This window comes from Carcharhinus amblyrhynchos, chromosome 8, assembly GCF_965287045.1.
Source record: "Carcharhinus amblyrhynchos chromosome 8, sCarAmb.v2.hapA, whole genome shotgun sequence".
In the NCBI taxonomy this organism is placed as follows: domain Eukaryota; kingdom Metazoa; phylum Chordata; class Chondrichthyes; order Carcharhiniformes; family Carcharhinidae; genus Carcharhinus; species Carcharhinus amblyrhynchos.
In genome coordinates, this window is record NC_137331.1 from 93,321,241 (window position 1) to 93,450,685 (window position 129,445).

The 129,445-nt window shown below is 43.8% G+C and overlaps 1 protein-coding gene across 1 annotated transcript; it reads left to right on the forward strand.

Annotated features, from left to right (window-relative positions):
• Positions 1–18,688: 18,688 nt before the first annotated feature.
• LOC145346786 (parathyroid hormone/parathyroid hormone-related peptide receptor-like) lies at positions 18,689–111,447 on the forward strand. The gene is made up of 13 exons (XM_080194515.1): positions 18,689–18,851; positions 59,416–59,521; positions 78,934–79,044; positions 81,732–81,856; positions 88,417–88,511; positions 90,455–90,644; positions 95,485–95,638; positions 97,432–97,492; positions 99,376–99,442; positions 99,577–99,671; positions 100,972–101,113; positions 102,504–102,545; positions 109,443–111,447. The coding sequence occupies exons 1-13, from the start codon at positions 18,777–18,779 to the stop codon at positions 109,812–109,814; spliced, it is 1,635 nt and encodes a 544-aa protein (XP_080050641.1). The 5' UTR covers positions 18,689–18,776; the 3' UTR covers positions 109,815–111,447.
• The last annotated feature ends 17,998 nt before the right edge of the window (positions 111,448–129,445 follow it).

Here is a 129,445-nt window from a genome sequence, read left to right on the forward strand (position 1 = left end):
GGCAGAATGACCTGCTTCTGCACTATAGAGATTCTATGATGATTCCAATGTGTGAACTATATTCACCAGTCACATTGGACAATGCCTACCCTTTATTAAACCTCCATTTGCCCTTTTTTTAATCAGTCTGAGCCTTTGGCCACCTCACCTGACCGAGGCTTGCCTCCAATCTTACCAGTTTTCAAGGAGGACTCCGGGTCCATGTGTATCAGCGCATCTATTTCAAAAGCAGGGTGTCATGGTGGCACAGTGGTTAGCACTGCTGCCTCTTAATGCCAGGGACCCAGGTCCGAATCCCGCCTTCGGTTACTGTCTGTGTGAAGTTTGCATATTCTCCCTGTGTCTGCGTGGGTCTCCTCTGGGTGCTCCGGTTTCCTCCCACACTCTAAAGATGTGCAGGTTAGGTGGACCGGCCATGCTAAATTGCCCCTTAGTGTCAGGAGAATTAGCAGGGTAAATGTGTGAGATTATGGGAGCAGGGACTAAGTGGGAATGTGATTGGTACAGACCCGATGGGCCGAATGGCCTCATTCTGTACTGTAGGGATTCGACGATTCTATGAAGAAAGTCAGGACTTCCAGCTTTGGAATTCCCCCACTTGTTTTCTCACAGGGGAATTGTGGACTTGCTTCCCCGAAAAAGATTTAAGTTTTAAGTGAGGTTTATCCATTTGTGTCACAGGTAGGCTTACATTAACACTGCTGTGCAGTTACTGTGAAAATCCGATAGTCGCCACACTCAGGCACCTGTTCGGGTACACTGAGGGAGAATGTAACTTGGTCAATGTACCAAACCAGCATGGCTTTTGGACTGTGGGAGGAATCCAGAGCATCTGGAGAAAACCCACCCGCAAACTCCACACAGCCAGTGATCCAAGTCGGGAATCAAACCCGGGTCCCTGGCACTGTGCTAACCACTGTGCCACTGTGCTGCCTGTGATTTGTCCGAAAGCGGGTTATCAATAGCTGAAAGCAACCTCAAGTATGCCTCTGCCCATTACAATCTTGCTGCGTGCCAGTCTGTAGTGCCAGGCTATGCATATGTGTCATATAGTCATTCTGCAAACCACCCACCCTATAATGAGACCATTGCTTCGAATGCACAATGGCATGGTCTAGGTTAGCTGTGTCTTTGTGGAGTTAAGCTGCTTCCAAGGAGCAGCAACACCAAATAATCTCCTGCATTTGTGAGTGAGGCCAGTAGCACACTGGACCAAGATCGCTTAAACTAAAGTCATACTCACCCTGGCTGACCTTATTAGGTCATTGAACCTTTACTGGCACTGGCTCCAAGTCCTTCTGACAACACCCACAGTGTTGACCACCTCAGCCACTTCCTCCCACGCAGTCTGGTTGGGCTTCCTCCTCTTGCCAGGTGTTTGGAATAAGCTGTTCACATTGCTCTGATACTGCACCCAGGAGGATTCTGACTGAGTTCTTATTGAATCTAGGGTTTGATTTGGTTCTTCTACGCTGCCTCTCCCCTCACACTGATGGCACAGACATCTATGGATGGAAATGTGTAAGAAATGCACAACTCCTCCATGTCAAGCAGTGGGAGAGTCGCTGACGTTTGAAACTTTTGAAGAATGACAAGGTTTGCAGAGAATAGCTAAAAAAAATGCTCTTACCTTGCAAGACCGGAAACTGCACAAGTTCTTCTACTTGCACAATGATTCCACAAAATTATTCATCTGCAGAGTGTCCTGACACTGCCCCATGCTGAGAGGCCTTTAAAAGGCTAGCCCTGATCTTGCTCTGGGTCAGTTTCCTTGACTGGACATCCTGCCCTCCAGCATTCACTGGACAGGATAAAAGCCTTGTCCTCACCCTCGTCACTAATAGCAGGCAATCTGTGTATAATTGGCTGTGCTCCAATGGCGGGCCCAGAGGTCGGAACACCACTGAATTTGAGGTATGGAACCCATCCTCGGCACACCACTGTGTTGTTCAACCCGGGGATATAGCAGTTCCAGAAAGTGAAATATTGAGTAAAAGGCTGAAGCTATGTTGCATTGTGGTGCACTGAACCTACCTGACATTCAGGATTGAATAAATTCATTTACTCAGTGAGTTAGGAAAATAATGATTTAAGTTTGCTTGTGAATTTTATTGCAGTAGGTTTAGTATGAGTTGGGAGTCTAAGCTACAAACAGCAAGCAGAAAGTGATGAAGGAAAATTTGACTGACTTAACTGTCATACTTGAAGTTGGAATGTTGTGAAGGAGGTTTGACATAAATGCTATTGTTATGTTTGAAAATTACAAGATTCCCTGTAGCAATTCACCAAAGATCCTTAGAAAGCACCTTTCAAACACAAGATCACTTCCACCTAGAAGGACAAGGGCAACAGATAAATGGGAATGCCACGACCTGCAACTTCCTCAAGTCACCTCCAAGCCACTCACCATCCTGACCTGGAAGTATATCACTGTTCCTTCGCTGTAACTGGGTCAAAACCCTGGAATTCCCTCCCTAATAGCAGGATGACTCAACCCACAGCACGTGGACTGCAGCAATTCAAGAAGGCAGCTTACTACTACCTTGTCAAAGGCAACTAGGGATGGGCAATAAATGCTGGCCAGTCAGCAACGCCCATGTCCCAGGAATGAATAAAAAAAATTCACGTCATTGCATGGAAAATTGTCAATAGGATAAACACACAAGTTCAGATGAAGAAGAAACAACATCAGCAAAACAAAGACGTCTTCAGTTTTGGTCATAATGATGCCCAAATACATTCAGATACTTCGGTTATGCAGTATTACATCTTGCATACCAATTAGAGGACAACCAAGTTAGATACCATGTGATGGCACATTAGTCAACATGGTGGATTAAATAGAAACAGAAAGTGCTGGAAAAGCTCAGCTGCTCTGTCGACAGACTCTCGAGCATGTGACTGCCGATGTCGCTGCTATATCATGATCTACATCATTAGGTCATTATCACAACTATTCTATTAACCCAGTGCGCTACAGAGACATAGAAACTAGAAGCAGGAGTAGACCATTCGGCCCTTCAAGCCTGCTCCGCCATTCATGATGATCATGGTTGATCATCAAGTTCAATATCCTGATCCCCTCTTCTCCCCATAGCCCTTGATCCTTTTAGCCCCAAGAGCTATAAACTATACCTAATTTCTTTCTGTGATTATCCCTCTCTCTACTCACATTGTCTGTAACTGAAAAGATTTGATTACCTGAAAAGACTTGCATTCCAACCATTATCTTGCATTTGTGTCTTTGTCTATATATGCCATGTTTGTGAAACTTACCTCTCTATTGCTTGATAGAGCAGACGCAGCACGGTTTCATTAAAGGGAAGTCGTGTCTGACAAATTTACTGGAGTTCTATGAGGATGTGTCTAGGGCGGTGGATAGAGGAGCGCCGGTGGATGTGGTCTTTCTGGATTTTCAGAAGGCGTTTGACAAAGTACCTCACAAGAGGTTATTGCAGAAGGTCGGGGGACATGGAGTTGGGGGTAGGGTGTTAGCGTGGATAGAGGATTGGTTGTCAAATAGGAGGCAGAGAGTGGGGGTCAATGGGTGCTATTCGGATTGGCGGATGGTGACTAGTGGAGTGCCCCAGGGGTCGGTGCTGGGACCTCAGCTTTTTACCATTTATATAGATGATCTGGAGGAGGGAACCGAGTGTAGGGTGTCGAAATTTGCTGATGACACCAAGATTGGGGGAACGGCAAATTGTGCGGAGGGTGTGGAGAGTCTGCAGAAGGATCTAGATAGGCTGGGCGAATGGGCCAGGAAATGGCAAATGGAATTTAATGTTGGCAAGTGTGAGGTGGTCCACTTTGGTAGGAATAATGGTAGGAAGGATTATTACTTACGTGGCGAAAAACTGCAGCAGGCGACGGTGCAGAGGGACCTCGGGGTCCTTGTGCATGAGTCGCAAAAACCCAGCTTGCAGGTGCAGTAGGTGGTCAGGAAGGCGAATGGGATGCTGGCCTTCATAGCGAGGGGGATTGAATATAAAAGTAGGGAGGTCTTGCTGCAGCTGTATAGGGCATTGGTGAGGCCGCAGCTGGAGTACTGTGTGCAGTTTTGGGCGCTGCACCTGCGCAAAGATATTTTGGCCTTGGAGGGAGTGCAGAGGAGGTTTACTAGGCTGATGCCGGAGTTGAGGGGGTTGAACTATGAGGAGAGGCTGAATAAACTAGGCTTGTACTCGTTAGAGTTTAGAAGAATGAGGGGAGATCTCATTGAGACGTATAAGATGATGAATGGGATGGATAGGATAGAGGTGGAGAGACTCTTCCCTCTCAGAAAGGATAGTAGGACTAGGGGGCACAGCCTCAAGATAAAGGGGGGGCGGTTTAGAACGGAGTTGAGGAGAACTTCTTCACTCAAAGAGTGGTGAATCTCTGGAATTCTCTGCCCGTTGAAGTGGTAGAGGCTGCCTCACTAAATATTTTTAAGACGCGGGTTGATGGGTTTTTGATAAGAGAGGGGATTAAGGGTTATGGGGAGAGGGCGGGAAAGTGGAACTGAGCCACGACAGATCAGCCATGATCTTATCGAATGGCGGGGCAGGCTCGAGGGGCTAGATGGCCTACTCCTGCTCCTATTTCTTATGTTCTTATGTTCTTATGTTCTCACCCGATGAAGGAGCAGCGCTCCGAAAGCTCGCGATTCCAAAGAAACCTGTTGGACTTTAACCTGAGACTTCTTACTAATCCCTTCTTTCATAGAACAAGTGGCGGCCACGGTTCAGTGATTGTGGAAGGACTGACTGTTTAAGTTGATGGATGGATTGCTCTTCAGACAGACTGCTTTGTCCTGGATGGTAACAAAGTTCTTGTGTGTTGTTTAAATAACAGGATGCAAATTGATGGCTTCCATAAATGGTGGGGGGATCAGCTTAACTGACCAGGGTGTGAAGCTGAAAATTTACCCCATCCTTTTCTGTAGCATACACTACTGTAGTGCAAAAAGGTCATCTCTTAGCTACCTTATTTCAAGATTGAAATATTGAAATTTCTTCAATTGGCCTTCATTATTCAGACTCACCTCCATCTACATTGAATCTACATTCTAAAAATGTAGATAAAATGTATGATCAGATCACTGCACATGACAGCAGGACCTTTTCTGACTTGTTCCTCAATGTTTTGGCTGCCTGGTTCAACAGTTTTTTTGCTTTGTTGCTGTTGTGGGGGTTGGACTTATTGAATGTCAAGTGAATAAGGTTTACCTTTAAAAGATGCAAAATCCCATAGAGTACTTTTGCAAGTCTACATACATAAGATTAGCTGAATACCTCTCCCACGCCAACTTAATTACCTCCTCAAAGAATTCCATTAGATTCGTGACGCATGAAAAATTGCTTGTAAATCTGTGCTGAGTACTCCTTATGGCCTCTTCACCCTTTAGACAAACATTGATAACATCTCTGACAGTATTCTCGAACATTCTCTGTGGTACAGATTTTTGATAAATTTGTCCATGGCTTCCAATTAAAGTTTGGCACCTTTTTTTTGGAGTTTGGGAGAATACTCAGTTGTTTTCAGTCTTTTTCTTGAATATACGTACAAAAAGTAAGAAAAGAAAGTAAAAAGATAGAAAGAAAGTCAGAAATAAGGAACAAACTTGTATTTAAGTAAGTTGAAAACATTATGGATACGATCTTATTTTATTGGCGGTTCACGCCATGCTCCCACTGCAGCAAGGTTGGAGAATTTGGCACACAGACAAATCCCAGTTCATGCAGCAGGATGGGAAAATTCTGCTGGCATGAATGGCCATAACATTCTGGTCCTTATGTTTACAAGAAGCAGTTAGTTATAGCACTTGAGGAGAAGGGGATAAAAGGAAACGGGGGGAAGGTGGGATCAGCTATCATCATAATGAGTGGCACAGCAGGCTCTAAGGTCCAACTGGCCTCGTCCTGATTCTATTTTCTACGTGTCAATGTTGTTATGTCGCACTTTTCACAACTTTCGGATGTCCTAAAGCACTTCACAGCCAATTAAATAGTGTATTTGTAGAGTAATTGCTGTTATAATATAGGTTAATGCAGCAGTTGATTTGTCAATCTTTGGGTCTCATTTAATACCAATGAATTAAATAACTAGATGTCTTCTTCCTGATAGTTGGTTGAGTGATTAGTGTTGGCCAGGACAATGGAAGAATTTCCCTAGGTTATTTCAAATGCTGTCTTGTGATCTTTTACATTCATCTGAAAGGTCAGATAGGGGCTTGGCTTGACATCTCATCCAAAGGTGGTGTATGGTGGCGTAGGACTTATAACCCTCCCTCAGCATTGCACTGAACTGTCAGATTGGAATATGGACTTTAATCCTGACACTGTGGGCAGAATTTTCTAACCGTGCTCATCCCAAGAATGGAAAATTCCGCCCAAACTCAATGGAACTTTGCATGGTCTGCCCTACTTGCTACGATTCCTGTGGGATGGGAAAATTCCTCCCTGTGACCCAGAAGGGAGAAGGCCACCACTAAGTCTTGGCTAACACTATATAGGGGAGACAATGGCACAGTAATATTGTCACTGGACTAGAAGTCCAGAGCAAGATCTGGAGACTCAGGTTCAAATCCTGCTACAGTAGATGGTGAATCTGAATTAAAAGGCCATGAAACTATTGTTGTAAAAACCCATTTGCTTTGCTAATGTCCTTTAGGGAAGGAAATCTGCCACTCTCACCTGGTCTGGCCTATGTGTGATTTCAGACCCAAGGCAGTGTGGTTGACTCTGAAATGAAGGGCAATAAAAGCTGTCCTGGCCAGAGAAGCTCATGTCCCGTAAAATGAATTTTTAAATATCTAATCAAAGGTCAGGATAAATATTTATGTAAGTGACTGTGGTTATTGCAAGCCAGAGCCAAAGCTCATTCAACCAGATATGAGACTCCAGACTCTACTATTCCAACAAACTCCTGGCTGGCCTCCCACATTCAACCCTCCATAAATTGTTTTAAAACTCTGCTGCCATGTCTTAACTTGCAGTGTGTTCCATTTCCCGATCACCCTTCTGTGGCTGACCAACTCTGGCTCCTGGAGCCAGGAGCCAGATTGATTTTAAAATTCTCATCCTTGTTTGCAAATTTCTCCATGGCTTAACACCTCTCTGTCTCTGTAATCACCTTCAACCCCACAACTGTTTGAGGTATCGTGCTGTTCTAATTCTGGCCTCTTGTGCGTTCCCAATCACAATTGCTTCACCATACCCACAGTGACCTGGAATTCCCTCCCTACACCTCTCTACCTTATCTTCTTCCTTTAAGACACTTGCTAAAATTTCACTTCTTTTGGCCAAGTCACCTAACCTAATAGCATCTTATTTTGGTCATACAACCATAGAAATTATAAGCACAAAAAGGGGCCATTCAGCCCATCCTGTCCATACTGACCCAAAGACATGATGTGGATGTGCCAGCATTGGACAGGGGTAAACACAGTAAGAAGTCTCACAACACCAGGTTAAAGGCCAACAGGTTTATTTGGTAGCAAACGCCACTAGCTTTCGGAGCGCTGCTCCTTCTCACCTGACGAAGGAACAGCCAGTTCTGAAAGCTAGTGGCGTTTGTTACCAAACAAACCTGTTGGACTTTAACCTGGTGTTGTGAAACTTCTTACTGAGTTGGGTTAAATATAGAGTAAATCTTTGTTAGTACTTTCCGAGGAAACGGCTCCATTTCAGGTGGGTAGCAGAAGCAGAAGATTTAAAATAAATTAAAACCTTTGTGGCCAGAGGTTTCCTATCTGGTCATCATCCTCATCTATGCATTGGGGTTCCATGTGACCACAGAAAGCCTCCCCATTCAGTAACCACATTGGTTGTTGTGAGGCAATCAGTTTTGAGCTGTTGTCTGAAACGAGTCTTATTCTTCATCCACCACATACTGTGGCTTTAAACGTTCCAAAATGCTTCATGTATAATTATTTACTCTGGGGATGCACTGAGTGTTGTTTGGTTAGATTTTAAGATATAGTATGTGAGTAATTTGAGACATGACAGGTGGTGAGTAATGCTCCCTCTAATCTGCACGGCTGCACAGCAACTTGGTAGTTTCCCCAAAGGCTGTACACAAGGCAACCCCTTTAAGTTACCAGCCCTGTGAGGCTCTCTCAAAGCGTTTAAAGGGCCCTCGCAAGTAATTGAATAGGCCACACACAGCCAAAAAAACTTTAGAGGGGATGTTGGTGGGAATGCAGAGTGCCTGAGATGATCAGGGGCAGCACAGTGGCACAGTGGTTAGCACTGCTGCCTCACAGCGTGCGAGATCCGGGTTCAATTCCTGACTTGGGTCACTGTCTGTGTGGAGTTTGCACATTCTCCCCGTGTCTGCATGGGTTTCCTCCAGGTGCTCTGGTTTCCGCCAACAGTCCAAATATGTGTGAGTTAGATGAATTGGCCATGCTAAATTGCCCCTTAGTGTCAAGGGGACTGGTTAGGTTAAATGCATGGGGTTATGGGGATAGGGCCTGGGTGGGAATGTTATTGACACTCAATGGGCCGAATGGTCTCCTTCTGCACTATTGGGATTCCATGAACTTCAACCACTGGTTCCCAAAGCTTTCCATCACTGGGCATTTACATTTAGGTTTACTGTAAACTTAGCGATAGTGATTGATTGATATGATTAGTCAACCCATCATCGATGTATCATGCAACTAACAGAAGATGAACTAAATGGGCCTTTGTCTTTTTCATCCAGTAATTTCTATGTTTATATTTATGCAAATGAAGTAACCAGATTGTGCACTGTAAGATCACACAAACAGCAATAAGATAAATGACTAATCCAAGGATGAAATTATGAGACAAGGTTACATGAGTTGGGTTTATGTTCCCTGGAACCGAGAAGGTTAAGGAGTGATTTAACTGAGGCATTTAGACTCTTAAAAGGATTTGATAGGGTTGATAGAAAGGAACTTTAACCATTGATGGGGGAGACACAAACTTAAGATCAAAGCCAAGCCATTAACGAGATAATTTTGAAACATTTCCTCATGCAAAACATGATAAAATTGTAGAGGTTTCCCCCTGGTAAAGCAGTAGTTAACAGTTCAATTAATATCAGATGGCAATAGGTTTTTACTACCAAAGGTGGATATGATGCCAAAGTGGGTGAATGGATACATATTATCCATATTATTAAATGGCAGAATAGGATCAGGGGCACTAAATGTTTCTATGTTAATACACTTCTGGTTTTGATGAAGGCAGATTGTCGATCAGGTCTCTGAAGCAAATCCCTTTCTTTGCAAGGCCATTTCTAACATCCATTTGAACAGAAGGCAAGATTTTAGTTTAATGGAACACCTGAAATATGACACAGCTGCAGCAATATCAACATTGACTTTTATACAGTGCCTTTAAAGCACAAGTTTCCAACAATGTAGAAATCCATTAATACAGCTATAAAGGCAAGGTTTTACTCCTACCAGAAATAATGGATGGATAGTGGATGGCCATAGAGTCACACAGTGCAGAAGAGGACATAAAAACTAGAAGCTGCAGTGGCCATTTGGTCCATCGAATCTGCACCAACAAAACTACACTAAATCTACACTATTCCCATTTTCCAACACTTGGCCTATAGCCTAGAATGTTATGACATTTCAAGTGCTCATCCACATACCTTTTAAAGATTGTGAAGTTTCCCACCTCTTCCAGCCTCTCAGGTAGTGCATTCCAGACTTCCACCACCCTCTGGGTGAAAAAATGGTATTGATTGCGTATGAATTAAATTAAGTTACGTTTCAGTAGTGGGCAATACATTTCTGTTTCTATAAATAGGAACAGATTGAAACTGGAGTTGTTGGATTAGGAAGTGCATGTTTGTGATTTTCATCTTTGTACATTAATGTTTTTGAAAGTGTGTAAAAAATTTGCTCCAGTTCTATCCTTCATTACCTGGCATCCTGGACTATGGTAAGTAGGAAATCTCACAACACCGGGTTAAAGTCCAATAGGTTTATTTGGAATCACAAGCTTTCGGAGCTCTGCTCCTTCCTCAGGTGAGTGGAGGTAGGTTCATAAACACAGCATATAACCTACCACCACTCACCTGATAAAGGAGCAGCGCTCTGAAAGCTTGTGATTCCAAATAAACCTGTTGGACTTTAACCTGGTGCTGTGAGACTTCCTACTGCGCTCACCCAAGTCCAATGGCGGCATCTCCACAATATGTATAGCAAGTCGGCAATTATCAATTAGGTTACTTATTGCCAGGATTCTCCAGTTTTAAGCTGCTCTCTCCAGTTTTAAGCTGAGGTGATGGATAAATGCAAGGTAATGCATTTTGGTCGATGGAATCAGGGCAGGACTATAAATGCGAGATGATGCAATTTGGTCGATTGAACTAGGGCAGGACTTACTCAGTTCATGGTAGGGCGTTGGGGAGAGTTAGAGATCAAAGAGATCTAGGGACACAGGTTCATAGCTCCTTGAAAGTGGAGTCACAGTAGACTGACTGGTGAAGAAGGCATTCGGTATGCTTGGTTTCATTGGTCAGAACATTGAATATAGGATTTGGGACATCTTGTTGAAGTTGTACAAGACATTGGTAAGGCCACACTTGGAATACTGTCTACAGTTCTGGATATTATAGAAAGGATATTATTAAACTAGAAAGAGTGCAGAAAAGATTTACTAGGATGCTACCGGGACTTGATGGTTTGAGTTATAAGGAGAGGCTAGATAGACTGGTACTTTTTTCTCTGGAGCGTAGGAGGCTGAGGGGTGATCTTATTGACGTCTATAAAATAATGAGGGGCATAGTTCAGCTAGATAGTGAATATCTTTTCCCAAAGGTAGAGGAGTCAAACTAGAGGGCATAAGTTTAAGGTGAGAGGGGAGAGATGCAATAGTGTCCAGAGGGGCATTTTTTTCACACAGAGGGTGCTGAGTGTCTGGAACAAGCTGCCAGAGGTAGTAGTAGAGGCGGGTATAATTTTATCTTTTAAAAAGCATTTAGATAGTTACATGGGTAAGATGGGTATAGAGGGCTACGGGCCAAATATGGGCAATTGGGACCAGCTTAGGGGTCAAAAGAAAGGCATGGCATGGACAAGTTGGGCCAAAGGGCCTGTTTCTATGATGTAAACCCCTATGACTCTATGACTCCTGAAATAATAGCAAGGACTGCTTTAACATCTTTGGATGCTGAGAGGATGTTTCCCTTTGAGGAATCTGGAAATAGGGGACACAGTTGAAAAATTAGGAATCTCTCAATTAAGACTGGATTGAGGAGAATCAAGGGTTATGGGGGCAGGAAGGAAAGAGTAATTGAGGCCACAATGAGATCAGCCATAATATTATCAAATGGCAGAACAGGTTTGGGGTCTGAGTGGCCTACTCCTTATTCTTGTTTCTTTGTGTTCCTATCTTATCTGGACCTGACTGTAATTTTGACCCAGATCTGAGTGGAGAAGCGGCTTTGATTTTCCTGCCAGGCCAAGCTGGAACGGAAGTTGACTCATGCATGGTAAATAATGGTAAAGGTTCTTTCCATTGTTGGCCCACGAGGAACACAAATTCTCCCTGCCTATACGTAGAGTCTAGCAGAAGTCAGAGACAAATTAGGGAATATATAGAAGCCACACTCAGTGTGAAAGCAAAAGAGAGCTGAGGGCACTTCGGACGGCAATGGCAATTGGAGCTATGCTAGATGGCTAGTGACCATGGATTAAATCTGGAACCCAATCATAGAATCCCTACAGTGCAAAAGGAGGCCATTTAGTCCATCAAGTCTGCACTGACTCTGACAGTGTATCTTATCCAGGCTCTCTCTCACACTCTAACTCCTAACCCCATACATTTACCACAGCTAATCCATCTAACCTACACATCTTGGTACGCAAAGGGACAATTTAGCATGGCCAATCCACCTAACCTGCAGATCTTTGGACTCTGGGAGGAAACCCGAGCATGCTGAGGAAACGCAGGCAGACACGGGAGAATGTGCAAACTCCACACAGACAAGTCACCAAATGCCAGAATTGATCCCAAGTCCCTGGCGTTGTGAGACAGCTCACCATTGTGTCATCAGGCCAGTATGACTTGGAGCCATGCTGGGAGGTCAGAAGGAGATGATTCTTCATCGGAAGGCCATCTCAGCAAGGTAGATACTTTATCTGTGAGAAACTCAATGAGAAGAATACCAGTCACATAGCAATGAAGACCTTCTAAATTAACAGTTGAGTTAAAGAGGCCCAAGAGTGAATAAAGTTAAAATTGAAAGTGTCATTGGGGCAGTGGAACTGCCCCGGCAATGATAAAAGTGTGAGGGTCAGAATTTACAATTGTGATGAGCGGATTTAAAATATAAAGCACATTCTAAATAAATCCATCAATTGAAACTTTGAAGGGAAGTAGATAATTAATTGGGAAGTGAGATTATTTGGAAATAAGACCGGAAATCTGGAACCAGGTTAAGAACTGCGGCACTCAGGATCATTGAATCCTTACAGTGCTGAAGGAGGCCTTTTGGCTCATTGAGATTGCACCAACAACAATTCCATTCAGGCCCTATCCCTGTAACCCCACATATTTACCCTGCTAGTCTCCCTGACACTAAGGAGCAACTTAGCATGACCAATCACCTAACACGCACATCTTTGGACTAAGGGAGGAAACTGGGGCACTCGGAGAAAACCCACACAGACATGGGGAGAATGTGCAAATTCCAGGGACAGTCATCCAAGGCCAGAATTGCATCCAGGTCCCTGGCACTGTGAGACACTGTGCTAACCACTGTGCCACCCTTGTATGTATATTTGTAAATAGATAGATAAATAGTAGAGGAGAAAAAAATAAGGAATAAATAATGATGGAAGATATAGATAAAAAATGGTAATGGACAAGAGATATTTAATAGAGAAAAGAGATAAGTAAGTAATTGACGGAGTGAAGGAGTATAGAGGTGATATAAGATAATGGTTAGGTTCATAAATAATAGAACATGTTCTAGTATAACAACAACATTGGCATCTACCTGCCAGAATGGAAAATTGCCCTGTTCACAAAAAGCAGGACAGATCCAATCTGCTCAATTACCATCCCAGCAGGTTACATTCAATTGTCAGTAAAGTGACGGAAAGTGTCACTGACTCTTAAGAAGTAATTACTCAGCAATAATCTGTTCACTGATGCTTTTGGTTCTATTCCTGACCTCACTGTTGTTTTGATCCAAACAACAAGACAGTATCTGACTGAGTTACGTATCAAACAGCCCTAGCAAAATTGAAATCAGTGGGAATTTGGGGAAAACTCCATTGGCTGGTGTCACACCTAGCACAAGGAAAGGTGGCAGTGGTTGTTGGAGGTTAATCGTCTCAGTTTCACATATTACTGCAGGCATTCCTCAGGATAGGGTTCTAGTTCCAATCATCCTAAGGTCAGAAGTGGGGATGTTTGCTGATGTTTGTACAGTGTTCAGCATCATTTATGACTTCTCAATATTGAAACAGTCTGCGCCCACATGCATCAAGACCTAAATAACATTCAAGTTTGGGTTGAGTATGCAGCAAATACAATTTGCACCACACAAATGGCAAGTAATCACCATCTCTAACAAGAGAGAATTTAATCACCTCCCCTTGACCTTTAACTTTTGATTTACCCTTACTGAATTCCCCAACATCAACATTCTGAGGGTTACCATTGACCAGAAACTTAACTGGACCAGCCATAAAAATACTAGGACGACAAGAGCAGTTCAGATGTTGAGAATTTCACAGCAAGTAGCTCACTTCCTGACTCCCCGAAGACTGTCCACTATCTACAAGGCACGAGTCAGGAGTGTGATGGAATATTTTCCAATTTCCTGGATGAACGCAACTCCAACAATACTCAAGAAGTTTAACACCATCCAAGACAAAGCAACCCGCTTGATTGGCACCCTTTCCAGCACCTTAAACATTGATTTCTCCATTACCAGGTCACACTGGTAGCAGTGTCTATCATCTACTAAATATATACTTCAGCACTTTCAATCCCGCAACTTCTACGATCCGGAGGAACAAAGGGAGCAAACACATGGGTACAACATCATCTGCAAGTTCCCCTTCAAGTGACACACTATCCTGACTTGGAACTATATCATCATTTCTTCAGTGTCACTGGATCAAACTGTCAGAACTCCCTCATAAACAAGCCTGAACCATGTTAAATACATTGGTGAGAGATGGTGGCTCCACAGTGTATTCTAAAAGTACTCAGGGATGGGTAATGGATGCTGGCCTGCCCAGGATATTCACATCCCAAGAATGAATAGAAAATATATAGATACTGATAGATATGTTGATAAATAGAGGAATAGATGAATAAGTAAAGAATAGCAAATAGATAAAAAATGGTACATTGTTAATGAACGGGCAGATAAGTTGATGTAATAGTTATACCCACAAACTAGAAGCTTCAGACTCTCTCAGAATTGTAGAGTCTGGACTGAATTTTATGGTGGTACAGAGCAGATAGGGAGATAAAGTTGCTGGGGAGACTTGCTCTGTACAGCTGTCCTGTACCAATTCATAACTTGGCAGAGCCACACCATCATACTGAGCTCAAGTCTGGTTTCTGAAACGTACGGGAATGATCCAAGCTGTGGAAATGGTGCAGGAAAGGTCTGTGAAGCTGAGCCCTCATATCAGGAGATTGTGTCACAATGAAAGCTTTGAAAAACATTGGTCCCTTCAGCTTGAACAGTAGCAGATAGTATGATAAAGAGATAAGATATTAAAACCAATAGAAAAGCTTAATGTGATACACAGATTGCAGGTAAAACTCTGATTTACAGGACAAAGGAACATGTGTACAAGCTGGTAAAGGAAAGTAAAAATGAGTCTCGGTGAGCATCTTGCAAAGACAGTAATTAATTCTTGAATGGATATCAGGTAGAAACTGTAGCAAAAAGACCAAGATCTGATTCTTTCTTCAATCTGACTACTGGCCACTGAGACTCACATTAAATTTACCAGTACAGTATCAGGTCAGAATGGTACAATGCACACTGAACATGTGGAATTAGGAGGGCTAAAAGGGCTAAAAGACATGAAATGTCTTTAGCAAACTGGGTCAAGGAGAATCCCATGGCTTTTTATGCATATATTAGGAACAAGAGGGTTATCAAGAGAAAGATAGGCCTACTCAAGGACAATGGAGGGAGGTTACGCAAAGAGTCAGAAAAGAGTGAGATCCTTAATGAGTACTTTGTATCAGTATTTACCAAGGAGAAGGATATGTCAGATGTTGAGGTCAGGGATAGATGTGTGAATGTTCTAGAGAATGTCAATATCTCAAAGGAGGAAGTGTTGAGTATCACCAATTCCATTAAATAGCCAATCCCTGGGGCCAGATGGGATCTATCCCAGGTTACTACAGGAGGCAAGGGGAGAAATAGCCGGGGCCTTAACAGGTATCTTCACATCCTCTTTGACCACAGGAAAGGTTCCAGAGGACTGGAGAATAAGAATGTTGTTCCCTTGTTTAAGAAAGGAAGCGAGGATACTCCAGGAAATTATAGCTAGTCAGCCTGATGTCACTCGTGGAGAAGCTTTTGGAGAAGATACTGAGAGACAGGAAATATGCACATTTGGAGGAAAATGGATTAGTTAATTACAGGCAGCATGGTTTTGTAAGGAGGAAGTCATGTCTTACCAACTTGATTGAATGTTTTGAAGAGGTAACAAAGATAACTGATGAGGGAAGGCTGTGGATGTAGTTTATATGGACTTTAGTAAGGCGTTTGACAAGATCCCACATGGCAGGCTGGTACAAAAATTAAAATCACATGGGATTGAGGTGGACTGGTTATTTGAATACAGAACTGGCTTGGTCATAGAAGACAGAGAGTAGCAGTGGAAGGATATTTCTCAGAATGGAGATCTGTAGCCAGTGGTGTTCTGCATGGATCAGTGCTGGGACCTCTGTTGTATGCAGTATATATAAATGATCTGGAAGAAAATGTGGGTGGTCTGATTAGTAAGTTTGCAATGACATGAAGATTGGTGGAGTTGCTGATAGTGCTGGGGATACAGAGGATCAAACGATATAACAGGATATAGATAGTTTGGAGACTGGTGTACAGAAATGGCAGATGGAGTTTAACCCAGAAAACACTAGGTGATACATTTTGGAGGATCAAATTTAGGTGTGAATTATACCGTAAATGGCATAGCCTTTAGGAACATTAATATCTGAGGGATTTGGGTGTGGAAGTCCACAGTTCCCTAAAAGTGGCAATACAGGTGGTCAAGGTGATTAAGAAGGCATATGGCATGCTTGCCTTCGTCAGTCACGGCATTGAGTACAGGAGTTGGGAAGTCATATTGCAGCTATATTGTGTGCAGTTCTGGTCACCATACTACCAGAAAGATGTGGAAGCTTTGGAGAGAGTGCAAAGATGGTTCATCAGAATGTTGGCTATAAGGAGAGGTTAAATAAACTAGGATTATTTTCACTGGAAAGATGGAGGCTGATGGGAGACCTGATAGAGATCTGCAGAATTATGAGGGGCATAGACAGAGTGGATAGTCAGAGGCTCTTTCCTAGTGTGGAAATGTAAATTACAGGGAGGCACAAATTCAAAGTAAGAGAGAGAAAGTTTAAGGGAGAAATGTGGGGAACGTTTTTCATGCGGAGAGTGATAGGTGCTTAGAGGGGATGGTGGAAGCAGGTACATTAGCAACATTTAAAAGGCATCTGGATGGAATATACGGATACGGACTGAGTAAGGGCTGAAGTGTTTTTTTTAGTTCAGTTCGGGCATCGTCATCAGCACAGGCTTGGAGGGCCAAAGGGCCTGTTCCTGTGTTATGCCGTTCTTTGTTCTTTGTTCTTAAAATAGTTGACTGTTAGACACACATGAGCCATATTGTCCCAAAAGGGAAAGAAATTGTTCTCTTTAGTCAAGCTTCTACTTTACCTGTACAGGAGACATATGGAGACACAAACTGTGCACTGCATCTGTACAGGAGACATAGCGGACACAAACTGTGCACTGTACCTGTACAGGAAACATAGCGAACACAAACTGTGCACTGTACCTGTACAGGAGACGTAGGGAGACACAAACTGTGCACTGTACCTGTACAGGAGGCATAGGGAGACACAAACTGTGCACTGTACCTGTACAGGAGGCATAGGGAGACACAAACTATGCACTGTACCTGTACAGGAGGCATAGGGAGACACAAACTGTGTACTGTACCTGTACAGGAGCCATAGAGAGACACAAACTGTGCACTGTGCCTGTACAGGAGCCATAGAGAGACACAAACTGTGCACTGTACCTGTACAGGAGCCATAGGGAGACACAAACTGTGCACTGTACCTGTACAGGAGCCATAGGGAGACACAAACTGTGCACTGTACCTGTACAGGAGGCATAGTGAGATACCAACTGTGTACTGCATCTGTACAGGAGAGATGGGGAGACACAAACTGTGCACTGTATTTGTACAGGAAATATAGGGAGACACAAACTGTGTACTGATTTTGTACGGGAGACATAGGGAGACACAAGCTGTGCACTGTACCTTATAATTCTCCCCCTCAATACATCAAATTATCATCAACATAATCTGATAATAATGAAAACCTGAGATTCTGGAACATACTGTGATAATTCTCAGAATATTTCGTTCCTTATATAACCGCCGTGTTGCATTCCTCTACTTATTTTGGGACTGGATATCGACTGCCAAGTAAAAGTAGTTCAACAGATTCCAGCAGGAGTCAGGAAACCGTCCCGCGGTGAGAGACTGGAGGTCACTGCATGCTTGTGGAGGGACAGGGTTGGAGAGCCATTATATTACATTTTTAAAATATTTCTCCCCCACAACCCCTTTCCGGGCTGCCTCAACCTCACTCACAAGCTGGGGGGAGGGAGGGAGGACAGGCTTTGCCAGTGATAGGCAGCTCGCCCTCTGCGCATCCCCACCCCCTATCTCTGATAACTGCCCAACACACAGTGGGCTTTCAGGACATCATTTGATACAATGCTGACCCTTCCAGGTTCCACAGGGCTGGCCAGCAAAGAGACGGAGAAGGAGGGTTGAAGTAAGAAGAGTGTAGCAAGAACGTTGAAACTAAATGCATCTGTGTGTGTGTAATTGAATCTGTTTCAAATAAAGCTGAAGGAACTTTTCTTTCAATTTATAGGACTTTAATTGATGGAACTAAATAAGGGAAATGAACTGGTGTAGACGCAGGAGAATGTGAAAGTGGCAGGGTGAAATTAACACGAAATTTACGCGCTGAAATACACATACACACTTAACACAAGAGGTGTTTCTTTTTCCCTTGCTGAGATCCTGGAACTGTACTGAGGAAATTACAGCAAGGCGCCCAGTGCGGCAATTCAGAAACCGCGAGCTTGGGATTTTAATTCGTGTTTTGCCAGTGGGGAAGATCCGAGAGGAGGAATAGAGAATTGAGGGAAGGGAGGGTTTTTTTTTTAATAAGCGTCTCAGTTCTGTCATATGGATGTGATTTTTTTTTTGATTGCTCTTTAAGCAGCATGCACAGAAACCCCAGCATCACCAGTGACTGCCCCACACTCCGCTCCCTCCACAACTGAAGGAAGAAAAGTTGGCCAGAGTTTCAATTAGATTTCTTTTCTCTTGGGGAGGGGGCGGGGTGGGGCTTTTGGGGGTGGGAGGGGAGGGGAAGTTGGAATGGACTCGTGGATTCGATGCTGTCGAAAGTGAGGGAAGAGAGGAAAGAGTTTGAAATAACCAGTTTGAAAAGTGGACGAAGAAGAAGGTGGTGGTCTGACATCGCCCAGTATCGGACATGGGAGTCGCTACCGTCTCCAGTAGCCTGGGAGTCCTACTGTACTGCTCGGTGCTCAGCTGTGTCTATGCTCTGGTGAGTGTCCCTGTTCCTGTATGGAAGAGCGTGTTCCTGCTCGGAGATATCCACATTTTTCTCATTTTAGCTCCTGGTATTATAGTTATGTCTGTGTGCAGTATAGTTGATTTATATACCAGAGGATCAATTTCATGAATGTGTACCTGGAACGGGGGGATAATCTTACAAGTTGGTGGCCCTCATTTCCAGAATCAGCCGATCTCTGCCTCTCTCTTAAATGTGTGTGATCGTATATATATATATGCTGGCAACAGAATTTATATTGGTTTAATATGTATAAGCTCTTTCTCGTCATATATGTTATACATATGTGTACGATGAACATATGCATGTGAGTGTGGACCTATATGTGTGTGACATAAACTATGTACAATATTTATATAAGCAAATGCTATGAGACAAAGCTGAAAAGCTTTGCACTCTATATAAGAGGCACAGACTCTTTCACATATACTTTCCTTATACTGTTGGTGTGTTTACAAGCCTACACATGTATTTGTATGAACATTCACTCCATACAATATTTGCATGTGCTATCAGATAGAAGCAAGATACTGGAAGCTGAAAATCTTAAATAGAAGCAGAAAAATGCTGGAGAGCTCTGCGGGTCTGGCAAATTCTGTGGAGAGAAAAATAAAGTTAATGTTCAGAGTCCAATATGACTCTTCCTCAACAACACTAGACATTGCACGGTTTCACTGGCATTTGCTTGCAGGAGCTTAGTACAGATTTGATACAGAGAGTCACAGATTATAAACCCAGTTCTGTTATCACACTCGCATCTAAGAGACCTAATGATACTGGATTCCGTTACCTCTGCTCCACGTGTGTGTGTGTGTGTGTGTGTATATATAGAGTGTGTGTGTGTCCTCCAGCCCGAAGATCCTCCGAGCTCCTAAAGTTCTGGCCTCTTGCACACCCCCAATTTTAAAATCTGTGTCATTGGCAGTCATGTCTTCAGCTGTGTAAGCCTTTGGGGAAACCCAAAATCCTTCTGTCCACGGCCCCTTAAAACCTACCCCTTTAACCAAACATTTAGTCACCTGCCCTATTTCTTTGTATGGTTTGGCATCATATTTTGTCCAATATAGTCGAGTAAAGTGCCTTGAGACATTTTTGCTATATTTCAGAAGCTATATAAATGTTATATAAATGTTGTTATGTCTGTGTGAGCAAATGTATGTCTGTGCGTTTGTGTGCATGCATTTTTGTTCGTGTGTGTTCATGTGTATGTAAGTGTGACTGTGTGGCTTTGTGATCTTGCTCATTTGCCAATTATTTTTAATGTGTTCTAGTTAGTGACCTCTTGGCAGTCAAAACAAATGTCCCAAATACTCAATCAAATCCATCATCTTAGAACACTCTACTAGACTTCCCTTATTTAATCGATCAGCTGGTAATAAGAACACTTTCATTTTGGTAAAGATTAATATTTTAATAAAGGAAAACACATTGCATTAGTGGTTTAACAATTAATATTTTGGAAAACTATTTCCCATCTTTATGCCCTCCTGTAGATACTGTAAGAACCTTATCCCATCCCACCCATTACTTTACCTCCATGGCCACCCTTCATTTGAAAATCTAGACCGCGTCTATCTGTCCATGTGGTGGTGTAGGGTTCATTTTAATTCTGTTGCTGCACGTGAAAGCATAGCTCTGTCCCAGCTGTGATGGAGGAAAGCAACCCTGGTTATTTTGTTCCCCTGCCCGTCCCAGTCCAGGGGTACTGTGGACAATCACACCTGAGATCAGTTGAAAGTGGCATCTTTCCACCCCTGCCCCTCAGTAAAGAGAGAATCAACAAACATACATCGATGAAGGCCTTTTGTGACCTCAGAATCTCCTGAGATCTCCTGAGCTGCTTCACAGTCAATGAAGTGCTTTGACAGTGCTTCAGCTGTTTAAATGTAGGAAACACGACAACCAATTTGTGCACAGACGGATCCCATAAACAGCAATGAAATTTAAAAAGGACACGAGATAATCTGTCTTAGTGATGTTGGTTTAGGTTTAAATATTAATCATAACACACGAAGGAACACTCCCCTCCTTTTTTTCTGAATAGTACAATGGAATCTTTTACTGTCACTCAGGAGGACACATGGGGTCTAGATTTGATGTATCATCTGGAGGACAGCACATCCAACAGTGCAGCACCCCATCAGACCAATGTAGGGTGTGATGCTTGTTGGATCAGAGGTGAGAATGTTACTGACTGAGTTACTGCTGACACAAAATACCCAGTCTTTGAACAGCAACCTTGGAGCAAACAAACTGAGATTGTTGCTGTTGTCAGAAGGGATATTCAATGCTCTAAGTGGAAAAACAATCACATAAACAGCAGGACAACAAAGAGAGAGTGTTTATAGTGGGGAACATTGTTTGAAATCGGACCATGTGCCTGGTATAAAGAATATTTTATAAAGAACTAGTATCTCAAACCTGAAACAAAAATGGAAAATGCCTGGAGCATTCAGCAGGTAGATCAGAAACTGTCGTAAAAAAAAGGTTTTGATATGTCCTGGTGTATAAATTGATGTGGTGTATGTGTCAGATTGATTAGATTTCTGATTTTTCCAAACTCCATTCATCTGTAAGTCAAAGTTGTGTATATGAAGAGACCAGAGCAGAAAAACGGGTTCAATTCAAATCTCTTTTATTAGCGCATTCATCATTGAGAAAAGAAAAATCATACAACAGTTTTTTTCAGTATATCCAAATCTGGTTCACAATGGGTGCTATTCTGTTATCAATGGGTGCTATTCTGGTATCAATGGGTGCTATCCTGATTGGCGGTTGGTTTGGTATCAATGGGTGCTATTCTGATTGGCGGTTGGTGACTAGTGGAGTGCCCCAGGGATCGGTGCTGGGGCCTCAGCTATTTACCATTTATATAGATGATCTGGAGGAGGGGGCTGAGTGTAGGGTGTCGAAATTTGCTGATGACACGAAGATAAGTGGAAAAGCAAATTGTGCGGAGGGTGTGGAAAGTCTGCAGAGGGATCTAGATAGGCTGAGCAAGAGGGCGAGGACCTGGCAGATGGAGTACAATGTTAGCAAGTGTGAGGTTATCCACTTTGGCAGGAATAATAGTAGGAAGGATTACTATTTAAAGGGCGAAAAGCTGCAGCATGCTACGGTGCAGAGGGACTGAGGGACCTTGTGCATGAGTCGCAAGGTGCAGCAGGTGATCAGGAAGGCGAATGGGATGCTGGCCTTTATAGCGAGGGGGATTGAATATAAAAGCAGGGAGGTCTTGCTGCAACTGTACAGGGCACTGGTGAGGCCGCAGCTGGAGTACTGTGTGCAGTTTTGGTCGCCGCACTTGCGCAAGGATATTTTGGCCTTGGAGGGAGTGCAGAGGAGGTTCACCAGGCTGATACCGGAGATGAGGAGGTTGGACTATGAAGAGAGGCTGAATAGACTGGGTTTGTACTCGTTGGAGTTTAGAAGGATGAGGGGGGATCTTATAGAGACGTATAAGATAATGAAGGGGATGGATATGGTAGAGGTAGAGAGATTCTTCCCGAAAGGACAGCAGGACTAGAGGGCACAGCCTTAAGATAAGGGGGGTAGCAGTTTAGAATGGAGTTGAGGAGGAACTTCTTCACTCAATGGGTGGTGAATCTCTGGAATTCTCTGCCTGTTGATGTGGTGGAGGCTACCTCACTAAATATATTTAAGACGCGGGTAGATAGGTTTTTGGTAGACAAGGGAATTAAGGGTTATGGGGAGAAAGCGGGAAAGTGGAACTGATTCACTTCAGATCAGCCATGATCTTATTGAATGGCGGGGCAGGCTCGAAGGGCTAGATGGCCTATTCCTGCTCCTATTTCTTATGTTCTTAAGTGATAAATTTGCAACAGACATTGTAATGAGAAATTGTATAACAGTGAATGAATCACTGATTAAAACACTTCCATCACAGTTTACTCTACATCAGAGAAGCCTCCAAATTCTTTGTCCTCTGTGTCCAAGTAGAAGTTCGCTGCTAGCTTGAGGCTGAGGGTAGGAATGATGTTTCCTCCATCCTCTATGTCATTGTCTTCCTCTGGCTGACCCTTGGGTTTCTTTGGTCCGCTGATGAAACAGCTTTGATGAATCCATTCATAATCATCTCTTTAGGCATGCTGTTCCATGTGTCCTTAATCCAACTGGTCACATCAGCAACAGAGGCATGCCACATGCCATGTTTGTGAAACTATGTTTTCCTGTAGACATCCATCCTTCCCAAATCTTCCAAAGTTCATCCTTGAAGTAGTGGTTGACAGAAATGTCAAATGGTTGTCATATGGTATGGGGCACAGTGTCACAGTTGTCAGCACTGCTGCCTCACAGTCCCAGGGACCCGGGTCCAATTCCGGTTTCAAGTGACTGCCTGTGTGGAGTTTGCATATTCTCCCCATATCTGCGTGGGTTTCCTCTGGGTGATCCAGTTTTCTCCCACACTTCAAAGATGTGCAGCTTAGGTGGTTTGGCCATGTTAAATTGCTTCTTAGTGTCGGGGGATTAGGAGTCTAAATATATTGGAGGGTCAATTCTGAGGGAGCATTGCACTGTCGGAGGGTCAGTGCTGAGGGAGCGCCGCACTGTCGGAGGGTCGGTGCTGAGGGAGCGCTGCACTGTCGGAGGGTCGGTGCTGAGGGTGCGCCGCACTGTCGGAGGGTCGGTGCTGAGGGAGCGCCGCACTGTCAGAGGGTTGGTGAGGAATGTGCAGCCTTGCTGCTGCCCACTTCTGCCAGTGGGGACAGTTTTACTCGGTGGCGGGGGAGGGGGGGGGGGGCGGCTGTAGGCTGGCCCTGGTCTAATTTTACAGCAGTAATTGCCCTTTAAAAAAGGGTGGCATGGTCAAGTTGGGCCGAAGGGCCTATTTCCATGCTGTAAACCTCTATAACCTCTATGTGGGGTTACAGGATGGGGTAAGGGTGGGATTGTTTTGATGGGCTAAGTGGCCTCCTTCTGCACTGTAGGGATTCTATGATTCTATACCACTAGGAATAATTCCTGTTTTTGCCGTCTAATTTGCTCTTTGTCACTTCACTTGTATGTGTTTGCATCGAGTCCCTGATTAACCATTGATTTCTTTGTTTGAAAAAATCTACCTGGCCAACATGAGTAGCATTTAAACCATTGCCTCCATTATCTGTCTCATTTTCCATCCACCCCCTTGGAATTAGCTTCTTCTAGTTCACCACTAGGAAACTTCCCCTTTAGCATGTAGCTCATGATTGGGTACAGCTCTCTTTCAGTATACATAAACACTATGGTGAAACTAACCTTTTGATAACCTGTCGTCCTGAGAATCACTGTTTCAATGCCTTTACTCTCTGCTGTCCTGTTCATTGGAATATCAATGCCAGGGATACTTTTGTCCATGTTTTGGATGTTTGAATACTCTATGTGCTCTTTCCCTCAATCCTCCTCTTGAAGAACGAGTGAAGTTGTCTAGCTTCTACTGAAAATCAGGAAGGCAAATGGAATATTGACCCTTATTTCAAGGGGTTTGGAGTAAAAAAGCCTTACTGCAACTGTACAAGGCACTGGTGAGACCACATCTGGAGTATAGTATGCAGTTTTGGTCCCCTTATTTAAGGAAAGATATTGTGTGTGATTTTATCACCTCACTGTACCTGGTGATCAGCATGGCAAGCTGGGAAAATATCGGGCAAAGCTAAAGATCTGATTTGCACCCGGCACAAAATGGTTTGTGATCTTCCCAGCCCCTTCCGAATGGCATGAACTGTTTCATGCCCAGAAAGGGCACGAGGCTGATTAGCATATTTAAATATACATAGCCCGCTCAACTCCCAACACACAAAGTTCACCAGCCTTTGGGCACGGCACGGCAAGAGTCACTACTGATCTTCACTGGCGCAGACCTGGTGCAATGGTCATGCCAGGAGGCTTGGAGGCCATTGTAGCTTCCTGGGTGGTTCAGGGCATGGCTGAGCAGTGCCCAGATGTCTTTGCCTATCGGGCACCCCAGCAGTGGCCACTAGACACTCCAGCAGCATCAGATGGGCGTTGCTAGGGGATGGAGCTTGGATGGGGACATGTCGGGGGTCATGATGGGGGCATGTCTCAGCCCCTGATGGGGGGGGTGGGGGCGCATACCGATGTAAAGCATACCCAAGAGACTGGCCCGGTTCATCCTATTTTTCTTGCCATTGTGACACTTAGAAATTTTGGGGGAAAATTCCACCCATTATTACATTGGAGGCAGTTTAGAGAAGGTTCACTAGGATGATTGCCAGCATGGAGGGATTGTCTTACGGGGAAAGGTTAAACATGTTGGGACACTACTCATTGGAATTTAGGCGAATTTAGAGAAGTGATCTCATTGAAATAAAAAAGGATTCTTAAGGGCCTTGACAAAGTAAGTGCTGAGAGGATATTTCCGCTTATGGGAGAGTAAGGACATAGTCTCAGAATAAAGGACCACTAACTTAAGACTGAAATGCGGAGGAATTTCTTCTCTCTGAGGTTGTGAGTCTTTGGAGCAGCTTGCCACAAAAGCTTCGTAGTTCAAGTCCTTATCTGTATATATGAGGCTGAGATAGATTTCTGCTCAATAAGGGAATCAAGGATTATGGGGAAAGAACAGGTAAGTGGACATGAAGAATATTGGATCAGCCATGAACCTATTGAAAGGTGGAGCAGTCTTGAGGGGCTGAATGGCCTACTCCTGTTACTATTCCTTGTAGCTTCCAGGGAGTTTCTGGGACATGATCAGCTGCTCCTGTATATATTATCCTCTTTGTTACATAGGAAAGAAATATCATGATCATTGCCATTATAATTTGTAATCCAAAGTGTGTAGCAATCTGCCTGGCCTTCTGATGGAACTGAACTGTATTTAACCTGTGGCATGCAGCTCGTTGTGTCAATACATACTCTTCCAATTTCTGTTCCATGTTAGTCCACCTGGCTTTAGATCCACAGTTTGCTTTTTTGGACTTCTCGGTTATATGTAACATATCTTTTACCTTGTAACAGTCCCGAACATTTTTCTTACTGACTCTGTACTTACGATCAGCAGTCACATTCCCGCCATTTTCTTCTGCATATTTCACGGCTTCCAGCTAGAACCCTGCTGTATAGGTAGACGTGAATTGACTGGAGGCATTTGAGGCACAGGGTTTGCTTGTATTTATTTATAAGGCGCCAGCATCTAAAATACACTTATGTGATAGTCAAGTTGAAGTGACTTATAAAACGAGGCTTGATCTTCTGGAGAAAAAAGTTGCATCTTCGGATAGGCACATGGAGCACACTAGAATGATAGGAAATGGGATTGCTTGATCTTGGGTTCGGACATAGCTCAGCACAACACTGAGGGCCGAAGGGCCTGTACTGTGCTGTACTGTTCTATATGGCAGTTGTAAAGTCATTTGTGGCTCAAAAAGAGGCCATTCAGCCTATCAAATCCGTGCTGGCTCTGTGTGGAACAATCCAGTCATCCCACTCCCCTGCTTGATCTCCAGAGCCCCATCCATCTAATCTTGTAAGTAAAACTCCCCCATCCCAGGAATCATCCTGGTAAATCTCTGCACCCTTTCATGGATCTTCACATCTTTTTAAAAGTGACCTGAACTAGATTCAATGCTTTAGTTGGGGCCTAAGCAGAGTTTTATAAAGGTCCAGCATGACTTCCCTCTTTTTGTACTCAGCCCCTCTATTTACAAAGCCCAGGATTTCATATGCTTTGGTAACCACCATCATAGATTGATGTACACGAACCCCCAGGTCCCTCTGTTCCTGCGCATTCTTTATAATTGTGCCATTAATTCTCTTTCTGTGCTATTAAGTTTCCTCTCCCCATCTTCTCCTGCCAAAATGCATCACTTCAAACTTCTCTGTGTTAAACACCATCTGCCAATGCCTGTTCATTCTGCTAGCCCATCAAAGTCCTGTCGCAAACAATTCATATCACCCTCACTGTTTTGCCATTTCCTCAAGTTTGGTATCATTGGCAAATTTTGAAATTTTACTCCATATTCCTAGATTCAAGTCACTTACATGTAGCAAAAAATCAGTGGTCCTATACTGAACCTTGGGGAACACCACTGTTTACCACCCTCTCGTCTGTAAAACAATCATTTACCATGACTCACTGTATGTGCTTCATACAGGGTCTCCTTCATCACAAGAGGAATTTGCTACACCAAAGTAAAACATTGGCTGGCTGATCTTTTGTCCAGCTCACACTAGAATTTGATTCCAGGGAACCCCCAAAGCTCTGCGATAGATTTTTGAATTAAGCACACATTCTAAGCTGATATTCTGGTGCAATACTGAAAGAGTGCAGCATTGCTAGTGTTGACATCTCTTTAACTAGGTTTTAAGTTGAGCTGCTGGCTGATCACTCAGATGAATGTAAGTTCTCACGTTACTCTTGACCTGTATCCTAGCTCACACCGACACTCGTTGAATCATTGAATCCCTACAATGCAGAAAGAGGTTGTTCAGCCCATTGAGTCTACACCAACTTTCTGAAAGAGCATCTTGCCCAGCCCAGCCTACCCCCATGACCCTGCACACATTTACCATGACTAATCCATCTAACCTACACGTCTTTGGACCGTGAGGGGAAACCATATCACCTGGAGGAAACCCAAGCAGGCATGGGGGAAAAGATGCAAACTCCACACAGACAGTCATCCAAGATCAGAATTGAACCTGAGTCCCTAGTGCTGAGGCAGTGCTGCTCACCACTGTGCCACCATGCTGCAGTGCAGAATAAGGCAATTCGGCCCATCAAGTCTGCATCGACTTTCCAACAGAGTATCCCACTCAGGCCCTATCCCTGTAACGCTAATCCCCCTAATTTTAATTTAATTTATTATTGTCATATGTATTAGTATACAGTGGAAAGTATTGTTTCTTGTGCGGTACACAGATAAAGCATTCCATTCATAGAGAAGGAAAGGAGAGAGTGCAGAATATAGTGTTACAGTCATAGCTAGGGTGTAGAGAAAGATCAACTTAATGCAAAGTAAATCCATTCAGAATTCTGACAGCAGCAGGGAAGAAGCTGTTCTTGAGTTAGTTGGTATGTGACCTCAAACTTTTGTATCTTTTTCCTGAAGGAAGAAGGTGGAAGAGAGAATGTCAGAATGCTTGGGGTCCTTAATTATGCTGGCTGCTTTGCTGAGGCAGTGGGAAGTGTGCACAGAGTCAGTGGATGGATCAATTTACACATCTCAAGACACTAAGGGGCAATTTAGCATGGCCATTCCACCTACACTGCACATCTTTGGACTCATACAACCATAATTCCTGTCTTCACTACATTGCCTCCTGCAATTTTAAAATTCTTATCTTTGTTTCCAAATCTCTGCATGGCCTTATCCCTTCCTAGCTCTGTAACCTCTGCAAGCCCCACAAATTGCTCTCCTGCTCCTCGATTTTTACACGTTCCAGACTTTAATCACTCTGCCATTGGTAAACTTCTGCTGTCTGGGTTCTGAGATCTGGAATTGACTTCCTGACCTTCTCTGTGTCACTACCTCTTTTTTCAAGTCGTTACTTAAAACCTATCTCTTTGAACAAAATATTTGATCATCTGCTTTAATTTCCCCATATCTGATTGATGTCAGTTTGTGTTTGATAAATCTCCTGTGAAGGTCATTTTACTATGTTAGATTTTGAAATAAATACAACCTGTTGGCACCATTGGCAATTTCAGTGCCCACTCTTGATTAATAAGGGGATCAGGGGTTATGGGGAAAAGGTAGGAGAATGGGGATGAGAAAAATATCAGCCATGACTGCATGGCGGAGCAGACTCAATGGGCCGAGTGGCCTAATTCTGCTCCTATGTCTTATGGTCACTCTGAAACTGAGCTACAGGGAGTGGGATGTTTACAAGTCTTAAATTTGTTGAGGGTTAGCCAACCTCACTTGGACCAACAATTAGTCTCGGTATCCCCTGGTGGAAAAAAATAGTGAGTGTGTGTGTGTGTGTGTGTGTGTGTGTGTGTGTGTGTGTGTGTGTGTGTGTGTGTGTGTGTGTGTGTGTGTGTGTGTGTGTGTGAAGTCACATTTGTGTCAGACAATGGCCATCTCCAACAAAAGAGAATCTAACCAATGCCCCTTGACATTCAATGGCATTATCATTGCTATATCCCATATTACCAACACCCTTGGAGGGTGGCACAGTGGTTAGCACTGCTGCCTCACAGTGCTAGGGACCCGGGTTTGATTCTGGTCTCATGAAACTGTCTGTACAGAGTTTATACATTCTCCATGTCTCTGTGTGGGTTTCCTCCGGGTACTCTGGTTTTCTCCCACAGTCCAAAGACACGTAGGTTAGGTTGATTGGCCATGCTAAATTGACCCTAGTGTAAATGTGTGGGGTTGCGGGAACAGGGCCTTGGTGGGATTGTTGTCGGTACAGACTTGATGGGCCGAATGCCCTCCTTCTGCATTGTAGGATTCTATGATTCTAAATTAGGTGGATTAGCCGTGGTAAATGTGCGAGGTTGCAAGGATGGGTCAGAGGGGGTGGCCTGGATGGGATGATGTTTTGGAGAGTCGTTGCAGACTCAGTGGGCCATATGATCTCCTTCTGCACTGTAGGGGGAAAGAAAAGGGGCAAACGTTGGTTAACACTGGTGCCTCACAGCATCAGTGATCTGGGTTCAATTCTGGCTTTGAGTAGCTGTCTGTGTGCAGTTTGCAATTTCTCCCTGTGTCTGCGTGGGTTTCCTCTGGATGCTCTGATCTCCTTCCACAGCCCAAATATGTGCAGATTAGGTGGATTGCCCATGTTAAATTGCCCCTTAGCATCCAAAGATGTGTAGGTTATATGTCCGATCAAGACCCTCCAAAAGAGCATCCCACCCATGCCCCCCCCACCTTCCACCCTATCCCCTTAACCTTATGCATTTGCTGTGGCTAATCCACCTAATCTACACATCTTTCAACCTTAAGGAGCAATATCTCCATTCCTTCACTGTCAGCCCGTCAAAATGCTGGAACCCCTCCTAATAGCACTGTGGGTGTGCCTGCACTTCAGTGACTGCAGCGGTTGAAGATGGCAGCTCTCCACCACCTCCTCAAGTGCAGCCAGGAATGGGTAATAAAGATTGGCCTAGGTAGTGATGCCCACAATGCATGATTGAATTAAAAAACCCTCTGTTGTGGCACCTCTGCTGTGTGTGTGTTTGCGTGTGAACAGGATTGGCTGTGATGCTATTTCTGTGGAATAGGTTCACTCATTGTGTAGTTGCTGACCCGAGGGAAACACCTGGCAAAGAGAGGAGGAGAGATAGCATGAAGAATGGTCACATTGGGAATGGTGAGGGACTGCAAACCCCCTGGGTGGAGCTGTCGAAATGTACACCCAGTCCATGAGAGCATCTTCAAGAGAGGGGAAAACAAACTACGACAATGAAAAGATGATGCCAATCTCCAACAACTGACAGAGAAACGAAAAGAATTTACTAGATGTTTAAGTGCTGTGGTATTTGCCTGACGATGACTGTGGTGTGTCAACTGCTTTGGTCTCCGGTTCAGATTTCCCTTTGCCAGTTTAATTACTCAGAAAAACGGCCCATTGTAATTTCTTCTCGATTCAACCCTGTTATATTTTTAGAACTCTGAGTTAGTGGTCCTTTGAAGCCTGGTGCCATGGGTTTTTAATTCTGTAGCTCCAGATGTCCTGTGGAATTCACATGCCTTTTAACTCTCCACTGACAGTTCAAGTGGTTTGTCAGGGGCAGGGGCTGTCTGATTCGCTGGGAGGTTATTTCTCAACTTCTCTTGGTTCTGTGCTTGTGAAAACCGGGACCCACACAACCACCTGAACATCCACTGCTTCTTTTTGCCTTCTCAGAGATCCCCTAGCCAAGTAACAATGCATTAGGTGCTCCCTCCATTCCCTTGCCATAATGGGTGTGCCTTCAGGTTGCTGTGCCTAAGCTCTGGAATTGCCTCCCTAAACTTCTCCACCTCATTCTCTTCTTTTGAGGTCCTTCTTAGAACTTACTTCTTTGACCAAGCTTTTAGCTTGCCGTCCTAATATCTATATCATTTTTTGTCAGATTGTCCTGCTGTGGAATGCTTTGGGATGTTTTACTGCAGTAAAGGGGTTATATAAATGCATGTTGTTGTTATATGAACTCACAGCAAGCAAGTTTAATTCCTAATGTGGAAAGATGAATGTGTGTCAGTAACTTTAGGAGATGAATGTTAGAAACAAATACTCTTTGATTTGATTTATTATTGTCACATGTATTGGGATACAGTGAAAAGTATTGTTTTTTGCATGCTATACAGACAAAACATACCAATTATAGAGTACATAGAGGAGAAGGAAAGGAGAGGGTGCAGAACTCTCAACTCAAACAAATGAATCATCGAATGGTTTAAAAAATGGTTCACCCGCATACTGGTTCTGGAATTAACTCTATAATGGAAACTCAGTCAAGCTGTCACATAGCAGTGTAATGAGGGGGAGATTGTAATTTAGCATAAATGGATATAATGCCATTTGCCAGTTCATGAACAGTTAACAGATTCTGCACTGTGCATGTTTGCACTTGTGTGAATTATTGGAGTTAATTTTTGTAAATTGGTGCAATCCAGTTCTAAATGGTTCAGATTGGGTGTTAATCCAGATGGCTCATAAACAGCAGCACAGAATCATTTATACAAATTATTCCTAAACCTGGGCACAGATGTGAGTTGACAGTAACATTGATGCACAAGCGATTTTTCAGTTTCCAACCGTCTGTGAATGGGACTGGAAAATTCCCAATGAGTCAACGGGAACAATTGCAAGGGAGCTTCAAAGGGAATCTCAAGCCATTTATATCCTATCCTAGGGCTGAAGGGGCACCCATCCTGTCACTCATCACATCCCTACAGTGCAGAAGGAGGGCATTCAGCTTATTGGGTCTGCACCAACTTTCTGAAAGAGCATCTTGCCCAGGCCCATTTCCCACCCTAGCCCTGTAACCTCACACATTTACCCTGCTAATCCACCTAACCTACAGATCTTTGGACATTCAGAGCAATTTATCATGGTCAATCCACTTAACCAGCACATCTTTGGACTGTGGGAGGAAACTGGAGCACCTGGAGAAAACCAATGCAGAGATGGGGACAACGTGCAAATTTCACACAGTCACCCAAGGTTGGAATTGAACCCGGGTCCCTGGCACTGTGAGGCAGCAGTGCTAACCACTGTGCCATCATTCTGCCCATTCCTGCTTTCTGTCCTTTTTCTGTTTCTCCATCGCAGACTTCACTAGCTTGTCTTGTTTCTGGTCACTCTGAATTGTGGACTGGCTCTCCATGGTTGGGGAATGATGCAGTAAAAAGTCTGACAACGCCAGGTTTTAGTCCAACCGATTTATTTGATAGTAAACGCGCAAGCTTTCGAGGTTTCCCTCTTCGTCAGGTAAATGATGAACATGGGGAGTGATTACACCTTGATTTCTTGTCTACAAGATTGAGGGGCCTGGATAGATTGGATAGTCAGCTTTTTCCTAGGGTGGAAGATTACTAGGGGGCACAGGTTTAAGTTTTGAGGGACAAGGTTTAAAGGAGATGTATGAGGCACTTTTTTTTTACACAGAGTATGGGTGCCTGGAACTCGCTGCCAAGGGAGGTAGTGAAAGTAGATGCAATAGTGACTTTTAAAGAGCATCTGGACAAATATAGGATGGGATATAGTCCCCCTTTTCAGATGGGTAGTGTAATCAGTGCAAGCTTGTAGAGCCAAAGGCAGTGGTGGCAGCCAGTGATGCCATGGAATGAGGGGGAACAGGGACCTTAGTTTGAAAATGCCTCTGAAAAACAAATGTTTTCAAGAAGGTGATTCTGCAGCGAAGAAAGCAGGCAGCTATCAAAGGTCACTGCAGGGAGGGTGATGTTCTTTAAGGAAATAAATCCGGCATCCTTGCCTGATCTGGCCTCCATATGACTCCAGACCCACAGCAATGTGGTTGACTCACAAATGCCCCCTGAAATGGAGGGCAGATAGCGATGGCCAGTAAATGCAGGGCCAGCCAGCGATGCTAACAATCCCACACGATGAACGTAACGCAAGGACATGATAAAGGTGGCTTTCAGTGGGGATGGGGTTAGTGCTCAGGTTGAGACCATAGAGATTAGTTGGAATGAGACGGGGGGGGGTTGTGGGATTTAAAAACAGACTAACATTTGAAGTGTAATGTGTTAGGGGCATAAGGAGCTGGTGTAAGATGGGGAGGGGGTTTTTGGGCGATTGGTTCTTATTGGGCACAGTAGGTCCCTTGTGTGTAGCTGCTACACTTGCTCCGCAGCCTCTGTTTACCAGTGGCTGCAAGCGAAATATTTATAGAGACTAACCTGTACTTCTTGGAAGACTCCCAAAAAGTATTCCTGTGCTGTGAAGAGTTACCTGTGTGAAACTGTTCAGCCTCTACACACACAGTGGAAGATCTATTATTTTGATCTGAGTGCAAGTCACTTATTTTTTGATTTGATTTATTATTGTCACATGTATTGGGATGCAATGAAAAGTATTGTTTCTTGCGCACTATACAGACAAGACATAACATTCATAGAATGTACAGGGGAAAAGGAAAGAAGAGAGTGTAGAGTGTAATGTTCCAGTCATAGCCAGGATGTAGAGAAAGATCAACTTAATATATGAGGTAGGTCCATTCAAAAGTCTGAAGGTAGCAGGGGAGAAGCTGTTCTTGAGTCGGTTGTGCGTGAACTCAGACTCTTGTAACTTTTTCCCGACAGAATAAGGTGGGAGAGAGAATGTCCGCGGTGCATGGGTCCTTGATTATACTGGATGCTTTTCCAAGGCAGTGAGAAATGTAGACAGAGTCAATTGTTGGGAGGCTGGTTTGCGTGATGGATTGGGCTACGTTCATGACTGTTTGTAGTTTCTCGTGGTCTTGGTCAGAGTAGGAGCTGTACCAAGCTGTGTTACATTCAAAAGGATGCTTTATTTCATGCAGCATTACTTAAATCCAAGAGGTTTTTAGCATAACCCTCCCTTCTGCGGGCAACTGATGGCGTTGATCTGGATTGTGAATTTACACTACCTAATTCAATTTTCGGATGGCTTAGGTTAGAATGACTTGCACAATGTATTGGAGAGGGGTTTATTGGCATTTAAAATAAATATTCCCTAAAGAGAGATCTTGCACTTAAAAACACCTCACAGTCTGAGGACATCCCCAGTTACTTTACAGCGACTGGAGACATTTTGGATTATGATGACAACAATAATAGGAATTGCAGAAGTCAGATTTTCACACTGTGAGCTTCCACAAACAACAGTGAGATAAATGAGTCGATAATCTGTTCACCTGTGTTGCGCTGCTTGTCAGATGAAACATCAAACAGAGCTCTCATTTCACCTCATGTTGAAGAGAAAAAGAGAGATTTCCCCATTCCCCGACCAATATTTATCCCTGAACCCAAGTCAACAAAGCAGATGATCTGATAGATATCCACCCATTAAAGTTTATTTATTAGTCACAAGTGGGCTTACGTTCACACTGCAATGAAATTACTGTGAAAATCCCCTAGTCGCCACACTCTGGCGCCTGCTCAGGGACGCTGATGGAGAATTTATCATGGCCAATGCACCTAGCCTGCACAGTTTTGGACTGTGGGAGGAAACCGGAGTACCTGGAGGAAACTCATGTGGACACGGAATGTGCAGACTCCATGCAGATGGTCACCCAAGCCAGGAATCAAACCTGGATCCCTGGAGCTGTGAGGCAGCGGTGCTACTCATTGCACTAGCGTGCCGCTGCTTTTTTTAAAATTTAAAAATAGTCCTGCCCTCTCTGAGGATTGAACTTAAGACCTCCAGATTATGACACTGATGTGCTGCCTACTGCACTAACAAGGCACAGCTAATGACATTGTTTTGTGTAGGTAGGTATGTGATTTTGTTGGTGTGTTGAACATGCGCATATGCACGTGTGTGTTGCACATGTGTGTGTGCAACGTGTGAAGTATAGGCATGCGCAAGAGTGCGTAGCTAGGATGGCACATTGGGATTGTTTGCAATTTCTAAAGGGAATACAGGAGCAGAGGGAGCTAGCTGTATGTGAGCGTGAATCATTAAAGGTGACAAGACAGGTTGAGACCATGTTTAATAAAACATAAGGCTTCCTGGGCTTATTAATAAGGACATGATGGCCAGTAACTTCCTTAGAGTGGCAGTCTCTGTCAGATTGCCACTCTGAATGAATTTACCCCAGTGAGATTGCACCGTCCTGTCTTGTCCAACCTTCCATACTCAGTTTGTGTGAGACAGCAGCGTGGGTGTGGAGTAACTATGGTCAGAGATGTAAGTCACTCCTCCTTTTTACGGCTGTTTTAAGAGATAATTTAAAGGGCACAGATAAGTTTCAGAGGTAAGTGGTTTACCAGGATGAGGGTGAAGTGAGACTGGGGGAGGGGGCAGGACTGACTGTATGGAGTGGTAGAACAACCAGAGGAGAAGGGTGGGAGCAGAACGAGGGGTGAATCAGAGGGGAGGGAACAAAGAACAAAAACAGCCCGGGAAACAGGCCCTTCGGCCCAACGAGCCGCGCTGCCATTTTAACATTACCAGCCCCCCCCCACCCATGACCCTTATCTATGATTACGGCATTCCACATTGAGGGAAACTAATTTAGGGACAATTTATTACCTCCAATCAGCCTAATAGCACATCTTTGGGGTGTGGGAGGAAACCGGAGCACCTGGAGAAAACCCACGCAAGCACGGGGAGAATGTGCAAACTCCCACAGACACCGGCCCAAATCTGTGTGTCTGCACAGCAAACAGTGATAGTCACTGAGCTGTTGTGTTGCCCAGCATCTGGTCCAGTTTAAGCGCACACTAACGACATGAAGCACTAGGCTACTCTCGAACAACGAATTGGGGTTGGGCGGACTGGAGGAGTAGGTCATTCTGGACCAGAATGGGGGAAGGTTCAAAGTGTACAGGAAGGTGGGGTTGGAATTGAACTGGAGTGAGTGGGGTTCAGAGTGTAGGTGCGTTGGAGCGGAGTGGTGGCTCAGAACAGGAGGGGGGGAGTGGTCAGTGTGGACTGAGTGGGGTTTGGAGCAGAAGGGGTTGGGGTTTAGAGTGGGAGTTGGGAGCTAGAGCGGGAGGGGGAGTAGGAGTAGGGGGACTCAGAATGGAGCAGGGATTGGAGCAGAGTAGATGTGGTTCAGAGTGAAGGGGGGAGCTTCAGAATGGAGAGAGGGCTCAGAACTGGAAGAGGGTTTGGAGCAGAGGGTGGGGTTGGAACAGAGGGAGTTCGGAGTTGGAGCAAAGGATAGGGTAAAGGTGGAGGGCTGGGTTGGAGTGGAATGTGGGGTTCAGAGCAGATGGGGATGTCAGAATGGGAAGGGGTACCGGAGGCAGGGAGGGGGGTTGTGGGAATTGAGGGCAACTGGAGTCCGTCAGCTGTTTCCCAGTCCAGCACAATTATGCAGAGGAAGTTAGCACTTAAGGTAATTGCCGTGTAAACTCTTGCGTTGGAGCTTCCTGGTGGGAATTCCCAGAACATCACTGGGGAATTCCTCCTTGTGATGCTGGGGGACCAGGAAATTATTGGCCATGGCGTACAAAAGTAAGGAAGTTGTGTTGAATCTGTCTTGCAGTGTCGACCTATTTCACACGCTGTGCCGGCACCACCCCCTGTGACAGCACTCTGTCTCATCAAAACAGCCTTGCGGTTGCAGCAAGGTTGCCGACAGCCCGTCCATAACTCCCCAGCTAGGTGATGCATCTTTGGGATGAATGAACCCTGAGGCCCAGCATCTTGCTCAGGGTCAGCTGAATCCTTGCCTCCTGCAGACTTATTGTGCCCGAGCCCTCGGATGTGCCCGCCTCCACCTGATGTGCATCTGTTGCTGTGAGGTGCTCACCAGTAAGTGGCCCAGAAGCCTCAATGTTAAAAGTACCCACCATGGAGATAGTCTCTGTGTTGGTGGGCTTTGTGGTTGTTGCCTGTGCCAATTCACTGGTGCTGTCCTTGGAGAATTCCTCAGGGCCTCTCACCGAAGTGTTGTCTGAGGTGTCCAGGGGTGTTGGTTCAGGATCAGTAGGGGGGTCACCACAACACCAAAAGGGCCTGGTATATTAGGGTCCAGCACTGCACGAAAGAACACAGTTGAGGGGAAGTGAGGGAAAGCAGCACGCACAGCATATTACTTACTTTAAAGAAGATCTTAGGAATAGGGTTCAGCTGATGTTCACTTAAGTGCTGGAAGCCAACCTGGTTGTTGGTTACCATTCTAGGCACATCACCCCACCCCCGCCAGTTCTAGGACACGCTGTTCGCAGACAGTCAACAGCCGCAGGTCAGGAACATTCTCATCAGTCTATTCCCTCTCATGTGGTTGTGTGCATTTTTCTCCTACGGGTGACATAAGTGGGATTGAAAGCATGATGTATGGAAAGACCTGGGGTGCAATATGTGTTGGGACTGGGGAGCTTGTGTTGGCTGTTTCAGGGAAATGGGTCCCCACTTGAGGGTGCTGTTTAGGGGGGATGCCACTGCGGTTGGAGACAGTATTGGGGTTGGGGGTGTTGGTGGCCGCTCTGGAGGTGTCTGGGGCTGGTTTGACATTGTAAGCACAGCTTATGTGCAGAATGGGATGCACGCTCACTCTTGCTGGCGAAGAAGGTTGTTCATTTTCTTATGGTACTGTTCTCTGGACGGAGGTGTCAGAGTTCTGACATTCACAACAGCTGCCACTGCCTCCCATAGTGCACTTGCTGCACGACCCCTTGGGCGATAGCCTGAGTGGGGCAGAGCAGCTGGCACCCCTCCTCCACGGTGTCCAGCAGGCAGGCCTGCCCGCACTCCGAAAACCTGGGACCACTTTTCTCGGGGGCCATCTTCCTGGCGTGACTTCCTGTGTGTCCGTAACTGCAGCTTATATATAGCTCTGGCTTATTCAGGGAGCCCCGATGCAGTCAGTTTTGGGCCAGTCATGAGTCCATTAGGTAAATTTCCTTGAGAATAATGTACAGGCAACCTGGTTTCAATAGAGAGTGAGCCATCTCCAAAGGTGCTGATTGGGTTAACTCAACAAGCTTCTGTGTCCAGGGGGTGCAATGCTTAAGGTCACTCAATGAAAGGGTAATGCTCGCAGGCAGGTGATGTGCATGGCAACATAGTGCTGTGTGTGTGAAATGGGGGGGTGCTATTGATGGGGAGGCCAGGAGGTCAGCGATGTCTGTGTCAGTGGGGGATGGGGAAGCTATGAGGCCAGTGATGTTCTTGTCGGAGGGAAGGGGAATGAGAGGCCAATAATGCCCTTAGGAGAAGCGAGAGGCCAGCGATCAGGCCAGCAATGTGTGTGTGTGTGTGTGTGTGTGTGTGTGTTGTGGGGGGTGGGGTTGAGGCCAGTGATCTCAATGCTGGGAGGATTTGTTTAAGGACCTCTCAGAGATTGGTGTATGCGCAATAGGCTGCTCAGTGTGCTGATTTCTCCTTCTCAGCAGGAATAGGCCCCACCTGCAGATTTTTCACATGATTCACGCTAGTGCCCTCTGCAGTGCACAAAGTGTAAGAGATTCATCTTTGAAACTCCTGCTGATAAAAGCAATGTGATTTACTCCAGTTTTTACGTGAATTTGACACTTAGAATTTTTTTGTGGAGAATCACCATAACCTCCCGTCCCCGACACACCTTTCCTAGAATGATTTGATTTGATTTATTATCGTCACATGTATTGGTATGCAGTGAAAAGTATTGTTTCTTATGCACTATACAGACAAAGCACACCATTCATAGAGAAGGAAAGGAGAATGCTTTACAGTAGTACATTTGTGCCTGAAATAGTGTTTCAGAAATGTTCATCCTTGCTTTTATATGATGTCTATTTAAAAAGCCTAGGATTGCATATGCCTTTTTAACCAATTTCCCAAGCTGCCCTGTCAGTTTCAATGAATACTACACATGTATCCCTAGCCCTCCCTGTTCCTCCATCCCCTTTAGAATTACATCCTTTCTATTAGAACTGCCAGTCTCTTCTCATGCTCCCTCTTTGCCTCTCTAATGATGTTCTTCACTTTCCCTCTGAACTTATTATATTCAGCCAGTTCTCATTTGTATTATCCATCTGACATCTGTTGTATATCCCCTCTTTCTATTTTGTCTTACTCTTTTGCCATCCAGGAAACTGCGACATTGATAGCCTGCCTTTTCCACTTTGTACCTGAATCACCTCCTCATTAAAGACAACCCATTATTCCTTTAGCATTTTCCCTGCAGATTTTTGATTCTAACTTACACAGGATAGATCTATTCTTAAGCCATGTAATTGGTTGTTCTCCAATTAAGTATTTTTAACTCTAGATTTAGCCTATCCTTTTCTATAAATAAGTCAAACTTATGAAACTATGATCACTACCCTCTCCCTGTTTCTGTACTGATACCGGATCCATCTCAATCTCCAGGTCATATCCAGCAAAGCTAATTGGACTGGAAGGTCAATAAACATCAATATAGTTCCCCTGAATGTGCTTCAGAAACTCTTCATCCATTCTGTCCTTTATACTATTACTATTCCAGGTGAAATTAGACTAATGAGCCCCACTATTTGGTGGCGTACAGAATATGCCCAGTAGGGAAATGGTGCTTTGAATATCTCTCAACTCTAACCAAATAGGTTTGATCCGTGACCCTCCAGAACATCCTTTCTCTTCAGCATTTGGGTGAGAGATGCTGCAAAACCATAAGCAGCAAAGGTCAGGATAGGAGAGAGGAAGTCTGAAGGAGTAGAAGGCAATAAACAGTCACAACCATAAGAACATAAGAAATAGGAGCAGGAGTAGGTCATTTGGCCCTTTGAGCCTGGCTCTGTCATTCAATAAGATTATGGTTGATCATTTACTTAACTTCACCTACCCACACAATCCCACATCCGTTAATTACATTAGTAGCCAAAAATCAATTGACCTCTAGGGGATTTTCACAGTAACTTCATTGCAGTGTTAATGCAAGCCTACTTGTGACACTAATAAATAAACTTTAAAAACAATATTTAGAAAGAGAGGAAGAGAGAAAGATTCTAGAGTCCATCATCAAAGATTTTCTAGCAGAGCACTTGGAAAAGAGTGGTAGGATCAGACAGTCAGCATTGATTCACAAAAGGGAAAATCATGCTTGACAAATCTACTGGAATTCTTCGAGGATGTAACTAGTAGAGTTGATGAGGGAGAGCCAGTGGAAGTAGTTTACTTGGATTTTCAGAAGGCTTTTGAAAATATCCCACATAAGAGATTAGTTGTAAAATTAAATGGATTGGTGCTGGGACCACAGCTATTCACTATATATATTGTATTGATTTAGGTGAAGGAACTAAATGTAATAGCTCCAGATTTGCAGGTGATACAAAGCTGGGTGGGAGGGTTATACTCTCAATTTAATGTTTCCTCCAATAATGCAGAATTGTTCTCTGCCTAACCCTGGCCCTAACCTCTGAGAATTATTTTTGCTTAACTTAAAAATTAGAAGTTAAATAAAAAACGTAGGTGCTTACGAAAGCCAGCAGATCCATTCCAAGACAGTGAATAGTAAACCACCATTTTAAATTATATTGTCCATCTTGTCCTTAAATCATTCTGGAATAAATTTCATTTTTGACGCTGATATTCGAAGTATTGCTGCAGACCCATCCAGGCACTCATAATTGATCTTTGCACAGGTGAGTCCCATTGGGCTGACTGTGGGGAAGGCCTTTTGGCAGAATTCTCAGAATAGCCCTGGGATGCCCACCAAATACATCACCAAAGCGCTGCCAAGACATAAGGTGGTGGTGGGAATCTCAATTTCTGGGCTTATGAATAACAGAATGTGGTTTTGACCCACAAGGTTCTGAACTAGATGTGAGACTCAGGTTGCCAACTCTGGCTGGACATATTCCTGGAGGTTTCATCATTTGACCTCCAGCCTCCAAATGACGTATCCACATGCTCCTGCCATTGGCCATCCAACATGTCCATCCTTGCATCATATCATCTTCCACTGCCAATTACAAGACCAGCAGATTCTTCATTATCTGATTGGGTCGTTCTTGACTGTCAGTCAGCTACTTTTTCCCAGAACCAATATTTTTAAAGCTAACAAACAAAAGGTGTTCAAAGATAATGAAGTATTTCTTTTTAATCCTGCAAGGTTGATTGCTGAGGGAGCACTGTCAGAGGTTTTACCTTTCTGATCAGATATTAAACAAAGACATAATTTGCCCTCTCGAGTAGATGCCAGAGATCCCATGACACTTTTCAAAGAGGGCAGGAGAGTTCTCCTTGCGTCTTGGCCAATATTTATCCCTCAACTGACACCACTGAAATTGGTCATTTATCTCATTGTGTTTGTGGGATCTTGCTGTGCACAAATTAGATGTTGAATTCACCTATATTACAACAGTGACTCCACTTTGAACATCCTTAATCGGTTGTAAAGCACTTTGGACTGTCCTGAGATCGTGAAAAGTACTGTACAAGTATTCCTTTTCTTTCTAAATTGCTCTCTGCACTGTCCGGAAAATTATTTGTTAATTTCTGGAGACTCCAGGAGGGTCTGCAGATTTAAGTAGAACATTACCAATCATCTCAACGTTCAAATTGCACTATATAGTTTCCAGGTTTAACCCTTACCTCAGTTACTCTGTTTGGCATTTCCCTCTCAAGCAGCTTCACTCAACAGACATCCAGTATTCAATAAAATTTGTGCTAGAGTCTTCAAACAGACGCTGTATTTATTTATCTGAAATCCTTGCTTTGGCTCACACCCTTTTCCTTTCAATTGATGAAGAGGCCTAGTTTGGCACTAAATCAGCTGTACAAAGTGTTTACATTACATTACACAACACAGCCAATACTGTGGAATCCAGTTCTGTACATTCATCTGATAGATGACTAAAGTACAATTTCATCTATCCAGAATTCCGTTACTCCAGCAGACTTAGCATGATTCCCGTCTGAAAAGAGAAACTATAAATATTCAATTAACACATCCTTCTGAAAATTCCACCAGGATATTGTAGATTTATTGCTTCTCTAATCCCTTTGCAATGGGCAAATTGTTTTCAGTGTGGCTTGGAGCGTATGGTTTCATTCACATTTTTAAAAACCTCTACTCATCAAATATTCCCGAAAATTCCAATGCCAACCCCTTAAAGTGTCAATTGGCAGCATTCTTACCTCTGAGTCAGTAGGGTTCAGGTTTCACTCTAGAAACTTGAACACTTGATCCAGGCTGACAGTCCAGGACATTACTGAGGGAGTGCTGTATTGTCAATGGCTTTTAGATGAGGTGTTAAACTAAGACCCTGTCTACCGTTGAGCTGAGCATGAAAGATCCTACAACACTATTTGAAGAAGAAGCGGGGAATTCCTCTTGTGTCCAGGCCAATAGTCATCCCTTAACCAACATGAACAGATCATGCCTCACTGCGCCAGGAATCCAGTTCGATACCCAGCTTGGGTACTTTTGCTGTATTTGCACGTTCTCCCGGGGTCTGTGTGGGTTTCCTCCGGGTGCTCCAGTTTCCTCCCACAGTCCGAAAGATGTGCTGTTTAGGCGCATTGGCAATGCTAAATTCTCCCTCTGTACCGGTGTATGGCGACTAGGGGATTTTCACAGTAATTTCATTGCAGTATTAATGTAAGCCTAGTTGGGACAATAAATAAATGAGACAGATCTTTGTGGGACACTTCCCTCCGCAAATAATGTTATGGTTCCTATATCACCATAATAACTAAACGGCTTAAAAAGGGAATTATTTGTTTATGAAGCACTAGGGACATCTTTGAAATATGCTACATAAATGAAGTTCATTTTTTAATACCCCTCATTGAAAAATAAAGGATAAATTTATATTTTTACAGTGCTTTTCATCACCATTGCTCATTTCAAATGCTTTACAGTCAGTTTTACTCTTTGAAGCATAATTGCAAGGTAGTTGCATCAGTTATTTTGTGTGCAACAATCTGTCACAAAAAGCAATCTCATAATGTCCAGATACCCTGTTTTTTTTTGGTTAATTTGATTGAGGGATGAATATTGGCCAGGACAGCTAGGATAACTCCCCTGCTCCTCTTCCAGGTAATGCCCATGGGATCCTTGACATCCACCGGACAGAGGAGAAGGGAGGCAGACTCATGACATCGGGGGTATATAGGAGAAAACTTGGATAGGAGCAGGTGATGGCGGATTGAATGGTGGGGATGGGGAATCGCTGGATTAAAGTGGAATGTGGTGAAGTTATTCTGGGATTTGTTAATGGAAAAGAGATGCGGTTAATTCCCGACACTGACAGAATTGTTTAGTGTGAGTTTTTTCCTTCGATGGGTCTCACCACAAGGGCAATTATGACAATGTTTTTGGTCTGGAGCTGTGGATGCAGTGGGTCCAACTCCATTGCATCCCAGGGTTACCTGTGGCTAACAGGAAAAGGACATCATTGCTGAAAAACCAGGTCTCTCAGTCGGATGAGGTGCGAATGCCACTTCCAAGAAACACGTCTCAACGTTTGCTTGGTTTGTTGGGAAGTCCTCTTTTTTTTTGGAAGCCTCAGTTTCTTGGCAAGGTTTCCTTTCAAACCAAGTAGGGTCAGTGGAATAAGGCAGTGGTTACAGTGCCTGAGGTCTGGACTAATAATTCAGAAAATTCTTTAAATAATGAAACGGTCTATGCCAGCATACAGAAAGACTCCGAATACACCCACGTATGGGCTGATGAGTGGCAAATAACATTCATGCCAAACAAGTGCCGGTCAGTGACCATCTCCAACAAGACTCGCATTTAATGGATTACCATCATCAAATCCACCACTAGAAACCCCTAGGGGTTACTTTTGACCGGAAACTTGAATGAACCAGCTATATAAATAATGTGGCTACATACAAGCTGGGAAATCTGCAGCAAATGATTCACCTTCTTTTTTACCAGATTCTCTCCGCCAATTACCTTTTCTTTATTAGCAGAGACATAGAATAGTAGGGACGTTATGATGGATCTGTATAAAACACTTGTTAGGCCGCAGCTAGAGTACCGTGTATAGTTCTGGTTGCCACACTAGAGAAAACATGTGATTGCACCATGAAGAGTGCAGAGGAGATTCACCAGGATCCAAACCAGAAAACAACAGAAACAAAGACTTGAAATGTTAACTCTATTCTCTCTCCACAGATGCTGTCAGACCTGCTGAGATTTTCCAGCATTTGCTATTTTTTTGTCTCAGATTCCAACATCCGTAGTAATTTGCTGATATCTTGGATTCACCAGGATGTTGTCTGGATTGGAGCTTTTCAGCTATGAAGAGAGAGTGGATAAACTGGGATTATTTTCTTAGAGTAAAGAAATCTAAGAGGGAACCTCAACAAGTGTACAGAATTATGAGGGAACATAGATAAGATGAATAGGAAGGAACTTTCTCCCCTTTGTAGACAGGTCCATAACCAAAGGCTGTCTATTTAAAATAAGGGGCAGGAGATTTAGAGGGGATTTGAGGAAAAACTTTTTCACTTAGAGGGTGATGGGAATCTGGAACTCACTGCCTGAAAGAATAGGTGAAGCAGGAATCCTCACAGCATTTAAGAAATATTTAAATGAGAATTTAAAGGCAATAACATACAAGGTTATGGATCAAGTGTTGGAAAATGGGATTGGAATAGATGGGTGCTTGATAGCCAGCACTGACCTGATGGGCTGAAAGGTCTCTTTCTGCGCTGTAAAACTCTATAGGTGGACCACCATGGGAACTGTAGCGGGAAAATTCAACAGACCATGCAAAGGTCCGTTGACCTCGGGCAGGAATTTCCAGCCTTGGGGTGGGCGAGGGTGGAAAAATCCCACCCTATCACTCTATGAACTGTCCAAGTCAGGAATGTGATGAAATGGCTGGATAAGTGCAGTTCCAACAATACTCAAAAAGCTCAACACCATTCAGGACACATCAGTCTGCTTGGTCGATACCTCCTCCACTGGCTTAAACAATCACTCCCTCCACCACTGGCTCACTGAGGCTGCAGTATTATCCGAAGGGTGCCTGCAGTAACTCTCCAGGGCTCTGACTACAGTGGGACCAGAAGATCCCACTGGCAGGAAGGGCCAGAAAATCCTGCCTAAATTAGAATCTCCATTCACTACTTGCTTAAGGAGGCTGAATATTGTTTCAGGAATTTAGAGACCTTTATTTGAGATTCCACACAGCCAAATGGGGCCACAATCGACAGTATTTTGATTGGCTGTCCATTTTCCTGGTGTATTCTGGGATTCCAGTCCACCCTTGATGAAACAATGGCAGGAATACATGGGTAGGCTATGGATTTTCCAGGAATTTCTTCAGGTCAATGTTCACATCCAGTTCAGCGCAATGGAATAAGGGGCTTGTCTTTTGGGTGATTGTGAGGTTTTATGTGAGATGATTTGGATCATCTTCAACCCTGTTCTGATTGATCTTGAAACAGTTATGGTAAACCAGCTTGCATACTGTATCTATTGACATTTAAGCATCAATCTCACCTGAGAGGCTTGCAGAATGGGGAATGGTGCATTGGGACGGTGTCTATTTTGAAGTGCGATTGGGGTCAGTGTTTATCTGGTTGTACTGTATCTCAGCTGGGAATGTTTGATGGGATAGCATGGAAGGAGGTTATCTTTGTGTCTAACCCATGTTGCAAATGGACTGAAGGGGAAAGCGAAAAAAAAAAGATCAGCAGAAAAAGACGATAAGCTAAAGCAAAACAGTTCAATCAGTCTTAACTTTAGAACTGACGAGGGAAGACTGCCTGCTGAAGGCAAAGTGAAAATTGATTTATAGCTCAGGAGACAGAACCACTTTTCAGAGATGGTGTCAGGTTGAGATACGTCAAAAAACCTATCTAAGTTAGACTCGCAAAGCGCTGACACATTATTGGCGACAGAAGTGCCCTGAAGAGCTGGCAAGTAGACAAGTTAATAGCATATGAGATTGGCATAGATGGGTTTCGTGTTAATAGAAATGAGCTTCCTTCTTTGCCTCTTATTAATATTAATTCTGAATTCAAATGTATCAAAAAGTATGGTTTGAAATATGTCTTCATTGCAGTTGGAAGAGGAGGCATGTGGCCAGCAAAGCACAGGCCCACTTAACTATGACTTGCATCTGATATTAAATTTGAAAACGGGGCAAGTTCCATTTTCTGCCTGTGCAGTTTCTTTCTTTCTTCTGATTCCTTGGCTCAGAATTTGGGTGGAAGGGACAGGGATATTTGGAAGCTTTCACCTTTTTAGTGGATAGCCTTATTTTGAAAGTCACCAGTACACAATTGCAAGTTTATTCTATCTTTGCATTTGTTGATTACTGAATGCCGGTATCCAGTGGGAAAATCTTCTGGACTGGATAATTTGATTTAATTTATTATTGTCACATGTATTAACATACAATGATAAATGTCATTTCTTACACCCTATACCGATAAAGCATACAGTTCACAGAGAAGGAAGTGAGGAAGTGCAGAATGTAGTGTTACCGTCATAGCTAGGGTGTAGAGAAACATCACACAAGGTAAGTCCATTCAAAAGTCTGACGGCAGCAGGGAAAAAACTGTTCTTGAGTAATTGGTACATAACCTCAGACTTTTGTATCTTTTTCCCGACAGAAGAAGTTGGCAAGGAGAATGTCCTGAGTGCATAGGGTCCTTAATTATACTGGCTGCTTTGCCAAGGCAGTGGGAAGTGTAGACAGAGTCAATGGATGGGAAGCTGGTTTGCATGACGGATTGGGCTACATTCACAACCTTCTGTAGATCCTTGCGTTATTGAGCAGAGCAGGAGCCATACCAAGCTGTGATACAACCATGTAGCCAAGATAATGCTGGGAGGCAGTGATATTAGTGGTGGTCCTTAATGTACGATGGTGGAGCTCAGGGGGTCCGGCATGCAGTGATCGAGCAGTGTGTCATTACTTGGGAATCAATTCAAAGAGTGAGGCCGAAATGTTACCACCCTCCACACCAGTGGGATTTTCCCATTCCGCTGCAGTGAATGGAGATTTGGCTGGGCACCAAATTCTCTGGCTTTGCTGCAGCAGTACCGTGGTGTGAATGGCCGGTAAGATCATGCCCCAGTCTCACTGTTACTACAACGCTTGCTTTTTCATTTAAGGAGACGTTGGTAAAAAGCTGATAAATTTTGCTGTACACAAAATGGCTACTGGGCTCATTTAAATTCAGCAACCGCTTTACTTCAATGTAATTGAAGACATAAGGTATTGTGAGACATTTTGAGATATGATCACGCATGCATCATAAAGACATCTTTCTGAACCTAACATAATTGTTTTTGACAAAGGCTTTATTTGCAAATGCCCATGTGCCTAATTTCATTATGCTGTGACCTGATTTTCACCCCTTTCCCTGTCCAACCTCCCAATTAAATGAAATCTAGTGATATTAGCCAAGACAATACTTTGAAATGAAGGCTCCCCTTTTTCCTGGAAAGTTCAGATTCCTTGTGTGGCATCACATGGTAACAACTGCTCTCTTCAGAGAACTGTTGGCACCTTCAAAGTAACAAGAATGAACTTGCACTAACCTTCTCGTGTAAGTTAGTTAAAGGCATTCACTGTGTGGTGTTTTCGGTCTTGCGCAGTTGCTGGTCATGTGGACTTCTGACCCTTCGCCGAGACTTTCTAACTGGATACAATTTTACAGAGTAGTCGGTGTGGTAATTGTGGACTGATGTTAATGGGAGAAGGAGAAACTGGACCCCAATCAGAAATAGGTATGGTGGCAAAGTGATAATGTTACTGGGATAGTAATCAAGAATGTCTCCAGACCCTCAGCAATGTCGTTGACTCCTAGTCTCCTTCTCAAATGGCCCAGTAAGCTGCTGATTTGCATCAAACAAGTTAAATTAAAATCAAATCAAACCAGCCACTTGACATTGATCTGGGCATCAAGCACAAAGACACCAGAAAAGACACATTCTGGCCGGTTAGCCCTGGAAAATCCTCCTTGCCAACATTTTGAGTTTTGTGCCAAAATTGGGTGAGCTGTAAAATGCTGGAAGCACTCAGTAAGTTTGGTAGCGCTTATGGAGAGAGAAATGAAATTGATATCTCAGGCCCATGACGTGTGACCTTTCATCAGAACTAGTCAAGCAGCAGCCTAATAGTCACCAAATCATACCTTACAACCAGTGTCCCAGATTCTTCATCATCTAGCCTGGCTAGGTCCTGTCCTACCAGCAGGGCAAACTCATCAGAACTATTAGCACAGAGGTACAGAATTGGGAGGGAGTTGCCCTGGGAATCTTCAACTTTGACTCTGGATCCCTGATGTTTCATGGCATTACGTCAGTTAAACAGTTAAACTTTAGATGGGAGAATGGGGTTGAGAAATGTATCAGCTATGATCAAATGGCAGAGCAGACTCGATGGGCCGAATAGCCTAATACTGCTCCTATATTTTTTGGTGTTATGGTCTTATGGTGGTTCCTGTCAACTGCCCTCCCTCAGCTGACAAACTAAGGCTTCTCTATGTTGAACATTACTTGAACGAAGTACTAAGTGTATTCTGGGTGGGGACTTCAATATCCATTACCAACCAAGTTGGCCAAATCCTGAAGGACAGGGGCTGCCAACTTGGCCTTGCAAAAAGTGTAAGAGAATCAATATGAGGAAGAAAAGTCTCATTTGACCTCAAGCTCACCAGTCTAGCTGACGCAAATGAAACTAGAAATGGCAGTATTGGTCAGGGTAAGAACAGAGAAGGTGGGGAGGTGTTTTGATAGAAATGGTCAATCCTGAGGGAACTGGACCGAGTAGAAAGGAAGAAATGGTTTCCGGTGTCGGAATGATCGGGGACGAGAGGATAGAGGATATAAGGTCAATGGAGGGTGAACTAAAGACAAGATGAGGAAATATCTTTTTACACAGTGAGTGGTTACAATCTGGAATGCACTGCCTGTGTGTGTGGCAGAGGCAAATTTAATCAAGGCGATGAGGATAGACTGGGGAAGTGGAACCAATTAAATTGTTTGTGCAGCGAGCAGATATGAACTTCTTTTTGTTCTAACTGTGCAAATGTGATGTGAGGCAAAACCTTTTTCACACAGTGAGTGGTTTGGGTCTGGAATACTCTGCCTGGCTTTGTGGTGGAGACAAATTCAATTGAGGGTATTAGATAATGATTTGAATAGAATCAATGTGCAAGGGTATAGGGAAAAGGCTGATGCCTTTTGGAGAGCTGATGCAGACACAATGGACCAAATGGCCTCTTTCTGCCCATAACAATTCCTCGATTCTGTGAACTATTCTAGATTCACTGAATGATGACCACACAATCCTCACAGTGATGAAATTTGTCTTCACAAGAGGACATCCTCCCTCGTGTTCTGAACCACTTGTTGTGTAAAAAAGTTTGCCTCGCATCATATTTGTACAGTTAGAACAGAAAGAAGTCCATATCTGCTCTCTGCACAAGCAATTTAATTGGTTCCACTTCCCCATTCTATCCCCATCGCCTTGCGATGTGTTTGCTCTGCAGGTGCTTTTTCAATTCCCCTTTGAAAGCCATGATTAAATTTGCCTTTGCCACACACCCAGGCAGTGCATTCCAGGTTCTAACCACTCACTGTGTGAAAACATTTTTCCTCATCTTGCCTTTAGTTCACTTCCCACCGATCTTAGATCCTCTATACTCTTGTTCTCGATCATTCTGACACTGGAAACCATTTCTCCCTTTCTACTCAGTCCAGTTCCCTTGGGATTGACCTTTTCTATCAAAACACCTCCCCACCTTCTCTGTTCTTACCCGGACCAATACTGCCATTTCTAGTTTCATTTGCGTTAGCTAGACTGGTGAGCTTGAGGTCAAATAAGATTTTTTTCCTCAGATTAATTCTCTTACACTTGCTGCAAGGCCAGCTGGCAGCCCCTGTTCTTCAGGATTTGGCCAGCTCAGTAGTGGTGCTACTGAGCCACTCGTGGTAGCGGAATGTAATTAGAGTACATTCACGTCAAATGGGTTAGATACTGAATGGATCTAGCAAGTCAAAACTTATCATTCATAAGGTGCTATCAGTAGTCGAATTATATTCCACCACAATCTGTAACATAATCACCCAGCACATTTCTCATTTTACCAGTTCCATTAAGCCATAGGCCAACCCTGGTTTAATGAGGAGTGTTGGAGACAAGGCTATGAAATTGTTCAGGCAAACCTAAAAATGTATGTCCCCCATGATGAAGCTACAACGAAGGATTATATGGATGTTAAAAAGAGAAAGCAACATGCTCAGACAGAGAACATTGATTCAACAATCATTAGATTAGATCCGGTCTCTGTAGTCCTGCCTCATCTAGTCATGAATGGACTAAATGAATAATGAAACAACTTAAAGGGATAGGGGACTCAATGAAGATTTACACCTTAATGATGATTGGCCATTTACACTTGTGCAGGGCTCTAAATATTCTCAGCCAGAAGTGCCAAGCTTCCACCACCATAGATGTCAGCCAATTCAACTCACTCCATGTGATATCAGGGAACAGCTCAGCATATTATGACATTATTGTTACGAGAGAGGCGGTGCTCGACAGACTGGAGGGACTGATTGTGGACAAGTCCCCAGGACCAGATGGAATGCATCCAAGGGTTCTGAAAGAAATGGCAGAGGTGATAGTGGATGCCTTGGTGGTTATTTTCCAAATGTCGCTGGATTCCGGGGAAGTGCCGGAAGATTGGAAAACGGCTAATGTTACGCCGTTGTTTAAGAAGGGTGGCAGGCGAAAGGAAGGGAATTATAGGCCGGTTAGTTTAACGTCTGTTGTAGGTAAAATGTTAGAATCCGTCATCAAGGAGGAAATAGCGAGGCATCTTGAGGGGAATTGCTTGATAGAGCAGACGCAGCACGGTTTCGTTAAGGGGAAGTCGTGTCTGATGAATTTATTGGAGTTCTATGAGGATGTGTCTAGGGCGGTGGATAGAGGAGAGCCGGTGGATGTGGTCTTTCTTGATTTTCAGAAGGAGTTTGACAAGGTACCTCACAAGAGGTTATTGCAGAAGGTAAGGGGGCATGGAGTTGGGGGTAGGGTGTTAGCGTGGATAGAGGATTGGTTGTCAAATAGGAGGCAGAGAGTGGGGGTCAATGGGTGCTGTTCGGATTGGCGGTTGGTGACTAGTGGAGTGCCCCAGGGGTCGGTGCTGGGGCCTCAGCTATTTACCATTTATATAGATGATCTGGAGGAGGGAACCGAGTGTATGGTGTCAAAATTTGCTGATGACACCAAGATTGGTGGAACGGCAAATTGTGCGGAGGGTGTGGAGAGTCTGCAGAAGGATCTAGATAGGCTGGGCGAATGGGCCAGGAAATGGCAAATGGAATTTAATGTTGGCAAGTGCGAGGTGGTCCACTTTGGTAGGAATAATGGTAGGAAGGACTATTACTTATGTGGCGAAAAACTGCAGCAGGCGACGGTGCAGAGGGACCTCGGGGTCCTTGTGCATGAGTCGCAAAAACCCAGCCTGCGGGTGCAGCAGGTGGTCAGGAAGGTGAATGGGATGCTGGCCTTCATAGCGAGGGGGATTGAATATAAAAGTAGGGAGGTCTTGCTGCAGCTGTATAGGGCACTGGTGAGGCCGCAGCTGGAGTACTGTGTGCAGTTTTGGTCGCCGCACTTACGCAAGGATATTTTGGCCTTGGAGGGAGTGCAGAGGAGGTTTACTAGGCTGATGCCGGAGTTGAGGGGGTTGAGCTATGAGGAGAGGCTGAATAAACTAGGCTTGTACTCGTTAGAGTTTAGAAGAATGAGGGGAGATCTCATTGAGACATATAAGATGATGAATGGGATGGATAGGATAGAGGTGGAGAGACTCTTCCCGCTCAGAAAGGATAGTAGGACTAGGGGGCACAGCCTCAAGATAAAGGGGGGGCGGTTTAGAACGGAGTTGAGGAGGAACTTCTTCACTCAAAGGGTGGTGAATCTCTGGAATTCTCTGCCCGTTGAAGTGGTGGCGGCTGCCTCGCTAAATATTTTTAAGACGCGGGTTGAGGGGTTTTTGATAAGTGAGGGGATTAAGGGTTATGGGGAGAGGGCCGGAAAGTGGAACTGAGCCACGACAGATCAGCCATGATCTTACTGAATGGCGGGGCAGGCTCGAAGGGCTAGATGGCCTACTCCTGCTCCTATTTCTTATGTTCTTATGTTCTTATATTGGATACATCAAAAGCTATGAACCCTAACAACACATAGATAAGATATAGTCTGAGGAGGAACTGGTTAGTTTTTGGTAGTGATGTGGATCTGGATTTTTAAAGTAAGTGTTAACATTGGGAGACAGAGCGAGTTGAGTTACTGTGGGTTTATTGATTTAAAATGTTGTAAATTGTTTTAGAATGTTATAGACTATCTCAGCTGCTATGGTAGAATTTCTAATGTCTATCAAAATGTGAGCAGAGTTTTCTGAGCATGTTATTGGATGTGAATTGTCCTGAGCCCCCCTCAGTGAAATGGAAGCTCCTAATAACGTTTGTTGCGGCTATTGTGCTGAAGACTTGCGCTCCAGAACTAGCTACTCCAGTGCAGCTATGATACTGTTACCTGCTGAGAGTGTGATATAGGCACAGCATCAACCAAGCAGGGAAAAGCCTCAAGAAAGTCTAGGTATTTGCAACAATGTTGAGTTAACACGACATGGATGGTACACTCTACTGAGTGCCCTCTTCACTTCGTTGCGCTTGTGTCTGTTTATTCTAATACCAAAAGTCAATTTAATGTGATAATCCATATTCATCTTTTCCATTCCACTAACTAGCTTGTAAATCACAATTGGATCTCTTTTCCAAAATCCCAAATCTGTCCAGTCTTACCTCAAAATCCAGACTCCGGATATTGAGGGTGAGATTTTCCGTGCAACCCGCCATGTGTTTTATAGCAGCAGAGGTGGCGCTCCATTGACCAGTGGTGAGATCTTCTGATCCCACTGTTGTCAACGGGGTTTCCTGTTGAATGCACCCTTTGCTGTCGTGAGACCCATGACGGGGGTGGACAGTTGGTGGCATCTGAAGATCCTGAATGGCCGGAAAGTTCCAGCCTGGGAATCAGTTGGTGACTTCTCTTCATACACTGTCTCCTGTGCTTGACTATCTACCCTGTGCCTCAATGACCAGAAATAAGCACAGAGTTTAAGGTTCGGCCTGACCAATTTGATCATGGCCTCTACTGATTTTGAATGGCAACTTTAACATGACACATCCATCAGAGATCTGAAGGGATCAGGTGCAAAGCTTGTTTACTCTCCACTAAATTCTACAATCTACATCTACAATCAGTGCTCCGTCCATTCCCATGGTTTTCCCTCTCCACCAGGAGGTTAGGTTATAATTTTCCTCTGGGTATGACCCTTGTTTCCATGGTAACACTGTCTCCTCTGAGCCAGAGGCTTGTAGTTCTAATCACTGTCAGAGAGTGTGGTGGATACAGATTCAATTGTTGCTTTCAAAAGAGAATTGAACAATTACCTGTATGTAAAAATGTGCAAGGCCGCAGCGAAATGGCATGGGAGTGGGACTAGTTGAGTTTCTCTTGCAGTGAGAATCATGGACACAGTCAGCTAAATGTCTTCTCTCTGTGCTGTAACCATTCGATGATTCTGTAAATCCTGCTCCATAGATTTTAGCACCTGATCTATCCTGGCAGCAGAGTGCTGCACTGTCAAAGATGTCTTATTTCTGATGAAAGGATAAATTGAGGCCTCTCGCCCTGTCACCCAAGGTGGCAATGGTTGTAATCTCGTGCGTAACACAATAAAAGACATCCCAGCCGCCGGTCTTGGCTAGATCCAAAAGTACAGGTGAAAGGTCAATGTGTCAACCACCACAGCATCCAGTCCTCCTCAGACTAATATGACTCAGGAGATTCTGAAAATTGGTACACAAAAGTTTGATGGTGAACATCAACTTTTCTCTTAGCGCTGTTTGAAACAAAATACAAAAAAAGTTGTGAGAAACCTTCATCCACACCTCTGTTCCTGTGTGACTTATATCGTTAAAACAAGACCTACAGTTTCAACATGGCTGCCAGGGTTGTCCGCATAGGAGCCTGAAAGATACTCACCAGAAGTTATATTTTTAAAAAGCGAAAGGGTAAATGACAGGGGAATGGGAATGATTGGATTGCTCTGTCAGGGAACCAACACAGACTCGATGGCATCATTCTGTGCAGGATCATACTATGAAAGCATTTCTGTTTTGCTTTCCATGTTGTTTCCATGCTTTTAACCACCATCACTTCAGTGCTAATTAAGGAGTTTGCTGTTCATCTGCTGTGATTCCAATACAACACTTCAAACCTGTCAGTGAAGCACTTTGTGACATCTGGATGTTGTGAAAGGCTCTAAATGTGCACAACCTTTTCCTTTGATTCAGAACTCAGCAGCGGTGACTGATTCCTTGGTTTTCCATTCTGATTAATATTTCCAAGTTAACTGGACAGGCAGTTGTGCTGTTGTTTGGAAAGAAAACACAGAGGAACGAAATTCCTGCTTGCTCAATAGACAATTGTTATTGGTGACCGAATGCCAGTTTTGATCTTTCCTCAGAGTCAGAAGATCATGGGTTCAAACCTCATTCCTGGACTTCAGCGATGTAATCTTGGCGCTCACTTTGGTCCAGTACCACAGGGGTGCTGCACTGCCTGGGGTGCCCTCATTCAAAATAAAATGATAAGCTGAGGCCCCATCTGTTCGTTTAGGCAGACATTAAAAATCCCATGTAATTAAAGAATAATCATTGTTCTCCTGGCGTTCGGACTCCATCAACCCCCAGCACAGAAAGGTTGAGAATTTGTTGTTTGTCATGTGGCATGTTACTGCATCCAAAAAGGCTACGTCACAATAACAATAATACCTGCCTTTCAAAATAATTAGTTATACATTTAGAGACCTTGTCCTTCTTCGGTTGTCTGACTGAAGGCAGATCTGATCCAGATCTGTGACCTCTACCATACAGCACAGGAAGCAGGCCCTTCGGCTCTCCATGCTCTATACCATGTGTAGAGCAAGGAGCTGGGTCTTAGAAATGTGAGGGATGGTACTAATTGACTGTACGTGAATGAAAGATGTGATATGATATACCATAGAGCAGAGAGAAGAGGACTTCAGCCTAATGCGTCTTCCAAAAATCAATATACTTGACAATGGAACAGTGCCTCAGTAATTTCACAGTAACTTCATTCACTGGACTCTTGGGTGCTTCCTGCAGATTGGAAAATAGCAAATGTGACGCCACTGTTTTAAAAAGAGATAGACAAAAGGCAGCTAACTATAGGCAAATTAGTTTAACTTCTGTAGTAGGGAAAAAGCTTGAATCTACCATCAAAGAAAAAACAGCGAGACATCTAGATATAAATTGTCCCATTGGTAAGATGCAACGTGGTTTCATGAAGGAAAGGTCATGTTTGACTAATTTGGTGGAATTCATCAAGAACATTACATGTGCAATGGACAGTGGGGAACCTGTGGATGTGGTGTATCTGGATTTCCAGAAGGCATTTGACAAGATGCTGCACCAAAGAGTGCTACATAAGATAAAGTGTTACGGGTATTAGCATGGATAGAGGATTGATTAACAAACAGAAAACAAAGAGTAGGGGTAAATGGGTGTTTTTCTGGTTGGTGATCAGTGACTAGTGGTGTGCGTCAGGTATCAGTGTTGGGACCGCAATTGTTTACAATTTACGTAGATGATTTGGAATTGGGGACCAAGTATAGTGTGTCAAAATTCACAGGTGACACTCAGATGGGTGGAAGAGCAAAGTGTGCAGAGGACGCCGAAAGTCTGCAAAGAGATATATATAATCTAAGTGAGTGGACGAGGGTTGCCCAGATGGAATACATCACCTCACACTTGTCCAGATTGAATTCCATTTGCCACTGGTTTGCCCATCTGACCAGCCTGTCTATATTCTCCTGTAAACTAAGGCTATCCTCCTCACTATTTCCCACCCTACCAATTTTCCTATCATCCGCGAAGTTACAGATCAACCTTTCTACATTCAAATCTTGAATCATTTATATAAACCTCAAACAGCAAAGAGCCCAACACTGATCCCTGCAAAACCCTACAGGACACAGTCTTCCAGTCAGAAAAATACGCCTTTGCTATCACCCTCTGCTTCTTGCCAGTCGGCCAATTCTGGATCTAATTTGCCAAATTTCCTTGGATTCCATGGAGTCTTACCTTCACTATCAGTCTCTCATGTGGGACTTTGTCAAAAGTCTTGCTGAAGTCCAAGAAGACAATATCAAATGCATTGACCTCATCTACACACCTGATTATCTCTTCAAAGAATTCAGTTAAGTTGGTCAGACATGACTGTGTTGAACAAAACCATGTTGATTGTCCTTGATTAAGCCCTGCCTCTAAGTGCAGATTAATTCTGTTTCACAGAATCGCTTCCAATAGTTTCCCCATCATTGAGTTTAGACTGACTGGCCTGTAGTTTCCTGGTTTATCCATTCCTCCCTTCTTGAATAATGTTACCACATTGGCTGTCCTCCAGTCCCCTGGAATCTCTCCTGTAGCAAGAGATGAATTGAAAATGATTGCTAGTGCCTCCAAAATTTCCTTCCTTGCCTCACTCAACAGCCTGGGATACGTTTCATCTGGCCCTGGAGGCTTATTTATTCTTAAGCCTACATATGTCCTCTGGCTCCACAGACAAATTACCACTGTGGTCCTCAATGGGCCCTACTCTTTCTCAGTTGCAGTAAGAAGTCTCACAACACCAGATTAAAGTCCAACAGGTTAATTTGGTAGCACAAGCTTTCAGAGCGCTGCTCCTTCATCAGGTGAGTGAAGCGTTGGGTTCACAAATAGTGCTTGTATAGTCACAAACTCAATTACGAGATAATGATTGGAATGCGAATCTTAACAGGAAATCAGATCTTTACAGGTGTAGACAATGCTAGTGGAGAGACAGTTAAGCACAGGTTAAAGAAGTGTAAATTGTCTCAAGCCAGGACAGTTAGTGAGATTTTACAAGCTGAGGCAAGTCGTGGGGGTTACAGATAGTGTGACACGAACCCAAGGTCCTGGTTGAGGCCATCCTCATGTGTGCGGAGCATGGCTATTGGTTTTTGCTCAGGAATTCTGCATTGTGTGTCGTGAAGGCCACTTTGGAGACTGCTTACCCGAAGATCAGAGGCTGAATGCCCTTGACTGCTGAAGTGTTCCCCAACAGGTTTCCCAGTTGCATTTTTACCCTTAATGTATTTGTGAAGCAATTTAGGATTGTCCTTTATTCTACCTGCCAGTTTCCCTTCATTTCCCCTTTACGCTATCCTAATTTCCTTTCTAAGTTCCCTCTTGCGTATTCCATTCTTCTGGGGTTTCTGCTGTTTTGAGCCTTCAATGTCTGCCATAAGCCTGCCTTTTTCTCTTTATACAGTGCTGCATATCCCTCAATATCCAAGGTTCACTGGATTTGTTGGCCCCACCCTTTTTCTGTATTGGAATATGTTGGCTCTGTACTCTCCCTCTTTTTGGATAGATCCCACTGTTCTGCCACAGTTTTTCAGAAGTGTCTGCTCCCAGTCCAGTCTGGCAAAATCATATCTGATCTTATTAAAGTCAGTCTTCCCCCAGTTCGATTTCTGGCCCATCGTTGCCCTTTCCCATAACAGAATTGAATTTAATGGAGTTATGAATGCTGTCTGCAAAATGCTCCCCCGCTGATGCTTCACCCACTTGCCTGACTCTGTTACCTAAAATTAAGTCCAGCACGCCCCTTGTCTTGTGGGATCTTCTACCTACTGGCCTAAAAAATTCTCCTGGATGCATTTTAAGAATTCCACTCCTTTTAAACCTTTTCACGTGATGACAATCCCAGTTAATGTTGGGGAAGTTGAAATCCCTCACTATTACTTTTACTGTTCTCTGAAATTTGCCTATCTATTTGCTTTTCTATTTCCTTCAGACGGCTAGGGGCCAATAGAAAACTCCCAGCAATGTGATTGCTTCTTATTGGTTTTAAGTTCTACCCATATGGCTCCATTGGAAGAGCCTCTCTCTCTCTACCTAATTCCATGCTTATATAACTTGAACACATGTCCCCTTGTTCTTTTGTAACTTAGCAGATTCAGATAGTCTGTTCACATGTACACAGTGTAGTCCCTTCATTTTTATAAATACTTCAATCTAACCTGTTGCCTATGCTTTTCTTGAGTAAAAAGACTCAACTCACTCAGCATTTTTGGATTTTAAAATAAGCCCCATTAAGAACTTTTTCCAGGACCACTGCACCTCCCATCGTATGAAGCGACTTGAAGTGTGTTGTATTAGTTTTGTATAGTATACAAGAAAGAGTTTGTCACCTGATAAATGATTCTTCTCTTCATCCCAGTGCTTTTAAGTTTATCTGGGAAGGCAGGCAGGCTCTCAGTTTAACTTTCCATTTGAAAGATGGCATCTCACAGTGTAACATCCTCTCAGTATTTCACTGGCATGTTAGCCAAGATTCCATGCTCACGTTTCTAGACTGGGGACTTGAACCCACCACCTCTGTCTCAGCATCATGAGTGTCACCACTAAACCATGGCTGACATCATCCTGGAATAGACTGCTCCATCTGTGATGAGATGACAAAGGTGTCTAACTGACCCATGAGTCTGTGATGTTCCAGCTTTGCTCAGTTGTCCATATCATTATTATACATCAAACGGTGTTGATCTGCATTGAGACAATGTTAAAAGATCACATAGCACTCACATGGAGGAAGAGCAGAGTGTTCTTTGGGTGTCCTGGCGGACATTCCTATCCCAACCAATACCACTGAAAAATCAGGTTAGTTGGTTTTCTATGTCTAATTTGCTGCTTGCAGCAACCTTGGTACTCGTGAATACCAACACAACACATCAGAGTATGGATAATCTGTGAAACTCTGAGAACATAATGAAGCACTGTAGCAACTCTCTTCCCGAATAGAAGGGGGAATTGGTGACCCCTGCTGGAGAAGTGCACACACACATCGATTTTTGGTGAGGAAAGGAATGGGCTTGGATGCAGTGTTCCTCGTGATTCGTTTGCTGTCAGCTCTCTCAAATCTATGATGGGTATATTGGTGAGATGTAGGAGGAAACATAGAATCTCAGGTCTGGCCCCTGACTGCCAACCGCAGGCCCTCAGACCTCCCCAGCCTCAACCTACACCTCCAATGCCTTTAGAAAGGCAGAGAAAATTAGGAAGACTATATTATTGTCCAATTTATCTTGTTCATAGAGAGAAAGAAAGTGGCCATTTGGTCCATCATGTTTGTATTGGCTTTTACCCAGAGCAATTCAATCATCCCATTCTTTCTCCATAACTCTACACCTTCCCTGGTTATTATTTGTCCAGTACCCTTATAGAAGATGCATTGGTGTGTGTAGCAAAGCTTATCATTTTTCAAGAGTCTTCAATCCAACAGATTGTTCAAGTTTCTGTCTATAGTTTCTTTGTGATGATTTTAAACTGATGATTCTGGCTTCTGAATCACCAGCTCCCCTTCTCTGTCCCGTTTTTCCAACTCATTTAATGTTTTCCTTTTTCCCTAATCAGGTTGATGCAGATGATGTCATTACCAGGGATGAACAGATTTACTTGCTGCTTCATGCTAAACGGAGGTGCGAACAGAAATTGAAGTCCAAGATGGGTAAAGTTGCTGGTGAGTCCTTTTTTTAATTTTGTCAACTATAACTTGATTTATAAAACACCTTTAATGTGGTAAAATGTTCCAAGGTCTTTTTTTACTCATTTGTGGGGACAAGAGTATTGCTGACTGGCTAGTGTTTATTGTCCATCCCTCATTGCCCTTGTTCAGAGAACAGTTGAGAGTCAACCACATTGCTGTGGCTCTGGAGTCACATATAGGCCAGTCCAGGTAAGGATGGCAGATTTCCTTTCCTAAAGGACATTTAGTGAATCAGATGGGCTTCTTTTTCTGACAATCCTAAATGAGTACTTCGCATCAGTATTCACAAAGAGGGACGTGTTGACTGGGAGTGTCTCAGAGGGAAGTGTTGACGTGTTAGAGAAAATCTCCATTACACTTGCTGCCATCACTGTGTGCATGTGGCAGTTGTGTGCATGGCAGCTATCTTTCGATGTAGAGATGCCGGCTTTGGACTGGGGTAAACACAGTAAGAAGTCTCACAACACCAGGTTAAAGTCCAACCAGTTTATTTGATAGTAATCCCACAAGCTTTTGGAAACGCTGTTCCTTCGTCAGGTGTGTGTGGAAGGTTCTAATCAGAGAAAGGCGTATAATGTCACACACAGTTTATGTTCTTTATATGCCGTTATCTTTCGAGGCAGCAATGTGCAGGCCACTATTTTTAGAAGGAATATGCAACATGAGACCAGTTTATTTTACTTTCAAGAACCTATTACCATGCATCAAATTAAATGGTTGTCGGAAACAATTAAAGTGAGCTGAAGAATCAGGTTCAGTAACAATCCTAGACTGACCCTGTCACTCCATGTTGGACACGGTGGGCTCGAGGAGGAGTTCTTGGAATGCTGCCGGGATAATTTCCTTGAACAGTGTGTGTTGGAGCCGACGAAGGAGCGAGCTATCTTGGATCTGGTGCTATGTAATGAGGCGGGTAGAATTAGGGACCTTGCGGTGAAGGATCCTCTTGGAGAGAGTGATCATTATATGGTGGAGTTTCTGGTGCAGATGGAGGAGGAGAAAGTGGGTTCGCGGACACGTGTCCTTTGTTTGAATAGAGGGGAGTACGGTAGGATGAGAGAAGAATTGGCGAATGTGGACTGGGGGAGTGCGTTGGAGGGAGGGTCTGCTGAGGAGCAGTGGAGGATCTTTAAGGAGATCTTTCTTGGTGCTCAGCAGAAATTTATTCCGATGGTCAAAAAGGACCATAGGAGGAGAGGTAATAAGCCGTGGATAACGAAGGAGGTGAAGGAAAGTGTTAAATTAAAAGCGGAGGAATTTAGAGTAGCTAAGAGTAGTGGGCGAGAAGAGGATTGGGAGAGGTTTAAATGTCAACAAAGATTGACAAAGAAGTTGATAAAGGAGGGTAGGAGAAACTATGAAGCTGGGCTAGCGCTTAATATAAAAAAGGATAGCAAGAGTTTTTATAATTATATAAAAAGGAAGAGGCTGGCTAGGGTGAACGTTGGTCCTTTAGAGGATGAGAAAGGGGACCTAGTGGTAGGGGATGGGGATATGGCTAAGGTATTGAATAACTGTTTTGTTTCTGTCTTCACGGAGGAGGACGTGAATAATTTGCCGGGTGTTAGCGATGGAAAGGTGGTAGGACTGGAGGGTCTTAATGACATTACTGTTACTAGAGAGGCGGTGCTAGACAGACTGGAGGGGCTGATTGTGGACAAGTCCCCAGGACTGGATGGAATGCATCCGAGGGTTCTGAAAGAAATGGCGGAGGTTATAGTGGATGCATTGGTGGTTATTTTCCAGACGTCGCTGGATTCCGGGGAAGTGCCGGAAGATTGGAAAACGGCTAATGTTACGCCGTTGTTTAAGAAGGGTGCCAGGCAAAAGGCAGGGAATTATAGGCCGGTTAGTTTAACGTCTGTGGTAGGTAAAATGTTACAATCTGTCATTAAGGAGGAAATTGCGAGGCACCTTGAAGGCAATTGCTTGATAGAGCAGACGCAGCACGGTTTCATTAAAGGGAAGTCGTGTCTGACAAATTTACTGGAGTTCTATGAGGATGTGTCTAGGGCGGTGGATAGAGGAGAGCCGGTGGATGTGGTCTTTCTGGATTTTCAGAAGGCGTTTGACAAAGTACCTCATAAGAGGTTATTGCAGAAGGTCAGGGGACTTGGAGTTGGGGGTAGGGTGTTAGCGTGGATAGAGGATTGGTTGTCAAATAGGAGGCAGAGAGTGGGGGTCAACGGGTGCTATTCGGATTGGCGGATGGTGACTAGTGGAGTGCCCCAGGGGTCGGTGCTGGGGCCTCAGCTTTTTACCATTTATATAGATGATCTGGAGGAGGGAACCGAGTGTAGGGTGTCGAAATTTGCGGATGACGCCAAGATTGGGGGAACGGCAAATTGTGCGGAGGGTGTGGAGAGTCTGCAGAAGGATCTAGATAGGCTGGGCGAATGGGCCAGGAAATGGCAAATGGAATTTAATGTTGGCAAGTGTGAGGTGGTCCACTTTGGTAGGAAGAATGGTAGGAAGGACTATTACTTACGGGGCGAAAAACTGCAGCAGGTGACGGTGCAGAGGGACCTCGGGGTCCTTGTGCATGAGTCGCAAAAACCCAGCCTGCAGGTGCAGCAGGTGGTCAGGAAGGTGAATGGGATGCTGGCCTTCATAGCGAAGGGGATTGAATATAACAGTAGGGAGGTCTTGCTGCAGCTGTATAGGGCATTGGTGAGGCCGCAGCTGGAGTACTGTGTGCAGTTTTGGGCGCCGCACCTGCGCAAAGATATTTTGGCCTTGGAGGGAGTGCAGAGCAGGTTTACTAGGCTGATACCGGAGTTGAGGGGGTTGAGCTATGAGGAGAGGCTGAATAAACTAGGCTTGTACTCGTTGGAGTTTAGAAGAATGAGGGGAGATCTCATTGAGACGTATAAGATGATGAATGGGATGGATAGGATAGAGGTGGAGAGACTCTTCCCGCTCAAAAAAGACAATAGGACTAGGGGGCACAGCCTCAAGATAAAGGGGGGGCGTTTTAGAACGGAGTTGAGGAGGAACTTCTTCACTCAAAGGGTGGTGAATCTCTGGAATTCTCTACCCGTTGAAGTGGTGGAGGCTGCCTCGCTAAATATTTTCAAGAAGCAGGTTGATGGGTTTTTGATAAGAGAGGGGATTAAGGGTTATGGGGAGAGGGCGGGAAAGTGGAACTGAGCCACGACAGATCAGCCATGATCTTATTGAATGGCGGGGCAGGCTCGAAGGGCTAGATGGCCTACTCCTGCTCCTATTTCTTATGTTCTTATGAAATACTTTAACACTCATCTGCCAAGTAAGTGATGTGTGGGATCAGTGGATTCCACAAACTAAGAGCTTATTGCAGCAACCAGGTTAGAAAGGAAAATGAGCTGATAGTCTGTTTACGCAGCAGACCACCAGTGCATTTCCCTTTCTAACCAGCAGACCACCAGTGCATTTCCCTTTCTAACCAGCAGACCAGCAGCGCATTTCCCTTTCTAACTAGCAGACCACCAGTGCATTTCCCTTTCTAACCAGCAGACCACCAGTGCATTTCCCTTTCTAACCAGCAGACCACCAGCGCATTTCCCTTTCTAACTAGCAGACCACCAGCGCATTTCCCTTTTGAACCTCTAGAAATCCATTGGAGTGCCCTCCATTGGATTATTGCGTGGAGACACAAGGATTTTGATCACACTTTTCATGACAACAGAACATCCTCAAATGCTTTTCAGCCAATGAAGTGCTTTTGAAATGTATTTGTAATGCAGGAAGTACAGCAGCCAATTTATACACAGTAAGCTCCGAAAATCTACAATTGACACAGTTGATCAGATAATCTGTGTTTTTTGTGATCCTGATTGAAATCATTGATTGTTTCTGCTTCCACCACCGTTGTGAGCACCAAGTTCCAAGTTACTACCAGTCACTGTGTGAAACTACTCCTCCTCACTTTCATCCTGCATCTGTTCAAAACTGTAAATTTGCATTCCCTGATCATATGGAGAAGGAGCAGGAGAAGGCTATTGTAATATCGTAATGTCTTTTACAATCAGTTAGCATTTATTTGCTGTGCACAAACCTGTCACAATCTTGCACAATTCTGTCAAATTTCCCAAACTAACCTTGCAACTCAAATCCCCCATCCCTGGAACCATTCTGGTAAATCTCTTCTGCACCTTCTCAAGGACCCTTGCATCCTTCCTAAAGTGTGGCCACCAGAACTGAATGCAATGCTCTAATTGTGGCCTAATCAGAGCTTTATATAGGTTCAGTATTCAATGGGTAGGATTTTCCAGCTGTGCTCACCCCAAAACTGGAAAATCCCACCCAAGGTCAACGGACATTTCCATGGTCCACTCTTTGCCCACTCCGATTCCCATGGTGCGTGGTGTGGGAAAATTCACCCCAATACCTCTAATTAGGAAGCCCAAATCCCATATATCTGTTATCATTGTTTATCTCAGGATTTGTTCATTTCTTGCCCTGGGAGAAATCCTGCTGGAGACTGTGCTGTTTTGTTGCAGACACAATTATTTACATATTATTAACAAAACTTGAGTAAGAGGAAGACATAGCTGGAGCTACTCTCTAAGATGCTTCTCAGTCATCTCCTAGGAACATACTCCTGTTGAACCTGCTCTACCATTTAATTAGATCATGTCTGATCATCTACCTTAAGGCCACTATCTCCATATCCCACCGTGTCATTAGTATCCAGAAATCTATTGATTTCTATCTTGAACTTGCTACAAGATTGCATTTCCACAGCCCTCTGGGGTAGAGGATTCCAAAGGTTCACCACCCCCTGAGGAAGAAATTCCTCCTCATCTCAGTCTTATATGGCCTGTTCCTTATTCTGAGACTGTGCCTCCTGGTTCTAGACTCGTTAACCAGGCAAAACAAACTATCTACATCAACCTTTCGATGTAGAGATGCCGGCGTTGGCCTGGGGTAAACACAGTGGGGTAACACTGGGGTAAGAAGTCTCACAACACCAGGTTTAAATCCAACCAGTTTATTTGATAGTAATCCCACAAGCTTTCAGAAATGGTGTTCCTTTGTCAGGTGTATGGAAGGTTCTGATCAGAGAAAGGCATATACAGACACACACTTTACAGTCTGTAAACTGTGTGTGTCTTTATATGCCGTTATCTTTTGAGGCAGCAATGTGCAGGCCACTGTTTTTAGGAGGAATGTGCAACATGAGCCCAGTTTATTTACTTTCAAGAACCTATTACCATGCATCAAATTAAATGGTTGTCGGAAACAATTAAAGTGAGCAGAAGAATCAGGTTCAGTAACGATTCTAGACTGACCCTGTCACTCATCACGAAATACTTTAACACTTATCTGCCAACTAAGTGATGTGTGGGATCTGTGGATTCCACAAACTAAGAGCTTATTGCAGCAACCAGGTGTGTAAGGTCAGGGGATGAACAAAACTGAGGGTTTGTGATGAGCACTTAGTGAAGCTAATGAGCAGATAAGTGTGCAAGAATTTGATAAGTTTCAATGAGATCACTTCTCACTCTTTGGAATTCTGGAGAATACAGGCCCATCTTCCTTCACTCTCTCCTCATAAGACAGGGATTTTTACTTGATTTATTGGATGTGGGTGTTGCTGACGGTCCAGTATTTATTGCCCTTGAGGGCATTTAAGAGTCAACCACGTTGCTGTGACCAGGTAAAGATTTCCTTTGTGAAAGCATATTGATGAATGAGATTGGTTTTTCCGACTTTTAATTCAGATTTTTATGGAATTCAAATTTTACCATCTACCATGGTGGCATTTGAACCCAAGTTCTCAGACGATTACCCTGGGTCACTGGACTACTAGTCCGGCGACAATCCATGTCACCAGTGCCTCCCCCAGTGAGCCTCCGTTGCACTCTCTTTATGGCCGTATATCCTTCCTTAGATTAGGCAACAAAAAACTGTATGTAGTTGCAGTCTCTCAAAGGCTTTATACAATTGCAGCCAGACATCTTTAACCCTGTACTCAAATAACTTGCAAGGAAGGTCAATATATCATTAACCTTCTGATTGTTTGCTGCATCTGTATGCTTGTTTTTATTGAGACATGAACAAAGATAAAATCCTTATACTGTCTCTGCCCTTTGGCCAGTTAAGCTTTGCTTAAATTTAAATCTTCCTGAGATTGCAAGAAGTCAGAGATTCTCATCTGAAATGCCAATGGCTGTTCCACCTCTGACCTGGTCATCTTTTGGGTTCCGTAATTACAATTTTCAGTAAGACAGTGCAATTCATTGATGAGTCAATCCCTTCACCCGGTTTATGACTGCACTGATTAAATTTCATCCTCTGTGACAATATTTTCACAAAGACTGAAGTATAAGTCAAATGCTCTATTGACATCCTCACAGGAGGCTCTCCCTTTGTTTAACCCCTGTCTGGCTAGCACATCATCTGCTATGCTCCCAACAGTATATAACAAAGTGGTGTGATTTCAAGAAGAAATTAGATGTAGCTCTTGGGGCTAAAGGGATCGAGGGATATGGGGGGATGGCGGGATCAGGATACTGAATTTGATAAAAACAAAATACTACAGATGCTTGAATCTGAAACAAAGACGGAAAATGCTGGAAAATCTCAACAGGTCCAACAGCATCTGTGGAGAGGGAATTTAGCCAACATTTTGAGTCTGGATGACCCTGAATTTGTATTTGATGATCAGCCCTAATCAAAATGAATAGTGGAGCAGACACTAAGGGCTAAATGGCCTACTCATAGAACCCTACAGTGCAGAAAGAGGCCCTTCGGCCCATTGAGTCTACACTGACCACAATCCCACCCAGGCCCTATCCCCATATATTTTACCCACTAATCCTTCTAACCTATGCATCCCGGGACACTGAGGGGCATTTTTTTTAACATGGCCAATCAACCTAACCCGCACATCTTTGGACTGTGGGAGGAAATCGGAGCACCCGGAGGAAACCCACGCAGACATGAGAAGAATGTGCAAACTCCACACAGATAGTGACCCGAGCCGGGAATCGAACCCAGGTGCCTGGAGCTGTGAAGCAGCAGTGCTAACCACTGTGCTACTGTGCCGCCCCTGTTTTTATTTTCTGTTTCTAACTTACCTTTACCTCAAATCTCGCAAGTAAGCAGAGTAATGTGATTCTGGATAAAACTATATTTTGAAATGATAATGGTAGGGGAAAAGCACTAACCATTTCTCACCTGGATTTGAGGTTGTCTTTTCTCCTGTTGCTTGTCTTGCCTGTCAGCATGTTGTCCTCCTTATATTGTCATCTCTGGTGTGGTTGCTGGGTTGGCCTTCCAGTCCTTCACCCACTGCTCTGCATTGTTGCTGTGCTTCATTGAGGCTTTTCCACTGTCTTTCCTGACAGTGTGGTCACTGATGCCAGCATCTGTTATTCTGGTTTTACTTTATTAGCTTCGTACTTTAGAACAGATCTTGTGGAGAAACCAGTCTTTAGTTAGAAACACATCTATTTACATGTATAAAGCTTAAATAACACCAAGACATACCTGGAGTTGCTCTCTAAGGTGATTCTCGTTCATCTCCTATCAGTGAGTGCCTTCAGTATTTTATTCAGTTACGGGATATGGGCATCACTAGCTAGTCCAGCTTTCATTTCCCATCCCTAATAGCCCTTGAGAAGATAGTGGTGAGCTGCCTTCTTGAATTGCTGCAGTCCTTGTGGTGTAGGTAAGTCTACACTGCTGTTAGGAAGGGAATTACAGCAATAGAGAAGGAACGGCGATATAGTTCCAAGTCAGGATGGTGAGTGGCTTGGAGAGGAACTTCCAGTTGGAGGTGTTCCCATGTATCTGCTGCCTGTGTCCTTCTAGATGATATTGGTTGTAGGTTTAGAAGATACTGCCTAAGGAACCTTGATGAGTTCTTGCAGTGCACCTTGCAGATGGTACACACTGTTGCTACTAGTGTCAACGGTGGAGGGAATGAAAGTTTGTGGAAGGGATGCCACAGCTCCAATTGCACATGCTCATGGGTATCATTAGAGTTAACCCATTACTCTATAATATGCTTTGCTAAATACTTTATCAATATGTTCTTTTACCATACAAGTTCGATGCACCTACACTCCTCGGTCCCTCAGTTCCTGCACACTGTTTTGAATGGTGCCCATTTAGTCTGCACGCTTGTCTCTATCTCTGCTGCCACAATGCATCATGAACCCACACGTATTTATATTAATTTGATCTGAACCCTCTGACTTAGAGGCAAGAGTATTTTTCACTGAGCTATGGCTGTCGCGGTGAATGATGAAGCTAAGGATCTAGCTATAATATCATATTGAATTCTGTGCACTGTGACAGGATGTTTAAATGTTGGCAGGAAGTGTAAAATTTGTGCTCAGTTACAGGAGCAATGCAACATGTGCACCCACATAGATAATAGAGTGCTATAATTTGATCCTCCCACTGCTCTAACTGAGCAATAGAAAGGGGGTTTGCTAACAACTAATGGAAGTTCCCCTACCCAGGCTGCATTTTTCTTCATCTGATGAAACGCAACATTCAGAATCCAACCTGGAGAGCAGTGAGTTGGAGGGGGCCAGGGTTATCTTGGAATAAGACCTTAGTACAAGTTGGGAGAGCAGGGACAAGAATCTGGAGGGATTAGTTCCGTTTGAGGACAAGCACCTTTCTGGCATCATTGGGGGAGTGTGGAAGAAGCGACTGAGCTGAGACAGTGAGACAAGGGCAGCCTATTGAACTCAGGTCATTAAATAATAAAATTGGCTCCGAGTTGTTTGCTTGCTGTAGGAGCTCAACCTTTCAGTTGATGTGTAAAGCCTTGCTGTGAAACATTCCAGAGTTTATTATTATTTATTTTTCTAAGAGGCACTGAGTGATCTTTCCTTTTTGCCAGCTCCGAGCTTGTGCTGAAGGAGAGTGGGAGGGAGGGAGGGGGATGGGGGCTGGTGGGAAAAACCATGGCTGCCTAATTGGCAGGATGCCCTCACCCTCCTGCCTGCCAACCTGAGTTACAGCATTGAATGCAAAAAAAGGACTTATTTGGCAGAATGCAGAATTTGGTGGCTTCTGATGGGCACTGATAGCAATAGCCAATGGAGGGGACTTTACCAGGTATAAATATGGCTTTGGACTTGTTAATGATCAATATTTAAAGATTTAGAATGACTTCAGAAACTCTGCTATTTAGTTAAGGCATCCTGGCCTGAACACCTAATTGTGACATTATTCCTGATTGCTTGTTAAGGGAGTGTCTCCAAAGTACATGCCCAAACTGATGTGAGGTATTGATGCTTTCATGAACATGAGGACACATTGACATTTGATCAATATTCCTGGGCCAACCAACAGCTATTCCAGTCTGATGTGGAATAGAGCGTCAGGATGGGAGGCATAGAGAACCATTTTACTGTTCTTACACATGACAGGGCACAGAATGTTCACCAAACTCGGGGAAATAAATCTTTTAGAGCTGCTACATACTTCATAGATAGAGAAAAAAATACTTGTCTGGGATAGCTGGAACCTATGGGCAATTGCCCAAAGGAATTGTGGGACGGCTGTTTTTAGCAATGTGGTCAGAGGTTGTGTACTGAATTTTATTGCAAACATACCTACCCTTGTTTCAAGTTTCCTTGCTGCACAGAAGCATGCTCTGTGTACCAGGCCTCCACTGCCTACTCTCATCCAAACTCCTAAAATTAGCCTTTAAGATTATTTTATTCCCACATACCACAATATCCTTTGATTTCCTTTTCTGGGTGACAGCGTGTCACCAGTTTAACACAGCACCGTTTTTAAAAAGTAAATCAAACTCCGCAAAACGCACACGGGCCGGGTCTAACTGAGAGCAGGATTACAGAGACTTGGGCCTCTGAGGCAGCGCAGCCAAAAATAACTTTCTTGTTTACCAAAATCTTTGTAATTCAAGATTGTTTTTCTTCAAGTTGGGAGAATCCGAAAAATAACATTTGCAATAAATTTTAAATGGGCAGCAATCTCATGCTGCTGGTGGGGCTGCGGTTGAAGCTTGTCCCTGCGTTATCTGTAACTCCTTTAAGTTGGGTCACTGCTGATTGTTTGCCCCTCCTCTCCACTGTACGCTGCATCATACTGGGATAAGGTTGCACAGTTGTCTTTTAATATATTATAGTTGAAATCTTCTGTGGGTGACACAGCAGCAGAGTGGTTAGCATTGCTGCCTCATAGTGCCAGGGACCTGAGTTCGATCCTGGCCTTGGGTCACTGTCTGTGCGGAGTCTGCACGTTCTCCCTCCGATTGTGTGGGGTTCCTCCAGGTGCTCTGGTTTCCTCCCACGTCCAAAATGTTTAGGTTAGGTGGATTAGCCATGGTAAATGTATGGGGTTATGGAAATAGGGTTGGGGAGTGGGAGTGGTGGAGTTGGGCCTGGGCAAGCTGCTCTTTTGGAGAATCAGTGCAGACTTTATGAGTGAATGTCCTCTTGCACTGTAGAAGGAGGACATCCTTCTGGTCCTTAATGGTGGCTGGAATTTTCCAGTACCGCTGAAAGTGAATGGAGTTTTGGCTGCGCTGCTAAATTTCCCATTGTCACTTGCAACAGATCTTGCCATGAATAAAACTGGAGCACCCTGCCCTATTTGTATATGAATGTCCCGTTCACTCAAGTATGTTACATCCATGTAGCAATCTGGAGTTTTCCACCACATACTGACCAGGAAACTCCCCCATTCTTTCCACCTGTAATTGGTGAGTATTGGAAGGATTTGCAGGTTGACACTCAACCTAGTTGGCCATGTTATGAACACACCTACCTTGGCCATTAAGCCCTGCAAGGATGGTTTAACTGGAAAGATCCAAGAATAGAAACCTGGCTCAAAAGACTGTCCCTTTACTTTTGTTTTAGACATAGCGGTCCTGTGATTCTGTTTCTCTATTTGTTTTAACAGCAAGAAAAAAAAACATTTATTAAACAAGAAAAATTTGATTATGATACTCCCTTTCCTCCCCCTCACTTCCCCGCTCTCTTTCAGTATACCCAAACAGGCTCCGGAGCATGGCGTCTAGGGGATTTTCACAGTAACTTCATTGCAGTGTCAATGCAAGCTTGCTTGTGACACTAATAAATAAACTTCAGCTTCACAAATATACACAAGTTTAAAGGTTAACACGAGTTACAAAGTATATCTTAGGCTATAATGGTCTCAGCCCTTTTGAACACACTGGCTGGCTGTGGTCAGACATGCTACGTTCTGAAGTTGACTGAATTTCTGTGGGTTTCTCCTCAAAATTCCCTCAGATGATTATGTTTCACTGAACTCCAGCTTCTCCACGAGTGATTTTAAATTCTGTTTTCAAAAATACATACTTTGGCAAATCTTCTTTTAATCAGTGATTTGCACCAGCTGCTCCTCTCAATGATTCATAGAATCATAGAATGCTACAGTGCATGAGGAGGCCGTTTGGTCCATCGAGTTTGTACTGACCACAACCCCACCCAGGCCCTATCCCATAATGTCCTGCATTTACCGTAGCTAGTTCCCCTGACAGTAAGGGGCAAATTAACATGGCCAATCAACCTAACCCACACACCTTCGGACTGTGGGAGGAAACCAAGCATCTGGAGGAACCCGAAGATGGTGCAAGAGGTATGCTGTACTCAGCATACCTTCTAATTCAATCTTTTACTCTTGTTTTATGCTTCTAAAACGTCATTCTAACTCTTTTAAATTCTCTCATTAAATTGATCGTTCTCTACATCCTAGCTATGACTGTAAAACTACATTCTGCACCCTCTCTTTCTCTATGAATGGTATACTTTTGTCTGTATAGCACACAAGAAACAATACTTTTCATTGTATGTGAATACATGTGACAATAATAAATTAGATTAAAAAATCAAATTGAAATCCACATAGACATGGGGAGAACGTGCAAACTCCACACAGACAGTGACCCAAGCCAGGAATCGAACCCGGGTCCCAGGCACTGTGAGGCAGCAGTGCCAGCCACCATGCCATCCCCAATCTTCTCCAGGGTTTATACCTTCAGGTTTCCTTTGTCTTAAAGGCTTTTGCACGCACTCTGAAGTTGGCCACCGATTTCCACAATTATTTCAAATAATGTCTCACAAACTATAGTAATTTCTCACAAACCTCTGCACAACTGCAGATATCTTTCTAGCCTCTCTCGATTCAATGCCTTTTCAACTCTGATTTTACTGAACAGTAATCTGTCTGGTTTCCAGTTTCCTCTAGTTCCTTAACACCAGACTTCTTGGAAACTTATCTTCATTTCTCTAGTTGTCTTAACTAGTAGCATTTTAGATCTCTACACTTGTTTTCTTAACCGATACTTCACACTATGGCTTTTCTTCTAGCAAAGCTGGGAGAGATATTCTCTCTCTCTAGCCTTCTAAATCAACCATTGCTTCTAGCAAAGCAGTGAGAGCTTCCTTCTCTCTCAAGACCTATATCCGAATTAAATTAGTTCAGCTAAAACTACACTTTGTGTTGGTGATGGAGGGAGTGAATGTCTAAGGTGCTGGATTGGGGACAAATCAAACTGCAGCTTTGTCCTGAATCATATCTGGATTCTGGAGTTTTGTTGAAGCAATATTTATCCAGGCAAGTGGAGAGTGTTCCATCACACTCCTGACTTGTGTCTTGGTATACACTGCCTCTTGTGTGTACTGGTAGAAAGAGTGAATATTTAAGATGATGGATAGGGTGCCAATCAAGCAGGCTACTTTATCCTCAATGGTGCTAAGCTTCTTGAGTGTTGTTAGAGCTGCATTCATCTAGACAAGTGGAGAATGTTCCATTACACTCCTGACTTGTGCCTCGTAGATGGTGAACAGGCTTTGGGGAGTCAGGAGATAAGTTACTTTCTGCAGAATTCCCAGTTACTGATCTGCTCTCGTAGCCATAGTTCAAATTACCAATCACAGGTGGAGGAGACAGGTGCTTACTGTTGCATAGAACAGATCTCTTTCTGTTAATGAAGAAAGCTTGGCAGCACTTGCATCTCACAATACAAACATAATACTTCGACTTGCCATAGGAGTGAAATTCAAACTCAATCTGAGCCAAACCAATAAGGATCGTCATTTTTAAACTTGCAGTGAAGGGGAACAGTGGTTGGCACTGCTGCCTCATCAGCACCAGGGATTCGGGTTCAATTCCGGCCTCCGGTTTAAAGTTTTTTAAAAGTTTATTTATTAGTTTCAGAAGTAAGGCTGACGTTAACACTGCAGTGAAGATACTGTGAAATTTCTCTAGTCGCCACACTCCTGTGCCTGTTCAAGTCAATGCATCTAACAACACATTTTTGGATGGTGGGAGGAAACCTGAGCACTCGGAGGAAACCCACACAGACACGGGGTGAACGTGCAAACTCCACATAAACAGTGACCCAAGTCGGAAATCGAAGCCGGGTCCCTGGTGCTTTGAGGCAGCAGTGCTAACCACTGTACCACCCCACTATTTCTGTTACTGTATGTGTGGAGTTTACGTGTTCTCCCCGTGCCTGCATGAGTTTCTTTTGGGTGCTCTGGTTTCCTTCCAGAGTCCAAAGATGAGGGGTTAGGTTGATTGGCCATGCTAAATTAGCCCTCCGTGTCAGGGGGGATTAGCAGGGCAAATCCGTGGGTTTACAGGGATAGGGCCTGAGTGGATTGTTGTTGGTGCAGGCTCAATGAGCCAAATGGTCTGCTTCTACACTGGAGAGATTCTATGATAGTTGACAATTCATCAGTTCATGTAGCTCCAGGACTGAGGAAGATCCAGGTTTGAAGTGATGAAAATGAGGCAGGGAATGATTATTAATTATTTTGCAATATAGATATAATGTTACATCTTAGAGCTAAACTTAGTCAAATCTGACCTTTATGAAATCATCCTCAAGAAACACAATGATGATATTTGGACTGACAAGTCTTTTGACTGATCTAAACTTCACCTGGTCACCACCTTATCATTGGGTCAATGCAATGATTCTGTGTTCACAGTAAGAAGCCATATTCAAAGACAACATAGATCAGGCTTTCTAAGTGTAGGTGTCACATCTCAAACTGGAGCATGACTCATATATTCCCTTCTGAATCAATCGGCTATGAATTCATGTCCCACTTTGTGGTGATTATCCCTTTAAGGATCATTTGGCAGAGTAAGATTCACATGACTTGGGGAACCAATTTGGAGCAGGCTGGGGGATCACTCAGTAAGGATGGTCTCCTGTATTCTGAGTTATCTCAGGAACAGATTGCAGCCACGAGGCTGCAAAACCTCTGTGTAGTTTTGACCTATAAATAAACGAATGATCATCTTCACAAACTGCAAGAATTGACTATTCTGAAACTTCAGTGGAGAACCAGGGGAGTGATTCATTCTGAGAGAATTTTGATCAAACATAGTGCACCATCTTTACATATCAAACCTGTGCTGTCATTCACTTATGAATGCTTGGGAAGTGATCAAACTTGTAATGTGTTTGACGTGGAACTGAGTGACTTGCTTCCCTTTGACGAAAATAAATCAAGTAAAATCAGGATGTTTTTCTTTCTCTGCTAAATGCTAATATATGTCCATCATAGAACCAACATATCTGTACGTGGAAGATGCAAAGGGAATTAATTAGTGCTTCCCTACCAAGTTAGTTGCTTTTGGTGGACTTGCTATAATTGACCCCAGCACCATTGATTTAAGGAAGAGAAAATTAAGTAATGGTTGTTGGAGGTTGCTTTTTCATTGCTAAGGCTGTTGAAATTTTTTGGGCTTGAGGCTAGGTGTTTTTTTGCTGAGTTTTTTTTGCATTTTTCTTGCTGGGGGCTTTTTTTGCTGGGGTTTTTTGCTGGGGACTTTTTTTGCTAGGGTTTTTTTGCTGTTTTTTTTGCTGGGGGGCTTTTTTTGCTGGGGTTTTTTTGTTGGGTTTATTTTTGCTGGGGGGAGATTTTGGTTGCTGGGGGGGATTTTGGTTGCTGGAGGGGGATTTGGTCACTGGTGATGGGGGTTTTGTCACTGGGGTTATTTTTGGGAGTTTTGGTTGTCGGAAGTTTTGGTTGTGGGGATTGTTGGGGATTTTGTTTGTTGGCGCCGTATTCACCAACGTTGCCTGCAGCTGGGATTTTCTGCTGCAGCGAATAGATATTTGGCTGAGCACTAAACTCTCTGTTCTGGCTGGCAGTGGCGCAAGGCATAAATGGCCGGAGAATTTTGGTCTTGGTGTTTTTATATCTATACATTCTTTTCTCAGAAAAATATATTGTGAATATCTGGGGTCCCGTATCGATTCTAATGCGACGCTACTAGTCATTGCCTGCTATTTGGAAATTGACCTGTTTAGTCCTAGTCTTTGTTTCCTGTCTGCCAAATAGTTTTCTACCTATGTTGATACATTACTCCTAATCCCATGTGCTTTAATCTTACACCCTAACCTCTAATATGGGACATTGTCAAAAGCCTTCTGAAAGTCCAAAAAGAAACCACATCTGCTGGTTCCCCCTCACCAACACTACTGGTTATATCCTCAAAGAATTCCAGTTGATTTGTAAAGCATGATTTCCCTTTCGTACATTCATGCTGACTCTGTCCAATTCCACCACTGTTTACCAAATACTCTGCTGTAAAATCTTTGATAATGGGCTCTAGAATTTTTCCCACTACTGATGTCAGGCTGACTGATCTATAATGCCCTGTTTTCTCTCTCGCTCCCCTTTTAAATAGTAGAGATACCTTGGTTACCCTTGAATCTGTAGAAACCATTGCAAAGTCTATAGAATCTTGGAAAATAATCACCAATGCACCCAGTATTTTTCAGGCCACTTTGTTGAGTACGCTGGGATGTTGAATATCAGGCCCTGTGGATTTATTGGCCTTAAATTCTAACAATTTCCCCAACACCATTTCTCTACTTATAGTGATTTCCTTCAGTTCCTCCCTCTCACTAAACTCTGTGTTCCCGAATGTTCCTGATATGTTATTTGTGTCCTCCTTTGTGAAGGCAGAACCAAAGTATGTATTTAGTTGGTCAGTCATTTATTTGCTCCTCATTATAAATTTCTCTGTTCCCGACTGTAAGGGCCTACATCTGTCTTCACTAATCTTTTTCTGTTCATAAACCCATAGAAACCTTTACATCAGTTTTTATGTTCCCTGCAAGCTTATTCTTATACTCCATTTCTTAATCCCTTAGTCCTCCTTTGCTGAATTCTAAACTGCTCCCAATTCCTAGGTCTTTTCTCTTTTTTGGACAATTTGTATGCCTCTTCCTTGGATCTAATACTATTTCTTATTTAGTTTGTAAGCCATAGTTTTGCCACATTTTCTATTTTACTTTTACATCAGATAGGAATAAACAAATTGTTGCAGTTCACCCATCTCCTCTTTAAATATTTGCCATTACCTATCTAACAATATCCCTTTAAGTAATGTTCCTAATCCATCATAACCGAATCACACCTCATATCACTGAGTTTTCTTTAGTAAGATTCAGATTAAGTCTCAGAATCAACTACATCACTTTCCAATTCAATGAAAAATTCTATTATGTAATGGTTGCTCCTCACCAACGGGTGTTGCACAACTAGATTGGCAATTATTCCTTTCTCATTAAAGTTTAAAGTTTATTTATTATTGTCACAAATGGGCTTACATTAACATTGTGTGACGTTACTGTGAAAATCCCCTAGTCGCCACACTGGTTCGGCTACATCGAGGGAGAATTTAACATGGCCAGTGCACCTAACCAGCTAGTCTTTCAGGCTGGGGGTGGAAACCGGAGCAGCCGGAGGAAACACACGCAGACACGGGGAGAACGTGCAGACTCTGCACAGTCACCCAAGGTGGGAGTCATAGAGCCATAGAATCCTACAATGCAGAAGGAGGCCATTTGGCTCATCAAGTCTGCACCAACCACAATCCCACCCTATCTCCATAACCCCATACATTCACCCTAGCTAGTCCCCCCTGACACTATGGGGCAATTTAGCATGGACAATCCATCTAACCCTTACATCTTTGGAACGTGGGAGGAAATCAGAGCATCCGGAGGCAATCCATGCAGACACGGGGCGAACATGCAAACTCCACACAGACAGTGACCCAAGCCAGGAATCTAATCTGGGTTCCTGATGCTGTGAGGCAGCGGTGCTAACCACTGTGCTACTGTGCTGCTCCAGTTGTTTCCTGAACATATTGATCCAGAAACTACCCCGAAAATACTTCAGGAATTCATCCTCTACAGCACTGTAAAATTTGATTTGTCCAGTCCATATGCAGATGAAAGTCACCCATATTTACAGATGTTTCTTTTTTGCATGTGTCTATAATTTCCTGTTTAATGCCATTCCTGACATAAACACTACCGTTTGGGGGTCTATATACAGCACCCACTAACATTTCTTTCCCCTTGGTGTTTCTCAGCACTACTCGTACAGATTCTACAGTATTGGAATTCGTATCTTTTCTCACAATTGTTCAATTTCCATTTAAACAATGTAAATCCACTGCCTTTTTCATTTTGTCTGTCCTTCCTAAATATTGAATACTCATGGATGTTCAGTTCCCATCCCTGCTCACTGTGCAGCCATGTCACCGTAATTCCAAGTATGTCATACACGCTTACATTTATTTGCGCTTCATTGTGAATGCTTTGTGCTTTAAGGCACAACACCTTAAGGGTTGCCTTTTTAAAAATAATGTCTTGTTCCCACTGTTTTCACTGTGGTACTGTTTGATTCTAGCCCTTGATTTCTCTGCCTGTCATTTTTTCTTCCTCCCTTTCTGTATTTTGTTCTTGTCCTTGATTCCTTCTCCTCTGACTCCTTGCATAGGTTCCTATCCTCCTGCCATTAGTTTAAATCCTCTGCAACCACTCTAGCAAATATTCCCCCGAGGATATCAGTCCTGGTCCTGGTTGGATGTTACCTATACAGTTTGTACTGGTCCCACCTCCCCCAGAACCTGTCCCAATGTTCCAGGAATCTGATACGCTCTCCCTCACTCCATCTCTGCTGTCACATTTTCATCTGATATATCCTACTATTTCCACTCTGACTAGCATGTGAATGATTCCACACTACAGAAACTGTGGAAAACCATCATTTGAAGGATGAACTGATGCAATTCAGCATGTCCGCAACATGTGAGTCCAATTTGGCCGTGTTAAGAAGAGCGAGGCATTTTCCAAGGAGTCATTTTTAAAAGCCAACATTCGGGAATCTTTGCAACCTGATATTTTTCTACAACTTCACTCACTTGTGGGCATCGACCAGGTGCAAAAACTCACAAAAGAGACAGCCTATTGGCCGGTATGAACAATGACACTGAAGTCATCATCAAGAAGTGTGAGGCACATCCAGAGTGTTGGACAAGTCAGCACAAAGACCCTTTGATTCTACATGAAGTTCCTAGTTATTCTTTGTCCAAAATCACATCCGACCTCTTTCATATCCATGGTACTGACATCATCGCAGTCACAGACTACCAAGTATTCATTATTCCACAATGGTACAATACGTCATGAACATCTGTCGCACACACTCCGAGTGCTATTTTCAGTTTTTTTGGCAACCAGGAACAACATCCACGAATGACAACCCCGTAGATCACTATGGGAAACTAAAAAATCTCCAGACAAAGTTACTGTTACAAGATCTGGCGTGGCACAGTGGTTAGCACTGCTGCCTCCCAGTGCCAGAGACCTGGGTTCAATTCCAGCCTTGGGTGTCTGTCTGTGTGGAATTTGCACGTTGTCCCCATGTCGGCATGGGTTTCCTCCGGGTGCCACGGTTTCTTCCCACAGTCCAAAGATGTGTTGGTTAGGTGGATTGGCCGTGCTAAATTGCCCCTCAGTGTTAGGGGGATTAGTAGGGTTAATACATGGGTTTATGGGGACAGGGTCTGGGTGGGATTGTTGTTGGTGTAGGCTTGATGGGGTGAATGGCCTCCTGCACTGTAGGGATTCTATCTATATAAAAAATTCAATTTAAAAGAAAAATCTGTATGTACCATTAGATTTCTGTTATGGTTTAAAGACTTATAAATCACCAGTTTTATACATATATGGAATGGTAACCAAACATGAAAATGTATTGTAAAGTTTTATACTTCTTTGTGGTGGGAAAAGTATCTTTATAAAGAAAGGGGGTGTTGTAATATACTTGTAAGGAAGAGCAGCATGACATCACTAGAAGGGAAATGTGTGATGTGAGCTTTGAGCAGAACATACGCCCATGCACGCAAACCACGCACACTACACACACACACCTCTGATGCTTCAAGCTTTATATCTTATGTAAAACTGTTCTCGTGTGCCTAGTCTAAATAAATGAGCCCACAATATGTTTACCCAATCCCTTAAAAGTGTTTGGTGTCTTGTGTCTTGTACAGTAAATGAGTCCAAAGGATTATATCATTACAATAACATGACAAACCACACTTTATACTTTCTTCCACAGAAGGCTACTGTGCTCCCCAATGGGATGGCATTCTTTGTTGGCCAGAAGGACCACCAGGGAAGTTGGTGCCAATGCAGTGCCCAGATTACATATATGATTTTAACCATCAAGGTAAGAGCGTAGTCAGTAGTTGCCATTTGACACTGACTAAAAGCATAGTATTTTAGAACACAATCTTTCACACAGTAGTCATGAGGTTTGTCTTATTTATTAGTCATAAGTAGGCTTATATTAACAATACAATCTTGTTTCCTTCTCTATGAACAGAATGTTTTGTCTGTATAGCACACAAACAATACTTTTCATTGTATGTTAATACGTGTCAATAATAAATCAAATCAAAATACTGTGAAAACCCCTAGTTGCCACACTCCGGCACCTGTTTGGGTACACTGAGGGAGAATTTAGCATGGCCAATGCGTCTAACCAGTACATCTTTCAAACTGTGGGAGGAAACGGGAGCAGACACGGGGAGAACCTGCAGACTCTGCATAGACAGCAACCCAAGCTTGGAATTGAACCCGGGTCCTTGGCGCTGTGAGGCAGCAGTGCTAACTGCTGTGCCACTGAGATGGCATTGCAGTTCAGGGACTTTTGCCCACTTTTCCACTGAAAGGATATGAATGAAGTGAAGAATGATTTTAATTGTTGAGCTTTAAAGGTCTGGTGCATTCTTGCAAGTCAAAAAGAGAGATTTTAGATAGTTAAGTTGCCAGTGAGCAAAACTGGAAAGGCTTTTGTTTCTTGATTGTAAATAAAACATAATCTGATAGCTTCACAGTTACTCCGTTGAAAGGGCTTTGACCTCTCTGACAGCTCTGTGCAAGGGCAGTTCATTTAGTCTCACTCTCCTGTCCTTTCCATGTAGCCCTGCAATTTTCTCTGAGTTAATTGTTCAAATCTCTTCTGAGAGCCATGGGCTAGATCTACTTTGATTGCAATCTCAGGCTGGGCATCCCAGCTCCTAACCACTTATTGTTTGAAAACAAAATGTTGCCAATCACCTTAAATTGGTGCCCTCTGTTGATTCTTTCACCAACAGAAGCAATTTTTCCCCACCTACTCTGTCCAGAGCCAACCTAATTTAGAACACTTCTTTCAAATCTCCGTTTAACCCTCTCTTCTACAAGGAGAACGACCCAGTTTCTCCTGTCTAACCACGTAAAGAAGTTTATCATTCCTGGAAACATTCTCATTAATCTTTTTGTACCCTTGCTAATGTATTCACATCCTGCCTAAAGTGTGGTACTCAGATTGGACACAATGGCTGGGATTTAGTGTTAATGATGAAGGGGGAGGGGGTGGGGCCAAGGGTTGGAGAACTTGTGGGAGACCTACATTGATTCGATGAGGGAGGTCTGATGCAATTTAAGTACTTGGACAGCATTGGGTCTTCCACACAATCAAGGACATATTGAGGCCCATTGCCACCAGTGCCACTTGGACTAGTGATTGCTGCTGGTAGTGCACTGAGGCCCAGTCAGCGTGGGTTCCTGGACACAGGTCAGCCAGGGCAGAAAGGGGATATGGGGATGGGGTCATGAGGGAGGGATCAAAGGCAAGGACAGAGGAGTGACTTCCAATGGTATCCATCACCTTCACCTCATCTCCTGATACTGGGTCAGTCGATCCAGCACTGAGTACCTAACTGCGACATCCCCACACCCCTCCACAAGGCCACGACAGCTGACAGGGTTTGCTGGGCGGCCTGTGGAAGATACAGGAGAGCATGCAAGTGCTATTAAATCTCTGAATCATCCTAAATTTCAGTAGGCGTGGGGATAATTACACTCATTATTATTAACGAAACCAGTTTATATTCTGCTGTTGATGGGTGGGATGTGTCAGTCCCATCCTGCTTCCAACTTAATTGGGAACTGTTTTCCTGACACTGGGAATCTGATGTGGTGAATCAGGAACCAGGGTTCAATTCCGGCTTGGCTCACCATCTGTGTGGAGTTTGCACACTCTCCATGTGTCTGTGTGGGCTTCATCCGGGTCTCTGGTTTCCTCCCACAGTCCAAAGATGTGCAGGGTCAGGTGCATTGGCCGTGTTAAATTGTTCTTTAGTGTCCCAGGATGCAAAGGTTGAAGGGATTGACGTGGTAAATATGTGAAGGGGATAGAGCCTGGGTGGGACTGTTGTCAGTGCAGACTCAATGGGCCGAATGGTCTCCTTCTACACTGTAGGGGTTCCATGATTCTGATATTACATTTTTCTTGACTGGAAAACAACACTTGGGATTATTTTAACTTTAGATGAGCAGCAGGTACAAAGTGAACTGTCACTCACCTGTTCTGGCTGTGAACCCTGAGCTTAATTTCCATGCAGGAAATTTACCATTGGTGCTGTTGGGAATTAGTTACCTGCTGTAAATTTCCTGACAGGCCGTTGATGCGCCTGACAGGCCGTTGATGCATGCTGGGATTGGAAATTGGTAAAGCAATGGGCCATCTGACCCTGAGAAACCTTAATCCAGCAGGATTCAAACATCTTCTTCCAAAAGCCTGCCTCAAAACCTTCCTTTTAATTAGTGTGTCACTTGCTTCCCCTTCTCCTCAGTATCCACCTTTTGTTGTACGAAAGATATTCTTGTTGGCCTCCAGCTCCAGAAGGATAAACATCAACTGTTCAATCAGAGGGTGCTTTATCTGTCACTTTTAAATCATTTGTAAGAATATGATTGGTTTCCAAAATAAACTGTCCCAGTTGTCTCTTTGGTTACATCAGTGAGAAAGCAGATGGTAGGCTGGATGAAAGGTAAAGCTACTAACTTGCCTTGTGTTTTGTTTGCCAGGCCACGCATATCGTCAGTGTAACGCGAGCGGGAGCTGGGAGCTTGTGCCAAGCAACAACCGAACGTGGGCAAACTACACAGAATGTGCCAGGTACCTTGCGCACATGAACCAGGGTACAGAAAAGGTGATGTAACCCCATAAAACATTTGTCCTATACGATAATCCCATTTCTATAGCTTCTCGGATCATTTGTGGTGACTACTTGGTTCTTGGAATGTTTGTGGTGACTGTAGTTAAACCAGCAACATCTACTGACAACCGTGAGGTGAACATCTGGATCATCTGCTTCTTTTTGGTGAACTCGGGGAACCTTCTGCATTTCTTTGAATGATACATTGGGATATTTACCATCTACCCATAGAAACAGGAAGGGGCAATTTGGCCCTTTGAGCCTGCTCCGCCATTCATTTTGATCATGGCTGATTATCAAATTCAATATCCTGATCCCACATTCCTCCCAGATTCCTTGAGTCCCAAGAGCTATATCCAGAAAATCATCTATAGAAAGCCGGCCTTGGTTTAATGTCTCATCCACAGTTCTTCATACCTCCAATTCAATGAAGCATATTAGGCCTCCAACTTCCCGAAGGCCTACCTTTCAGTCAGTCATCTCATCCCCAACTGGGTGCACTTTTACGCACAAGGCGAAAAGCAGCTATGAGTGAGCTGACACGAAGAGCTGTTGAGGCTAAGGCAGTGCGTTTCCGTCAGAACCAGCTAGTTGCCAGCGTGGGGAGATGAGAGAGTTGATAGTTGGGGATGAAAGTTGCCTCAAGCGCCTTGAGCATTTAAAAAGCCTGTCCACATCTGTTCATCCAACACATCTGGCATTTTAAAGATCCGAGGGGCGATTCTCCCAAAAAAAAGTGTCAAACTTGCATAAAAATTGGATTAAATCATGCTTTTTTTTTGTGGAATTTTCAAAATGAATCTTCCACTCTGTGCACCACAGAGTCCACTAGTATAAATCAGTCTAAAAAGCTGGGGGTGGGACCTATTCCTGCTGGTGAGGCTGGCAGCAGAGTGCTGAGCGAGCCACTGCATGTGTGCTGATCTATCAGCACTGAGATTGGCATATGCGCAGTAGCCCACACTGTTGGTCTCCTGATTGCTGGCCAGTTCAGTCGCTGGCTGGCCCCGTGATTCCTGCATCACTGGCCATATGACCCCCTCCATGGCTGTCACTCCCTTTCACCTCACCTCACGCTCAAAAGATGCCCGGGCCAGCCTCAACTCCCACTGGTCCCAGCTCACTTTGCTGTTTCCTCCCGCACAGTCCCAATCACCCTTCAACCCCCACCCCTCCCCCTGCAATCCCAACCGCTGGCCTCCCTTCCTCTGTCACTCAGCCAAGTGCAGTGGGACCCCCAACTTCCAGAGGTCCCGCCCCTTGGCACTTCCCTTGGGCAGTGCCAGGGGGCCAGGCTGACGCCGCCAAGGTGGAAAATGCCCAGGGGACAAACCCTCGGCGCCTGACCCTCTGGTAGTTCTCAATAAAGAGGTGGAGAAACGCATCTACATAAATTATGCAGCTCTGTGGCAGAAATCATTGTAGAGCTGACAATGTCCGGCTGCTGGAGATGTGTGGAGGTCGTGGTCCCTAGTGGGGAGTCTGTGAAATGGCCTCCGCTCGAGTCTCCCGGCTACAAAAACAGTGCAGTGCGATGGGAGAATCACCCCCTGATTCTACAACCACTTTTTCTCCAATTCAATTCACTGGGTAGTTCTGATTTAGGCACATGCATGCAAATGATGCAGAACTATAAACGCTTGCAACACAGAAGAAGGCCATTTGGCCTGTTGTTCCTGTACTGACTCTTTGCTGGACTCATTCAAATGTCCTCGTCCTTCTCCGCTCTGATAGAAATAGTCACAGTCACTTCTCCCAAAATGCAATAGGTTCCACTTGTCATTTTTCACCTATTTTCACTAACCTCCCTGAGGTCTTTAACAGTCCTCTTCACTTTCTCCTATTCAATGCTTTCTGTGCATCAACTCATTTTCTAACCACGTGACATTTTCTCATCAATTGTAAATCAATTTTTCTAACAAGCCTCTTGTGAAGAATTACAAAAGCTTTGTGAAAATCATATACCCTACTTCAAACACTCTGCATTGTCCACTTCTTGAAAAGAAAATCTGTAAAATTCGCAACCTGCAACTTGATGCATTAATGTGCTGGTTGTCCTTGATTAACTCAATGATTTGAAAACGCTCACTGATTCCATACCATGATGTGGAGATGCCAGCATTGGACTGGAATGGGCACTAAGAATTCTCACAACACCAGGTTAAAGTCCAAAAGTGATGAAGGAGCAGTGCTCAGAAATCTCATGATTCCATATAAACCTGTCGGACTTTAACCTGGTGTGGTGAGACTTCTTACTAATTGCATACCAAATCATGAATTCCAATAGTTTTCCCACAACTGAGCTTGGCTTATTTAAAGTTAAAGTTTATTTACTAGTCACAGGTAGGCTTACATTAACACTGCAATGAAGTTACTGTAAAAATCCCATAGTCGTTACACTCCATCACCTTTTCAGGTACACTGAGGGAGAATTTAACATGGCCACTGCACCTAACCAGCGCTTCCTTCAGACTGAGAGACGAAATTGGAACACCCAGAGGAAACCCACGCAGACATGGGGAGAACATGCAAAATCCGCACAGTTAATGACCCATGCCGGGAATTGAACCTGGGTTCCTGGCTCTGTGAGGCAGCAGTGCTAACTATTGTGCCATTATGCTGTCCACATGCAACATGTTATCTCCACCTAATTTATCTTTCTGTCCCTTTTGAACAAGCGTTATGGCCTGAGATATCCTCCCTTCCTGTTACATAAATTGTATATTTAAGGCTAATTGAAGAACTGTGACAAGAGCCTCTGCTATCTCCCTGTAGCCTACCTTTAACACCAGAAGATCTATGTAATTATATTCTTCTGCACTGTAGGGATTCTATGAAATACCCCGATTTTACTATTTCTTTTCACAAGCTGTTCCTCTCTATAGTTCTCTTCAGAAACTCTTCATGCCTCCCTTCTGTCCTTCTACTTTTTCACTTCTGCCCTCATTTGCTAAAATCCAGCACAAACTATTTATTTAATATCTCTACCCATGCCTTATCGCCCCAAAATTAGACTTACTCCTTTGTCCTCTCTCCTACCCTCTCTAAATAAACTTTTATATTTTCTGCATATCTAAAGAACCTTATTTTTGATTTGATACTTTTTACTAGTTCTTTATCACGCTCCTGTGTAATCCTGCTATTCTCTCTTCTTAAATTTATTCTTGGGGTGTAGACATTCACTGGGCTTACCTAGCAACCTGCAAAAAGGTGTTAGTCAACTTTCTCCTGCAGGTGTTGCAGCCTCTGTAATGAAGTTACTTTGGTAAAGTAGTTAGGTAGCAAGTGTTCAAATGTTGATTCAGCCATGATGAAAGATTGGTGGTAAATGTCCAAATCATGTTGCATATGAAACTCAGCCAAGCATTCACAAAGGGCTCTGTCATTTGCCGTAGGAAATGACAACAATGATGTCTGTTGAAACTGTAGGAGCAAATGGTGTTTTTTTTCAGCTGTTGATCAGTGCCCTGTAGCAGAGGGTATTTTTTATATTCCGACAGCTACAGCCTGTTTGCGTTTTATCTTTTAAGTGTTGGGGATTCAAATAACTTCAGATCATGACACTTAAACAGACCTACCCTTCATGAGCATTTAATCCACTCCACAAATTTAAAGACAACTTTAGACAGCAAAAATGAGGTCTGTTTGAACTCAGCACTGTTTTCAGATAGTTTCAGTGAATTTGTCCCTCTTTGCCCTGCTGGCCAAAATGAGGATGGGACATCCGCACCTGGATCCTGGTCATCTCTTTTAAACGCCCGTGGAGTTGATCTAACTCTGTGAATATCTGGGCCTGTGAAACCTAGGAGAAAGAAAGGAGAGACAAAATTAAGAAAGGAAAAGAATGAATGGTGCAAAAAGATGGAAGACTGTATGCATATGGCATCCTTCATGACTTTAGGACACCCCAAAGCATTTTACAGTCAGTGAATTACCTTGAAGTGTGATCATTGCTGTCACGTAGGAAATGGATTCCATTCGGATGCACAATGACATTGAAAAAAAAACATGGATTCTAAATAAAAGAATTAATTTAGAATCCAACAATTATTGTGAGATTTGGGTCGTACATGCTGTGTTTATTCAAGGTCCTGTACACACAGTAATTGTGAACCTAGGGGATAGAGAGAAAGAGATAGATAACAGATATATGCTAATACTGAACTGGAAAGGATTGTGTATTGTTGTACAGCACACATTGATTTAGTGTGTTACATTATTGAGTATATTATAATTCAAGCTGTTTGACTGTGTCTTATTCATACCTGTAATACTCAGCACAAAATCATGGATGAGACCTTGAAGCTCCAGGTAGGGGATTGCAAAAAATTGGAGAAAACCAGAAATCGCTAATATTGCCAGTGAGATTGTGATTTCCAATTTTCCCCACCTCTCGTCAGTGACATAATGGCCGGTAACCAGATTTTAATACATTTTACTAAATTCACACATGCCTATGCAGCCCCCTTCACCACATGATCCACCATCATGGTATCTTCATAGTTCGCAGACATCGCATTGGCGAGGTTCTCAACAGGTTTTTAAACCTGTTGTAGGGGTCTGTGCAGGGGTGCAAAGATAAGTATGCCCCGAGGAGAGGGACCTGGCCAGTGCCAAGCTGTGCCAGGGAGCAATGCCAGGGCCAGACGCTTATGGGAGCACCATGGCAGTCACTTCATTTAGGTGTGGTGGGAAGGGGCAGTGTGAGCAGTGATCAGGAGGAGGAGTGTGGGGATTGGGGTGGTATTGCCGGTGATGATTGTATGTGGCCGGGGGGAAACTATCCATAAAAGCAAATTACTGTCGATGCTAGAATCTAAAACCAAAAGAGAAAATGTTGGAAAATCGCAGCATCTGTAAGAGAAAAGAGCTGACATTTTGAGTCCAGATGACCCTTTGTCAAAGCCCTGTCGAAGAGAAGAGCAGTACTTCTTCAGGGTCAACATCCTTGGAAGAGAAATGGCAGTGAATTAAACACTGGAGCTTTGATAAAGGGTCTTCTGGACTTGAAACATCACCTCTTTTCTCTCCCTACAGATGCTGCCAGACCTGCTGAGATTTTGCAGCTTTTTGTCTTTTGGAAACTATCGGTGTTGATTTTCAGTATCGGGGAGAGCCCCCGATTCCTATGTGGTGCTGGTGGGGGAGTATTATAATTTCAGACTGGGGGCATCTCTTTGGAGCTTGTTGCCGGCTCTCAGAGATGCCGCCTTAGCAGAATGACGCCGTAAATCTCTCACTTTTTCTTCTTTAAAGAGGCTCAGAGTCTGAAGGGAAACTGGTCTGTGCACCTGCAGAGTTACACACCAGTTTTCCCACTGAGCCTGACACTTTTCCAAATCCTGGTACCATCTCCCCCACAGCTTTCCAAGTGGCTGCAGAACAGTGTTATAACTTTGATAACTGTCCTTCAGCACTCCTTCCCCTTCATACATTCCATTCTCAGGGTGAACTGACAGTTGTTTAATTTAGCGATAGACAATGTAGTGATAACGTCACAGGATTAGTAATCTAGATGTCCAGGCTCTGGTTAGATGGGTTCAAATCCCACCTTGGCAGCAGCTGGAATTTAAAATTCAATTGATAAATCTGGAATATAAAGCTAGTGTCAGCAATAGTGACCATGAAACTATCAATTGTCACAAAACCTCATCTGATTCACTGATGTCCTGACCTGGTCTAGCCTACCTGTGACTCCGGATCCACAGTAATGTAGGTAACTTCCTCTAAAAGTCCCCAGCATGCCACTCAAGTCAAGGCAATTAGAGATGAGCAAGAAAAAACACTGGCATTTTTGTGATGCCCAAGTCCTATGAAAGAATAAATTAAAATAGATTAGCATGCCATATTGTGGCACTGATCTCTTTATATGGTGAGATCTGGTAAAATCAAGGAAACATTGTGATACAGAGAAAGATTTTTTTTATTCATTCAAGGGATGTGAGCCAGTATTTGTTACCCATCCCTAATTGCCCTTGGACAGAGTAGCTTGATAGGCCATTCAGAGGGTAGTTGAATCCAATTACTGTGGCTCTGGAGTAACATGTAGGCCAGACCAGGTAAGGGCAGCAGATTTCCTTCCCTAAAGGACATTGGTGAACTGGTTGGATTTTTCTGACAATAGACAATGGTTTCATGGTCATCAGTAGATTTTAATTCCAGATTTTTTTTATTGAATTCAAATTCCACCCACCTGACGTGATGGGATTCGAACTTGAGTCTCAAGAACATTAGCTGAGCCTCTGGTTTAATAATCTACTGATAATACCACTAGGCCATCACTTCCCCTTACCACTACCGACATTGAAATTGAATATATATTGTAATATGCATATTAATTCTTTATGTTGTAAAAATACCAACTGCCCCATTTCTTATGCTGTGTCTATGATAGTCAGTGCAAATTTCAGAGTTTGAAATACTTCCTATGTGCACACATTCCACTCATAGTATGATTTGTCACTCATTCAGTTACTGTGGCATGGTATGGTGTTAATGGCAATTCTGTGCCTGCTGTTAGCCACAACCTATGACATCTCATTACTTTCTTGCAGGACATTTTTGATCGTCTGTACCTCATCTACACGGTGGGATACTCCATTTCATTGGGATCGTTGACCGTGGCTGTTATTATACTGGGTTACTTCAGGTAAAAGGCATTATCTGATTCATCTTAATTAATAGAGGAATTTGGATCTCAATCAAGGTTTAATTAGCTGTGGGGGAGAATGGCTTATCATTATGATCTCCGTCTGTGTTTTTTTTTAATGAAAAGGTTTTCAAATTATAAGAAGGTGCTCAAATAAAGTGATGACATTGAAGAGGGAGAAATGTTACTTAATACCTTAAGTCTTGGTCTCCTGGCAAGCTTTTCATTACCTGAAGGCTCAAAGAGGAATTTTCAGGGATTTTCTCCTCTAAAACGCTCCTTTTCTGTTTTTTTTTTGCTTCTCTCCTGGGTTTACAAGGCTATTGGGATGTGGGTTTTTTGGGGTGAGTGGGTGTGGTGGCTAGTATGAGGAGTTGGGGTAGGGAGTTGAGGAAGGATAAAACCATAATAAAAAGAGAAAATGTGGGGGAAAAACCCATCAGGTGTGGCAGCATCAGTGGTGAAAGAAGAGAGGTAATATTTCGAGATGTACAACTCATCTTCAGAGCTCTGATAGACCATTATCTTGAGTATAGGAATGGTCGGTAGAACAGCTGATGTTTTTCTACACGTCTTATTAATTTGTTCATAATGGGATAGAAGTGAGGACATCATTCCTATTTTGAAAGGAAGAACTTGCATTTGGATAAAGGAACATCACCTTGTGGTTAGTCATCTTAGGTTAACCAGGCTGATTCTAGGAATGATGGGACTGATATATAAGGTGAAATTGACTAGGTTAGGATTGTTTTTGCTGGAGTTCAGATGAATGAGGGGGCATCTCATAGAGATTAAAAAAATTCTAACAGGACCAGACTGAATAGATGTAGGGAGGATGTTACCGATGGTGGGAGAGTCTACAAGCAGAGGTCACAGTCTGAGGATTCAGGGTATACCATTTAGGACGGATGTGAGGATTCATTTCTTCACCCAAAGAGTGGTGAGTCTGTGGAATTCATTAATTGATTGATGCCAAAACATTGAATATATTCAAGAGGCAGCTGGATATAGCACTTGGGGTGAATGGGATCCAAGGTTATAGGGAGGAGGCAGGATTTGGCTACTGAGTTGGACGATCAGCCATGATCGTAATGAATGGCAGAACAGGCTCAAAGGGCCAAATGGCCTCCTCGTGCTCCTATTTTCTATATTTCAATCATCACATTTCATAGCACTTTACAGCCATTGAGTTACTTTTAAATGGCTGCTGGTTAGTTCCAGAGGCAAACTTGGCAGTCATATTGTACATGACAATTAAAGCTCCAGAAACACTGGATGAGATGGATGCCTACTTATCTGGATTTGATTTGTTTCATGATGTTGTCTGAGAAAGTAGTATTAGCCTTCATAACTCCTTTCTCACCTTTGAACAGTGCTTTGGAATTTAGTGCATTCACATGATGGGGTAGGTTTAGTGGAGATGGCATGACCGATAGTCCAGCACTCCTTCAGTACTTCATAAATTATCAGTCAATATTAGGTGCTCATGTCCCAGAATAGGATAATGAACTTATGACTTCCTAATTTTAAGACAAGAGGACAATCCAATAAATACTTGGGAAGTGGGGACACTGGACTAGTAATCCAGTGACCTGTGTTAATGCTTTGAGGACGTGGATTCGAATCTTGCCATGGCGGATGTTGAAATTTAAATTTGATAAAAAGTCCAATGATGACCATGAAAAGAATGTCAATTGTTGTAAAAAACTATGAGGTTCACTAATGTCCTTTAGGGAGGGAAATCTGCTGCCCTTACCTGGTCTGGCCTACATGTGATACCAGAACCACAGCAATGTGGTTGGTTCTTAAATGGACAATGTTGATTGGGTGTGGAGGAATGAGTAATGATATGGTTTTAGCCCTGGGTTACTATAGGCGTCTTGCTTCCTTAAAGTGGGTTTATTCATACTAACTCTCATTCATATGTTGCCATCCCCTTACAGACGCCTGCACTGTACCCGGAACTACATCCACATCCATCTCTTTGTGTCTTTCATGCTTCGAGCCATCAGTATTTTTGTGAAGGATGCAGTGCTATACTCCGAGACGGCCTTCTTAGATCTGGAAGGTGCTGACTTGGAAGATCTGAAATCCATTACTGATAGTCCTCCATCTCAAGACAAGTCTCAGTATGTAAGTGACAGTTCCTTTTGATAAAGCATTTCTTAAATTCAGAACACTCAAATGCTACTAATCTTCATTTTTTGCAATTGTGTTATTTCTCATGAAATCTCATTCCCCACTTCTACTTCCTGTGAGACATCAGAATTGAGGGACAACATTTCCACAGCCATTCTTACCCTCCATTTCCATGGCCGTTCTTGCCTTCCATTTCTGCGGCCATTCTTGCCCTCCGTTCCCACATCATTATCCAGAGCCATTATCACTCTCTGGTTTTACAACTATCATTACCCTCCAGTATCACAGTTATCACTATTCTCTAGAACTGTACCTAGGGTTTGTTAATTACACATAAGGTTAGACAGTGTGGGCTAAAATTTTGTCCATGGCATATTTGGTGTGGTTGCCATGATTTTCAACCTGCCCATTTTCATTGTTATGTAGATGTACAACACAAAACTTTGGTGCTGCCCCTCCGTACATTTGATTATGACATTGGTCTAAACAGGACCCTGCTATTGGCTGTCCTTCTTAACGGGATTCAGTGGGAAGGAGCAGCAGTTGACTGCCAGTACTGGCACTGACTGCCAGTAGGAACTGCATAGTTGGAGTCTGAGTGAAGATAGAGGGATCCTACTGATGAAGTGCATAGGCCTGAATGGTGAGTTTAAAGGCTGAAAGAGGCCATGTTTTTGCAGAGAGGGCCAGGAGGACATCAAGAGTCATTCTGCAAAGGGAATAGAGCAAGGGGCAAAGGAATCTGGAGGAGTTAGAAGCAGTGTCTCAAGAAGTTTGGCCTCATACAACACGGTGGTCAGGGTTAGTTAATGTCAGATGACATCTCCTATTCCCCACTCCGCCAACCTCCCAGTCTGTCGAGTGAACCATACTCCTATTAGTCATCCAGCAATAATCCCTGACACTCATATCTAACATTCTGAAGCTCCAGTTTACCCCCACATACATTGCAATGTTAGCCTGAGACTCAACTCCCATCTATTGTGTGGACAATGTCGTACAGTGATACTGTTGTCACATGATTTAAATTGACTGATGATAGCCAATATCTGATCAATCCACAAAGGCAGCCCAGTGAATCAGTTTGGAGTACAAAGACTAGAGGGACACTATCTCTCACACAGCACAGGATTGGACACTGTCTTGAAAAGACATCTCGGGTAAAAAAGTGGGACTAATTTGTCTCAGCTGCAAAATTACAGGAAATCTTGCAAAGGACAACAAATATGATGCCACTGTCCAAAAAAGGAGGCAGACAAAAGGCGGGTAACTATAGGCCAGTTAGCTTAACTTCTGTAGTAAGGAAAATGTTTGAATCTATCATCAAGGAAGAAATAACGAAATATCTGGATATAAATTGTCCCACTGGGGAGTCGCAGCATGGGTTCATGAAGGGAAAGTCATGTTTGACTAATTTGGTGGAATTCTTTGAGAACATTACATGTGCAATGGACAATGGGGAACCTGTGGATGTGGTGTATCTGGATTTCCAGAAGGCATTTGACAAGGTACCGCACCAAAGACTGCTACGTAAGATAAAGGTGCACAGTGTTACGGGTAATGTATTAGCATGGATAGACGATTTGTTAATTAACAGAAAACAAAGGGTGGGGATAAATGGATGTTTTTCTGGTTGGCAATCAGAGACTAATGATGTGCCTCAGGGATCAGTTTCGGGACTGCAATTGGTTGCGATTTACATAGATGATTTGGAGTTGGGGATCAAGTATAGTGTGTCAAAATTCGCAGATGACACTAAGATGGGTGGCAGAGCAAAGTGTGCAGAAGTCTGCAAAGGGATATAGATAGTCTAAGTGAGTGGGCTAGGGTCTGGCAGATGGAGTGCAATGTTGATAAATGTGAGGTCATCCATTTTGGTTGGAATAATAGCAAAATGGACTTTTATTTAAATGGTAAAAAATTGCAGCGTGCTGCTGTGCAGAGGGACCTGGGTGTCCTTGTGCAGGAATCTCGAGGAATTGGTTTGCAGGTGCAGCAGATAATTAAGAAGGCAAATGGATTTTATTCTTCATTGCTAGAGGGATGGAATTTAAAAACAGCTAGCTAATGTTGCAGCTGTATAAGGTACTGGTGAGGCCATACCTGGAGTACTGTGTACAGTTTTGGTCTCCTTACTTGAGAAAGGATATACTGGCACTGGAGGGAGTGCAGAGGAGTTTCACTAGATTGATTCTGGAGTTGAGAGGGTTGGCTTATGAGAAGAGACTGAGTAGACTGAGACTATACTCATTGAAATTCAGAAGAATGAGGGGAGATCTTATAGAAACATATAAGATTATGAAGAGAATAAATAAGATAGAAGCAGGGAAGTTGTTTCCACTGGCAAGTGAAACTAGAACTAGGGGGCATAGCCGCAAAATAAGGGGGAGCAGATATAGGACTGAGTTGAGGAGGAACTTCTTCACACAGTGAGTCTGTGGAATTCCCTGCCCAGTGAAGCAGTTGATGCTACCTCATTGAATGTTTTTAAGGCAAGGATAGATAAATTTTTGAACAGTAAAGGAATTAAGGGTTATAGTGAGCGGGTGGGTAAGTGGAGCTGAGTCCACAGAAAGATCAGCCATAATCTTATTGAATGGCGGAGCAGGCTTGAGGGGCCAGATGGCCTACTCCTGCTCCAAGTTCTTATGTTCTTATAGTCTTATTACTTTGCTTGATTACAATAGCTCAATCACAATTTTGACTGAAAAAGCACTTTCAATCACTATTGTCTTCAGTGAACTAAGAGAGAACCCTTCAGGCTTGCAATGTTTCAATCATCATTTTAAGGACTGTCTAAAGAAGTGATCTGTTTCTTTTACTGTTTAAATAATTTAAGTGCATGTTCCATCTTTAGAAATCATCTTTGTTTGTGTATGTATAGCTGGTGTATGTGAATCATGACTCTCCGTTGCAATTACATTTTGGGTGTTGTGAAAAATAAACATTTATCCTTTCTTTTGATTTAAACTTGTAAGAAAGTCAGTTCCATATCTGTTCTTTAAAGGCCTTAAAGTCAAGGAGTTAAGACATTCCTTCTCTAAAACACAACTTGCCGTAGTTAGCTGAGAAAGGAACGGGAGAATTAATCCTACGTGTTTCCCCATCTGGGAAACCTTGCAGCAACACATCTTGCCAAATGCAGGAACTCACTGCAACACCTTCAAAAATGCTCCACAGTATTCAAGGAGAACTAATAGCAGAGGTTTATTTTAAAAGTTGGGTGTCTAGGCCTGTAAATAACTTTAATGCTGAGTTCCTCTTGAAGCTGAATCCATGATCTTTGGGGATTGACAAGTTGCTGTGAATGGCAGAACAGGCTTGATGGGCCATGTGGTCTACTTTTGCCCCCATTTCTTATGTTTTTAAATAGGTTGGATGGTCCAAGTTTGTAACTTGGTCCAAGTTTGTAACTTGGACCATCATCAGATTATCTGGTTTGACATCATGACTGCACCAATTTGTAGACTTCTGATGCATGCAGTGGTCCTTGTGTCATTGCTGTTCCATGGGGGAGCCACAACGGCCATGCTGTTAGCTGCGAGACGTGCTGCACTTTTGCTCAGCTGACTTCTGACTTCCATAACGTCATCATCAGTAATGCTGCAGATCTGGACGCTGTGCCCTGGGTGTCTATTTACGAAAGGCAGTGCTTGTGTCATAGTTGAATATATTATTGGACATTCTACTACAGAAAAGGACATTAAGATCATAGAGAGCTATATTATGTAGACTAACCCCACAGGTTGTGGGTGAACTTCAAAGATAAAAAGATTGGGATTGGGATTCCTTTAAGTACTGGTCCTCACCTGTCAGAGTGCCTTGAAATATTTACAGTAAAAAGTCTGACAACACCAGGTTTTAGTCCAACTGATTTATTTGATAGTAAATGCACAAGCTTTCGGGTTAGTCCCTTCGTCAGGTGAATGGAGAGTTCTGGCCTCAGACAGAGCATATAAAGCACAGACAGTTTACAGATTACTGATTAGAATGCGAATCTTTACACCTAACCTGCTGTTCAAGTCTTGAAGTGGCCGACAATGTGAGTGGAAGGAGCACTGATCACAGGTTAAAGAGATGTGTATTGTCTCCAGACAGCACAGTGAGTGAGGTTTTGCAAACCCAGGCAAGTGTTGGGGGTTACAGATAGTGCTTCGGGTAAGCATTCTCCAAGGCGGCCTTCACGACACACGACAGCGCAGAGTCGCTGAGCAGAGACTGATAGCCAAGTTCCACACACATGAGGACGGTCTCAACAAGGATCTTGGGTTCATGTCGCACTATCTGTAACCCCCAACACTTGCCTGGGTTTGCAAAACCTCACTCACTGTGCTGTCTGGAGACAATACACATCTCTTTAAACTGTGATCAGTGCTCCTTCCACTCACATTGTCGGCCACTTCAAGACTTGAACAGCAGGTTAGGTGTAAAGATTCGCATTCTAATCAGTAATCTGTAAACTGTCTGTGCTTTATATGCTCTGTCTGAGGCCAGAACTCTCCATTCACCTGACAAAGGGACTAACCCGAAAGCTTGTGCATTTACTATCAAATAAATCGGTTGGATTTAAATAAATTTAAATAAATTTAAATAAACCTGGTGTTGTCAGACTTTTTACTGTGTTTACCCCAGTCCAACGCCGGCACATCCACATCTTGAAATATTTACTCAGGGAAAGGCTGTGTGAACTAAAGAGGACCTGATGCTGTTTATGTCATGCTTGTCACCATGCTTTACCCCTATCAGATCAGCGTAATTACCTGTCAAGATTTTTGATCTGTCAGTAACTGTGGGTTATTGATGTTCTGATATTGTTCTCTTCACTGTTTTCCAGATTGGCTGCAAGGTGGCTGTCACCATTTTCCTTTACTTCCTGGCTACTAATTACTACTGGATTCTGGTGGAAGGACTCTATCTCCATAGCCTCATCTTCATGACCTTTTTCTCTGATAAAAAGTATCTCTGGGGCTTCACCTTAATAGGCTGGGGTATGATAAAGTTTTTTTTCAAACAAGCTCTTTTTATCCTCAGTCTACTCTCTCCCAGAGTCTCTCTTTGGCTCCTGTTCTCCCTCTATCCATCTCTTTTTCATCTATCTCAAATGGCATGTGTGTCATCTCTCTCGCTCTTTGCCCTTCTATTTCTGTGTTTTTGTTGGTCTCTCACTCTCTGTTCCATTCCCTTTGTTTCTCTCTATGTCAAGTTGGTTTTGCATCTCTATCTCTGTCTTTATCTTTATGAGTGCAGCTTGATACCATCTGGGACAAAACAGCCCACTTGGTTGGCATCCCATCCAACACCTCAAACATTCTGCTGCCTGCAGAAGTACTGATTTTGCTCACCAGCTCACACATCCCCAATTCGTAGGCCATGGACAGTTGATGACCCTCCTACTGAGTAATCCATGAGTAAACTACATGGCCACTGCCGTTCCATCACCAATGTACACTCTCTCTACAACTACATATGAGAGCTTGGCCTTAAGCCTTCTTGGCTATGGATGTGTAAAATACCCACTTCAGTACCAGTTTATGGCATATTAATTTATTTGTTTAAAACTATACTTCAAAATCTCCCAGGTTGCTTTAAGTAGACTCTGGGGATTGAGGCCAATCCCCGGAGACTCCCGGCCATGCAGGATGGCAGCCCCACACAGGTAATTCTGCTTTATACCCTCTCCAAGGCTCTCAGATCTCCCCAAAAGATTGGAGGTACCATCAGGATCATCAAGTCCTCATTAAGGAAACTGATGGCTAAGTTTCAATATAATTTTGAACTGGTCATGCTCCCCTGCTGCCCCTCCCCGAGCTGTTTGCCATTGTGGTATGTTACTTCTTCTTTTCCTGCAGGCCTCCATGGTGTAGCTATCCTGACATGGGCCATATTTAACTCAGAGTCTTGGAAATTGTGGCCTTGGATGTTGATGGGATATTTAACATCATCACAGCTGAGCAAAATCTTGTTCTAATGGCGCCTGAAAGGAATGTTTCAACTCAGGCTTGCCTGTGAGTCTGGAGCTCATAGTATTCCAGACACTCGAGGACACAATACAGACTGATACTCCAGAGCACTATTGTGTGAGTGCTGCACTCTGAGGCGTTGACTTTGGGATGAAATGTTAAATGGAAGTTATTATATATTTAAGTGGCTGCATGATTACTTTAACAGTAGGTTTCATGACTTGATCATTAGGGTGTTTCACAAGCTTCTGTCTTAGTTTAAATTTCTATCCTGTGCAGAGAACATCTCTTTCAATGAGCCTGTTGTGTGTTACTTTGAAGCAACGTGTGCAAACCATGTCATTGTCTTTTTGTTTAAAACCCACAACCTATAACATAGTTATGACATTACAAAGGAATCTCTCTCTCTCTCTCTCTCAGGTAGATGTAAAATAACATATGGCACAATCTTAAGAATTGCGAGGGAGTTCTGTGTCCAGGCCGATATATTTTGCCATCATTAAAACATGCTGGGGCTTTTTGATGGATATATTGATTGCTGCATTTTCTACATTCCAACAGTATAGTTGAAAGTACCTAATTGGCTCTGAAATGGTTTGGAATATCCTAAAACATGAAAGTTTTATAGGACATCACACCTGAAAGACAGCATCTCTGTCAGTGCAATATTTCTTCAATGCGGCACTAAACTAACATATTGTGTGGGACTTGAAGCAACAACTTCTGAGTTGCACCAGTTAGTCACGGCCAACGCTGAAAGAACAAAATGTTCCACTCAGAGAAATTAAACTTTCTATTGTAAATGTTCTCTTTTTCCATAGGTGTTCCGGCTGTGTTTGTGGCAGCATGGGCAAGCGTGAGGGCAACGCTGGCAGATACACAGTAAGTACAAAAAGTTAACATCTTGGGTCATGATTGAGCCTGGGAAATCTGTGAGCTTCTCAATAAGAGAGAGGAGAAGCAAATATGAAAATCTAAAGCAAAAAATTCAACCCACTCCACCCCCATTCCATTTCTAATTATTACATATCGACTGCCCACTCACTTGATCTCCTGATCACCTATGGGATACCCTTATCAAACATAAGAACATAAGTAGGCTGGGGTGGCATTGTGGCACAGCCGTTAACACTGTTGCCTCACAGCATTAGGGGTCCAGGTTCAGTTCTGGCCTCAAGTGACTGTCTGTGTGGAGTTTGCATGTTCTCTCCGTGTTCACATGGGTTTCCTCCCACAGTCCAAAGATGTGCGGATTAGGTTGATTGGCTAAATTGCCCCTTAGTATCAGGGGGTCCTGCAGGGTAAATATGTGGGGTTACAGGGATAGGACCTGGGTGGAATTATTGCAGGTGTAGGCTCGGTGGTCTGAATGGCCTCCTTCTGCCGTGTAGGGATCCTGTATTCAATCTGTTGGACTCTGTTCCATCACTCTATTAGATCATGGCTGATCTGTACCTCGACATTTACCTAACACAAATCTATGGTCTTGGTCTTGAAATCCTGGCATCCTCAGCCTTTTGATGGAGGATGTTCCAGATCTCCACCACCGTTTGAATGAAAAACTGTTTCCTGGTTTCACTCCAAAACAGTCCAACTTTGATCTTAAGATTATGTTTACTTATTCTGGACTTCCTAGAGCAAACAATGTGCTTTCTCTGCATCTAACCTATTTATTTTTAAAATCATTTTGTGCACCTTGATTAAAAAACTACTCAAGCTTTCAAATTCAAGAGAATACAAACCAAGTTTTTGCCACCTATCCTTTCAATTTAACCCTTTATGGCTGGCTATCATTCTGGTGAATTGGTGTTGCGTGCCCTCCAAGGCCAGTATAGCCTTGCTAAAGTGCAATGCACAGAAATGAATATTCCAGATTATTCCAGAGTGTTCTAGATGAGACAGTGTATGACAGAAGCATGATTCCCCCCATTTTGCATTTCAGCCCCCTTGCGATAAAAGTGAGGATTCCAGTATATTATCAGTTTGATTTACAACTTGTACATATGAAATAGATTTTATTGATAGAATCCCTACACTGTAGAAGGAGACAATTTGGCCCATTGAGTCTGCATAGACAACAATCCCCCCCCCAGATCCCTATCCACGTAGCCCCATGTATTTATCCTGCTAATTCCCCTAACACTAAGGGGCAATTTAGCATGGCCAACCAACCTAACCCTCACAGCTTTGGAGTGTGGGGAAACCGGAGCACCCGGAGGAAACCTATGCAGACATGGGGAGAGTGTGCAAACTCCACACAGACAGTGAGCTGAAGCCAGAATTGAAGCCGGGTCCCTGGTGCTGTGAGGCAGCGGTGCTAACCATTGTCACACTGTGCCATCCTGTGTAGTTCTGGACACTCAAATCCTTTGTTTAGATGGACATTAGAGATGTCACATCCCTATTTTAAGAAGAATCATGGCTTCATAGAATATTACAGGTCATAATGAATCCATTCAATACAGACACCCTGGGATTTTGAAAGGAGATATACAATATCTATAAAGCATTTAGACAGTTACATTGTTAAGATGGGTATAGAGAGATACGATCAAAAGTGGGCAATTTGGACTAGCTTCGGGGTTTTAAAAAAAAGGGTGGCATGGGCAAATTGGGCCAAAGGGCCTGTTTCCATTTTGTAAACTCTATGACTCTAAATTAAAGTCCTTTCCTTCCCCTCTAGCCTGTTATCTATTTAGTGCATAATGGGAATATGTGCAGGAATTAATTGTCTAGACTTCTCCCAATGCTCTCTCTCTCTACAGGTGCTGGGATCTGAGTGCTGGGAATTTAAAGCTGATTTACCAACTCCCCATCCTGGCAGCAATATTGGTGAGATAGCAAAAAAGACAAAAATCTCCCTTTTTACCCCTCCTTCTGGGGTGGATTCCATTGCGCCAACTATCATCACATGCAACAGCTTTCCAAATTCACCTAACAGGATCGCTCTCCTTTCCTTCTTCTAGGTTAACTTCATGCTTTTCATCAACATCATCAGAGTGTTGGCCACAAAGCTGAGAGAGACCAATGCCGGAAGGTGTGATACTCGTCAGCAGTACCGGTAAGCTGTGGGGCACGTGAGCAATTCAGGTGAAGCAGGAGAGATCAAAAAGATATCCAGTGTGGAGACCGATTGGGGGGAGGGGGGGTTGTTCTGAAATTGAGATGAAGGCGCTTTGTTAGATCATTGCTCTTATTTCTGCTTCCTACCGAACCTGGCGTTTCAGTGTTAGGTGCATTGGCCATACTGAATCCTCCCTCTGTGTACCTGAACAGGCACCGGACTGTGGCAACTAGGTGTTTTCACAGTAACTTCATTGCAGTGTTAATGTAAGCCTGCTTGTGACTAATAAATAAACTTTAAACTTGAACTTTTAAGACTGAGGGTGAAATTTGATGCCTGACTCTGTGGGAGTTTGGTGGTGGGGAATAATTAATGAGGTAGAGGTGGGCCTGCCTCTGTCCGGATTAAATCAGTTGTAGGAAGGCCTGTGAATGGTCTTCCTGCCCCACACCCTGCTGCTTTGGATATTCCGCCAATGATAGCTGGGGGCTTGCCATGCCGGATGCCCTGAAAAGTAAAACTTGTCAGGTTTGCATGCCGGCTTCTGGAAGGTTCCTTTGTTCAGAGGTGCAGATTTAGAATTAGCTCTCTTAATCTGTCCTCTGATTTACTAGCTCTTCTGCCACTGAAAATAGTTTTACTCCCTCAAAACCTTTCACAGATTTAAATATATTTGTCAAATCACCTCATTTCTCTCCTCCAAAGAGAACAACTCCACTTCTCTGATCTCTTCGCATTACTTATGTCCCCCAACTTTGGTACCATCCCAATAAATCTCTTCTGCAGAGTACTAAGTATGATGGCCAGAGAGGAACTCTTTGTTATTTACAGGGAGGTGGGGATGGAACAGGGATTATGGCCAGATATTAATCAACTAGACCTTCTGCCTTCATCGGGATTTTAAAATTACCCCCAATTATTCAGCTAGGATCTAATGATTTCTTTATAAATGTCTACCCGGATGCCTGCTTTTGCATTCTGCTTATAAAGCCAAAGGCCCCACATACGTTTATAACAACTTTCTCAATTTGCCCTTCCATCTGCTAAGATTTGTATTAGGTTCCTGTTCTTGCCTTGTTTTTGAAATTATAACATTTAGTACAATTCTCGCAATTCCTCTCATTATTTTTGTGAGTCAAAAATCATTCTGCTTCTTGCCTGTCCTCCCTTATTTCTTATTCTAACAGTTTCCTCTCTCTTTCTATCTCTCTCTCTCTTTGCTATCTCTAGTTAAGATGTATTAAGGGGAAAGGTGAATCTCCTGTCTAACTATGTCTTCATTTTGTTTGATTGTCAGAAAGCTACTGAAGTCGACTCTAGTCCTGACTCCCCTGTTTGGAGTTCACTACATAGTCTTCATGGCTATTCCTTACACCGAGGTGTCCGGTACTCTCTGGCAGATCCAGATGCATTATGAAATGCTCTTTAATTCCTCGCAGGTAATTCTTTTTTCCTTCTGCTGAAGAACATGCATCTTATTGGCAACACAGGGAAGTTTGGTTGAGCAGATAATTGCCAGGAATCAGTAAACCTAGCCACGCAGCTGATGGATTGTTGTAAAAATCTAAGTGAAGGAAATCAGCTGTCCTTACTCAGCTTGGCTTATATGTGACTCTGGTCCCACACCAATGTGGTTGTTTTTTAGCTGCCCTCTGAGCTGACCCAGCTCATTCAGTTTATGAAGGCCCACCACTACTGGGAAGGTGATAGATGGGTGGCACGATGGTGCAGTGGTTAGCACTGCTGCCTCACAGCACCAGGGACCTGGGTTCGATTCCCAGATTGGGTCACTGTTTGTGTCTGTGGAGTTTGCACATTTTCTCCTGGTCTGTGTGGGTTTTCTCCAGGTGCTCTGGTTTCCTCCCACAGTCCAAAAGCCATGCTGGTTAGGTGGATCGGCCATGCTATTTCCCCCGAGTGTATCTGAACAGGTAATGGAGTGTGGCAACTAGGGGATTTTCACAGTAGCTTCATTGCAGTGCTAATGTAAACCTATGGGTGACTAATAAATGAAACTTAAGTTTATTTATTAGCGTCGTAAGTAGGCTTACATTAACACTGCAATGAAGTTACTGTGAAAATCCCCTAGTCGCCACATTCCGGCGCCAGTTCAGGTACATTGAGGAAGAATTTAGCATGGCCAATCCACCTAACCAGTATGTCTTTCAGACTGTGGGAGGAAACTGGAGCACTCAGAGGAAACCCACACAGACACGGGGAGAACGTGCAAACTCCGCACAGACAGTGACCCAAACCAGGAATCAAATCCGGTTCCCTGGCGCTGTGAGGCAGCAGTGCTAACCACTGTGCCACCAAGCTGCCACTTAACCTAAACTTAATAAATAAACTAAACTTATCTCTTCTTGACCTGAAAAAGTTTGGGCAATAAATGCCAGCCTTGACCAATGACATCTACACTCTGTGAATGAATAAAATAAATAATTTAACTGAAATAAAGATTTGTGGCTCTTTTATTTTCTTTGACTAACTGCACATCTGATATCCATTGTCATCAAACGCCATGTTTAAGAATTTCCAGATCAAGCTGAGCAGTGAGATCTTCTGTTTGGTTGACATGGAGTTCAACTCCCTTCCATCTGGTACTGTCCAGCCCTTGTTATTTTAATGTCAGTTCTTGTGCATGAACAGCATACACTGAGTAACAGGGAAGAATTCACTCCCATCTGTTACTGTATGATTTGCTTAAATGTCTCAGTGCCAGCCCCAGTATGTAGAGAATGTAGTGAGGGTTTTAATGTAGCAGATTGCCAGGAAAACTCCGTTAATTGATCAGCAGGACTCATAACAACTGTCTGTTTGATTTTGCAGGGTTGCTTTGTGGCTGTTATCTACTGTTTCTGTAATGGGGAGGTAAGTGCTCATGTGTGCGTGTGTACGTGTTCTGGTATTGTTAACAGCAACTGTTCCGTCATTGGAGATTTGCATGTCAGAGAGGGTTCTGTCAAACATCTTGTGACAGGTGTTTGTCAGCCCAAATGTTTCATATGATAAACGCTAGCAAGAGGGAATTTAATATAAACATTAGTTGGGAAACATCATATAATCTTACAATCTGTATTATGATTTGTGGTAATTTTCCCTTTAAAGACAAGAAGAGGGTCATTTAGCTTGAGGGACCAACTGGGACAAAAGTGAGTCATCACCCCAGGGGTTGGAATCCTGTCTTAGCCACATAGGGGAGTAGGGCGGCTGAGTCAGCTGTTGGCCTCTGTACAGTTTTTCTTAATAATTATCTTTTGTGTTTCTAACAAAGTCTGTAAAAGTGTACAGTCACACAGCGGAATACAAAATGAATTGAAAACAATAATCAGGCTGATTGTATTTGAATACAGAATAAATCTGAGAGCAGCAATGAAATACATTCCTATCTTTGTTGCTCCCCTAGGTAGAGTTCAACAGAAATAAAATCCTATCTCTTCAAACCATTTCTCTGATTTCTCTGTTCCTTGGGTTTTCTTGGGCAGAAAGGAGGGTCTCTCTGACCATGTATGGTTTGACGTTTTCTGGGAGTGCCTGGCTTAAAGCTGTGTCCATTAACAAGTACACAATTCACTTGAAAGATAAATTCTCTGAATTCTTAGTGTTGTGTCTTGTTCAATGGGTTTGAATGGGTGGAGGTCTGACTGTCTAATTTGCAATGCTCCCAATATCCTGTTTATTATCCTCCTTCCTAATTTTCCTGTTATATAGAATCCCAAAAGACCACACCACTTCTTACTTTGTGTAACTCCGTAGAACCTTGATAGATTGAACCTACATTCTATGCACTCCTGTTGTGCTGAGTCCCAGTGGATCAAACCTTGTCCATTCACTCCCATTCTACTGAGTTCAGTCAACCGAATTTCAACAATTAACCTGCATTCTACTGGATTGTAATCAATTAAGACTTGTTTCATCATCTTCAACCTCTTCATGAAAAGTAAATGCTGAAGATACTTAGTAGACCAGACAGCATCAGTGGAGAGAGAAACAGATCAAATGTTTCAGGACTTCCAAACTGGAGAAAGGCCATGAACCTGAGCGGAATCCCCCCATGCCATGGCCAACAGGTTTGATGGCGAGTGATAAGAGGGGGTGGGGGGAGAATTCAGTAGGAGCCCCAAAAATAAGTTTTATGCCAACAAGAAGTTCCCATGGGATCTTCCACTGGTGTCTGCCATGACAAATTGGGAATCCTGCTGGAAACTGGCATGAAGCTAATTTGCATCTTGCTAATGGGATGCAGATGAAGGTTTGACTTGAATCTTGCCCCCTTATCTGATTCTTCACAAAGCCAGTGGGAAAACACACCAGTCCAGAATACATCTGGACTAATGTGGCATGTGGAAACCAGGACTTACCAGGACGAGACTGGAGAAGCCTCTGGAGGATCCTGGACCCTGGAGCACCACAGCAGTGACTGGGGGGAGCATCTATCAGATGGATCTTCCAGCTTCTGTATCATTGAGGAGTTTTATTATCTAGCCTCAGAATGTTCCTGGACATCAGAAGATCCACTTTTTTTCTTCAACAGTGGGTCAATGATGGTTAAATATGGTGGTGGGACATCCCGCTATGGAAGATGGTGCAAAACAATGATGCATAATTAATGAGGCAGGGATCCCCCACCCCTTTCGGGTACCACCCCCACCACCACCACCCCCCCACCCCAACTCTGAACATCCCCAATGGCCCTGGCACTGATTGCAATTCTTGATTGCTCTCATCTTTTGTGAGTCAACTCTGGCAACAGATGCACTCACAACAAGCCCACAGAACTGGATAGCCAACGACAAGAATTTGCATCTGTTGTTGTGTAAGTCAAGCTTTGTCCGAAGTGTCACAGTGCAGCTTGCACTCTGCTATCATGCTCTGTCTGAGAGGATCCATGGATCGGGGCATCATCCGAGTGGTGTATGACTCCATCCTGTCTTGACATTATCCCCTGGAGGACCTCTGGCACTGATGAGGTGCCAAAAGGTTGTCTGTTGAAGCAAAAGCTCCCAAATGGGGAAATGAAGGCGGTGAGCAACTTAAACTCCTCACTGAAGGTGGTAGCCTTGTGAAGGTTGAATGCTTTCCTAAAGTAGCTAAGCTCGACAGATCTTCAAATTCAATTGCTTTGTTCAGCTGTGTAAGATCTGTGCCAAGTCTGATAGGGGTTTAGCACCGAAAACCTTCCTGGGAACCAACTTGCTGGTTCTGGCACAGGTGAAATGCCACCACCACCCCGCCCCCCCACTGCCCCCTGCACCGCTACTTCAACAAGGAGTCATTTTCCTTTGTTACTTTTGCCAATCATAGAACCACAGAATCCCTACAGTGTAGAGGGAAGCCCTGACAGGGTAAGGTAAGATACACTGACAGAGTATCTTACCTAAGCCTTCTCCCCACCTTATCCCTGTAAGCTCACATATTTACCATGGCTAATCCATCTAACCTACACATTTAGGACACTAGGGAGCAATTTAGCATGGCCAATCATCCAAACCAGTATATCTTTGGTTTGACGGCATTGGACTGGGGTAGGCAAAGTAAGTAGCTTCACAACACCAAAGTAAAGTCCAACAGGTTTATTTGGTAGCACGAGCTTTCAAAGCATTGCCCTTCATCATGAAGGGGCAGCACTCCGAAAACTTGTGACGAAAAGGCAGGGCTCCGAAAATTTGTGCTACCAAATAAACGTGTTGGACTTTAGCCTGCTGTTGTGAGACTACTTACTGTAACTTTGGAGCGTGGGAGGAAACTGGAATACCCGGGGGGGGGGGGGGGGTAAACCCATGCAGACACGGGGAGAATGTACCAATTCTACACAGATAGCTAAAAGTGGATAAGAAACTTCTCTGGGTGTATTTCAGGACAAGGAGTGATGTGAGGTGCTGTCTTCATCTTTCTTAGTCCTGCAAACAGCTGTGGAAACTCTGTTCTGAAATCTTTGAACTGATTTTCGTGACTTTTCAGTTCATCTGTTCTGCAAATCAGACGCAGATCGGTACAGATTTTCCTGATCAAAGATGAGCAACTCTGGTTCTGAGTCAAATACAACGGGCAGCATATTACCAGGGATTGGATGGATTGCACCCACCTCTCTCTCCAACCCCTACCTGAAGCAAAGCAGCTGACTCGCTGCACGTTAGCCTGCCCCACAGTCATAATGCACTGTGAGTGGGCTGAACAGAGGCAGTGTGGGTCTTCTGCCCTTCACTAGCTTTAGTGGATGTTGCCAGGACTGCAGTCAGGAACAAGGAGAAGGCCTGTGGATCCTAGAGCCAGGGAAGGCCAGGGTCTAGGGCAGGGAGGCTTTGGGCAGGTTTGGGAGGGGGATAGGGAGGATTGGGGGTGGTCTGTTTTATGGAGCAGCTGGGCATGTACAAGCTGGCCCCTGATGTGCAAAGATAGAGCGTTCCCTTTCTTCACTGCTTTTGAAAAAGATTTTTTTTTAAGTGGCCTGCCCATTTCCACCTGACTGCCCATGCCAACTGTTTTATGGTGTGGGAAATATTTTACCGGGGCAATTAAGCTCTAGTTATTTATAAATATGGTGGGTGGCCTGCCAACTTTCCCTCTGCTAGGATATTGGCATTTGAGTAATTTCTGCTTGCTTCCTGGACCTCTCCAAGGAAAGGCACCTCAATACCATGGATATCATCTACTTCATGGATTTTGTTACCATTTGAAGGCTTTCCTTTGTGTGTATTCTGTACAGGCTTCTTGCTACGGTACACAACCTGGAAGTGAGCCATCTTTCCACTTAAATGACATTTGGCCTTTTTGGTTGGGCAGTTTTCATGCCTGCGTTTTTCCCTGCCACACCAATTACAGCTTGCTCTGCTGTTGGATGCTCCTTCTGTCTCATCTGTTTTTTTTCTTGAATGACATCTTTTCTTTAATACTTTACAAACTTTACTGAGTCAGCTGCTTTTGATTTGGGGCTCTCCCTATCACCTTTAACCACAGATAATTCTTTTTGTTGGATTGCTTGTGTTAAGATTGGATCATTTCTTAACTGTTTCGTTTATGACCTTCTTAAAGCTTTCAGGTAATGGTGGAGACTTCTTTATGACTACTTTTCATGCACTGCCACTATACAATGTTCTTAATGAGTCTATCATAGGCAACAAGAGCTTTACTGGAGTATATCTTATTTCTCTGACTGTCATCTACCACATGGCTGTATGAAGAAGCAAGTCATACGATGATGTGCACTGCATGATTAGCATATTATATATTTAGAACTAACCCATTAACAACCCAATATTCAATGTAACACATTACACTACACAATGGGGTCCTCTTTTATCCTTTTTGCTCCAGTTGGGTTGACAGATGATTTGGGTACAATTTGACTTATAATTCTCACGTATATTAATATACAGTAAAAAGAATTGTTTCTTGCATGCTATACAGACAAAGCATACCGTTCATAGAGAAGGAAAGAAGGTGCAGAATGTAGTGTTACAGTGATAGCTAGGGTGCGGAGAAAGATCAACTTAATGCAAAGTAAGTCCATTCAAAAGTCTGATGGCAGCAGGGAAGAAGCTGTTCTGGAGTCTCCAGTGAATACAATTTTCTTAAGTTTCCTCATCGTAACAAGAAACAATTTTACAATGGGCTGGTCGTCCAAGATGAGCGTTAGTGGAATGAGCCGTACATTATCATTAAACAGAATCATAGAACAGTTACAGCACAAAGAGACAATTTGACCCATTACGTCCTTGATGATTTCATGCAAGAGCAACTCAGCTAGTAGCACACCCCACCTTTTCCCCATACTCTGCAATTTTCCTCTCGACTAGTGCTTATCTAATTCATGCTTAAAGGCCATGATTGAATCTGCCCCCAGCACAAACTAAGGCAGTGTATTCCAGAATCTAACTACCTGCTGTGTAAAAAAAACACTTTCCTCATGTTGCACTGATTGTCTTGACTTTCACCTTGGAAATCTATGTCCTCTGGTTCTTAACATTTCCACCAATGGACAATTTTTCACTATCTGTTCTGTGTAGCCCCCTTTGATCAAATCTCTCTCAACCTTCTCTTCTTAAAACAGCCCCAACCTTTCCCATGTAGTCTCATCACTGAAATCCCTCATCCCTGAAATCATTCTTGTCAATCTCTTGTGCAACCCCTCTAAAGACTTTTAAATTTTCCAAAAGTGTGATGCCCAGGACAGAACACAAAACTCCAGTTGGTACTAGACCAGGATTTAATAAAGATTCATCATCACTTTCTTGCTTTTATATGCCATGCTAGAGTGCTTTGTGCAGAAGCAAAAATGGCTGTGGAGGCTTGGATCTAGAAGTCCTGCCCCCTATCTGGCCTCCACCATTTTTGGAGGGAGGGAACAGGGATGGCTTCTAATGTGAATATTCGCTGTTCATGGAGGAAACTGAACAAGTTAAACTGCAGTAGCCTCAGTAAGATCTGATTTTCACAAATGAAATATCCAAAGTACACCTTATAAACTTTAGACCAGATTGGAGAAGAGCTAAAGCTGCCCAAACTCTTTGGAGTAGGCAGGACACCCTTTTGAAGAAATAGGCCACCCTTTTGGATATGGTCCCTGGACACAAAAACAGAAAATACAGGAAAATCTCAGACAGTTCTGACAGAAGCTGTGGAGAAAGATGTTTTTGTTTTAGATTCCAGCATGCACAGTATTTTGCTTTTACCTTTGAGAAAGTGAGGAGGCTTTGGAGAGGTTTGGTGTCCTTCAGGATTATAAAAAATAGACATGAATGTGCACAAGGAGAGTGTATGTTCATTGGAATTATCAATCTCATTGGATCTAAACTGTCAAGCTGTCAAGGCGTTTAAATGTCCTGTTCTTTAAACATTAGAAAAACAACAATCTGCAGTGCTTTTCAAAAAAAAAAGTGTTTGCTTTTTCAGGCACCTTTTGACATAAACCTGAGAGTTATCACCATAGAATTAGTGCTGCATTACTGGTTTCACAATCTATCATCACAGTGGGGTGCCTGTCAGTTCAGTTTGACTGGCAGCTCCAAGTGATTCTAATCTCTTTGGAGAGGAACAATGAATACAAATCCCCGTTTTCGAAAGGGTTTAAAGGTTAAAATTAAATGAAGTGAATGGGATTTTATGAATGACAGTATTTTCTTTGAACTACTAAATTCATCAATAGACACAAGGGACGCAATCTTACCTTTCATTCATACCACATTCCTGCTGCAATGAGATCAGAGAATTTGGCAGCCAGCCAAATCTCCGTTCACTGCAACTGGATGGGAAAATCCTGCTGGTGTGAATGGTGATATGATTCCGACCAAGAATTTTATTTTAAGCTCAGAATGGGTGCTGATAACTGCCTGTTATTGATACTGTAGATACTGGGTGAGTTGGTGTAATAGATGTAAGGGGAAAGGATAGTGAGGGGCATGGGGTTGGCATGTGTTGGCACTAACTTGGCATAGGGGCAATAAAGAGCCATGTGGTGGTGAGTGGGGCATATGTTGACAAAGAGCTATAAAATGCCATAGGGGGAGAGTGGAGGAGCATATGTTGGCATAGAGAGTGAGGGGCTGCGGGGTATACCGAGGACATGCCAAGAGAGGAATTTTCCCAACTCCTGCTACCTGCTCTGAGGATGGAAATCCAGCCCAATAAATGAATTATGCCAGTAAGCCAATTTGCAGCGGTTCTGCCACTAGCCTTATTGATTGTGCACGCCCTCTTTCGAGTGCTATCCAAGATCTAGGCTGTGTGTACTTTCAGCTTTTGATTGTGTACCTCTGCCCTTTTCTTCAGGTACAGAGTGAGATTAAAAAGGCATGGGCACGCTGGACTTTGGCACTTGATTTCAAACGCAAAGCCCGGAGTGGGAGCACCAACTACAGCTATGGGCCAATGGTGTCACACACCAACAACAGCATCAGCACCAACTTGACCACCCGAGCCCCACAAGTGCTCCACCTCAATAGCCGATTAGGCAGCGGACTGCTGAACGGGCATCGGAATCTTCCGGGCTATGTGAAGAATGGCTCAGTCTCTGAGAACTCACCCCCATCCTCCCTCCCCGAGCAGAACGGCAAGGACAATGAGCATGGCAGAAGTTTGGGGTCTCCAGGGTCCCACAAACCATCGCTGGTTGTGGAGGAAGAGAGGGAAACTGTAATGTGACTGGTGGACAATTGCACAAGAAGCATCCAATCTACACACAACTGAACTCCTCAATCATAAGACAATAACTATGGATTATTCTCCATTTGTTTCACTACACTGGCAAGAGCAGGCCACTCCAACTCAAAGATCCAAAATGATGAATCAGGACAACATGATACTGCATCATGTTAATCCTTTTTATTCCAAAGTTGCCTGCATCTTTGAATAATTATTTAGATTTTAGTCAAGCACTGTTCCTCGATGTCATCACAATTGCCAATATTCAATGAACAGACTCAAAACTGCATTAGTGACTCTCATTGCTTCTGCATGGCCTGAATTGACCAGAGTAAATTCACTCTGCCATCTACATCTCACCTTCAGGGGGCCCACTCACTCTCATCAGTTGACCATATTAGAGAAACATCAACTGCTTGAGTTAATGAGGAAGAACAGGCAATCAACCACCCTCCTTGTATTTTCATTGGCAATAGTATTCAGCTTTGAATTTGATGACGTAAATCTCTATCCGGGCAATGTCTGGGTAATCTTGTTCTGCTGACGAGTTATCAGATCTCCGAAAAGTGGGTTTTGTGACGGTTTCAACAGAATCATGAAAAGTGGCATTAAAGTGTAACTTTTTTTTCAGTAAGATTGTTCTTGTTGCTACGCTAGTAAATGAAGAGCTGCAGGGTCCCATCTGGGGTATGCTAATGTCCTGGATATCTTGCACTGATACCTGGAAAGTTAATCATTTGGACCTTTTTCACTTTAGGGGAGCGATAGAAAAATAATTCAGAAATAATGGGGGAGATGGTGGCATTGTGATAAAGCCACTGGTAATCCAGAGGCCCAGGCTAATGCTTTGGGAACACTGGTTCAAATCCCACCACAGCATCTGGTGGAATTTAAATTCAGTTAATAAAATCTGGAATATAAAGCTATTCTCAGTAATAATGACCGTGACAACTGTCATCGACTGTTGTAAAAACCCACCTGGTTCACCGATGCCGCTTTAGGGAAGGAAATCTGCCACCCTTACCAGGTCTGGCCTACATGTGACCCCAGACTCTCACAGCAGTGTGGTTGACTCTTAAATGCTCCTCTAAAATGGCTGAGCGAGCCATTCAGTTCAAGAGCAATTAGGGATAGGTAGCAAATGTTGGTCACTTGCCAGTGACACCCACATCTCATGAAAGGATGCATTTAAAACAATCCAACAACCATTCATGCACAGACCTGTAATAGCAGAAACTCAGAGAGAAACCATACAGGCACTATTGTAAAAAGCCAAGGTTAATGCACCTGCAACATTCTCGGTTGACCTAGATATCCCAAATGCTTTGATCTGCATGGCAAACCTCTTGAGCACAATGAAATAACACTGAACACCACAACTTTCTCCATTGACTGGGCATTGACCTCCAACGGTTAGGTATAAAAGTTCAACTGACTTCACGTCCACTCATTATCCATGGAAGTCATTGGAATGTGTTCAAAACATGTTGATGTTCTGGATCTTAATTGTTTCTAGTTGAGTTTGTAATGTTCATGTTGTTTGGTTAAACATTGTGAGAAAAAAAAGATAAATTATTATTTATTAATGTTTTTTTTAACAAATGCAGATTATTGTTTGCATCTTTAGTGATTGTGGGAAGAAATAAACTTGTTGGTTGTTTGTATAGTGACTGATTGTCTTCTTCTTTGGATTGCAAGGGATGGGAATCTGGCTAGCAGATTATTCACTGCACTTGCATCAATATCCATAACTATGCTTTATATCTGGTTTTAAAGGGGGTAAATTGTGTTATATTGACACAAAGGTCATGTATTCAAATTGCAACATAGCAAGTTATGAAACCGTATTAATACTGGTGTCTTTACCTGAGGAAGGATGTCATTGCTGTAGAGGGAGTGCAGCAAAGGTTTACCAGACTGATTCTTGGATGGCAGGTCTGTGATATGAGGAGAAATTAAGGGCCCCAAAACCAGAAAATCCCACCCAAGGTCAATGGAGCCTTGCATAGTCCGCACCCGCCCCCCACCCCCACACTATGATTGCTGTGGTGGCCGGGATGGGAAAGTTTCCCCCTAAATTGGTTAGGATTGCATTCATTGGGGTTTAAAGGAATGAAAGGGGATCCCATAGAAATGTATAAAATTCTAACAGGATTGGACAGGGTAGATTCAGAAAGAATATTTCTGATGGTGGGGGAGTCCAGAACTAGGGGTCATAGTTTGAGTAAACCTTTTAGAACTGAGGTGAAATTTCTTTACCCAGAGAGTGATGAATGTGTAGCATTCTCTACCACAGAAAGTAGTTGAGGCCAAAGATTTGTGTGATTTCAGGAAGAAATTAGATATAAGTCTTAGGGCCAAAGGGATCACGGGATATGAGGGGAAGGCAGGATCAGAATATTGAATTTGATGAACATAAGAACATAAGAAATAGGAGCAGGAGTAGGCCACCTAGCCCCTTGAGCCTGCCCCGCCATTCAAAAGATCGTGGCTGATCTGTCGTGGCTCAGTTCCATGATTAGCCATGATGAAAATGAATGGCAGATCAGGCTGGAAGGGCTGAATGGCCAACTTCTGCTTCAATCTTCCACATTTCTATTTTCTATAAATCTGATCATTTGTGAGCTGACACTAAAAAAAAATGTTCTGGCTTACTATTGTCCTTCAGGGAAGAACCTATCACTCCTGATGTTCTGGGCCTTCATTTTCTCTGTGTTTGACAAGGAATGCCTTCTGAAGTGACCCAGCAAACTGTCGAGTACTTAACCAAACTCCACTATCTTCTCAGGATATCTTGTAAGGATGGGCAGTGAACGTTGGCCTTGCTAGAATTGCCCAAGCCTGAGAATCAATGTAACTTTTCAAGTATGCCCATAGCAGTGATGGCACTCTATGCCACCTTCAAATCAGGAACAGGCTTATGCCCAACTGTTCAGTCTATAACTAAGCCAGATATATTAGGATTTAGTTCCTTGTTTCTCTCTGCCTTTGATTTGAGGAATCAACAATATTCACATTCCTTGTTATAATCAATATCCACTGCACTGGATGTCACTCTACAGCACAACCAATTTCCATTCACTTCACGAAGAGCCCACACTTGGAAACCAGAGCACCTGAAGGAAAGCTACACAAAAACAGACAAAACGTGCAAAGTCCGCACGGTGGCCCAAGACAGAATTGAAACTGGGTACCTGATGCTGTGAGACAGCAATGCTAAGCAAGGCCTGACAATGTTCAAGCTTGACTTGAGAAGTGGCAAGTGACATTTGTGCCACAAAGTGCCAGGCAATGATCATCTCCAACAAGATAAAACCTAACCACCGTCCCTTGGCACTCAATGGCATTAGCATTACTGAATTCTGCCACCGTCAACATCCTATTTACCAGAAACAAAAATGAATCAGTAAAATACTGTGACTACAAGAGGATGGGGATTCTGTGGCAATAACTAATTTCCTGACTCGAAGTATATCCACTATTTCGAGGGCACAAGTCAGAGGTGTGATGGGATACTCTTCATTTGCATTTCCAAAAACACTCAAGAAGCTTGATACCATTCAGGATAAAGCAATCTACTTGACGAGCGCTTTATCCATTGCCTTAAACATTTAATCTACAGAGGCAGCAGTATAATATACAAATGCACGTTAGTAACTCACCAAGGTTCCTTCAGCAGCATCTTCCATACCCGTAAACGCAATGGCTGGAAGGACAAGTATATAAGAACGATCTGGCCCTTCGAGCCTGTCTCCTCATAAGCCAATTCTCTCAACTCTGAAATCAACCTAGTGAATCTCCTCTGCATCCCCTCTAGTGGCATATATCCTTTCTCAAGTAAGGAGACCAAAACTGTACATGATACTCCAGGTGTGGCCTCAATAGCACCTTATACATCTGCAACATAACCTCACTATTTTTAAGCTCCATTCCTCTAACAATGAAGGACAAAATTCCATTTGCCTTCTTAATTACTTGCTGCACCTGCAAACCAACTCCTTGTGATTCTTGCACAAGGACATCCAGGTCCCTCTGCAAAATAGCGTGCTGCAATTTTTTACCATTTAAATAATAGTCCTTTTTGCTGTTATTTCTACCAGAATGGATGACCTTACATTTACCAACATGGTACTCCACTTTGACTATCTATATCCCTTTGCAGGCTTCCAGCATCCTCTGCACACTTTGCTCTGCCGTTCACTTCAGTGTCATCTGAGAATTTTGACACATTACATTTGGTCCTCAACTCCAAATCGTCTATGTAAATTGTAAACAATTGTGATTCCAACACTGATCCCTGGGGAACACCACTAGTCACTGATTGCCAACCAGAAAAAACACCCATTTACACCCATTCTTTGCTTTTTGCCCTCTAGCCATGCTAATACATTACACTTAACACCGTGCACCTTTATCTTATGCAGCAGCCTTTGGTGTGGCACCTTGTCAAATACCTTCTGGAAATCCAGATATACCACATCTACAGGTTGTCCACTGCGCTAGTAATGTTCTCAAAAAATTCCACCAAATTAGTCAAACATGACCTGCCCTCATGAACCCATGGTGCGTCTTCCCAATGGGACAATTTATATCCAGATGTCTCGCTATTTCTTCCTTGATGATAGATTCAAGTATTTTCTCTCCGACAGAAGCTAAGCTAACCAGCCTATAGTTACCTGCATGGGAGCATCACCACTTGTAAATTCCCTTCTAAGATACACACAATTAAGAGGGCCTTGGAGGATGGGGTAGGGGAGTGGAGTTTGGTGGACTGCCATTCTGTATTGGGATCGTGAACTGAGGGAGGGAGGCCAGTGACTGGGGCTGATTTGAAACAATATCATTGTTCCTTCACTGTCTCTGGGTCAAAAGGCTAAAACTCCCTAACAGTATTGTGGCCATACCTACACTATATGGACTACAGCGGTTCAAGAAGGCAGCTCACCACCAGCTTCTCAGGGGCAATTAGGAAGGGGCAATGAGTGTTGACCTAGCCAGGGATATTCACATCCCACAAAGGAATAAAAACAATCTCCAGGAGTGACAACATTCACTTTTGCAAACAAATATTCACTTATTAATATAAAAATCTAATTAAGTACTCAAGACTTATCAATGGTAAGCACATTGTGTTGCCATGGGAATGAAAATTAGATTTGCACATTAGAGTGGAAATCAATTCTGTTTAATAAGAAAGCAGCTTGTGAAGTCATCCCTGTTGGTATTTTCTCCTCCTTGAGTTCTCTGTCCGAAACCAGGACTGATCCTAAGGGACGATTCTCCCAGCCTGCTGTGCTGCTTTTGTAGTGCAGTGAGCTGGGAGACTCAAGCAGAGGCCGTTTTGCTGGCTTCTCACTGGGCGCCATGGCTACCATAGGTCTCCAGCAGCCAACTTTCTAGCGCCATCAGCTCCATGCCAGCAATCAACATAATGTATTTAAATGAGCATCTGAATCTTATTTAAATATCATTAGCGGGCATGGGACTGAAGTCTCCAGGCATGCTTACATCAGCTACCACCTCCCCCCCACCCCACAATCCCAGCCAGGACTGTTTCACTCCAGCAAGGTTTATAGTAGCTCTCCACTTGCAGGGAGCTGGCAGCCAGACCAAGAGGTGTTGGGGGAGAGGGGGTTAGTCGAGGTTGCCCCAGACATGTTTGTGTGGCCAGCAATTGGGCCATGGGGGGGGGGGTTGGGTGATGTAGGGGTCAGAGGGCTTGCCAGCAGTTCAGCTGGCCAGCAATCAGGAGGTCGGCAGTGCGGGGCTACTGTGCATGCGCCAATCTCGGCACTGTCAGATCGATGCACGTGCAGTGGACCACTCAGTGCTATGCTGCCACCCTCTCCAGCGGGAATAGGCCCCACGTCTGGATTTTTCACGTGATTCATGCTACGGCATTCTGCAGTGCACAAGGTGTGGGAGATTCATTCTGAAACTCCCGCTGAAAAATCCAGTAGGACAGTTTTTACGAGAATTCAACACTTAGAATTTTTCTGGGGGAGAATCGCTCTCATAGTTCCACGATTTCCAGCACTGATAGGGCAAGGAAGCAGGTCCTGAATCCACCTACTTGGAACAAGGATCAAACTGCACAGTTGGCACACCACACACACTATCCAGCCAGCCTCCTCAAGGGATCCAAATTGCCATGGCAACATACATTTTTACCTGCATGTTGTAGCTATGGGTAAGGAGCTGGTAGAGGCTCTAATTTCTTTCAATCAGATAGCTGACCAGGGATCTCCCCCAGCGCATCACCTGCATACGTTAGAAGGCTTTACAAGTTGATACAAAAGCTAGTTTGGCTGCATTATGAACACACTTCCCTTGTCCATCAAGTCCTGGAGTGAAAGTCAAACCAAGAGCTTCTGCAGAGGCAGGGACGCTACTCTCTGCGCCACAAGACTTGCATGTTGGCATTCTGCCAACTGAAAAGTTTTGTTAAAAATGAGCTCACTTGTGCCATGAAGCTTTATTATTAAATCACATGATAGCCATTGATGGGGAAATCAAGCCATCTCAAAAGATCCCAAAAGAACTCCACTGAGACATATCCTATAGTTTACTTAGTCAATCGAGAGCTTTGTTGATCACTGATTATGTGAAGAGTTTCCTGATTGCAATCTTAAAATTATTTCCCTTGTATGAATCTTGATCCACTTGTTCAATGCTCTCGGTTAAATTTAGCAACATTTTCGAAGTCTGTACCTTTGTCTCTGTAACTGTAACAATCTCAGAAACCCATGTAATTGTTGACGCTCCGCAGAGGCTGATCTTGAATCTTTCCTCGTATCTCAGACTGCTGAAACTTGTTCAGCTCCAGATTCCTCTCTGCACTGCCTCCAGTGGTTGAATAACTCCATTTTCATTTAGAAAGACAAGGGCAGCAGATACATGGGAACATCACCACTTGCAAATTCCCCTCCAAGCAACTCACCATTTTGAATTGGAAATATATCGCCGTTCCGTCGCATTCGTTGGATCAAAATCCTGGAATTCCTTCCCCAGTGGCATTGTGGATCAACCCACAGCACATGGACTGCAGCGATTCAAGAAGGCAACTCACCACCACCTTCTCAAGGGCAATTAGGGATGGACAATAAATGCTGGCCAGCCAGCGATGCCCATGTCCCACGAATGAATGAAAAAAATGAATACGAAAGAAAAGGTCAAACTGGTTAGTGAGAATTTAGTCAAGGGATTGGCAATGGCATAGTGAAAAATTTCCTGAATGGTTGCAGGGGTACCAGTCAGAATAACTGCTCCTTCACCTCCAAACCCAGGTTTCCTCCTTTCTGCCCTTGTTGATCTTTCAATCATAGAGTTTGTCTCTGGAGGAACAGTGAGAGAGAGAGAGAGTAAAGCTATGCTTGGCATACCTAGGGCAGTGAGCTCTGGAGAGATGAAATCCCTGATTGCAGGAGCAGTTCCTCATAGTTTCTGTCTCTCTGCTACTTCAATAACAACTCTGCATTATTTTCCTAATCGCACTGGTGTTTGCACCTCCAATTGTTCGGCCTCATTTGGACTATGGAAGAAGCGGCAGTCAGAGACATATTTAGAATAGCAGAATTCTAGGCAGCTCACCACCATCTTCTCAAGGGCAACTGTGGATGGGTAATAAATGCAAGCCAGCCAGCGAAGCCCATGTCCCACGAATGAATAAAAAAATCCAAATGATCGAATTTCACCAAAAGGCAGAAATTTCTTATCTCTGTCCAAAGGCAGAAGCTGAGCTGTGGCAGTCCACAGCTAGCCACTTTCGTTCATATTACTAGAGATCGATTGCTACCAATATCCCCAGTGCCCTCATAATTACAACAGCCATACTGAAAGTACAGGCATCGCACCATGCGGGAGCACTGAAGTTTGGAAAATATAGAGAGCCTCCATTAACAAGGAGTGCTTGTAAGTATTTAATGTTTCAAAAAATCATTCTCAGGACATGGCATTTTTACATTTGTTGCAATCCTAGTTTTTACAATGAAGTGTTGCTGAGTTTCTGGTTGAATCATTTCAAACATAGCATGGAATCAGGCTCTTTGGCCTAACTTGTCTGTGCCACCTTTTTTTTTTAAACTCCTCAGCTAATCCCAATTGCCCGTATTTGGCCCATATCTGTCTATACCATTGCACCCATGTAACTATCTAAATGCTTTTTAAAAGATAAAATTATACCCGCCCCTACTACTGGCAGTTTGTTCCAGAACTCGCCACCCTCTGTGTGAAAAAATTGCCCTTCTGGACACTTTTGTACCTCTCCCCTCTCATCTTAAACCTCTGCCCTTTCGGGAAAGATATTAACTATCTACCTTGTCTATGCCCTTCATTATTTTATAGACCTCTATAAGTTCACCCGTCAGTCTCCTATGCTCCAGAAAAAAAAGTCCCAGTCTGTTTAGCCTCTCCTTATAACTCAACCCATCAAGTCCCGGGAGCATCCTAGTAAATTTTTGCTGCACTCTTTCTAGTTTAATAATATCCTTTCTCTAATAAAGTGACCAGAATTTCACACAGTATTCCAAGTGTGGCCTTACCAATGTCTTGTACAACTTCAACAAACATCCCAACTTCTGTATTCAACGTTCTGACCAATGAAACCAAGCATGCCGAATGCCTTCTTCACCACTCTGTCCACCTGTGACTCCACTTTCAAGGAGCTATGAACATGTACCCCTAGATCTCTTTGTTCTATAACTTTCCCCATCGTCCTACCATTAACTGACTAAATCCTGTCCTGGTTCAATCTACTAAAATGAATCACCTCACATTTGCCTAAATTAAACTCCATGTGCCATTTATCAGCCCACTGGTTCAATTGATCAAGATTCTGTTGCAATTAGAGAAAAGTCTCTTCACTGTCCACTATGCAATCAATCTTGATGTCATCTGCAAACTTACTAACCATGCCCCCTATATTCTCATCCAAATCGTTAATATAAATGACAAGTAACAGTGGGCCCAGCACTGATCCCTGAGGCACATTGCCGTTCACAGGCCTTCAGTTTGAGAGACAACTCTCTGTAACCACCCTCTGCCTTCTGTCAAGGAGCCAATTTTGTATCCATTTAGATACCTCACCCTGGATCCCGTGAGATTTAACCTTATGAAACAACCTCCCATGCGGTACTTAGTCAAAGGCCTTGCTAAAATCCAAGGAGACAACACCAACTGCACTGCCCTCATCTACCTTCTTGGTTACTCCTTCAAAAAACTCAATTAAATTTGTGAGACATGATTTTCCACTCACAAAGCCATGCTGACTGTCCCTAATCAGTCATGGTGTCTCTAAATGCCTGTAGATCCTGTCTCTCAAAGTATCTTCCAACAATTTACCCATCACAGTTGTGAGACTCACTGGCCTGTAGTTCCCAGGGTTTTCCCTGCAACACTTTTTAAACAAAGGCACAACATCTGCCACTCTCCAATTTTCAGTGTGTGTGATCTTGTTTTTTTTGATGCAATTTGATATAATTGAATGTTTAGCTCGGCTATTGCAGAGAGACTGTTCAAGGTCAACAAAATCACTCTACAACTGGACTCACAACCAGGGTTAGATCAGATTAGGATTCAAGCTTCCTTCTTAAGGGCAATTTGCAGGCTCCCTTGCATTACCCCGTTAAATGTTCCCAGCACAGGTAAGGCAAAGCTCCCTTTATAAACATACAATTAAGATCAGGAGTAGGCTATTGGGCCCCTCAAGCCTGCTCTACCATTCGGCAAGATCATGGCTGATCTGTTTGTGTTAATTTCCACATTTCCTACCTTCCACCGATTACCTCTGGTTCCCTTGTCTAACAAGAATCTGACTACCTCCATGTTAACAATATTCAGTTAACCTTTCTTTACACTGTACCATGGAACATTTCCAGAGAAAATACACTGCAGATTAGATAAAGTATAGTTCTTTTGAATGTACCCACACATTTTAAGTGTATGTAATGTTTCTTCAGTGTGTAGGAAAGGTAATTTGACATTAAATTAAAATTGTCAAATCCACTGCAGGCTGGGACTTGCCACTTCTACCTGTTCTGTGCTTAGATGTCACTCCAGTTCCACAGTGTTTGGTTGACTTTTAAAGCCTTCAGGGTAACTGTGGGTAGGAAGTGAATACCGTCTTGTTAATATTGATCACATGTTAGGAACAACCAGGAGCACTGAGTTTAGTTGAGGAGTTCACTATTTTCTCCATGGAATAATGACTTTCTACGATTAATATCATGGAAACACTATTATCACACTGACTTCAGTATTTCAAAGAAAAGGTCACTCCCCTCTGAGCAACTAGCCGTAGGCAGGAAGTGTTGATATGGCTAGCAATGCCACCCTTTCTAAAGCCTGAAGGGTATCTTGCTGTGCATCCATGCTGATGTTGACCGAGAGAATGCGTGATGTTAGAAAGTGTTATGTATTTGTGCCTTGCACTAACCCAGACATAAATATCAGAGGGAAAAATAAGGAAGAACAATATACAACTCATCTTGCTTTCTTAACATATCCTGCTATATTTTTGGGGAGGTAAAGTGTATTTTGTTTTTTGTCCATCCACCCCCTCCTCTCCAGATATACACACACACACACACACACACACATCTTGAGTCACCCCGTGAGAAATCTGATGTAATGTTAGACTGAATCGTAGTTCCAGGATCTATGAAGGTCAGTCACACATGTCCTTTAGGAAAAAACCTGCAGATATATATATTTTAACACTCGGTTTCTCTTTGCGAGGAACACCAGTAAAGTCGACATCCTGCCGCCGTGGCTTAGTGTCATGGAGCCTTCAAGGAAACAACGTTTGGCAGGTACATGTGTTTCTTTTATGTTTTGGACACTTTTTTTAAAGCTCTATTGTGTTGAATGATACATTGTCGGAGTCTCAAACACATTTAAATGGGGTCACTCAATCAGAGCTTGAAACTTTATCTTGCAGGAAGACTGAGAATGATTTGGTTCCAGCTGTTGGCACAAATGCTACACCGTCAGGATTGTGTATCTGGTTTGCGTATCCACATTGTAGCTGGGTGAAGTCTAGAATACTCCTGATTCAAGGAGTTTTTTTTATCCTATTCTGACCCAAGCTAAGCCTGTAATTTCTGGGTTTCTCAGCTTCAGATCTGCCGATCTGGGTTGTGGGGTTGGGGGGAGAGGGGGGGCGTTGACCCCAAGGATATGTTGGCGATCTCTGTCGGAACTTCCTGAGTGAGCACTTGCACCGCAATTCTCCAGAATACCTACCTTCCTCTGGATAATTGTGCTGCATTAGGAACCAGATGACAAACGAGTTAAATTGCTAACCTCGATAGTTTCACCAGAGTTATGCTAATAGCTACTCAGAAGAAATTAGAAGAAATAAAGCTTCCTCTAACTTCTGCGTAACTATTTTAAACACCAAGACTGCTCCCCTCACCACCTCCCCAACTAACCACCTCCCCAAACATATTTCCAATACTCACCCCTGACCTCCGGCCCCCTCCCCCTCACCTCTGAACTCCCCACCACCCTATTCCAAAATATCTAATCCTTGACTTGCCCCCCCCACCCGCCAACCTGACTTCCAACTATCCCCATCATCCTCTACCCTCAAACATCTAACCCCACCCCCGAGTCCCCTAACCTCTGACTCACCCCCACTATGACCTTCGACACCCCCCATTCTGACCTCTGACCTTTGCTCTAACATTCCCCCACCCTCTTGACCTCTGGTCCCTGATCTTTAACCTATCCAAGCCTCCAATCCCCTCCACCAACATCCCCTGGCCTTTGACCTCCCCTTACCTTCTGACCTCTGGCTACCACTCATCCCCTGACTTCTTCTCCCTTCCATCCCCCAAACTCCTCCCTGAGCAGGAACAGTTTCTCCCAATCTACGAAGCCCAGCCCCCTCTTGATTTTGAACATCTCTATCAAATCTCCTTTTAGCCTTCCAAGGAAAACAGTCACAACCTCTCCAATCTATGCTCATAACTGAAGTTTCTGATCCCTGGAACCATTCTTATAAACTTCCTCTACACTCTCTCCAATGTGTTCACACCTTATATTCCATGGTTGGTATGACGACAAATGTAGCTGCCATTTTGCACGCAGCAAAATAATGAGATGAACCTGTATTTTAATGATGTGGCAGCAATGTTAAGAAGAAGAATGGGAACAATCTTGGCTCTTCTTCAAGCCTGACTTACATTTCTTCAGGTATCAGCTGTGGGTCACTGGTAGTGTTCTGACCTCTGGAATTAATGGGTCATGGATTCAGAGATTGGGTAATCATACAGGCAGGCACTCCAGTGCTGCACTGAGTAGCATTTTCAGAAACCTCCCCCTTCCCCCATCTTTCAGGCTATTCATTAAGCTGACACCCTGGGCGCTATTTTACCATTTTAATTCTAAGTGCTGGGTAGACTTGAAACTGGGAGTGTTTCAGATGTGACTTTTAGACCTGTGCTCAGGAGCCCCCATACGCACTCTGCCTCAAAAATAATTGTTGCAGAAGCTTTGGTTGGAGCTTATTGCACCTGAAACACTGCAGCTCCAATCAGCTCCTCCGACTGCATACGCGCAGTAAAAGAAAATAGAAAAACGTACCCCTGCCACATTACTCTCTGGCCAGATAATGCCTCCCCCTAGCCCCCGCAAACATTGCCTCACACTCACAACGTTACTGACCCTTATCCCCCGAACCCCCTGCTACTCAGACCAGTCACGCCCCCCTGCCCCCTTCCACCCCCCCACCGATCAAACGCAGAGTGGCAGCGGACCCCCTTCCCCCTCCCATCGATCGTACGCAGAGTGGCAGCGGATCCCCGTGCCCCCCCGCCCAACCATCCTCACACCAAAGAGCCATCTGACCCACCTCCCTTCACCCCCCACCCCTTGCCAGAGGTGATCTGGCCCACCTCCCTCTCCCTCCCCCCACCAGAGAGCCATCTGACCCACCTCCCTCCTCCCCCGATCCCCACCAGAGAGCCATCTGACCTACCTGCCTCCCCTCACCCTTCCCGCACCCCCCCCACCCCCCCGTCCCCCGGTCCACCAATGATCTGAGTTAGAGACCTGCCGGAAGCTCTAAACTTACCTCCTCAAAAGCTGGAGCACCCGAATCATAAGAACATAAGAAATAGGAGCAGGAGTAGGCCATCTAGCCCTTCGAGCCTGCCCCGCCATTCAATAAGATCATGGCTGATCTGAAGTGGACCAACAAAGAACAACAAAGAACAACCCAGCACGGGAAACAGGCCCTTTGGCCCAACGAGCCCGCGCCGCCGCATCCTCCTACACCTACCCTGCCCTGCATGTATGCGAGTGGAACCCCTAACTTAGCCAGATTCAGGGGAGAATAGTGTCAATTTGGTATACCAATCAGCCTAAGAGCACATCTTTGGGGTGTGGGAGGAAACCGGAGCGCCCGGAGGAAACCCACGCATCCACAGGGAGAATGCACAAACTCCCACAGACACAGGCCCAAATCCATGTATCTGCACAGCTAGCAGTGCTAGTCACTGAGCTGTTGCGGCGCCCGTCTACTGGTTCAGGATCAAGCACACACACCGACACGAAGTACTAGGCCACTCCCGGAACCTCCAAGAGCAGCCCACGCACAACCCACCGTGTGCATGCTCCTTGTTTGACAACAAGGTGGACCTCCACCTGTGGAATAAAAAGACAAAAACGTTAACATGTAAGTCTGCATTTCCAGTGTCTCCCGAGGCTCTGACCCTATTTAATACCCCTTACTATAACCCTCCATCCTTGTTTCGCTCATGTGTCTATCTAAGTAAACCTTAAACAAGTCCAACGTGCCTGCCTCCACCACCCTACTCGGTAGCGCGTTCCATACCCCCACGACCCTCTGCGTGAAGAACCTTCCTCTCGTATCCAAATTATACTTCTCCCCCCTCACCCTTAGATTGTGACCTCTCGTAATTGTACCCAGTCTAGGGAGCAGCCTCTCACTATTGACTCTATCTATTCCCTTCAGTATCTTATATACCTCTATCATGTCTCCCCTTAATCTTAATCTCCGTCTTTCCAAGGAGAAGAGCCCCAGTTTCTCCAAGCTTTCCTCGTAACTCAGTCCTTCCATACCAGGCAGCATCCTGATAAACCTCCTCTGCACCCTCTCCAGAGTCTCCACGTCCTTCTGGTAGTAAGGTGACCAGAACTGGACGCAGTACTCCAAATGTGGTCTAACCAACGTTCTGTACAACTGAAGCATTAGACGGCAGCTCCTATACTCTATACCCCTTCCTATAAAGGCTAGCATTCCATAAGCTTTCCTCACAACCTTCTCCACTTGTGCCGCAACCTTCATAGACTTGTGAACCTGCACTCCCAGGTCCCTCTGTATGTCTGTACTCCTAATCGGTCTACCTTTTATCACGTAGCTCCTCTCTGCATTATTCCTTCCAAAATGCATCACCTCGCATTTGTCAGGATTAAATTCCATCTGCCACCTATCTGCCCAATGTACCAACCTATCTATATCCTGCTGTATCACCTGACATTCCACCTCAGTATCCGCCAATCCTGCCATCTTGGTGTCATCCGCAAACTTGCTGATCACACCACATACGCTCTCTTCCAAGTCGTTTATGTATACGACAAAGAGGAGAGGTCCCAGTACTGAGCCCTGTGGCACACCACTGGTGACTGGCCTCCAGCCCGAAAAGGTCCCCTCAACAACTACCCTCTGTCTCCTATTGCCCAGCCAGTTCTCAATCCACCTAGCTACCTGTCCTTGTATCCCATGTGCCTTAACCTTTTCTACCAGCCTACCATGAGGGACTTTGTCAAACGCCTTACTGAAATCCATATAGATGACATCAACGGCTCTCCCAACGTCAACCGTTTTTGTCATCTCCTCAAAGAATTCTACCAGATTCGTAAGGCAAGACCTCCCCCTAACAAAGCCATGTTGCGTATCCCTAATCAGATCGCAACGCTCCAAATGCTCATACATCCTACCCCTAAGTATTTTTTCCGTTAATTTCCCTACCACCGATGTCAAACTCACCAGTCTATAATTTCCAGGATTATCCCTACTACCTTTTTTAAACAGCGGTACCACATTAGCTACCCTCCAGTCTTCTGGGACCTCACTTGTGTTCAAAGAAGAGACAAAGATTTGCGCCAGAGGCCCAGCAATTTCATCTTTCACCTCCCTAAGCAGCCTGGGATAAATACCATCAGGCCCCGGAGCTTTATCCGTTTTTATGCTACCTAAAAACCTTAGCACTTCCTCCCTCATAATGGATATTTCCTTCCACTGATCTACAGCTCCCTCCAAGACACTCCACGACACCGAACCCCTCTCCTTCGTGAATACCGACGCAAAGTATTCATTCAGGATTTCCCCCATTCCCTCCGACTCAATACATAACTCCCCACCTTTGTCCCTAAGAGGACCAATTTTCCCTCTAACTACTCTCTTGCTCCTAATATAGGAATAAAATGCCTTCGGATTTTCCTTAATCCTATCAGCCAAAGCCATTTCATGCCCTCTCTTCGCCCTTCTAACTCCCTTTTTTAGCTCCCTCCTACTCTCTCTATATTCCTCCAGCGCACTCTCCGTACCCAGTTGTTTCGACCTAACATACGCCTCCCTCTTCTTCCTAACCAAGTCTTCGATACCCCGTGTAATCCACGGCTCTCTAATCCTACCTTTCCCATCCTTCCGCTTAACCGGAACGTGCCTTTCCTGCAACATTTTCAGTTTGCCCTTAAAAGCCTCCCACTTGCCAGCTAACAGTCCCTCCCAATCAGTGTCCTTCAGCTCCCTCCTAATCTGGCTATAGCGCACCTTCCCCCAGTTCAGCACCCTCCCCTTTGGACGGCACTCATCCCTTTCCATTTTTATCCTAAAGTAGACGGACTTGTGGTCACTGTTAGCCACATGTTCGCCTACCTCAACCTCAACCACCTGCCCCGGCTCATTACCCAACACTAAATCCAGTATAGCCCCTTCCCTAGTTGGGCTAGTTACGTACTGCTCTAGGGACCCTTCAAAAACACATTTTACAGACTCCTCTCCCTCCGTACCCCCAGCTCTAGGCCCCCTCCAATCCACTCCAGGAAGATTAAAGTCACCCACTACAACCACCTTATTCTTTCTGCACCTATCCAAAATGCCCCTGCAAATGCCTTCCTCCACTGACCTCGGGCTGTTGGGTGGCCTATAGTATACCCCTAGCATCGTAATCTCTCCCTTCTTATTCCTCAACTCCACCCACAGTGACTCAATCCCTAACTCCTCCATATTGCCCTCCCTCTGTACTACTGTGATGTTCTCCTTTACTAATAGTGCCACCCCTCCACCTCTCTTTAACCCTCCTCTGTCACACCTAAAACACTTATACCCAGGAACATTCAGCTGCCAGTTCTGACCTTCACGTAACCACGTCTCCGTTACTGCCACCACATCTAACTTCCTCACAAACATCAAGGCCCTAAGCTCATCCGTTTTTCCTGTCACACTCCTCACATTGAAACAGACACAGTCCAACCCACCAGTGTCCCTCGGAACCTCCTTCTCCCTGATAATTTTCCTTTCACCCAACTCTCTCCTGGCCCCAGTGTCTAATGAGCTATCAGCCACATCCCCAACACCCCCCTCCCTATTAGTTTAAACCATTCCTAAACACACCAGCTAACCTCCCTGCTAAGACACTAGTTCCCCTCCCATTCATATCTGTTTCATGCCAAATCTGGATGGGTGAACACGGTGTCAAAGGAGGAAGTGCTCAGGGGACAGATAGATTTTTGAACAGTAAAGGAATTAAGAGTTTGGCAAGCAGGCGGATAAGTGGAGCTGAGTTCAGAAAAAGTTCAACCGTGACCTTACTGAATGGCAGAGCAGGCTCAAGGGACCAGATGGCCTATTCCTGCTCTTTATGTTCTTATGTGCTGATAAAGTTGGGTGTCCAGCCCATCACTTCACTTTAATTGCGTTCAAATACATTTGAATTGCCGTCGTGCTTGTTTCAGGCGTGGTCATAATTGCGGCCATTTTCAGTCATTGGTAAAGGTTGAACAGCCGCGCAGGCAGTTGTGGACTGCGCTACTCACCTCACACCAACTTTATCAAATTTCCGTGCCCAAAAACGGGCGCAACTTGATGGTAAAATCGGCCTTCTGTTTCTCATGACCATAACTAATCCTGAGGCACTATTCCAAGAACTGTAAGGTTTTCTGGGCAACGTTGATGCCAACACCTCAAATAGCTTCAAAGCTGCTCGTGGGTAAATTGGCAGTCATGGTTGTAAAGCACTTTTGGATGCTCCAATCTCGGAGGTTATGGCAGCTGCTACATGAATGCCAGTCTTTTAATTATTCATTCATTCTCAGTGGTACAGTGGTTAGCACTGCTGCTGCATGGCGCCAGGGACCCGGGTTCGATTCCCTGCTTCCCGGTCACTGTCTGTGCAGAGTTTGCACATTTCCCCATTTACTCTGAGTGCTCCAATTTTGTCCAGTTCGAAAGACTTGCTGGTTAGGTGCATTGGCCATGCTAAATTCTCCCTCAGTGTACCTGAACAGGTGCCGGAGTGTGGTGACTGAGGGATTTTGGCAGTAACCTCATTGCAGTTTGAATGTAAGCCTCCTTGTGACTAATAAATAAACTTTTCATTTTGTTTATTGCGACTGGGCCATGAGGTGGGCTTAGTTCTGACTTTTGGCAACAACAGGCACCTCATGGCACCTCAAGAGTTAAGGGACTAACTCCAAGAAATTGTGAGCATTGAAAAGGCACAGCTATTTATAGTTATCTGTTTTAACTGAATACTGTGAAATATTTGCCATCGCTCCTTCGTGCCGCCTTTTTCAGGATGTCCTTGTCTCCTTGTAATGTTCACTTTCTCACACCCAAGTGTGGAAACTGTCTGATTTGGCCTCACATGTACGTGGCTAGGACTGATGTCTGTCTACAGACCGTAACTGTGTATCATATCTCGACAGAAGGAGACATCTGCGCCTTAAAGTCAATCGGACGTTCATGTGAAATTTGGCAGGAGTGTGAGAAAACAGTTAAAAAATGTTAAAAGACAAAAAATGCTTGAAGCAAACAGAAGTGACATCCTCCGCCGGCTGATGGAAGATTATTTGAAATACATTCTTGGCATATGGACATTACAAGCAAGACCGAGCATCTATTGTCCATTGAAGAGCTGTTGGAGAGACCTCTTCTTGAACTATTGTATTTCACGTAGCGAAGGTGCTCACACAGTGCTGCCAGTGTGTTCCGGGATTTTGATTCAGTGACAATGAAAGAATAAAAATATAAAAGCATAAGAAATAGAAGCAGGTGTAGACCACCCGGTACCTCAAGCCTGATTCGCCATTCAATATGATCGCGCTTAAAAACATTTAAAAAAATTTCTCCCCATCTCCCTGATGGGTTTTCCATCCAGTGATAATGTTCTCTAGCCCTGGTTTCGTTGTACTGAGGCTGATTTATTGAGGTTGAGATGCAACTTTCTCTGAAGACTTTGCCTCTCGGTCCATAGTAACTACAAATAATAACTATGGTCCTGGGCTGAAGACCCAGAAAAATATAAAAATGTAAGAACTAGGAACAGGATTTCAATTTTTTAAAATCAATGACACAAATAAGCTTATACTAACATTGCAATGAAGTTAGTGTGAAAATCCCCTAGTGCCTGGTTGGGTACACAGAGGGAGAATTTTGCATGGCCTAACCAGCACATATTTTAGACTGTGGGAGGAAACTCGGTAAGAAGTCTCACAACACCAAGTTAAAGTCCAACAGGCTTATTTGGTAGTAAACGCCACTAGCTTTTGGGGATTGCCCCTTCGTCAGGTGAGTGGGGAGTTCTGATCACAAACAGAGCATATAAAGGCACACACAGTTTACAGAATACTGATTAGAATGCAAGTCTTTACAGCTAATCAAGTCTTAAAGATGCACAAAACGTGAGTGGAAATAGCATTAAGCATAGGTTAAAGAGATGTGTATTGTCTTCAGACAGGGCAGTAAGTGAGATGTCGCAAGCCCAGGCAAGTCATGGGAGGTTACAAATAGTGTGACAAGAACCCAAGATCCCAGTTGAGGCCGTCCTCATGCGTGCAGCACTTGGCTATCAGTTTTCGCTCACTGACTCTGTGCTGTTGTATGTCGTGAAGGCTGCCTTGGAGAATGTTTACCCGAAGATCAGAGGCCGAATGCCCATTGGTGAAGTGTTCGCCAACAGGAAGAGAACAGTCTTGCCTGGCGATTGTCGAGTGGTGTTCGTTCATCCGTTGTCATAGCGTCTTCATGGTCCCCCCAGTGTACCATTCTTTGGGACATCCTTTCCTGCAGTGCATTAGGTAGACAACGTTGGCTGAGTTGCAAGAGTATGTACCGCGTACCTGGTGGATGGTGTTCTCACGTGAGATGATCAGAATGTTGAGTTGATGGGTTTGTTCTTTGGTTGATCAGTGGTTAACTGTCTGTAGTGTTCCTCGTTGTTCAGTTGTCAGTACACTTCTTTGCAGTAATCTGTCCTGCTCAGTATGACGATGGCCCCTGATGACTATGACTACCGGAGGAAATTTACCCAGGGGAAACCCACGTAGACATAGGGGGAATATATAAATTCTGCATAGACGGTGGCCCAAGCTGGAAATTGAAC

Bases quoted from the DNA above. Each gene is read 5' to 3' on its own strand.
- LOC145346786 (XM_080194515.1), top strand. From the start codon at position 18,777: ATGGGAGTCGCTACCGTCTCCAGTAGCCTGGGAGTCCTACTGTACTGC. The intron at 95,639-97,431 runs GTATGATAAAGT...CTTTTTCCATAG, and splicing joins CTTCACCTTAATAGGCTGGG to GTGTTCCGGCTGTGTTTGTG. The intron at 99,443-99,576 runs GTGAGATAGCAA...TCCTTCTTCTAG, and splicing joins CCATCCTGGCAGCAATATTG to GTTAACTTCATGCTTTTCAT.